This window comes from Oncorhynchus nerka, linkage group LG19 (assembly GCF_034236695.1).
Source record: "Oncorhynchus nerka isolate Pitt River linkage group LG19, Oner_Uvic_2.0, whole genome shotgun sequence".
NCBI lineage: Eukaryota > Metazoa > Chordata > Actinopteri > Salmoniformes > Salmonidae > Oncorhynchus > Oncorhynchus nerka.
In genome coordinates, this window is record NC_088414.1 from 2,366,480 (window position 1) to 2,510,658 (window position 144,179).

Consider the following 144,179-nt stretch of genomic DNA (forward strand, 5'->3'; position numbering starts at 1 on the left):
AAAGTGCCTGGAGCTTCAGCACCATGGCCAGCTCCTCCAAACAAGCAGTTAAAGTGCCTGGAGCTTCAGCACCGTGGCCAGCTCCTCCAAACAAGCAGTTAAAGTGCCTGGAGCTTCAGCACCATGGCCAGCTCCTCCAAACAAGCAGTTAAAGTGCCTGGAGCTTCAGCACCATGGCCAGCTCCTCCAAACAAGCAGCTAAAGTGCCTGGAGCTTCAGCACCATGGCCAGCTCCTCCAAACAAGCAGTTAAAGTGCCTGGAGCTTCAGCACCATGGCCAGCTCCTCCAAACAAGCAGTTAAAGTGCCTGGAGCTTCAGCACCATGGCCAGCTCCTCCAAACAAGCAGTTAAAGTGCCTGGAGCTTCGGCACCTGGACAGTGACTTAACATCACTAATGTTATGTCAGTCCTGGCACGCAGGGTCTTTCTGTTAACTAGACCTAATCTGTTTATGAAACTTGTTTGTAGGCGCTAGTGTACAGTGGTACTGATATGCTTGTGTTTGTAAGCCTACGAAAAAGGTCACAAAGCCTTAATAATAGCAATAAGGGACCTCAGGGGGTTGTGGTATATGGCCAATATACCATGTCTAAAGGCTGTTTCCAGGCACTCCACGTTGTGTCGCGCTTGAGAACAGCCCTTAGCCGTGGAATATTAACCCCCGCTGGGCCTTATTGCTTGATTATGTGAAGATGCGTGTATACTTGAATGCTGCCTTTATGAATTACCTCTGCTTATAATGTGCTGATCTGTTCTTGAACCATTTAAAATTATTCCTTATGAAGACCAGATGTACTACTGTTAAAACTATTATTTGATCCTATACCGTATATCTTCTTGATAGCACTGATGCCTTTGCTTTTTAGGAATTGTAGCACTCAATACTTAAGTGGCATTTCATGGAGGTATTCCATATCTTTATCATTGTATTATTTAGTCCTGGTACAAAGGGTTGTTTATTAATGTTTATAAATTTGAGAGCATATAAAAATGTAATATTGAATTACATTAACAAACTCTTGAACTCTTGAAGTCAGTATTGTATAGTACATTTTAAGTCTATATTATTGTTGTCTGATAGGCTACTAGACCTCAATGGAATAAGACTCATTTACAGTGAATTATCAAAAGGTCTCTATAGCATAATGTCATTTGTGAACTTCGATGAACATAGTCTCATGCACCGACTTGGAAAAAGACAGCTCCTGCACCTCTTCCGTCCCAAGTGAATAACTGTATTTGGTTCGATTTGTCATCAGCAATGAATTAGGACGTCATGATCAAGGGGAAAGTTGATAGCACTGACATTGCAATCAGGACACCAAAATGTGACAACTGTGCAAGGGGGTGTATGCCTTCTAGTCAACTAGGTTCCATTCAAATGAATAGCTCCCTCACCAGACTGGAGCTGGAAGTCGAGAATAAATTTAAAAAATACAATTTTTCAAAGCACTTTCAACTCAAGATGCTGTGAGAAAGCATCTCAAATCCCCAGAGCAAAAGGACGACCTAGGCTACAGAATATTGGATGCAGTCTATCACAGTGCTATCCGTTTTGTCACCAAAGCCCCATATACTACCCACCATTGCGACCTGTACGCTCTCGTTGGCTGGCCCTCGCTTCATACTCGTCGCCAAACCCACTGGCTCCATGTCATCTACAAGACCCTGCTAGGTAAAGTCCCCCCTTATCTCAGCTCGCTGGTCACCATAGCATCTCCCACCTGTAGCACACGCTCCAGCAGGTATATCTCTCTAGTCACCCCCAAAACCAATTCTTTCTTTGGCCGCCTCTCCTTCCAGTTCTCTGCTGCCAATGACTGGAACGAACTACAAAAATCTCTTAAATTGGAAACACTTATCTCCCTCACTAGCTTTAAGCACCAACTGTCAGAGCATCTTACAGATTACTGCACCTGTACATAGCCCACCTATAATTTAGCCCAAACAACTACCTCTTTCCCAACTGTATTTAATTTATTTATTTATTTTGCTCCTTTGCACCCCATTATTTTTATTTCTACTTTGCACATTCTTCCATTGCAATACTACCATTCCAGTGTTTTACTTGCTATATTGTATTTACTTTGCCACCATGGCCTTTTTTGCCTTTACCTCCCTTCTCACCTAATTTGCTCACATTGTATATAGACTTGTTTTTTTTTTTTTTTTTTTTTTTTACTGTATTATTGACTGTATGTTTGTTTTACTCCATGTGTAACTCTGTGTCGTTGTATGTGTCGAACTGCTTTGCTTTATCTTGGCCAGGTCGCAATTGTAAATGAGAACTTGTTCTCAACTTGCTTACCTGGTTAAATAAAGGTGAAATAAATAAATAAATAAATATGGCATGTACTCACCTTAAAGAACAGTCCGGCTTGTGTCAAGTCCGAGTCCACTTGAAAGCAGTTGCCTATATTTCTTAAAATTAGACAAATCGTTTTGACAAAAATGAAGGGGTATTGAGAAAAACGACAATCAGTGCAGTAATTTGTAACAGGACACACGCGAGTCTTTGCAGTGACACAAGCAGGGCATTGCTCGTTGCACTATTACATAACTTAACGATGAGCTAGTGTTACATTCAGCGTGCAAGATGTTATGTTGGTGATTTAACGTTGTGAAAATAGCTACGTCCATAGCTAGCCAGCGAAGGGTAATGTCTGGACTCATCACATCAATAATGCATTTAGTAACTAGCCAGCTAGCTAGTTCGCCTAACTAACGTCGTTCGTTGTTAACGTTGTAACGTTAGATTTTGAATCGTTCATGCAAAAATAGCCTCTATCCAATCAATTACCAGCGATGCATTTAGCTAGGTAGCTATTAACAGTGCATCCATTTAAACAGCATGATTCAGGCAAAGGTTGAGATACTCTGTGATACAGCAGGTAGCTAACTAACAATATCTAGCTACTGTAGCTAGTATGATGTGCAAGTAATTTAATCTGGGTACTACCGCTAAGTAACGTTAGTTGCGAGAACAGCTGGGCAATGGGAGACGTAGCAACTAACTAATATACTACCTAGCTAACGTTAACGAACTGACTCGTTCCTACTGTTGTTGTCTCCATCAGTCATCCTCTGGTCAACCGTATCCAGGTGTAAAATGTATGTAGCTAAATGTATAACCCGTTTTAAATCAGAGCATCCAATGCAGTACCGCGCCGTCATATACAGCTGTTTCACAGTTAACGGACCGGTGTTGCACGGTTGCCAGCCTCAACTAGCTGCGGGTGGTTGTGTGTGCGTGCCAATGTGTATATGAAGGTGTCTGCTCTGGCTGTGGTACAGGAGGGTGGGCCAGTGGAGAAAAACCCTAAACGTTCTGCACGGGATGTATGATCAATCAAGTTCGCGTTTTTAGTCAAGTCCTCTTTGCTAACTGATTAAAGGCACAGTCTGTAAGACTTTCTGTCGTTTCAATAAATATCAACATCTTGATACTGAATAATTAACTTATACTTTCATTAGATACTTTCATTTGTAAAACTGCCTCAACTTATAATAACCCAAAACCTAAGTATATTCCTTTGACACTTGATGAAAGCTTTAAATCATGTAAGGTATTAAAGTAAAGTAAAATATTGCTGTGAGCAGCAATGAACGGGGTTCAAAGGATGACAGAATGTACACAAGATCAGTTGGATAACAAAGAGAGCATTCTATCATGTAGGAACTATCCTCCTTCATATGCAATCAGTGAAAGCATTACCTTGTTTATCAATACCACAAGGATGACGCAAGTAAAGTTTAGTCTAGCAGTGTAGGTTGGTTACCTTTGAATGCAGCAGGTAATCATTCTTAATGTCATTACTTAATATATTACATTTATACAGTGCATTCAGAAAGTATTCAGAACCCTTGACAGTGTTTTTCCCTGATCAATCTACTCACAATACCCCATTATTACAAATCAAAAACAGGTCTTTAGAAATTGTGAAATATACATTCACATAATTCACATAATCATTACAGTACTTTGTTGAAGCACCTTTGGCAACGATTACAGCCTCGAGGCTTCTTGAGTATGACGCTGCAAGCTTGGCATAACAGTATTTGGAGAGTTTCTCACATTATTCTCTGCAGATCCACGCAAGCTCTGTCAGGTTAGATGGGGAGTGTCACTGCACAGCAATTTACAGGTTTTCATCAAGGATCTCTCTGTGTACTTTGCTCCGTTCATCTTTCCCTCGATCCTGACGAGTCTCCCAGTCCCTGCAGGTGAAAAACATCCCCACAGCATAATGCTGCCACCACAATGCTTCACCTTAGGGATGGTGTCAGGTTTCCTCCAGACATGACGGTTGGCATTCAGGCCAAAGAGTTCAATTTTTGTTTCATCAGACCAGAAATTCTGAGAGTCCTTTAGGTGCCTTTTGGTCATTTGCCTTTTACAATTCAAATCAAATGTTACTAGTAACATGCACCGAATACAGTGAATACAGTGAAATGCTTACTTACAAGCCCCTAACCTCCAATGCAGTTTAAAAAAATACAAATAAGGATAAGAAATTAAAGGAACAACTAATTAAAGAGCAGCAGTAAAATAACAATAGCAAGACTATATACAGGAGGTAACGATACAGAGTCAATGTGCGGGGGCACCAGTTAGTCGAAGTAATTGAGGTAATACGTACATGTAGGTAGAGTTACTAAAGTGACTATGCATAGATAATAACAGAGAGTAGCAGCAGCGTAAAGGAGGGGGGGGGGAATACAAATAGTCTGGGTAGCCAATTGATTAGATGTTCAGGAGTCTTATGGCTTGGGGGTAGAAGCTGTTTAGAAGCCTCTTGGACCTAGACTTGGCACTCTGGTACCGCTTGCCGGAGTGCTATGACTAAGGTGGCTGGAGTCTTTGACAAACTTTAGGGCCTTCCTCTGACACCACCTGGTATAGAGGTCCTGGATGGCAGGAAGCTTGGCCCCAGTGATGTAATGGGCCGTACACACTAGCCTTTGTCATGCCCTCTTCATGACTCTCTTGGTGTGTTTGGACCATGTTAGTTTGCTGGTGATGTGTACACCAAGGAACTTAAAGCTTTCAACTTGCTCCACTACAGCCCCGTCAATGAGAATGGGGGCATGCTCGGTCCTCATTTTCCTGTAGTCCACAATCATCTCCTTTGCCTTGATCACGTTGAGGGAGAGGTTGTTGTCCTGGCACCACATGGCCAGGTCTCTGACATCCTCCCTATATGCTGTCTCATCGTTGTCAGTGATCAGGCCTACCACCGTTGTGTCATCGGCAAACTTAATGATGGTATTGAAGTCGTGCTTGGCCGTGCAATCATGAATTAACAGGGAGTACAGGACGGGACTGAGACCACACAAGCTTTAGTTTGCATTCTGTTAAGGCACTTGTCTCCCTCTACATCGGTCAGCTACATTGGTGAACGTGGTGGGATCCTTTCGATTCGTCAATGAGGCCTAGGAACACAAATGCTCCTAGTGCGGAGGGGGAATAATTAAGCATGCATTGTTGACAGCTATACAGTATCCATCAGAGGCCCAGGCTTTGGACATAGATGGTAAAGCTTTCATTTCTAGACTGCAACATTATAAGATTGTGCCCTCGACAGCACTTGATATGCACTGATTGGTAGGTTACACTATATCAAATCAAATTGTATTGGTCGCATACACATATTTTGCAGATGTTATTGCGGGTGTAGCAAAATGCTTGTGTTCCTAGCTCCAACAGTGCAGTAGTATCTAGCAATTCACAAAATACACACAAATCTAAAAGCAAAATAATGGAATGTATAAATATATAAAAATTAGGACGAGCAATGGCGGAGTCCGGAGAATATATATACACAGTACAAAAGTTTGGACACATTCATGGGTATTTCCTGATTATTATTATTTTTTTAAACAATTTTCTACATTGTAGAATAATAGTGAAGACATCAAAACTATGAAATAACACATATGGGACCCAGAACACACCTCCAGGCTGTGTAACCTAACAAAATGTGGAAAAAGTCAAAGGGTCTGAATAATTTCCGAATGCACTGTGTGTGTGAGTGTATATATATATATATATATATATATATATATATATATATATATATATATATATATATATATATATATATGTAGTATATACCCACTACCGGCCAAACGCTTTAGAACACCTCATTCAAGGGTTGTTCTGTATTTTGACTATTTTCTACATTGTAGAATAATAGTGAATACATTAAAACTATGAAATAACACATATGGAATCATGTAGTAACCAAAAAAGTGTTAAACAATTCCAAATATATGTTAGATTCTTCAAAGTAGCCACCCTTTGCCTTGATGACAGCTTTGCACACTCTTGGAATTCTCTCAACCAGCTTCACCTGGAATGCTTTTCCAACAGTCCAAGGAGTTCCCACATATGCTGAGCACTTGTTGGCTGCTTTTCCTTCCTTCTGCTGTCCAACCCATCCCAAACCATCTCAATTGGGTTGAGGTCAGGTGATTGTGGAGGCCAGGTCATCTGTTACAGCACTACATCACTCTCCTTCTTGGTCAAATAGCCCTTACACAGCCTGGAAGTGTGTTGGGTCATTGTCCTGTTGAAAAACAAATGATAGTCCCACTAAGCGCAAACCAGATGGGATGGCGTATCGCTTCAGAATGCTATGGTGGCCATGCTGGTTAAGTGTGCCTTGAATTGTAAATAAATCACTGACAGTTACACCAGCAAAGCACCCCAACACCATCACACCTCCTCCTACATACTTCACTGTGGGAACCACACATGCGGAGATCATCCGTTCACCTACTCTGCATCTCACAAAGACACGGTGGTTGGAAACAAAAATCTCAAATTTGGCCCAAAGGACAGATTTCCAACGGCCTAATGTCAATTGCTTGTGTTTCTTGGCCCAAGCAAGTCTTTCTTATTGGTATACTTTAGTAGTGGTTTCTTTGCAGCAATTCGATCATGAAGTCCTGATTCACGCAGTCTCCTCTGAACAGTTGATGTTGAGATGGGCCTGTTACTTGAACTCTGTGAAGCATTTATTTGGGCTGCATTTTCTGAGGCTGGTACGTATCCTCTGCATCAGAGGTAACTCTGGGTCTTCCTTTCCTGTGGCGGTCCGCATGAGAGGCAGTTTCATCATAGCGCTGGATGGTTTTTGTGCAAATTCAAATGCACATTTTCCGCATTGACCGACTTAAAGTAATGATGGACTGTCGTTTCTCTTTGCTTATTTGAGCTGTTCTTGTCATAATATGGACTTGGTCTTTCACCAAATAGGGCTATCTTCTGTATACCACCCCTACCTTGTCACAACACAACTGATTGGCTCAAACGCATTAAGAAGGAAAGAAATTCCACAATTTAACTTTTAACAAGGCACACCTGTTAATTGAAATGCATTCCAGGTGACTACCTCATGAAGCTGGTTGAGAGAATGCCAAGAGTGTGCAAAGCTGTCATCAACTCAAAGGGTGGCTACTTTGAAGAATCTCAAATCCAAAAAATGTTAAAACCTTTTTTGGTTACTACATGATTCCATATGTGTTATTTCGTAGTTTAAACGTCTTCACTATTATTGTAGAAAATAGTGATAATAAAGAAAAACCCTTTCAAATGAGGTGTCTTTTGACTGGTACTGTATACAAAAGTACGTGGGACCCCGTTCAAATTAGTGGATTCGGCTATTTCAGCCACACCCGATGCTAAAAGGTGTATAAAATCGAACACACTGCCATGCAATCTCCATAGACAAACATTGGCAGTAGAATGACCTTACTGAAGAGCTCAATGATTTTCAACGTGGCACCATCATAGGATGCCACGTTTCCAACAAGTCAGTTCGTCAAATTTCTGCTCTGCTAGAGCTGCCCCGGTTAACTGTAAGTTCTGTATTGTGAAGTGGAAATGTCTAGGAGCAACAACGGCTCAGCTGCGAAGTGGTAGGCCACAAAAGCTCACAGAGCGGGACCGCTGAGTGCTGAAGCGTGTAACACTCTTCTTTCCTCAGTTGCAACACTCACTGCCTAGTTCCAAACTGTCTCTGGAAGCAACGTCAGCACAATAAATGTTCGTCGGGAGCTTCAAAATGGGTTTCCATGGCCGAGCAGCCACACACAAGCCTAAGATCACCATGCGCAATGTCAAGCGTCAGCTGGAGTGGTGTAAAGCTCGCCGCCATTTGACTCTGGAGCAGTGGAAACGTGTTCTCTGGAGAGAGGAATCACGTTTCGCCAACTGGCAGTCCGACGGACGATTCTGGGTTTGGCGGATGTCAGGAGAACGCTACCTGCCCGAATGCATAGTGTCAACTGTAAAGTTTGGAGAAGGAGGAATAATGGTCTGTGGCTATTTTTCATGGTTTGGGCTAGGACCCTTAATTACAGTGAAGGGGGATCTTGACTCTACAGCATACAATACAATTCTGTGCTTCATACTTTGTGGCAACAGCTTGGGGAAGGCCCTTTCCTGGAACTCCAACTGCTAGGCCTAATCAGTGCCCGACCTCACTAATGCTCGTGGCTGAATGGAAGCAAGTACCCACAGCAATGTTCCAACATCTAGTGGACAGCCTTCCCAGAAGGGGGGGGGGGCAACTCCGTATTAATGCCCATGATTTTGGAATGAGATGTTCGACAAGCAGGTGTCCACTTACCTTTGGTCATGTGTGTTAATAACATTGATGCGTTCGAAGATGAACTCTTTAGGGACTATTGTGATGAGTCCAAAAACCACATTTGGAATGAATATGACTTTTAGTCCTAATTATTTTAAGAATTAGCGTTACAGTCAAAAAAGTGAACTGTTAATAGTTTTAAAAAATAAGTAAAGATATCAATGCCAAACAACCTGGTTCATCATGGTCATGTCTTTGATGATCCTAAGTTCCAAGTTGGTAGGCCATTGTGGAGGGGATTTACAAAGGATTTAAATAGACACGTAGATGTATCAATAACTGGGCCAGCTCGATCACTTCGATTTTCACAAACTAGGTTAAGAGATGTACCATAAGCCTACGTACCGAATGGTGTCATTTGGATTTTATGGTTCATGAGAAGTTTTTCCAAAGGTTTTCCAAAATGTCCAAGATGGAGGAAAATCTATCCTGACAGATCTTATGGGTCCTTGGGGCAAATTTGTTCAGCATGAGGAAAGAAACCGCTACAAAGTGTCAAGTCTCGAGGTCAAACAGGTGATGGGTGAGGGTTCAAGTGAGACTGCTTATAACAGCACCACCTATAGGCCAATCAGTGCCATTCTTTTTGACAAAGTTACTTATGGGCTCTAGTTTCAGTGCGCCAAATTAGAAAGTTTGCTGTGAATCCCTAAATTATGCAACCAAAATGGAAATCAGTGCAACCACTGCAGGGCTGAAACCCTGACTTCAAGCCAAGGCAAGTTTAGAGTTTACACCCTTGCAGGGAGTTGCGCCACCCCACTTCTAACACCAATGCATCAACCACCATTAGAAGAGATTTCTCAGATCTTTTTCAACAAAACACAAACAGGTACTTAAATTAGTAAAGGCCTTTTATTTTCAATTGGTATATATGGGTTGCAGTCTACAATAATAAAAAACAACAAATCAGAGCAGAAAAGAATAAGAACAATAAATCAATACAATTATTTGAATGTACAAAAGCATCATAACCCACTCAGTCCCCATGGACTGTGATCTGGTTTAAAAATCAACAACGAGATACTTAAATTGCTGTCTTTGGTGGAAATAAGTTTTCTATAGGTTACATCTGAGAAAGACCATATTATCAGGTGACATGCTTTTAGCATAATTGCAATATCGACCCAGTTGGAACAATAACACTCAAAAGACACCACTGAAACTCCATTCAATAGTTAACATGGAATTCTGTGACACAGTGCAATCAAAGGAATTCACTCCGAGACATCATATGATAACCCTATAAAGAAGATGAATGACTTAAATGTGCACAAAGCTGCAGAACATTGAGTATTCATACAATTCAATTTTATTGGAAATGCATGTCCCATTTACTACCATCGAATGGAATTTGAGGGAGTATAAATTAAAGCAGGTGCATTGGCACGTAGTAATGTATGAAGATGGGGCTTCAATTGAAATGAGGGGCCAACAGGACTTTTGACTCAATTCCTACAATGCAGCAATGTTATCTGTAAAAAAAAGGGAAAAAAAGCAAATAAAAACACATTAGGCAACATCAAATACTTTCAAGGGAAGGGGAAGGTCTGAGAATGTATATTTCAAGACAAAAATGGAGACAAACAGAGAGATGCAAGTCCCCTTGGGAGAAGCTGGGGGTGGGTGGGGGTAGTTAACAGTGGGGACAATAGCCCAGTCCCAAAACCGTTAACCTAAACCTCTTTGCAGATAACAAGGAACCAGATAGGTATAACGAAATATATAGATAGCTGCCCTAAACCCATTAGAAGATTCAGCCCAGAAGCATCTGCTGTTCTGCCAAATGACATGTACTCGAGGTGCTGACCTGTTGTACCTTCTATAACCAATGACTATTTGTTGACCCTGCGCTGGTCATCTATGACTGTTTAAACATCTTGAAGAACAATCTGGCCAAAATGGACATGTACTCTTATAATATCCACCTGGTACAGCCAGAAGAGGACAGGCCACCCCTCAGAGCCTGGTTCCTCTCTAGGTTCCTGCCTTTCTGGAGTTTTTCCTGGCCACTGTGCATCACGATCTGCATTGCTTGCTTTTTGGGGTTTTAGGCTAGATATCTGTTAAAGCACTTTGCGACAACTGCTGATGTGAATCAATTGACTGATTGAAGCATCTATCACCTTTGGTGTTTGTAGATCTGAAAGGATCAGACAGGCGTAAAGTAAACAAACTAGTGACCGCTCCACCTCGCTTTCTAATGAGGTATAGGGGAGCTTCTATCATATTGAAAACACCCATCTCATTCCCTCAGATCTGTAAACATCGAAAGGACAAGAGCCATGGTCATGGACCAGACCATTGTGAAGCCATTGTGATATTTCTTAGTTACACCAATCCCCTCCCTTAAGACTGCAAACACCAAAAGGGATAGGGGCAAGGGGAAGAGGCTGGGGGTTATTTTGGAACTGAACAAAATGGCTCGTCATTAGAGGAAGTAAGGTGTTGTTGTTCGGGGAGGGATGACCCGCTCAGAGTCGGGCACGGCACGGAACAGCTTGGGCTCCCGTGTGTTCACGTCCTTGAAAACCATGATGGAGGCGATGTTTCCACAGCGGTAACAGTAGTTGGGCGCAGACCACACCGTCACCAGCTTCTCATCGAACATGAACTTGTAGCCCTCGTGGACCAGCTGGTGTGCACGGCAGATCAGCTTCAGATTGTTGATGTGAACAAACTGAAATTGGGAAAGAAGGATCATGGATGTAACTCGGTATTCAACATAGGTGAGGTGCGCCCCCAAAGAATCCGTTCCACTTGGACCTCCAAGGCTACAGATGAACTTTTCCCACATGTGCGATCAAAAGTTGCCCCCTTAACCCCCCTAGATCAGGGTTTCCCAAACACGGTCCTGGTGCCCACCCTGGGTGCACGTTGCTTTGCCCTAGCACTAGAGCAGATTCAAATAACCAACCCATCTTTAACCTTTGATTATTTGAATCGGCGGTGTTGTGCTAGGGCATAAACCCCAGGACAGTCACCCCCCCTCAGTTTACAATTCAAGCACTGAAGGTGTCGATAGTTAGAATGACCATGTCACTTACTCTCTGCATAGGCAATGACGCCTTGTGATTGACAGGAGGCGAGACAATAAATGCAACCAAAACAGTCGGTCTGGAAGCCCGTCTAGGCCTGCATTTATCATAATCCCCTTTGGTAGTTACCCCTCTCCGCAGGAAAACAATTTACCTCATTAGTGACCTTGGCGCCAAAGAGCCAGCCTGCACCTCGCGGACTGATGGCCCAGGTGTCCACATCCTCTGGGTCCGACCACACCAGGTCACAGAAGGCCCCCTTGTGGGGAATCTCTTGGTTGCGCTCGATTGTGCGGATCTGGTCCAGGGTCTTGATGTCAGGTGAAAGGCCACCATGCACACAAAGGACCTGCTCGTCTATCAACTGTGGTCAGAAACTCCTATTAGTTATAGACTCATAAGTGTGGGAAAATGTAACATAACAAAAGCAACCATTTTTTTATTTTTATAATTGAAATCAATGGCTGGACTTACAGCAGCTACTGTTAGCATGTCAAACACTTTAGTGCAGTATCGCCAGGCGTTTGCATTTCCGTATTTCGTTTGGCACTCATCTGCAAAAATATATACATATATTACACTTCACACATAATTCTGGTAGTGCTTCTTTTTAATGGTACAACATTCACAGATAATGGAAGAAATGTATAATTACACAGTAGTAACCTATAAATTGGTTCTTCAGGTTGTTAAAACAAAATGCTGTTGGTTAAAACAAAATGCTGTTACAGAAACCTAACAATGCAAATTAAACTTAAAAAAAAAAAATGGAGCCCGCACCTTCCCGAGGGGACTAATGAAGTAGACTGGTGAAAGCAGTCGGGGAAACCAGCCTGTGGAAAAATCTTCTTACAACCAAGACCTCAATCCAACTTGGGACCTGGAATGTCTGTACAACGTACTACTAAGCAGGAAAAGCAGCACAAGAAGCCCAAGTTATAAAGGAATACAACAACTAGCTGAAGCTTGCTGGAATGGTGCAGGTTGGACCACACTATCAAAACGGAAAGTGACTGCCTATTCAGGACATGAGAATGAAGACCACACATAATGGGAGGCAGTTTCAACAAGGACCATCACAGCAAGGTTTAACTACAAAGCCAGGAAAGTCACCATTGTCCAATGCTACACACCTTTAAACAATGCAGTGGAGGAATCAGAACAACTCTATTACGAGAATCTACAAACAGTTTATGATGCAACACCCAAGATAGGTTCAGACAACACAGGTAAATACACCATAATGGGGGTTCATGGCCTTGGTCAGACAAAATGGTCCCCTTGTGGGGGAGAGCTATTCACTTCTGTGCCAAAAACAACCTAGTTGTAGGAGAGCGCATTTTTCCCACAAGAGAATCCATAAAGCAAGCTGGGACTCGACAATATCACCAGAGGGCAAATGAAGAAGGAGCTTACTTGACTTCAGGGTTAGGAGAGGCACTGACATTGCCTCCGACCACCATCTGGTCGTGGGAACCCTCAAAACCAAGCTGAGAGCCTTATAAAGATACCAAGTAAAAAAACACATCACAAGTTCAATACCCAGAGCCTCAGAACACAACCGATGTAGGAGACATAAACTGTCACGCTGCAGAACAGATTCCGCACCATCTCACACTTCACTGAGGAAAAACACACTAGACAAGCAGTGGACCATGTTAACAACACCATCTCACACTTCACTGAGGAAAAACACACTAGACAAGCAGTGGACCATGTTAACAACACCATCTCACACTTCACTGAGGAAAAACACACTAGACAAGCAGTGGACCATGTTAACAACGCCAGCTCACATTTCACTGAGGAAAAACACACTAGACAAGCAGTGGACCATGTTAACAACACCATCTCACACTTCACTGAGGAAAAACACACTAGACAAGCAGTGGACCATGTTAACAACACCATCTCACACTTCACTGAGGAAAAACACACTAGACAAGCAGTGGACCATGTTAACAACACCATCTCACACTTCACTGAGGAAAAACACACTAGACAAGCAGTGGACCATGTTAACAACACCATCTCACATTTCACTGAGGAAAAACACACTAGACAAGCAGTGGACCATGTTAACACCACCATCTCACACTTCACTGAGGAAAAACACACTAGACAAGCAGTGGACCATGTTAACACCACCATCTCACATTTCACTGAGGAAAAACACACTAGACAAGCAGTGGACCATGTTAACAACACCATCTCACACTTCACTGAGGAAAAACACACTAGACAAGCAGTGGACCATGTTAACAACACCATCTCACACTTCACTGAGGAAAAACACACTAGACAAGCAGTGGACCATGTTAACAACACCATCTCACATTTCACTGAGGAAAAACACACTAGACAAGCAGTGGACCATGTTAACAACACCATCTCACACTTCACTGAGGAAAAACACACTAGACAAGCAGTGGACCATGTTAACAACACCATCTCACATTTCACTGAGGAAAAACACACTAGACAAGCAGTGGACCATGTTAACAACACCATCTCACACTTCACTGAGGAAAAACACACTAGACAAGCAGTGGACCATGTTAACAACACAATCGGAAAGAGTGGCTCTCAGACCTGGATTCTAATAGAGGAAAGGAGGTAGCTGACACAGAACCTCTGCAGAGATTCCAAAACGTAATGTTCTAACTATAATTACTGTTCCCTGAAGGAGGGAAATTAGGTACAACATACTAAGAGGAGTCGCAATCTCGCGACTTCGGTTGAAGGGTCTAAAAATCACACTTGCCAAGGCCAACGAAATCCACGCCTCGCTGGAAGCCCAACCTTCCACAGGTGATACTCATGAGGCTCTGATTCATTCCTTCAATTTAACACCACTCTTCACCAAGCACAGGAACGAGTGGCGCGGGGCCAAACAGGTGTTTCAGTGGTTCATAAATCACACCCCAATTTTAGAATAAGGCTGTAACGTAATAAGTTGTGGAAGGAAGGGGTCTGAATCGTTTCCGAATGCACTGTATATAGACAAAAAAACAGATTCCATATGGGATCGAATGTTGGGCATTTACACAGATGGGGCCCCATCTATCCCGGGATAGCAGCCAGACCTCTGCACTCTAGTTATGAATGAGTCTCCCTCTACCATATGGATGCATTGTATGATACACCAAGAGCAACTGGTGGCAAATCAGCAGAGCACAGAACTCGGAGATACAGTATACAGCAGCAGTTAACTTCAATAGTGAACTACATCAAACCACAGCCTGTTCACAAAACTATGTGGAGATTTTCCTCCCTCAAAGGGCGCTGAGGCCTCAGGAACAGTCGATGTCATGATGCTGCAGAAGTGTGGGGGGGATGCACAACAAAATTGTAGCCAGTAACCTGACGTCACTGTTCACATGATCTAGGGCGACACTGAGCATGCGGGCCAAATGAGGAGACAAAGAAGGCAGGAACCACCTGGAATGAGGTCAAGAAAACCCCTCCGAACAGAGTCTGCTGGAGATGCACTCGAGGCTCTTCGTGCCACTAGGGGCTTAAAGGAATAAGCCAAGAAAGTCAACTTATAAACGACTTATTTGTTTGTTCATTTAGTTAGAACCAGTAAGTTAGCAGTCACAATAACTAGGGCACGAGACCCTAGAAGTATACATATGGTCTTATGTGTTGTTAGAGTTGATGTGCCCCCAGCAATTAGGCATGTTGCTCACCGTAAAAGCCGTACACCTGTGTGATCTGCCTGCTTTCGTGATTTCCTCGTAGAAGCGTGATGCGGTCCGGCCACTTGGCTTTTAAGGCTAGGAGGTACGTGAATGTCTCCAAGCTGTAGTATCCCCTGTCCACAAAGTCTCCCTGAGGAAACAGAGACCGTCACTGACCAGGGTTCAGATCAATCTCAAGTCATCCAGTTTCTAAACAGCAATGACTAACTCAGAGAGGCTACTTGGCTTTTAAGGCTAGTATCCCCTGTCCACAAAGTCTCCCTGAGGAAACAGAGACCGTCACTGACCAGGGTTCAGATCAATCTCAAGTCATCCAGTTTCTAAACAGCAATGACTAACTCAGAGAGGCTACTTGGCTTTTAAGGCTAGTATCCCCTGTCCACAAAGTCTCCCTGAGGAAACAGAGACCGTCACTGACCAGGGTTCAGATCAATCTCAAGTCATCCAGTTTCTAAACAGCAATGACTAACTCAGAGGCTGCTGCCTACATGGAGACCCAATCACTGGCCACTTTAATAAATGGATCACTAGTCACTTTAATAATGTTTACATATCTTACATTATTCATATCACATGTATATACTGTATTTTATTTATAATGTTTACATATCTTACATTTCTCATATCAAACTTTATTTGCCACATGATATGACGACAACAAGTGTAGACTTTACCGTGAAATGCTTTCTGAAAAGCCCTTAGCCAACAGTGCAGTTCACGAAGAAGAAAACATTTATCAAGTAGACCAAAATAAAAAGTAACAATAACGAGGCGATATACACAGGGGGCACCGGTACCGGGTCAGTGTGGAGGCTATATACAGGGGGCACCGGTACCGGGTCAGTGTGGAGGCTATATACAGGGGGCACCGGTACCGGGTCAGTGTGGAGGCTATATACAGGGGGCACCGGTACCGGGTCAGTGTGGAGGCTATATACAGGGGGCACCGGTACCGGGTCAGTGTGGAGGCTATATACAGGGGCACCGGTACCGGGTCAGTGTGGAGGCTATATACAGGGGCACCGGTGCCGGGTCAGTGTGGAGGCTATATACAGGGGCACCGGTGCCGGGTCAGTGTGGAGGCTATATACAGGGGCACCGGTACCGGGTCAGTGTGGAGGCTATATACAGGGGCACCGGTACCGGGTCAGTGTGGAGGCTATACACAGGGGCACCGGTACCGGGTCAGTGTGGAGGCTATATACAGGGGCACCGGTAGGCTATATACAGGGGCACCGGTACCGGGTCAGTGTGGAGGCTATATACAGGGGCACCGGTACCGGGTCAGTGTGGAGGCTATATACAGGGGCACCGGTGCCGGTCAGTGTGGAGGCTATATACAGGGGCACCGGTGTGTGGAGGCTATATACAGGGGCACCGGTGCCGGGTCAGTGTGGAGGCTATATACAGGGGGCACCGGTGCCGGGTCAGTGTGGAGGCTATATACAGGGGGCACCGGTACAGAGTCAATGTGGAGGCTATATACAGGGGGCACCGGTACCGGGTCAGTGTGGAGGCTATATACAGGGGGCACCGGTACCGGGTCAGTGTGGAGGCTATATACAGGGGGCACCGGTACCGGGTCAGTGTGGAGGCTATATACAGGGGGCACCGGTACCGGGTCAGTGTGGAGGCTATATACAGGGGGCACCGGTACAGAGTCAATGTGGAGGCTATATACAGGGGGCACCGGTACAGAGTCAATGTGGAGGCTATATACAGGGGCACCGGTACAGAGTCAATGTGGAGGCTATATACAGGGGCACCGGTACAGAGTCAGTGTGGAGGCTATATACAGGGGCACCGGGTCAGTGTGGAGGCTATATACAGGGGCACCGTCAGTGTGGAGGCTATATACAGGGGGCACCGATACCGGGTCAGTGTGGAGGCTATATACAGGGGGTACCGGTACCGGGTCAGTGTGCAGGGGTACAGGCTAGTTGAGGTCATCTGTACATGTAGGTGGGGGCAAAGTGACTATGCATAGGTATGCATCACATGTATACTATATTACATATATTACATTACTCATATCACATGTATATACTGTATTTTATACCATCTATTGCACCTTGCCTATGCCGCTCGGCCATGTGTGTATTAGGTAGTTGTTGGGGATCGCTAGATTACCTGTTAGATATTACTGCATTGTCGGAACTAGAAGCACAAGCATTTCGCTACACTCGCATTAAACATCTGCTAACCATGTGTACGTGACAAATAACATTTGATTTCTTACCATACTCAATATTATCCCTGCTACAGAACAGTTAAAAAAAAAAAAAAATCTTACCATAAAAATGTAGTTTGTGTCTGGAACTTGTCCTCCAGTTCTGAAGAGTTCACATAGGTCATAAAACTGGAGACAGGGATCAGAAAGACAATGTCACATTCATGGCAAGTGGACCATAAAAATTGAGATGTTTAAAATGCGCATAGTAAGAGAACAAAGGAATTTGGGAAAGGTATCAAAAAGAAAATGAGATAATACCTGGCCATGAATGTCTCCACAAACAGTGACGGGAGTGGATACTGGTTGAACATTTGATTCCTCGAGCAGCAAATCACATACGTAGTCACATAATCTCTGTAAGGGGTGAGACACATGACACAATTATCAGGCTGACAAATAACACTTGCACGTTGGGCCGACTGATATTTTGACACAACCATATTTGAATTTGTTAACGTTAGAGGTATCAAAATTGAAATAATGTTGCAGGGCAACGGTATTTAACTCTTACGCCAACGAGGCCCGAAGCCTGCTGGTTCTCTGTTCTACCTGGTCTAAAATCCCTGATTAGAGGGGAACAATAAATAAAAAAACGCAGTGGAACTGGCTTCGATGTCCAGAGTTGAGTTTGAGGGTTGTAGAGTGTGTTCCCCTCTGCCCAGAGTGGGTGAAAACCCACTTTGGTGATGACTTTTTACTTACTTGTGTCCTAATATACACGTTACCAAGACAAATATGATTGTTCATGTTCTGAATCATTCAGTGGGGTCTTTAACTTATCGATATAGCCCAAAAGTCAGATTTCGTAGCCTAAAACATCAGATAATAAACATTGAGCTCTGTTGTCAGAGCAGTGCAGCTTTCTTTGCGAAACTTTCGAGGATTTCGCATTTTGTGGTCGTCTCGTCTTCTAAGTTGTTTCCGCGGGTCACAAATAGCTACATTAGCATGACATGAGCAGAATTAAATCTAAAAGGCTTTGAAGAATAAAAAGCTTGCCGTACACGCTCACACGGAACCCAAACTGGCGTGCCCCATCGCGCCCCATCGTGCCCCATCGCGCATAAATGTATTTTGTCCCCCCACACCAAACGCGGTCACGACACGCAGGTTAAAATATCAAAACAAACTCTGAACCAATTATATTCATTTGGGGACAGGTCGAAAAGCATTAAACATTTATGGCAATTTAGCTAGCTTGCAGTTGCTAGCTAATTAGTCCTGGGATATAAACATGGAGTTGTAATTGAACCTGAAATACACAAGGTCCTCTACGCCACCAATTAATTTACATATAAAAACGGTCAACCGAATCATTTCTAGTCATCTCTTCTCCTTCCAGACTTTTTCTTCTCTTGACTTTATATTGCGACTGGCAACTTTCATAAATTAGGTGCATTACCGCCACCGACCTCATTCGTCTTTCAGTCACCCACGTGGGTAACTGCTTGTATTAACCAATGAGGAGATGGGAGAGGCAGGACTTGCACAGCAATCTGCGTCAGAAATAGAACTGATTTCTATTTTAGCCCTTGGCAACGCAGACGCTCGTTGGCGCGCGCAATAATTGAATAATATAGGTTCCGGAATTTATTTTGCAATACTCGCGCACGCAACAGGAGCGGTGTAATCAGCCCGTCAGGGCGCCATTGACATTTCACAGCGTTACGCTTGTTTTTGTGAGAAGTCTGACAAAGAACAGGAACTTCAAATTAAAATTGCAGAATGCATAAATCGCTCCACCATTTCCTGGTTACTAAAACTAATAGTTAGCCTAATTTTAGTGTGTGTGACAAAATAAGCTAGTATAGTGTGTAGAGATTCATTGTACCAGCTAAACAGCTGTGAAATATTTTTGATCAGGGGCACAACTTTCATTGGGGACAGGGGTCATGCACCCCCCACAATCTGAAATTGCATTTTTGTCCACCCCCAGTTTTATCATTGCAATGTGATACAAATAGCAGCAATGGTGTGCTTTAGGACCATGCAGGCACATCAGAGTGTTCAGCCGGCTGGATTTAGGACAGCAAGGACACCACAGAGAGGGCTGACAGGCTGTGTGAATGCTGAACTGTGTGAACGCTGGCTAAACCAGTACGGGGAGAGTTGAGCATAGTTCAGTGTGTGTGCATGTATGCATGTATGTATGTACGTATATACGTGTGTTGCGCTCCTTCGCTGAGTGGAAAAGTAAGCAGAGCATTAACTGGCTACTCTTTAGTTGACTGATGTCGCTGGCAAGGTGAACTGCTGTTTAACTTCACAGGAAAAAACAAAACTAGTGTGTATTGGCTATTATTGATAGTACTACTAACAGCTGTTGTTTGTATGGAAATGTTTTGTAGCCTTTGTTTTGTTCCATTTCAGAAGTAAATTAACTTGGCTGGCTTTCGCAAGTTGATGTACTGTATCATGACTGGCCTGTAAGGATCCAAATAGATTAGATCAGCTTTAAAATAAATGGATTTAAAAAAAATACCCTCTCACCCACAGAGGGGGGGGGGGACTGGTGTGGGGGGGGCAGCTTACTCCTTAATGAAAATCAAGGACAGAACATTCAGCTGCCACAGGAATGTGCCTTTGTCTACATAGAAATGTTTCTGCCAAAACTAACACGTTCTAAAACAAATACTGGAACAGAACTTCAAAACATAGAACGTGGGAATGGTCAGAGGCGATCTAAAGAATGTCATTTCGGCTGTTGTTTTGTTTTGTCATAAAAAAATGTATAACTTCTGTAACTTGAAAAGTATACACTATACAGTGGGGCAAAAAAGTATTTAGTCAGCCACCAATTGTGCAAGTTCTCCCACTTAAAAAGATGAGAGGCCTGTAATTTTCATCATAGGTACACTTCAACTATGACAGACAAAATGAGGAGAAAAAAAATCCAGACAATCACATTGTAGGATTTTTAATTTATTTATTTGCAAATTATGGTGGAAAATAAGTATTTGGTCACCTACTAACAAGCAAGATTTCTGGCTCTCACAGACCTGTTTCTTCTTTAAGAGGCTCCTCTGTCCTCCACTCGTTACCTGTATTAATGGCACCTGTTTGAACTTGTTATCAGTATAAAAGACACCTGCCCACAACCTCAAACAGTCACACTCCAAACTCCACTATGGCCAAGACCAAAGAGCTGTCAAAGGACACCAGAAACAAAATTGTAGACCTGCACCAGGCTGGGAAGACTGAATCTGCAATAGGTAAGCAGCTTGGTTTGAAGAAATCAACTGTGGGAGCATTATTAGGAAATGGAAGACATACAAGACCACTGATAATCACCCTCGATCTGGGGCTCCATGCAAGATCTCACCCTGTGGGGTCAAAACGATCACAAGAACGGTGAGCAAAAATCCCAGAACCACACGGGGGGACCTAGTGAATGACCTGCAGAGAGCTGGGACCAAAGGAACAAAGCCTACCATCAGTAACACACTACGCCGCCAGGGACTCAAAATCCTGCAGTGCCAGATGTGACCCCCTGCTTAAGCCAGTACATGTCCAGGCCCGTCTGAAGTTTGCTAGAGAGCATTTGGATGATCCAGAAGAAGACTGGGAGAATGTCATATGGTCAGATGAAACCAAAATATAACTTTTTGTAAAAACTCAACTCGTCATGTTTGGAGGACAAAGAATGCTGAGTTGCATCCAAAGAACACCATACCTACTGTGAAGCATGTGGGTGGAAACATCATGCTTTGGGGCTGTTTTTCTGCAAAGAGACCAGGACGACTGATCCGTGTAAAGGAAAGAAGGAATGGGACCATGTATCGTGAGATTTTGAGTGAAAACCTCCTTCCATCAGCAAGGGCATTGAAGATGAAACGTGGCTGGGTCTTTCAGCATGACAACGATCCCAAACACACCGCCCGGGCAACGAAGGAGTGGCTTCGTAAGAAGCATTTCAAGGTCCTGGAGTGGCCTAGCCAGTCTCCAGATCTCAACCCCATAGAAAATCTTTGGAGGGAGTTGAAAGTCCGTGTTGCCCAGCAACAGCCCCAAAACATCACTGCTCTAGAGGAGATCTGCATGTTGGAATGGGCCAAAATACCAGCAACAGTGTGTGAAAACCTTGTGAAGACTTACAGAAAACATTTGACCTCTGTCATTGCCAACAAAGGGTAATAAATTGTCCACCATAATTTGCAAATAAATTCATTAAAAATCCTACAATGGGATTTTCTGGATATTTTTTTCTCATTTTGTCTGTCATAGTTGAAGAGTACCTATGATGAAAATTACAGGCCTCTCATCTTTTTAAGTGGGAGAACTTGCACAATTGGTGGCTGACTAAATACTTTTTTGCCCCACTGTATGTGTGAAGTGTCCATGCGTTGTGTATGGAATATGACAAATGTGTGTTTTTGTTAATAGAGGGATGTGATTTTAGAAACTCAAGAGGAAATGGTTTCTATAACCTTGTACAATTAAGTAGTCACCAACCCCTCCACTGAGAACAGAGAGCTCAGAACATGAGAACATATGAAAGCTAGTGGTTCCTTTTAACATGGGTCTTCAATATTCCCAGGTAAAAAGTTTTAAGTTGTAGTTATTATAGGACTATTTCTCTCTATACCATTTGTATTTCATATACCTTTGACTATTGGATGTTCTAATAGGTACTGCTTGAAGCATTGCGAAGAGCTTCTGGCAAACGCAGTAAAGTGCTGTTTGAATGAATGCTTACGAGCCTGCTGCTGCCTACCACCGCTCAGTCAGACTGCTCTATCAAATCATAGACTTAATTATAATATAATAACACACAGAAATACAAGCCCTAGGTCATTAATAATGGCCAAATCCGGAAACGATAATTTCGAAAATGAAATGTTTATTCTTTCAGTGAGTTATCTAACGGGTGGCATCCATAAGTTTAAATATCGCTGTTACATTGCGCAACCTCCAATGTTATGTCATAATTACGTAAAATTCTGGCAAATTAGTTCGCAACGAGCCAGGCGGCCCAAACTGTTGCATATACCCCGACTCTGCATGCAATGAACGCAAGAGAAGTGACACAATTTCCCTAGTTTAATATTGCCTGCTAACTTGAATTTCTTTTAACAAAATATGCAGGTATAAAACAACATACTTCTGTGTATTAATTTTAAGAAAGGCATTGACATTTATGGTTAGGTACATTCGTGCAACGATTGTGCTTTTATCACAAATGGACTTTTGTTAAATCATCCCGTTGGCAAAGTTGGCTGTCTTTGTTAGGAAGAAATAGTCTTCACACAGTTCGCAACGAGCCAGGCGGCCCAAACTGCTGCATATACCCCGACTCTGATGCACAGAACGCAAGGCACTGCATCGATTATATGCAACGCGGGACAAGCTAGATAAACCAGTAATATCGTCAACCATGTATAGTTAACTTCTTAACCTTTTAAGGTATAGGGGGCAGCATTTTCCCTTTTGGATAAATAGCGTGCCCAATTTCAACTTCCTGCTACTCATGCCAGGAATATAAGATATGCATATTATTAGTAGATGTGGATAGAAAACACTATGAAGTTCCTAAAACTGTTTGAATCATGTCTGAGTATAACAGAACTTATGTAGCAGGCAAAACCCCGAAGACTAACTGTTCAGTTTTTTTTTTGCCTCTGACTGCTCCCTCAGTTGTCTTTGCCAAGGGATATTTGATACGAACAATTTTTCAGTTCCTACCACCTCCACTGGATGTCACCAGTCTTTGGAACAACGTTACACTATTGAGAGTTGCGCAAGACGTAAAAAGGAGCATGGTTTGTTTACTTTCTGTATTGAATACAGATTGCCCCATTTACAATTTGATCGATTATTAACGTTTAAAAATACCTAAAGTTGTATTACAAAAGTAGTTTGAAATATTTTGGCAAAGTTTATAGGCAACTTTTGAAATGTTTTGTAGTGACGTGTTTTTGTAAGCTGTTTTTTTCTGGATCAAACGTGCTTTATAAATGGACATTTTGGGTATATATGGACGGAATTATATAAAAAAAAGGACCAATTGTGATGTTTATGGGACATATTGGAGTGCCAACAAAAGAAGCTCGTCAAAGGCATGTTTTATATTTTATTCCAGCGTTTTGTGTAGCGCCTGCAGGTTTGAAATATGCTACCCTCTTTATTGACAGTGCTATCATCAGATAATAGCTTCTTAATGCTTTTGCGGAAAAACTTTAAAAAATTTGACATGTTGGCTGGATTCACAACGAGTGTAGCTTTAATTGAGTATCTTACATATGTGATTTAATGAATGTTTGATCTTATATCATTATTTGAATTTGCCGCGCTGCATTTTCCCTGTTTTTTTCCCAAGTGGGACGCAAGCGTCCCCTATACCATTAGAAGGTAAGGTGTAGGGGGCAGCATTTTCACTTTTGGATAAATAGCGTGCCCAATTTCAACTTCCTGCTACCCATGCCAGGAATATAAGATATGCATATTAGTAGTAGATTTGGATAGAAAACACTGAAGTTTCTAAAACTGTTTGAATCATGTCTGTGAGCATAACAGAACTTATGTAGCAGGCAAAACCCCGAGGACTAACCGTTCAGATCTTTTTTTGTTGGTCGCTATCTGTTCACTGAGTTCTCATTAACAAATTATATTTCTTAGGAACCTGTTTTCAGTTCCTACAGCTTCCACTGGATGACACCAGTCTTTGGAATTTGGTTGAGGTTATTAATTTGTACAATGAAGAAGTAGGCCATCTAGGAACTGTGTAACACTGTTGAGAGTTGTGCAAGACTTGAAAAGTAGTGTTGGTTTGTTGTCTTCCGGTATTGAACACAGATAGACCAGTCTAAAATTTGATAGATTATTAACGTTTAAAAAATACCTAATGTTGTATTACAAAAGTAGTTTGAAATAATTTGGCAAAGTTTATAGGCTACTTTTGAATTTTTTTGTAGTGACGTTGCGTTTTTGTGGATCAAACGCGTCAAATAAATGGACATTTGGATATATATGGACTGAATTAATTGAACAAAAGGAACAATTGTGATGTTTATAGGACATATTGGAGTGCCAACAAAAGAAGCTCGTCAAAGGTAATGCATGTTTTATATTTTATTTCTGCGTTGTGTAGCGCCTGCAGGGTTGAAATATGCTACTCTTTGTTTACTATTGTGCTATCATCAGATAATAGCTTCTTATGCGTTCGCCGAAAAGCCTTTATAAAATCTGACATGTTGGCTGGATTCACAACGAGTGTAGCTTTAATTGAGTATCTTACATGTGGCTGGATTCACAACGAGTGTAGCTTTAATTGAGTATCTTACATGTGTGATTTAATGAAAGTTAGATTTTTATATCATTTTTTTTTAACTTGCCGCGCTGCATTTTCCCTGTTTTTTTGCCCAAGTGGGACGCAACCGTCCCCTATCCTAAAGAGGTTTTAATCATAGGCCTAGGGATGAAACGGTTACCCAGTTTCACGATAAAATTCCCGACGGTTAGTATTAGCGTTTCAAATGTTTAGTATCATTAAAACAGTGTTTGATTAAGTTAGCAACAGTCTGATGCAGGCGCAGCAGGCAATGTGGGTTTTGCTTTGTGTGAAAACATGGCGGAAAGCAGTGACGGCTCAAGTGACATTTTTCAAGCCTTTAAGAGGACCAAATCTGAAGTGTGGTCGTATTGGACTGTCCATTAATCACGGTACTCCTTTCTGCTTGTTTGTCTAACCTGTCGGCCCCGTTGCCTAGTCAACGCCATTTTACCTGCTGTTTGTTGTGCTAGCGGATTAGCCTCGCCTACTGTTTTTAGCTAGCTTTCCAAATTCAACACCTGTGATTACTGTATGCCTCGCTGTATGTCTCTCTCAGATGTCAATATGCCTTGTATACTGTTGTTCAGGTTAGTTATCATTGTTTTAGTTCACAATGGAGCCCCTAGACCCACTCTGCATACCCCTGTTACCTCCTTTGTCCCACCTCCCTCACATGCGGTGACCTCACCCATTACAACCAGCATGTCCAGAGATACAACCTCTCTCATCATCACCCAGTGCCTGGGCCTACCTCCGCTGTACCCGCACCCCACCATACCCCTGTCTGCGCATTATGCCCTGAATATATTCTACCATGCCCAGAAACCTGCTCCTCTTATCCTCTGCCCCCAACGCTCTAGGCGACCAGTTTTGATAGCCTTTAGCCGCACCCTCATACTACTCCTTCTCTGTTCCGCGGGTGATGTGGAGGTAAACCCAGGCCCTGCATGTCCCCAGGTACCCTCATTTGTTGACTTCTGTGATCGAAAAAGCCTTGGTTTTATGCATGTCAACATCAGAAGCCTCCTCCCTAAGTTTGTTTTACTCACTGCTTTAGCACACTCTGCTAACCCTGATGTCCTTGCCGTGTCTGAATCCTGGCTCAGGAAGGCCACCAAAAATTCAGAGATTTCCATACCCAACTATAACATCTTCCGTCAAGATAGAACTGCCAAAGGGGCGGAGTTGCAGTCTACTGCAGAGATAGCCTGCAAAGTAATGTCATACTTTCCAGGTCCATACCCAAACAGTTCGAACTACTAATTTTGAAAATTACCCTCTCCAGAAATAAGTCTCTCACTGTTACCGCCTGCTACCGACCACCCTCAGCTCCCAGCTGTGCCCTGGACACCATTTGTGAATTGATCGCCCCCATCTAGCTTCAGAGTTTGTTCTGTTAGGTGACCTAAACTGGGATATGCTTAACACCCCGGCAGTCCTACAATGTAAGCTAGATGCCCTCAATCTCACTCAAATCATCAAGGAACCCACCAGGTACAACCCTAACTCTGTAAACAAGGGCACCCTCATAGACGTCATCCTGACCAACTGGCCCTCCAAATACACCTCCGCTGTCTTCAACCAGGATCTCAGCGATCACTGCCTCATTGCCTGTATCCGCCACGGAGCCGCAGTCAAACGACCACCCCTCATCACTGTCAAACGCTCCCTAAAACACTTCTGTGAGCAGGCCTTTCTAATCGACCTGGCCCGGGTATCCTGGAAGGACATTGACCTCATCCCGTCAGTTGAGGATGCCTGGTCATTCTTTAAAAGTAACTTCCTCACCATTTTAGATAAGCATGCTCCGTTCAAAAAATGCAGAACCAAGAACAGATACAGCCCTTGGTTCACTCCAGACCTGACTGCCCTCGACCAGCACAAAAACATCCTGTGGCGGACTGCAATAGCATCGAATAGCCCCGTGATATGCAACTGTTCAGGGAAGTCAGGAACCAATACACGCAGTCAGTCAGGAAAGCTAAGGCCAGCTTCTTCAGGCAGAAGTTTGCATCCTGTAGCTCCAACTCCAAAAAGTTCTGGGACACTGTGAAGTCCATGGAGAACAAGAGCACCTCCTCCCAGCTGCCCACTGCACTGAGGCTAGGTAACACGGTCTCCACCGATAAATCCACGATTATCGAAAGCTTCAATAAGCACTTCTCAACGGCTGGCCATGCCTTCCGCCTGGCTACTCCAACCTCGGCCAACAGCTCCGCAGCTCCTCGCCCAAGCCTCTCCAGGTTCTCCTTTACCCAAATCCAGATAGCAGATGTTCTGAAAGAGCTGCAAAACCTAGACCCGTACAAATCAGCTGGGCTTGACAATCTGGACCCTCTATTTCTGAAACTATCTGCCGCCATTGTCGCAACCCCTATTACCAGCCTGTTCAACCTCTCTTTCATATCGTCTGAGATCCCCAAGGATTGGAAAGCTGCCGCAGTCATCCCCCTCTTCAAAGGGGGAGACACCCTGGACCCAAACTGCTATAGACCTATATCCATCCTGCCCTGCCTATCTAAGGTCTTCGAAAGCCAAGTCAACAAACAGGTCACTGACCATCTCGAATCCCACCGTACCTTCTCCGCTGTGCAATCTGGTTTCCGAGCCGGTCACGGGTGCACCTCAGCCACGCTCAAGGTACTAAACGATATCATAACCGCCATCGATAAAAGACAGTACTGTGCAGCCGTCTTCATCGACCTCGCCAAGGCTTTCGACTCTGTCAATCACCATATTCTTATTGGCAGACTCAATAGCCTCGGTTTCTCGGATGACAGCCTTGCCTGGTTCACCAATTACTTTGCAGACAGAGTTCAGTGTGTCAAATCGGAGGGCATGCTGTCCGGTCCTCTGGCAGTCTCTATGGGGGTGCCACAGGGTTCAATTCTCGGGCCGACTCTTTTCTCTGTGTATATCAATGATGTTGCTCTTGCTGCGGGCGATTCCCTGATCCACCTCTACGCAGACGACACCATTCTATATACTTTCGGCCCGTCATTGGACACTGTGCTATCTAACCTCCAAACGAGCTTCAATGCCATACAGCACTCCTTCCGTGGCCTCCAACTGCTCTTAAACGTGAGTAAAACCAAATGCATGCTTTTCAACCGATCGCTGCCTGCACCCGCATGCCCGACTAGCATCACCACCCTGGATGGTTCCGACCTTGAATATGTGGACATCTATAAGTACCTAGGTGTCTGGCTAGACTGCAAACTCTCCTTCCAGACTCACATCAAACATCTCCAATTGAAAATCAAATCAAGAGTCGGCTTTCTATTCCGCAACAAAGCCTCCTTCACTCACGCCGCCAAGCTTACCTAGTAAAACTGACTATCCTACCGATCCTCGACTTCGGCGATGTCATCTACAAAATGGCTTCCAACACTCTACTCAGCAAACTGGATGCAGTCTATCACAGTGCCATCCGTTTTGTCACCAAAGCACCTTATACCACCCACCACTGCGACTTGTATGCTCTAGTCGGCTGGCCCTCGCTACATATTCGTCGCCAGACCCACTGGCTCAGGTCATCTACAAGTCCATGCTAGGTAAAGCTCCGCCTTATCTCAGTTCACTGGTCACGATGGCAACACCCATCCGTAGCACGCGCTCCAGCAGGTGTATCTCACTGATCATCCCTAAAGCCAACACCTCATTTGGCCGCCTTTCGTTCCAGTACTCTGCTGCCTGTGACTGGAACGAACTGCAAAATCGCTGAAGTTGGAGACTTTTATCTCCCTCACCAACTTCAAACATCAGCTATCCGAGCAGCTAACCGATCGCTGCAGCTGTACATAGTCTATTGGTAAATAGCCCACCCATTTTCACCTACCTCATTCCCATACTGTTTTTATACTGTTTTTTTTTTGTTGTTTTTTTACTTTTCTGCTCTTTTGCACACCAATATCTCTACCTGTACATGACCATCTGATCATTTATCACTCCAGTGTTAATCTGCAAAATTGTATTATTCGCCTACCTCCTCATGCCTTTTGCACACATAGTATATAGACTGCCCATTTTTTTTCTACTGTGTTATTGACTTGTTAATTGTTTACTCCATGTGTAACTCTGTGTTGTCTGTTCACACTGCTATGCTTTATCTTGGCCAGGTCGCAGTTGCAAATGAGAACTTGTTCTCAACTAGCCTACCTGGTTAAATAAATGTGAAATAAAAAAATAAAATAAAAAATTATTTTTTGGGGGGTTTTACAAGAGTGCTGAGGGAAACTGAAAATTAAAACATGGTCGCCCTGCCTGTAGAACATGCACAAAAACATGTTTTATTTAAGGGGGCAACACTTCAAATCTCATGACCATCACCCACTACTTTATAGGGAAGGAAAGGTAAGTTAACTTTTAACTCAAAGAATGATGTGGGGACTTCGGAATGGGGGAACGTGCTAATAGCTTGTTAATAACGTAAACTGAAGCTTTCAGTGTTACCTAGTCTTGTAAAAACACGTTGTTCTGCTGCTGTATGTGTCGTGTGTCTGCTGACTATTCACCCATTGTACACGTTAGGTAGTTTAGTCACCCAACCAACATATTTTGTTCATTTAAAATCCGGCAGTCGTCCACTTGGTTGTACAAGTGTTCCAACAGGAGAAAGACTATAGACTCCTGTACAAGACTCCTGCATTATATAAATTGTTGGGCTCATTGCAATTACTATCACTGTCGTCTTAAGACTCATTTGTATTTATGTAAGTTAAGCATGGGGTCATTGCATATACTCAAATGCAACACAGAAGATAGTGTGTCTAATAATAATAATAATAATAATAATAATAATAATAATAATAATACAATAATAATAATAATAATATTATAGCTATTCCCTTGTTTACAGGGTGGGCGTGCAGCAGACAAACCCAGTGGGTAGAGCTGCTGCTTTCAAGGTGTGGGACTCTAACCCGGAAGCTTATAAGAAATCCTGCTATGCCCTGTGACGAACCATCAAACAGGCAAAGCATCAATACAGGGCTAAGATTGAATCATACAACACAGGCTCCGACGCTTCTCTTATGTGGCAGGCCTTGCAAACTATTACAGACTACAAAGGGAAGCACAGCTGCGAGCTGCACAGTGACACGGGCCTACCAGATGAGCTAAATCACTTCTATGCTCGCGTCGAGGAAAGCAACACTGAGGCATGCATGAGAGCATCAGCTGTTCCGGACGACTGTGTGATCACGCGCTCTGTAGCCGACGTGAGTAAGACCTTTAAACAGGTCAACATCTACAAGGCTGCAGGGCCAGACGGATTACCAGGACGTGTGCTCCGGGCATGTGCTGACCAACTGGCAGGTGTCTTCCCTGACATTTTCAACATGTCCCTGATTGAGTCTGTTATACCAACATGCTTCAAGCAGACGAACATAGTCCCTGTGCCCAAGAACACAAAGGCAACCTGCCTAAATGACTACAGACCCGTAGCACTCACGCCCGTAGCCATGAAGTGCTTTGAAAGGTTGGTAATGGCTCCCAACACCATTATCCCAGAAACCCCAGACCCACTCCAATTTGCATATCGCCCAAACAGATCCACAGATGATGCAATCTCTATTGCACTCCACACTGCCCTTTCCCACCAGGACAAAAGGAACATGCTATTCATTGACTACAGCTCAGCGTTCAACACCATAGTACACTCAAAGCTCATCACTAAGCTAAGGATCCTGGGACTAAACACCTCCCTCTGCAACTGGATCCTGGACTTCCTGACGGGCCACCCCCAGGCAGTGAGGGTAGGTAGCAACACGTCTGCCACGCTGATCCTCAACACTGGAACTCCACAGGGGTGAGTGCTCAGTCCCCTCCTGTACTCCCTGTTCACCCACAACTGCATGGCCAGGCATGACTCCAATGCCATCATTCAGTTTGCAGACGACACAACAGTGGTAGGACTGATCACCGACAACGACGAGACAGCCTATAGGGAGGAGGTCAGAGACCTGGCCGGGTGGTGCCAGAATAACAACCTATCCCTCAACTTAACCAAGACTAAGGAGATGATTGTGGACTACAGGAAAAGGAGGCCCGAGCACGCTGCCATTCTCATCGACGGGGCTGTAGTGGAGCAGGTTGAGAGCTTCAAGTTCCTTGGTGTCCACATCACCAACAAACTAGAATTGTCCAAACACACCAAGACAGTCGTGAAGAGGGCACAACAAAGCCTATTCCCCCCCAAGAAACTATAAAGATCTGGCATGGGTCCTGAGATCCTCAAAAGGTTACACAGCTGCAACAGAGAGCATCCTGACCGGTTACATCACTGCCTGGTACGGCAATTGCTTGGCCTCTGACCGCAAGGCACTAGAGGGTAGTGCGTACGGTCCAGTACATCACTGGGGCTAAGCTGCCTTCCATCCAGGACCTCTACACCATGCGGTGTCAGAGGAAGGCCCTAAAAATTGTCAAAGACCCCAGACACCCCAGTCATAGACTGTTCTCTCTACTACCGCATGGCAAGCGGTACCGGAGTGCCAAGTCTAGGACAAAAAGGTGTCTCAACAGTTTTTAACCCCCAAGCCATAAGACTCCTGAACAGGTAATCAAATGGCTACCCGGACAATTTGCATTATGTGAAACCCCCCCCAACCCCTCTTTTACACCTCTGCTACTCTCCGTTTGTCATATATGCATAGTCAATAACTATACATTCATATATATACTACCTCAATTGGGCTGACCAACCAGTGCTCCCGCACATTGGCTAACCGGGCTATCTGCATTGTGTCCCTCTACCCACCAACCCCTCTTTTACTCTACTGCTACTCTCTGTTCATCATATATGCAGTCACTTTAACCATATCTACATACTACCTCAATCAGCCTGACTAACCGGTGTCTGTCTGTACGTATGTAGCCTCACTACTTTTATAGCCTCGCTACAGTATATAACCCATCTTTTTACTGTTGTTTTATTTATTTACTTACTTATTGTTCACCCAACACCTTTTTTGCATTATTGGTTAGGGTTAGTAAGTAAGTAAGTCAGCATTTCACTGTATACCTGTTGTATTCGGCGCATGTGACAAATAAACTTTGATTTGTTGGTACTGGTCCCTCCTCATCTACAGTTGTGAAAGACACTCCAGGAAGCATTTAAAAAGGCAGGCTGCTTATGCACCCACATTAAAACATGCTCAAGACCTCACTGCAGCCATTTCATATTACATTACAAAGGACATGATGCCATTTCATATTGTTGAGTGGCCTGGCTTTCTGAGGCTGATGAAGGTTGCCGTGCCTCACTACAAAGTGACATCACAAAGATTATTTTCGAAGACTGAAATCCCAAATCTGTACAACCAGGTTAAAGCTAATGTTGGAAAAAGTTTGGCTCAAAGGCACATGGTTTGCTGCAACCACTGACCTCTGGACCAGTTAAAGCAGGGGTGGTCAACCCTACATCAGCTTCACTATCCATTACCTCACCCCAGACTGGCAACTGGAATCAAACTGCCTGGAAACACAGTTCTTCCCAGAAGATCACTCCTCTCACAACAGAGTTTTTGGAGATTATGCTGGAAGATTTGGGAATCAACAAGAAAGACCTGGCCTGCATAACCACAGACAACGCAACAAACATGATCAAGGCTTTTGAAGAGTTCCCAGATCTGTGGCGTTGGTGCTTTGGCCATCATTTGAACCTGACCATCTCAAAGGCTCTGAAAATTCAGAGAGTTGACACAGCAGTCAAGGCCTGCCGTCAACTGGTCCAAGGCTTCTCACAGAGCTGGAAGAGAAGGCGAGAACTGAGAGAAAAGCTAGCTGCCCTCAACATGCCACAGAAGGCTCGGATCCATGATGTGGTGACCCGATGGGGAGCTACACGCAAGATGCTTGAGCGTTTCCTCAGCCACCAGCAGACAGTTTGTGCAACGCTGGCAGGAGAAAGAGGAACATGGCATCTGATGCCCAAGGACGCCGACATAATTGTCATGGAGCAACTGTGCCAGCTCCTTGAACCTCTGAGCAAGTTTACAGATGCACTTGCCTCCGACACAAGCCTGTCCTGGACCACATCACCTGTGATGTTCTGGTGGTAAAAGGATACGGATCCAACCTTGACCAAGAAGAGGAAAAGGGTAATGAGAGAAGACCTTAACAACAGATACACAGAGAAGGCAAAGAGAGTCATGCACATGGCTTGTTTCATTGACCCCCACTTCAAAATGAGCTTTTTGATGAGCCGGAGGCTGCAAAAGTTGACACTGACAGCTGCGTCCAGGAGGCCTTGACGCTGACAGCTGCGTCCACGAGGCCTTGACGCTGACAGCTGCGTCCAGGAGGCATTGACGCTGACAGCTGCGTCCACGAGGCCTTGACGCTGACAGCTGCGTCCACGAGGCCTTGACGCTGACAGCTGCGTCCACGAGGCCTTGACGCTGACAGCTGCGTCCACGAGGCCTTGACGCTGACAGCTGCGTCCACGAGGCCTTGACGCTGACAGCTGCGTCCACGAGGCCTTGACGCTGACAGATGCGTCCACGAGGCCTTGACGCTGACAGCTGCATCCACGAGGCCTTGACGCTGACAGCTGCTTCCACGAGGCCTTGACGCTGACAGCTGCATCCACGAGGCCTTGACGCTGACAGCTGCATCCACGAGGCCAAAAAAGCTGGTGGTAGGAATTGGTTATAGGAATTATAGGACTATTTCCCTCTATACCATTTGTATTTCATTAACCTTTGACTATTGGATGTTCTTATAGGCACTTTAGTATTGCCAGTGTAACAGTATAGCTTCCGTCCCTCTCCTCGCTCCTCCCTGGGCTCGAACCAGCAACACAACGACAACAGCCACCATCGAAGCAGTGTTATCCACGCAGAGCAAGGGAAACAACTACTAGAAGACTCAGAGCGAGTGACGTTTAAAACGCTATTAGCGCGCGCTAACTAGCTAGCCATTTCACTTCGGTTACAACAGCCTCATCTCGGGAGTTGATAGGCTTGAAGTCATAAACAGCGCAATGCTTGACGCACAACGAAGAGCTGCTGGCAAAACGCACGAAAGTGCTGTTTGAATGAATGTTTAAGCGCCTGCTTCTGCCTACCACCGCTTAGTCAGATACTTGTATGCTCAGTCAGATTATATGCAATGCAGGACACGCTAGATAATATCTAGTAATATCAACCATGTGTAGTTAACTAGTGATTATGATTGTTTTTTTATAAGATAAGTTTAATGCTAGCTAGCAACTTACCTTGGCTTACTGCATTCGCGTAACAGGCAGCCTCCTTGTGGAGTGCAATGAGAGAGAGGCAGGTCGTTATTGTGTTGGACTAGTTAACTGTAATGTTGCTAGATTGGTTGCCCCAGAGCTGACAAGGTGAAAATCTGTCGTTCTGCCCCTGAACGAGGCAGTTAACCCACCGTTCCTAGGCCGTCATTGAAAGTAAGAATGTGTTCTTAACTGACATTCCTAGTTAAATAAAGGTATAAAAAAATATATATATTACATTTAAAATAAAAATTATAAAAAAAAAATATTAATTATAATTATTATTTTATTTTTTAAATCGGCACCCAAAAATACCGAATTCCGATTGTTATGAAAACTTGAAATCGTCCATAATTAAAATCGGCAAATTCCGATAAGGGTCGACCTCTAGTTTATGCAAAAAGTGCATAGTGCTGCTAATTTTATTTGTTGGTTTTCAATATAAAACTTGGTGAAATTATTTCAGTGTGTGTATTTTGAACATTTCAACATTATCGCGATAATGCTGAATACCGTGATAATTTTGGTCACAATAATCGTGATATGAAATGTTCATACCGTTTCATCTCTACAGGCCTATTTAAGAAGTACATTTCATTGGAAAGATAACTGCCCCATGCTTCTCTGCCCATACCTAGGCTATAGCCTACTCTATTTAATAGAGACCATATGCACACCTGATCTCACAGGTATGGCTACTGAACATAAAGCAGCAAGAACGATGACAGCAACACTATGTTTGCATAGGCCTATACGATATAGACTACCTTTTATGAGGACGATTTGCAGGCAGAGACAAAAAAATAAAAAATAAAAAAAAAAAAAAAAATAAAAATCGGTACTCAATACTTATTGAAATTGAAAAGGCGCAATGCTCACTCACCACAGTAGCCTAACCTATGTGCGCATTGTGCCTTTTCAATGACGATTACATAATTTATTAGTGCACTTAGTCTATTTACAGACACTGTAGTAAACTACAGTCTAATCGTATTTAAGAATTTCCTACTCAAATTAACTGCCACATAATTCTCCACCCATGCAAGCAGCTTACTTAGAAATGTCATTCCTCTGCTGGAGATGTAAACACAAAAGGGGACATATTTGAATATGTTATAGTCTTGTGAAGGCTGGCTGAATTCTGGCAAAGAGAATTATCTTTTATCTCAGCATGTCTACAGATTCTCCCATCTCCCTGTATTATTTTGTTTTGCTTGGAAATGTTGATACTGGAGACTTATCTTAAACTGTGTAACCAAGCATGTATAGTGGCTAAGAAATGCTTTGCCATTAATTGGAAGGTTGGTTATCCTTCAGGAATGCAAAGTTATGTATCACTAGATTAGATTTATTACAAGATTAAGTGTATACTGGTCGACTTTCATAAAGTCTGGATGGCTTACATGGAATACAGTACGACTAAAGGAGTCTGTACTGAAAACATGTCCATGTCAGTGGAGATACCGATTTAGGCTGTCTAGCAGCTGGGCTGCTCAGTCCTGGCCCTGGTGGATCTGACGTCCTGTGGGATGTCCCTCTGGCCTTGGCCTAACACACTCAAAACCAATGAATGATTCATTAAGATCCTAAAGCTGAGTGTGGTGTATAGGATTGGGGCTCTGCAGGGTGGTGGACTCCTAAGGACCGGACAGGACAACCCAGCTATATTGTGTGCAAGTAAAAAGAGCTCTACAGTACTATTAGTCCTATAAACTGGCAAACTCGTTATAATGTGCGTGCAGATATCCTTCCTAGATAGTTCACAAACCATTGTTAACTAGCTCTAGAGTGAACGTCAGTAAGCGGCCTCCACCCCATGAAGCCAGCTAGCTATTTAAGTCAAATGTCAAGGAACATTAGCTACACATTTTACAGCAGGTATAACAAGTTGTAGCAAAATGCTCGTGTGCTAGCTCACTCAACATTGTAGTACAATAATAACAATAGAAAAAGCATATAATCAAAAATAAAATAGGTAGTAGTGTGCATAATAGCCTGATACAGTGCATTCGGAAAGTATTCAGAGCCCTTCCCTTTTTCTACATTGTTACGCTACAACCTTCTTATCTAATGGATTTAATAAATAAAAATACTCATCAATCTACACACAATACCTATTGATCATCCTTGAGATGTTTCTACAACTTGATTGGAGTCCACCTGTGGTAAATTCAATTGATTGGACATGATTCTGAAAGGCACACACCTGTCTATGTAAGGTCCCACAAGCCATGAGGTCAAAGGAATTTTCCGTAGAGCTCCAAGACAGGATTATGCCAAGGCACAGATCTGGGGAAGGGTACCAAAACATTTCTGCAGCATTGGAGGTCCCCAAGAACATAGTGACCTCCATCATTCTTAAATGGAAGAAGTTTGGAACCAACAAGACTCTTCCTAGAGCTGGCCGACCAGCCAAACTCAGCAATCGGGGGAGAAGGGCCTTGGTAAGGGAGGTGACCAAGAACCCGATGGTCACTCTGACAGAGCTCCAGAGTTCCTCTGTGGAGATGGGAGAACCTTCCAGAAGGACAACCATCTCTGCAGCACCCCACCAATAAGGCCTTTATGGTAGAGTGGCCAGACAGAAACCACTCCTCGGTAAAAGGCACATGACAACCTGCTTGGAGCTTGCCAAAAGGCACCTACTTGACCCTGAACAAATATCTATGGAGACCTGAAAATAGCTGTGCAGCGACACTCCCCATCCAACCTGACAGAGCTTGATAGGATCTGCAGAGAAGAATGGGCAAAATTCCACAAATGCAGGTGTGCCAAGCCTAATGACTTATGGAAATGGGATTCATTTTAATTTTATTTGTAATACATTTACAAAAATGTTAACTTTTTGATTCGTCATTATGAGGTATTGTGTGTAGAATGATGAGGGGGGGGATCAATTTTAGAATAAGGCTGTAACGTAACAAAATGTGGGAAAAGGTCAAAGGGTCCGAATACATTCCGAGTGCACTGTATTATATACATAATAGGATATACTGTATAGATAATGAATGTGCTATAAGTATGACTATTTAGAAATATAAAGTGGTAATCTAATGCCTTGGTCACACGTTTCTGTGTTTGCAAGCATTGCCGTAAGAGGGCGCTGCACGCAAGGTGGTGGCAGAACATGGAAGTTCTTACAGAATACCAGCCAAAAAAGCCTCCATTAACATGTTGGTTAAGAGTGCATTTCAAACTACTTTAGGATTATAATTGGATTTTAAGGCTTTTATGAATGTCCTGCTTAATGTGTGTGTCATCATCGCAAATCAACTGCATTATATTTTTAAAACACTTCCACCGGTAAAATGTATCTTCGGCTACAGACTGTCAATGAGCGTTAGCATTCTGGCTAACAACTGCTGCATCCAAAATAGTTACTTTGCAAAGATCACAACCAAATATAATCTTATCGACTGATCAAGCAAGAATCGAATCATTGTAAGCATATGAGAACCCCCAAAAAGTTATTTTATTTAGAAGTCGTAAAGTAAATCTAGGCTATGTTGAATGTGCGCAGATGGCATCCTTACTGCAACCAAGAGTCGTGCGCATCCGTGAGTGCCGTCAGAATGTCGCGTACTGGAAAGGGGTTTATGTTGTGTAGTAACGGTTGAACAGCAAGGTTGACTGCGTGTGTGTTTATAATACGAGTGGTTGTAAGAGTTGAATGTGTGGAGTACATAACGTTAGTCTCTAAGGTGCATATCCATCACAGGTCTAGCTAGTTAACTACTAGCGAGAATATACAACATCTCTTCTACCTCGATTACCCCCTAGGTTTGTCCCCAACATTTGTGACGTGCACAACTGACAAACAGGCAAGTTAAAGTTACTTGCTAGCTGACGTTACCTAAATTAGCTGCTTCCGTTTCTCTGAATATTGATGTCGCAATAAAATGGCTATTGGCCTGATCGAATGCACTAACATAACGGTATTGGTTAAGTACACGAATAAAACGTAAATTCTTGCTCACCTTTAGGTCGTTTTCTGGTAAATATTTGCACTGTCTTGCAATCTCAATATACTTATCCAAGTCCAACGGCGCCATTTTAAAAACAACAACCGCAGACAAATCGGAAGTAACTGAGTATAACTTCCTGTTCTCGAGCGAAGTGAGTTTCTACAAAGATGATCTACTATATTGACAAGATCGTCGACGAACCGCTCTAAAAATGGAAATACAACTCACGAAAGGCAGTTCGGGAGGAGGCGAGATAGATGGGAACGTTCTAGCAGTCTACCTAGACAATGCAAACATATCAACAGGGCTGGGCAGGTTGCTTTCTAAATGTAATTAGTTAGTTACTAGTTCTCTGTACAAAATTGTAATCAGTAACGTAACTTTTCGATTACCCAAACTCAGTAACATAATCTGATTACATTCAGTTACTTTTATATTTATTTCCCCTTAAGAGGCATTAGAAGACAAAAATGTATGTTACCAATTGAACAACATCTATTGCAGGATAAATCATTGTTAAAGTTTACATAGCTGGCTATATATGGATGTTAAATAGCAATTTATGGGTTGGTTATGTAGGCTTCTTCTAACCCATCACGTTCTACCACCTATAATAATACGATAAAATTATATCTTAACATTAAATACCAGTCTATCAGAATTCCAGTCATTCCAATAAATGTTATACCCCTTGATCTTTAGGAATAGGACTTGGAAATATGGAAGTATAGATCAGCCATATTGTTTTACCTGAGCATAACCCCAAAACTAAGGTCTTATTAACCAGCCCTACTCTGTTGTTTATGATTTTGTTGTCCTGGAAGACTGATTGTGCTCATTGATTCGAGTTGAAAATAAATGCTGCGCTCATGGAATGGCTTGCTTTGAGCACTACTGTGAAAATGAATGACATATGCTGCATTTGCTATAGGCCTATTGTTTACCTTTTTGGTGGTGACACTTTGATATATTGATAATATGCAGCTGTTTAAAGGGCAAATCCAAACAACAACAAAACAGTCGCCCCGCCTCTGTTTTAGTAAAAAGCTGAGGGATGGCCCTGGATAAATGTAACCACTCTCAGATGAATAGACAGAGCTACGGATGCAAGGACTGGCCATCTTTGATATCAAAATTATTGTTAAAACCATGTTATGAGGCTACACAGTGTTTGCTTACATTGAATGTTTGCTAACATTGGAGTAAAACAAGCTAATATTTGGGGTTCTCACAGTTGAACTAAGCTCATGAGGCATTTTTAAGTTATATTCTTCAAGAATCAATGGATATATATATATATATATATATATGTGTTTATATACACTTAGGTTGAAGTCATTAAAACTTGTTTTTCAACCACTCCACAAATTTCTTGTAAACAAACTATAGTTTTGGCAAGTCGGTTAGTGCATCTACTTTGTACATGACACAAGTCATTTTTCCAACAATTGTTTACAGACAGATTATTTCATTTATAATTTGCGGTACCACAATTCCAGTGGGTCAGAAGTTTACATACACTAAGTTAACTGTGCCTTTAAACAGCTTGGAAAATTCCAGAAAATTATGTCATGGCTTTAGAAGCTTCTGATAGGCTAATGCTACCAAATACTAATTGAGTGTAAATGTAAACTTCTGGCCCACTCGGAATGTGATGAAAGAAATAAAAGCTGAAATAGGTCATTCTCTTTACTATTATTCTGACATTTCACATTCTTAAAATAAAGTAGTGATCCTAACTGACTTAGGACAGGGACATTTTACTAGGATTACATGTCAGGAATTGTGAAAAACTGAGTTTAAATGTATTTGGCTAAGGAGTATGTAAACTTACGACTTCAACTCTATGCACCAACTCTTCCTAACTGTTTCGGCTGGAAAGCATTCGGTCACCTTTACACTGATATTCAGCTTAGAGATTGGTCGTGGTGACATACTTGTTTCTTTCATTGTTAAGTGTGGGCATTTGATTGGCATACAGACAGTGATTCCAAAGCTAGTAGACCTTGGCCCACACGCCAGCCCAGTTTGGCTAGTCAGAGCATCTAATGATGGTGATGTAGGTGGAGACTGGTCTCCTCTCATAATCAATCAGGGCCCTGTGGCTTGCCAGGACAGACAGTCTATTCTCCGGCCCCACCCGCACAAGGACAGAGAAACTCAGAGTGGCGTCTTGCTCCTCTTCCAGCAACTGCCGTTTGTCGAAGGCACTGGCAATCTGGTCCGTCTGTTCCGAAAAGGCGAAATCCAGCCTTAGCATTAGGTCTCTGGTCTCCTTCCCTGCTGGCAGCTTGAAGGTGACTTGGACAAAGACCAGGTACCAGCCTGACTCAGTCACCTGGATGTGGGTCCTACTCTTGGTCAGGAACATACTGTCCATCTCCTTCCTCTCTTCCTCCCACTCCAGCTCACCTAGCTCAGCAAAGCTCTGTTTGGTGGGGAGAGCTGCGGCAGAGAAAACCAAAAAAATAGGTCAACTTAGGGAGTAAGTAACTTTTAACATTCAAATTAGTTGTTTGTTTCACACAGTACACACTGAGTATATACCAAACATTAGAAACACCTTATTAATATTGAGCTTCAGCCCCCCACGTTTGAGTTTCAGCCCCCCACGTTTGAGTTTCAGCCCCCCACGTTTGAGTTTCAGCCCCCCACGTTTGAGTTTCAGCCCCCCACGTTTGAGTTTCAGCCCCCCACGTTTGAGTTTCAGCCCCCACGTTTGAGTTTCAGCCCCCACGTTTGAGCTTCAGCCCCCCACGTTTGCCCCCAGAACAGTCTCAATTCATTGGAGCATGGACTCTACAAGGTGTTGAAAGCATTCCACAGGGATGCTGCCTCATATTGACTCCAATGCTTCCCACAGTTGTGTCAAGTTGGCTGGATGTCCTTTGGGTGGTGGACCATTCTTGAAACACACAGGAAACTGTTGAGCGTGAAAACCCCAGCAGCGCTGCAGTTCTTGACACAAACCGATATGCCTGGCACCTACTACCATACCCCGTTCAAAGGCACTTAAATCTTTTGTCTTGCCCATTCACCCTCTGAATGTCACACATACACAATCCATGTCTCAAGGGTTAAAAATCCTTATTTAACCTGTCTCATCCCCTTGATCTACACTGATTGAAGTGGATTTATAAGTGCCATAAATAATGGATCTATAACGTTTCAGGTAAGACCCAAGTGCAGATTGTGTTGAAGTAACAATGTTTATTACAGCAACAAGGCAGCCAAACAACAGTTCAAAGCAGGCAGGGCTTGTCTGGGCCAGAGTAGTGGGGCAAAGGTACAGGAAGGCAGGCAGGCATGCTCAGGGTCAGGTCAGGCAGAGGTCAGTAATCCAGAGTAGGGAAAACGGTACAGGACGGCAGGCAGGCTTAGGGGCAGGCAGAGTGGTCAGGCAGGCAGGCTCAGAGTCCAGACAGGCAAGGGTCAAAACCAGGAGAGTGAGAATAAGAGAGACTGGGGAAAAGCAGGAGCTGAGAAAAACGCAGGTTGACTTGACAAACAAGATGAACTGGCAACAGACAAACAGAGAAAACAGGTATAAATACAAAGGGGATAATGGGGAAGATGGGCGACACCTGGGGGGGGCAGGTGAGGGCAGGTGAACAGATCAGGGCGTGACAGGATCATAGCTTTCACCTGGTCAGTCTATATCATGGAATGGCCAGGTGTTCTTAATGTTTTGTATACTCAGTGTACATTTTGCTGTCCTGAGAAAGATATACAGGTATAGTACACAGGCGGCTTTGGAGTTACTTAGTGGATATTATTCTGTTTTCCTGAGAGCATGCTGGATGAGTCATGTCATGCTGCAATGATTCTTATTATCTGACAAGGCAAATGCCAAATGACCCAAATATGCACCTAAACGGTCTGGGTCAAATAACAACAGCCAAAGTAAGTTCAAAAAAGTAAAGAATGTTTGTGTTTGTATTTTTGGTGAACTATCCATTTTGAGTTACTTACACTACCGTTCAAAAGTTTGGGGTCACTTAGAAATGTCCTTGTTTTTTTAAACTTTTGAACAGTAGGGATTATTTAAGGGATAAACAGACACAGTATCAACAATGCAAAGTCATGGCTGGGTCACCAACCTTTAAAGAACACACTAGAATTAGAGGAGGGACTTCTGAGGAATTTGGCCAAGTCTGTGGGACAAAGAAGACACTTTTGCTTTTTATTTTCACAAACGCATAATAAAACTGCAAACATGCTCACTAAAAAGTTCTCATTCTTCTTATGCAATTAAGGCTTCTTCATTATAAAAGTATCATATCAAGCACATAATTATGCATCAAAGCTGAACTGAAATCTTAACAGAAACACATTGTGTCGTTTTCACAGCTTTCTTTTTCAGGTCAAACTGATGTCATTTGGACAATCAATTACATTATTCTGTTGAGCAAAAGGGTTGATTTAGTCTTCTAGGGCAACATATAATAACAGAAGAGAAGCTACACGTATCTAATTATAGACAAGTTGACTAACAAATAGCCTCCCAACATGTTGGAAACTATAAGCAGAAACATATCTAAATCAAGCAAAACAAAATCCTGCCACCCCCTGTCAAAAAATTATGCTCCTTTCTTTGACTGTAGCCTATAGCACATTTTCTGTATTTGAGGGTGCGGGCCTCAGATATTCACTTTATCACATATAGTGGGACGGTTACGGATGGGTTAATAGCAATTGCCAAACAGCTGACCCACGCACCGCTAGTTTACATGTCCAAATCATTTTAAAGATTGCTCAGAAACCAGGTCCTTTAATCAGCATATGCTTACTTCAATTTTGACCTTACGCTAATTTTTAAATTTTTTATTTTACTAGGCAAGTCAGTTAAGAACAGATTCTTATTTTCAATGACGGCCTAGGAACAGTGGGTTAACTGCCTGTTCAGGGGCAGAACGACAGATTTGTACCTTCGGGGATATGAACTTGCAACCTTTCGGTTACTAGTCCAATGCTCTAACCACTAGGCTACCCTGCCGCCCCGATAAGATAAGCAGAGTAGGGTGTTTACTTGACTATTGTATAATCAGTTTAATATCTAATTATTACTGTGTATGTAAATATATTTTGATTTATACACTAGATGACTGGTAGGGGGCGCTGTGTTAAAGCCACCGTGACTCCATCTTGGCACTCCCTTACCATTCGTTTTTGCCACATTACAGACACCATAATGCATTCTTTTAAATTATATTATATGAACTTAACATAAAAATGTATATATATATTTTTGTTAACATATGATTTTTAGAGATTACTAATGTTACTGGCCTTGAAACATTTAATTGAACTACTGTAGAATTCCATGAATTCCAGTTTAGAACTGTGCCAATATGGCCGACAGGTGGCTTTAAAGCCTCTCAATGGCCAATACATAGCATCAGCAATTCAGGGTTTATATACAGTGCATTCTGAAAGTTTTCAGACCCCTTGATTTTACCCACATTTTGTCAAGTTACAGCCTTATTATAAAATGTATTAAATAGTTTTTCCCCCTTATCAATCTACTTTCAATACCCCATAATGACAAAGCAAAAACATTATTTTTTTTTTTACGTTTGCAAATTTATTGAAAATAAAAACTGGAAATATCACATTTCCGTAAGTATTCAGACCCTTTACTTAGTACTTTGTTGAAGCACCTTTGGCAGCGATTACAGCCTCAAGTCTTCTTGCGTATGATGCTACAAGCTTGGCACACCTGTATTTGGGGAGTTTCTCCAATTCTTCTCTGTCAGGTTGGATGGGGAGCGTCGCTGCACAGATATTTTCAGGTCTCTCCAGAGATGTTTGATCGGGTTCGAGTCCGGGTTCTGGCTGGGTCACTCAAGGACATTCAGAGACTTGTCCCGAAGCCACTCCTGCATTATCTTGGCTGTGTGCTTAGGGTCATTGTCCTGTTGGAAGGTGAACCTTCACCCCAGTCTGTCCTGAGAACTCTGGAGCAGGTTATCATCAAGGATCTCTCTGTACTTTGCTCCATTCATCTTTCCCTTGATTCGGACGATTCTCTCAGTCCCTGCCTCTGAAAAACATCCCCACAGCATGATGCTGCCACCACCATGCTTCGCCGTAGGGATGGTGCCAGGTTTCCTTCAGACGTGACGCTTGGCATTTAGGCCAAAGAGTTCAATCTTGGTTTCATCAGACCAGAGAATTTTGTTTCTCATGGACTGAGAATCCTTTAGGTGCCTTTTGTCAAATTCCAAGTGAGCTGTCATGTGCCTTTTACTGAGGAGTGGCTTCTGTCTGGCCACTCTACCATAAAGGCCTGATTGGTGGAGTGCTGCAGAGATGGTTGTCCTTCTGGAAGGTTCTTCCAACTCCACAGAGGAACTCTGGAGCTCTGTCAGAGTGACCATTAGGTTTTTGGTCTCCCTGAGAAAGGCCCTTCTCCCCCGATTGCTCAGTTTGATGGAAGGCCAGCTCTAGAAACTTCCTCCATTTAATGATGGATCCTGTCTCGGAGCTCTACGGACAATTCCTTCAACCACATGGCATAGTTTTTGCTCTGACATGCACTGTCAACTGTGGGACCTTATATAATCAGGTGTGTTGCTTTCCAAATCATATCCAATCATTTGAATTTACCACATTTGGACTCCAATCAATTTGTAGAAGCATCTTAAGGATGATCAATGGAAGCAGGATGCACCTGAGCTGAATTTTGAGTCTCATTGCAAAGAGTCTGAATACTTATGTAAATAATATATTTCTGTTTTTATTTTTAATAAATGTGCAAAAATATCTAAACCTGTTTTCACTTTGTCATTATGGGGTATTGTGAGATGAGGAATGAGGAATGTGTATCCATTTAGAATAAGGCTGTAACGTAACAAAATGTGGAAAAAGGGAAGGGGTCTGAATACTTTCCGAATGTGCTGTAAATCATTGGGGAAAACACTTTCCGTCGACCAAAGACTGTTTTCAGGTGGGCGCCAGTGTGGGGGTGCAGTTTGCTGTAACTTTATAGGGGCCCAGGTGCCAATTAACCAATCCTCTCCAGCACTGGCCCAGGTGCCAGGCTCAGTAATCCATTTGTCAATAAGTGTCAGTGAGACGGAGAAATGTTTTAGCATAGTTTTAACAGGCAAGAAAATATTTCACTGCCTTCAAACAAAATGATGGTTATGTCTGTTAAATTGCCAAATACATGTATAACTTCCCCTTCCCCCCACAGAATGACGCTTACCATGAACTGGAAACACTCCAGCTCCTGGCGACGATTCACCATGCTAAAATAAAAAACAGGAGAACCAATTAACCAATCCTCTCCAGCGCTGTTACACTTCAAAGAATAGAACAATCATATCATATCCAAAATAGGAAAACGTGTTGATGGAATATATTGCAATTCTAAATGTTATAATGTATTTATTTGTAGAGAAACATTTAGGAGCCCGAATCGAATGAATCTATCGATTTTGCTGTGATTTGGCAAATAGGCCTTATAGAATCCTAACAGATCTGTGACCAAATACAGCTTTGTATGTCTTGAATCTAACTCTGGGCTTGGAGATGTTTATAGTATGTTTTGCCCTGGTGCACCAGGTCTCTTGTAACCTTATATAAGATATAGAAATCATCTCAAAGCCCAAGAGTCAGACTCATGCAGTAACAAAGCAATTTTATTTTGAGATTGAACAAAAATGGTCGACTTTGCAGCGCTAGAGAAGCATAAACCACATAGAGTAAATACTTTAAGATGCCCAATGACCTCGAACAGCGAACTCATTTAAGTAATGGTTCACCACAACAATATTGAGTTGTACCCCCCCCACTTTTGCCTTCAGAACAGCCTCAGTTCGTCGAGACCTGGACTCTCCATGTTGACTCTAATCCTTCCCACATTTGTGTCAAGTTGACTGGATGTCCTTTGGGTGGTGGACCATTCTTGATACATACGGGAAACTGTTGAGTGTGAAAAACCCATAAGCGTTGCAGTTCTTGACACAAACCGATGCGCCTGGCACCTGGTCCATTCACCCTCTCAATGGCACACACACAATCCATGTCTCAATTGTATAAATCCTTCTTTAACCTGTCACCTCCCTTTAATCTACACTGATTGAAGTGGCATCAATAAGGGATCATAGCTTTCACCTGGATTCACCTGGATAGTCTATGTCATGGAAACAGCAGGTGTCCTTCATGTTTTGTACATTTAATGTAGTCTATACAGCATTAATCAGCATAGCATTTACATTTTAGTCATTTAGCAAACACTCTTATCCAAATCAACTTACAGGAACAATTAGGGTTAAGTGCCTTGCTCAAGGACACAGACATATTTCGGTTACTGACCCAACGCTCGTAACCGCTAGACTACCTTACCTTGACAGAACAAATCCAGATCAAACACACTGCATTAACAGTCAATGCTGCAAGGACCAACACAACCAGTCGAAAGCCTGTGAGAGAAGTGTCATGTGCCATCCCCTTGGCATTCAGGCTCTTGCAGAACTGTTGACGTGACTAGAAATGAATTGTAGGTCTCTGACTTTCTGCTACTATAGGATTTCCTATTCTGTGTTAAGGAGCTCCAGTAAGACTGACGCATGAGACGGGGGCGTGTTGCAAGTGTGATCATGTCAATAAATGCAGACATTTACTGACTCATGTATTTGGGAGCATCCTCTGAGAAATTCCTCTCACTTTTTACCATTCAGCTGACTCATTAAGTTCATACATTTTGCTGCATTCCTGAGCAGAACTCAGGAACTCAGAGAATGACTTTCCTAGCTTTGAAATAGATTATAAAGAAATGTTTTTTTTGTGAACTAATTATGAGGTTTATGTTTATATTGGATCCAAAAGTGTAGATATTGCGATGTTATCATTACTCTAGCTGAAGAAAACACACTATAGACTTGTGGAAGTTTATGGTAAAAATGATCTGGTGAACAATATTTTTACTGAAGTTGCTCACCCCATCAAGAGAATGAGGTCATGACATATCAGTGTCTTAATATACTTATCACTGTAGGGGTGTAAGCAAATGCACACATGTAATTGGAAGCTGTTTTGTAGGCTGAAAGACACTACATTGGCATTTCCTTTTCTGGGGGGGAACTCATACAGTGACTCATACTGATCACATGAACAAACCTGTCAACATTCCCCTCTGGAGGGGATTTATAAGAAATAACCCACCACTGTTCCCACCACATGACCTTTCCAAGGTCTCTAAATTTGTGTTTTCTCCCTGCAAGTGCTGTACAATGTTAGAGAAGTCAATAAGTCACTTCCGTAATAGTTTGCTGACATCAGTAAACTACCATCAACTCGTAACATCCAGATGAAGTTGCTAGGTGCAGATGAGGCCCTAACCATAAGATACAGGAAATAGGTGGGCTTCGCCAGGAAAGAGGACATTGGGGTTAGATGCATCTACTGTATAATGCATAAACATTCATGGACTATGAGCATACTCCATACCAACACAGAGACAAGAGTTGTAGCAAAATTGCCGATGTTTGTTGAAGTACACTACCAGTCAAAGGTTTTAGAACACCTACTCATTCCAGGGTTTTAGAACACCTACTCATTCCAGGGTTTTAGAACACCTACTCATTCCAGGGTTTTAGAACACCTACTCATTCCAGGGTTTTAGAACACCTACTCATTCCAGAGTTTTACTATTTTCTACATTGTAGAATAATAGTGAAGACATCAAAAATACGAAATAACACATATGGAATCTTATCGTAACCCAAAAAATTGTTAACAAAAATATATGCATATATTTTATATTTGAGATTCTTCAAATCGCCACCCTTTGCCTTGATGACAGCTTTGCACACTCTTAGCATTCTCTCAACCAGCTTCATGAGGTAGTCACCTGTCTCAAAATACAGCACTGCCCTTTAAGACAACAAAAAAAGCTCTGGCTTTCAAAAAATGTCTAGAAATGTGCATGTTTTGTGTTCTTGTAGGAAACAATCACTCCCCCATTGCTGACTCCAAATGATCTATAACTGGGCTAATAACTCACTAACTAGCAAAGGATATGAAAAAATGTGCACATGTGGCTAAATGCATGTCAAAACAAGCAAATCTACTCATGACCACAGCCAGTAGCGGACTGGCCACCGGGAGCACCGGGACAATTCCTCTGGGCCAGTGACCCACCTGTGTTATACATTTTTTTACTAATAATAAAAAAGTTAACAGAAGGTTGAGCGACACTTTCCCCCAGGCCCGTTGGTCTATTCCAAACGAACGTCGATGCAACCCTTAGCCCCGCCCCCTTTGTCTCGCTCACACACACACACACACATTGACATTGACAGTGACAGCTCGAAAACAAGCTACAATAAAAAAAAAATGGAAAAGCAGAGTAAAAAATGTAAGGGCTGAAAAGTTAAGAGACAAAAGAGTCAAAAGTCTTCACTCAAATGCAAGTAAATGTAAAAAACGAACCAACTTATTCAGCAGTATTAGTAATACCAGTGCCACCGACGCGAACATCGAAGTGCTAGACCGGCAAGTGGAAGATGCCACAACCCAGTTCGCAGGGTAAAAGAGTAAACGGAGAGGACAGCGAAGCCAAAGACAGTGCAGCCGAAGCGGTAGATATGTGCCTAAATGTGTTACAAATACAACATGTTATATCAGAATTTACGAGTGAAATGCAAATACTATTGGTCAGCTACTGCTCTGTAAATCTACCAGAAAGAAAGATTTGAGGTAAAGACGTACTGGGTGTTCAAACCGGATAGCGGAAAAACTACAATTTGATGCCTAGCAAAGCTCTGAATGCCTAGATTTTGCCATTCTGTGGGGATTTGGTTGGAAATGGCAATCATTTGAGTATCAGTGATTTACTGCAGTATAATTTACTTAGCTAAAATAAGCATTTTCATTTGATTATGAACCCTTCTGCCTTGCGTTCTAAACGCTAAATAGTATTTGACATATCCAAACGTTAATTAGTAAATTTTATTTCATGTCTATACAGCCATTGGTTGCAAATAGTATACATATTGTAAAACCAGTCAAGTCCTTTCACTCTCAAATTCACATTTTGTGCGGTAGAAAATGACTACAGTGATTTGCTAGCTATGATCCTCATCGCCATGGTTCCTACCACTTCACCTCTTACTAGACAATGCATTGAAACTCATCACCATGCCGACAGTCCGTTGTGAACGGCAAGAAAAGACACACAAAAAAACGTGTTGTGTCGTCATTCATTCAGTTGATATGAAATAGTGGGGCTGCTGCTGTGTTTCTGTAGTTTTTCAAAATTGTGCCTTTATTAGTTAATTTATATATTATTTTATTCATATCCAGGATGATGACAGGCCCAGTCCAGTTTCAGTGGAAGAGAGGATCTTGGGGTTTGATGACAGGCCCAGTCCAGTTTCAGTGGAGGAGAGCATTGATGTTGATGACAGGCCCAGTCCAGTTTCAGTGGAGGAGAGCATTGATGTTGATGACAGGCCCAGTCCAGTTTCAGTGGAAGAGAGCATTGATGTTGATGACAGGCCCAGTCCAGTTTCAGTGGAAGAGAGCATTGATGTTGATGACAGGCCCAGTCCAGTTTCAGTGGAAGAGAGCATTGATGTTGATGACAGGCCCAGTCCAGTTTCAGTGGAAGAGAGCATTGATGTTGATGACAGGCCCAGTCCAGTTTCAATGAAGAGAGGATCTTGGGGTTTGATGACAGGCCCAGTCCAGTTTCAGTGGAACAGAGCATTGATGTTGATGACGGGCCCAGTCCAGTTTCAGTGGAGGAGAGCATTGATGTTGATGACAGGCCCAGTCCAGTTTCAGTGGAGGAGAGCATTGATGTTGATGACGGGCCCAGTCCAGTTTCAGTGGAAGTGAGCATTGATGTTGATGACAGGCCCAGTCCAGTTTCAGTGGAGGAGAGCATTGATGTTGATGACAGGCCCAGTCCAATTTCAGTGGAGGAGAGCATTGATGTTGATGACAGGACCAGTCCAGTTTCAGTGGAGGAGAGCATTGATGTTGATGACAAGTCCAGTTTCAGTGGAGGAGAGCATTGATGTTGATGACGGGCCCAGTCCAGTTTCAGTGGAAGAGAGCATTGATGTTGATGACAGGCCCAGTCCAGTTTCAGTGGAACAGAGCATTGATGTTGATGACAGGCCCAGTCCAGTTTCAGTGGAAGTGAGCATTGATGTTGATGACAGGCCCAGTCCAGTTTCAATGAAGAGAGGATCTTGGGGTTGATGACAGGCCCAGTACAGTTTCAGTGGAAGAGAGGATCTTGGGGGTTGATGACAGGACCAGTCCAGTTTCAGTAGAAGTGAGCATTGATGTTGATGACAGGCCCAGTCCAGTTTCAATGAAGAGAGGATCTTGGGGGTTGATGACAGGTCCAGTCCAGTTTCAGTGGAAGAGAGGATCTTGGGGATTGATGACAGGCCCAGTCCAGTTTCCGTGGAGAGAGGATCTTTGGGTTTGATGACAGGCCCAGGTTTCAGTGGAAGAAAGAGTCAGGGAAGGCCAGGATGCCAGACCAACTTTTGATTATTTCAAGAGACCCAAGTCATTTTTATGTTTCCACCCAATGCAGGAATCAAAACAAAACTGTTTTAAAGACGGCACCAATCGGAAATGGCTGTCACGCAGTGAAGAAAGCCATGCGTTATACTGTTCAATTTGTATGGCATTTGCGAAGCCTACTGACAAACAATATTTTTGTGAGTGGAATGACGGATTGGAAACATTTTCACCAAAGTGTAGAAGAGAGTGAGATGAGCAACATCTCTCAGTAGTGCTGAGGAAAACTTTGTAAGGTCCTCCAAAGCAGACATTCAAAGTCTGCTCAGCGGCAGTCAGGTGTTCTTGCATGTGTTTATTTTGAATGAGAGTGTGTGTATATGCATGTGTACAAACACCTGCACGGCATCCGCCTTGCAAATCGGGCTGTCTTCTGTATACCACCCCTACCTTGTCACAACTCAACTGGTGGGCTCAAATGCATTAAGAAGGAAAGAAATTCCACAAAGGAACTTTTAACAATGCACACCTGTTAATTGAAATGCATTCCAGGTGACTACCTGGATGTAGGTGTGTCCAAACTTTTGACTGGTACTGTATGAAATATAGCTATCTCTCTCTTTCTTGCTTCTCCTTCATTTGTAAGAAATGAATTTGTTAAAAACTGTTCAACTACTGTCTTTCTGTCTCTTTGAGTCAACTGCTCACCACATTTTATGCACTGCAGTGCTAGCTAGTTGTAGCTTATACTTTCAGTACTAGATTAATTCTCTGATCCTTTGATTTGGTGAACAACATGTCAGTTCATGCTGCAAGAGCTCTGATAGGTTGGAGGACATGCTCCGGAAGTTGTCACATTTACTGTGTAAGTCTATGGAAGGGGGTGATAAACAAGAGCCTCCTAGGTTTTGTATTGAAGTCAATGTACCCAGAGGAGGACAGAAACTAGCTGTCCTCCGGTTACACCATGGTGCTACCCTACAGAGTGCTGCTGAGGCTACTGTAGACCTTCATTGCAAAACAGAGTGTTTTAATAAATGATTTGGTGATGTGAATATATTTAGTATAGTTTTATCTAAAAAATAATTACAATATATCTCTTTCTGAAATTCACTGAGGAGAATGGTCCTCCGCTTCCTCCTCTGAGGAGCCTCCACTGGTTAGAACAAAATCATAGCGTTGCAACCTCATCATCATCCTTTGACGATGAGGGGGCATGTCAATCGGATTTTTTTAGAGAGATTGGATAAAGGGGTTTATGGGCTGTTTCTAGGAAGCCATAAATGAAAACAGCCAACAACCAACCGTAGGCAGTCCTTTTCTATTTAGGTATACCGCTTCTCAGCATCAGTCAAAGAATCAGTCAAACATAATCCACAGGCTTCCACACACCTTGATGCTCCTGAAGCAGCACTGCTCCAATGCCATCTTTAGAGGCTTCCGTGGGCTTCCGTAGGCCTGACAGGTTCGAAAAAAGTTAGCACTGGATCTTCAGCCAAAATGTTCTTTACATCGTTCCACTCTTTTTCATGTTCTCTGTTCCATGAGAACTCTGGCTTGTCCTGAAGAAGTGTCCTTAAGTTAACTGTTTTAGCTGACAGGTTTGGTACAAACTTCCACAGTATTGACTGTCCACAGTTTGGTGCTGGCTGCATCCAACCTCACCTGCCCGAATCCATTTGAAGCATCCATTTACATTTACATTTAAGTCATTTAGCAGACGCTCTTATCCAGAGCGACTTACAAATTGGTGCGTTCACCTTATGACATCTAGTGGAACAGCCACTTTACAATAGTGCATCTAAATCTTTTAAGGGGGGTGAGAAGGATTACTTTATCCTATCCTAGGTATTCCTTAAAGAGGTGGGGTTTCAGGTGTCTCCGGAAGGTGGTGATTGACTCCGCTGTCCTGGCGTCGTGAGGGAGTTTGTTCCACCATTGGGGGGCCAGAGCAGCGAACAGTTTTGACTGGGCTGAGCGGGAACTGAACTTCCTCAGTGGTAGGGAGGCGAGCAGGCCAGAGGTGGATGAACGCAGTGCCCTTGTTTGGGTGTAGGGCCTGATCAGAGCCTGGAGGTACTGAGGTGCCGTTCCCCTCACAGCTCCGTAGGCAAGCACCATGGTCTTGTAGCGGATGCGAGCTTCAACTGGAAGCCAGTGGAGGGAGCGGAGGAGCGGGGTGACGTGAGAGAACTTGGGAAGGTTGAACACCAGACGGGCTGCGGCGTTCTGGATGAGTTGTAGGGGTTTAATGGCACAGGCAGGGAGCCCAGCCAACAGCGAGTTGCAGTAATCTAGACGGGAGATGACAAGTGCCTGGATTAGGACCTGCGCCGCTTCCTGTGTGAGGCAGGGTCGTACTCTGCGGATGTTGTAGAGCATGAACCTACAGGAACGGGCCACCGCCTTGATGTTAGTTGAGAACGACAGGGTGTTGTCCAGGATCACGCTAAGGTTCTTAGCGCTCTGGGAGGAGGACACAATGGAGTTGTCAACCGTGATGGCGAGATCATGGAACGGGCAGTCCTTCCCCGGGAGGAAGAGCAGCTCCGTCTTGCCGAGGTTCAGCTTGAGGTGGTGATCCGTCATCCACACTGATATGTCTGCCAGACATGCAGAGATGCGATTCGCCACCTGGTCATCAGAAGGGGGAAAGGAGAAGATTAATTGTGTGTCGTCTGCATAGCAATGATAGGAGAGACCATGTGAGGTTATGACAGAGCCAAGTGACTTGGTGTATAGCGAGAATAGGAGAGGGCCTAGAACAGAGCCCTGGGGACGCCAGTGGTGAGAGCGCGTGGTGAGGAGACACGCCACCTGGTAGGAGCGACCTGTCAGGTAGGACGCAATCCAAGCGTGGGCGCGCTGGAGATGCCCAACTCGGAGAGGGTGGAGAGGAGGATCTGATGGTTCACAGTATCGAAGGCAGCCGATAGGTCTAGAAGGATGAGAGCAGAGGAGAGAGTTAGCTTTAGCAGTGCGGAGCGCCTCCGTGATACAGAGAAGAGCAGTCTCAGTTGAATGACTAGTCTTGAAACCTGACTGATTTGGATCAAGAAGGTCATTCTGAGAGAGATAGCGGGAGAGCTGGCCAAGGACGGCACGTTCAAGAGTTTTGGAGAGAAAAGAAAGAAGGGATACTGGTCTGTAGTTGTTGACATCGGAGGGATCGAGTGTAGGTTTTTTCAGAAGGGGTGCAACTCTCGCTCTCTTGAAGACGGAAGGGACGTAGCCAGCGGTCAGGGATGAGTTGATGAGCGAGGTGAGGTAAGGGAGAAGGTCTCCGGAAATGGTCTGGAGAAGAGAGGAGGGGATAGGGTCAAGCGGGCAGGTTGTTGGGCGGCCGGCCGTCACAAGACGCGAGATTTCATCTGGAGAGAGAGGGGAGAAAGAGGTCAGAGCACAGGGTAGGGCAGTGTGAGCAGAACCAGCGGTGTCGTTTGACTTAGCAAACGAGGATCGGATGTCGTCGACCTTCTTTTCAAAATGGTTGACGAAGTCATCTGCAGAGAGGGAGGAGGGGGGAGGAGGATTCAGGAGGGAGGAGAAGGTGGCAAAGAGCTTCCTAGGGTTAGAGGCAGATGCTTGGAATTTAGAGTGGTAGAAAGTGGCTTTAGCAGCAGAGACAGAGGAGGAAAATGTAGAGAGGAGGGAGTGAAAGGATGCCAGGTCCGCAGGGAGGCGGGATTTTCCTCCATTTCCGCTCGGCTGCCCGGAGCCCTGTTCTGTGAGCTCGCAATGAGTCGTCGAGCCACGGAGGCGGGAGGGGAGGACCGAGCCGGCCTGGAGGATAGGGGACATAGAGAGTCAAAGGATGCAGAAAGGGAGGAGAGGAGGGTTGAGGAGGCAGAATCAGGAGATAGGTTGGAGAAGGTTTGAGCAGAGGGAAGAGATGATAGGATGGAAGAGGAGAGAGTAGCGGGGGAGAGAGAGCGAAGGTTGGGACGGCGCGATACCATCCGAGTAGGGGCAGTGTGGGAAGTGTTGGATGAGAGCGAGAGGGAAAAGGATACAAGGTAGTGGTCGGAGACTTGGAGGGGAGTTGCAATGAGGTTAGTGGAAGAACAGCATCTAGTAAAGATGAGGTCGAGCGTATTGCCTGCCTTGTGAGTAGGGGGGGAAGGTGAGAGGGTGAGGTCAAAAGAGGAGAGGAGTGGAAAGAAGGAGGCAGAGAGGAATGAGTCAAAGGTAGACGTGGGGAGGTTAAAGTCGCCCAACTTGGAGAAATAGTGTGCGCCAGCCATTTCACCAACTATCTCCTCCCTCTTAGGAATCTGAAAAATGCTCCCTTTTGATAAATGTATTAAGGCCCTTGGGGTCCATACAGACTCTCAGATCTCCATTCCTTTTCCGAACACACAACATGGAATTGACCCAGTCTGTTGGCTCGTCTGTTTTCACAAGCACATCGAGTTTTGCCATTCTTCACCAACTCATTCTTTAGATCCTTCCGTAGTGGCACCAGAACTCTGCGTGGTGCATAAATGGCTTGGAAATCTCTGTGAATCTCTCTCTGAGTAATAGAGTGAATGAGAGGCAATGCTCCAAATCCTGTGAACACATCCGGATATCTTTGAGCAATCTCCTCACCATTTTGATTACTTGTCACCCGTTGAACACTGTGCAGCCAGTCAGTCATTAATGGTGTACACTCTCTTAGCCAGTCCCAACGACTCACATGCTGTATCCCCCAAAAGAGAATCATGCCCCTCTGGTACAATCACAAACATTAAGTGTGTGGCTTTTTGTTTTCCCCTTTACAGTTAACCGACATAAACCATTAGTTTCAATTGCTTGGCCATTGTTCCGCTTTCAGAGCCACATGCTTTTGCATGATGGCTGGTTTGTGCTTTAGTTCATGAAAATCCCTCTCATTGACCACAAGTACTAAAACCCAGTGGTCACTAGCTACAGTATGGACCTGTGAGGGTTCTTGTCCATCCTCCATGCAATCCACAGTGCCCACAAACAAATCACTTTGTTCTTTCTCCTCCATTTCAATGGTGTGAACATTTTGTCTCCCATACTTTGCAAAACACATTTTTCCAGAAAGATTTTTCCCCTTGCACTTGTTGCAACATTTTCCAAAGGCTTGGCACAACCTGGCCTGGTGCCACACCTATTACAGTCAAGTTGCTTGTGACTCCTTTGGTCAAAGTCACACTGCTTGTTGCTCCTTTGGTCAAAGTCACACTGCTTGTGGCTCCTTTGGTCAAAGTCACACTGCTTGTTGCTCCTTTGGTCAAAGTCACACTGCTTGTTGCTCCTTTGGTCAAAGTCACACTGCTTGTTGGTCCTTTGGTCATAGCGCCCCCTTGTGGCTCCTTTGGTCATAGCGCCCCCTTGTGGCTCCTTTGGTCATAGCGCCCCCTTGTGTCCTTGTCCACAAAATCCACTGCTGCGCTTTCCACCTCCACTGAAGTGTTTGCTGCTGTGGAGCTAAAGGTTTTAATATGCAACTGTGGCAGCTCATTCACCTGACATATAATTACTGCAGTGTCCAAATGCAACTCACTTTCCCGCAGCAATCTTTCTCTAGCTCTGGAGTAATTTATTCCAAACACAATCTGATCTTTAAGCATATGTTAGGTCTACAAAATTACACATCTGTGCTTTTAATTTCAAGTCCGTAAGAAAGACATCAATCTTTTCACCTTGCTGTTGTACACAAAAGTGACACACATAACGTTCATATATAATGTACCTCTCAGGTGAACTATCTGCATCAAGCTGATTCAGTACCTCCGTAAACTTGTCTTTATCCTCCTCATTTGCAGACATGAAGGTATTGAATATATCGATTGTCTGTGGTCCCGCTATAGTAAGAAAGAGAGCAACTTTACGTTTATCCGGCTCCTTTGTAACTCCAATGGCAGACATACAGTGCCTTCGGAAAGTATTCAGAACCCTTAACCTTTTCCATATTTTATTACGTTACAGCCTTATTATTAAAAATGTAAAAATTTAAAATCCTCAGCAATCTACACACAATACCCCATAATGACAAAGCGAAAACAGGTTTTTAGAAATTCTTGCAAATGTATAAAAATAAAAAAAACTAATACCTTATTTACGCAAGTATTCAGACCGAGCAAAAATCAAGCCATAGGGTCCAAGGAATTGTGCGTAGAGTTTGTCCGTAGAGTTTGTCCGTAGAGCTCTGAGACAGGATTGTGTGAAGGCAGAGATCTGAGGAAGGGTACCAAAAATATTTCTGCAGCATTGAAGGTCCCCAAGAACACAGTGGCCTCCATCATTCTTAAATGGAAGAAGTTTGCAAACCCCAAGTCTCTTCCTAGAGCTGGCCGCCCAGCCAAACTGAGCAATTGGGGGAGAAGGGCCTTGGTCAGGGAGGTGACCAAGAACCCGATGGTCACTCTGACAGAGCTCCAGAGTTCCTCTGTGGAGATGGGAGAACCTTCCAGAATAACAACCATCTCTGCAGCACTCCCCCAATCAGGCCTTCATGGTAGAGTGGCCAGACGGAAGCCACTCAGTAAAAGGCACATGATATCCCGCTTGGAGTTAGCCAAAAGACAAAAAGAAAAGACGCCTTTTTTTTTTTTAGAAAAGACGCCGAACAAAACAATAAACACTACAAAACAAACCGTGACGCTAAAGGCTATGTGCCCTAAACAAAGTCAACTTCCCACAAGGAAAGGAGGGAAAAAGGGCTACCTAAGTATGATTCCCAATCAGAGACAATGATAGACATCTGTCCCTGATTGAGAACCATACCCGGCCATAACATAAAAAAACGCCAAATCATCGAAAATTAAACATAGAATGCCCACCCCAAATCACACCCTGTCCAGTGGGGATTCTATGTTCTATTTTCTATGTTTTTGTATTTCTTTGTTTTGGCCGGATATGGTTCTCAATCAGGGACAGCTGCCATTCATTGTCTCTGATTGAATCATACTTAGGTAGCCTTTTTCCCTTTGTTATTTGTTGGAAGTTGACTTGTGTTAGTGGCACTTTGCCCTCGTTGTTTTGTTGGCGTCATTCCAAAATAAAAGAAAATGTACGCGCACCAATGTACGCGCACCACGCTGCACTTTGGTCTACTTCCAACGACGGCCGTGACAGTATGTTTGGCATGAGTGAAGGATACTTTGTTTGCGAAATAGGAAGCCAGTTCTAGATTTAATTTTGGATTGGAGATGCTTAATGTGAGTCTGGAAGGAGAGTTTACAGTCTAGCCAGACACCTAGGTATTTGTAATTGTCCATATATTCTAAGTCAGAACCGTCCAGAGTAGTGATGCTGGACAGGCAGGCAGGTGCGGGCAGCGATTGATTGAAGAGCATGCATTTAGTTTTACTTGCATTTAAGAGCAGTTGGAGGCCACAGAAGGAGAATTGTATGGCATTGAAGCTCGTCTGGAGGTTAGTTAACTCAGTGTCCAAAGAAGGGCCAGATGTATACAGAATGGCGTCATCTGCGTAGAGTTGGATCAGAGAATCACCAGCAGCAAGAGCGACATCATCGATGTCCCTCAAAGTCATTACAACTTATGTATCCTAGATGTTATAACAAAATGGGGGTTTTAGATAAAACATTCTAAAGCAGAAAGTTAAAGCCTTTTCTATGAACATTGACTTTTTCCACATGTTGTTGTGTTGCAACCTGAATTTAAAATGGATTGGTTGTAAATGGGCTACACACATAATGTCAAAATGTGTTATTATGTCATTAAAAATGTCTATAAATTCATAAAAATGTAAAAGATGAAATGTATTGAGTATGTATTCAACCCCTTTGTTATGGCAAGCCTAATACTGTATGTTCAGGAGTCAAAATTTGCCAAAGTCAAATAATGAGTTGCATAGACTCACTCTTTGTGCAATAATAGTGTTTAACGTGATTTTTGGATGGCCACCTAATCTCTGTACCCAACACATATGGATAATTGTAAGGTCCCTCAGTCGAGTGGTGAATTTCAAACACTGTTCAACGACAAAGACCAATGCCTCGCAAAGGGCACCTATTGGTATTGTAGATAGGTCAAAATTAAAAAAGCAGACATTGAATATCCCTTTGAGCATGGTGTTATTAACTACACTTTGGATGGTGTATCAATACATTCAGTCACTACAAAGATACAGGTGTCCTTCCTAACTCAGTTGCCAGAGAGGAAGGAAACCGCTCAGAGATTTCACCATGAGGCCAATGGTGAACTTAAAACAGAGTTGAATGGCAGTGATCATAGAAAATGGAGGATGGATCAACAACATTGTAGTTACTCCACAATACTAACCTAAATGACAGAGTGAAAAGAAGGAAGCCTGTGCAGAATAAAAAATATTCCGAAACATGCATCCAGTTTGCAACAAGGCATTAAAGTAATACTGCAAAAAATATTGCAAAGCAATTCACTTTTTGTCCTGACTAGTGTTATGTTTGAGGCAAATTCAATACAACACATTACTGAGTACCACACTTCATATTTTCTAGCATGGTGGTGGCTGCATCATATTATGGGTATGCTTGTAATTGTTAAGGGACTGGGGAGTTTTTCAGGGTAAAAAAGAAACTGAACAGAGCTAAGCACAGGACAAATCCTAGAGGAAAACCTGATTCTGCTTTCCACCAGACACTGGGAGATGAATTCACATTTCAGCAGGACAAAAACCTAAAACAAAAGGCCAAATCTGGAGTTGCTTACCAAGAAGACAGTGAATATTAATGAGCGGCCAAGTTACAGTTTTGACATAAATCTACTTGAAAATCTATGGCAAGACCTGAGTTGATCAGCAATGATCAACATTTGACAAAGCTTGAATAATTGTTAATAGAATGGGAACATGTTACACAATCCAGGTGTGCTATTAGAGACTTGTCCAGAAAGAGTCACAGCTGTAATCACTGCCAAAGGTGCTTCTACAAAGTATTGATTCTGGGTGTGAATACTTATGTAAATTAGATCTTTCTGTATTTCATTTGCAATAAATTAGCAAAGAAATGTAAACACATTTTTTTACTTTGTCATTATGGGGTATTGTGTGTAGATTGGTGAGAACAAAAATATATTTAATCCATTTTAAATCCAGGCTGTTAAAAAACAGAATGTGGAATATGTCAAAAACCTGCATCCCTTAGCGCATCAACCACGGCCTGTAACTTACACAGATGTGACTCCCAATTGTCGCTGTGCACAATTATGTAATCTAGATAAGCCGCTGCGTACTCACTGTGCAGCCGCAGGACTCGGTTCATGAGTCACTGAAATGTCGCTGATGTCCCGTGGAGCCCGAAAGGCAGAACCCGGTAGTGGTATAGCCTTTTGTCTCCCCATTATTCTTTACTACTTGATACAATTAATTATGTTTAATTGCGAAGTGGAGGTAGCGCCAATCACTTACCCCAGGTAACAGTATGCCATCCACCGCCATCACCTGGAACCCTAGCATTCTGGAGACTTGGGTCTAATTGGGCCGTCCCGAACTGACCCGTGAGGATTCCCGTGTCGGGAGGTCCGTCTAGGGTCTCCACCTCCATAAAGGGGAGCCTGAGGTCTTCCTCGCACGGTGGCTCGCTTGCCAGTGCGGGGTCATCTCCCTCCTCCGGGTCCGACTCGGGCCCAGTGGACACCTCGTGGCGGGGGTCGGGCCACGGTCCTTTTTGCTTTTCTTCCTACCTCCCGTGCTCACCGCCCCAGGTCCCTCCTCCACAGTGCCTGAAAGAGAGGGCAGTCTTGACCGAGGAGAATGGACACAGGTACGTTAGGCACAGTTCCCACGTGCATCTGGCACTCCCCCGTTGGGGTGGTTATCCTCACGGGCACTGTTGTGTCCCTCTTCGTGTCCCCGTGTACACAGGACACTGTCATTTCCTCGTCCCCCGGTTCCTCCTTCCCCTCTTGTGTGAGCCACTGCGGGTGGGCCAGGGTCACCATGCTGCCGGAGTCCAGCAGGGCGCTGGTGTCGATGCCATCGGTTCGTACCAGAACCATCGGAGGGGCCATCTCGGTGTGCGCCCAGGAGGTGACTCGCCATCCGGGTTATCCCCGAGCTGGGGGGTGCGGAGGGCATGGCCTCCCCCCGGCCGGGACAGCTCCCCGCGAGTTTCCCCGAGTCACCGTAGTCATAGCAGCGTCTCTGATTGGGGTCCAGCAGCCGCCGGCGTCGTCGGTTTTGGTCACCCTCCCGCTTCACAGCCTCGGCTGGTTCCGTCTGGGCCCCCTTCATCTCCTCGTCTCTCTTTGTGTTGGTCTCCCCTCTCGCCGTGTCTCCTCTCTCCGTTCGGGCCCCTCTCAGCAGGTCCTGGGTGTTCTGGTGAATTTCCACCGTTGTCAGCAATTCCTCCAGGCTCTGAGGGTTCTGCATGCTGTCATGGAAATTGCAAGATTATGTTATAATGAATTATAATGGTTGTTTTATGCTACAGAATAGAGTATGCTGTTAACTATTGTGTGTGTGTGTTCTACTGAGGATGGGCCTCAGTAGAGATAACACTGACAGAGGAGATTTACGATGTCTTTGGGTGATAAAACCTAAAGAGCAAAGAGTAATGTTTATGCTATACCGTACCAGGAACGAGATTAGAACCTCGTTTTAGGGGCCAAACTGAACAACAATTTATAGCGAATGCTATCTGGCTACGGGATACTCCTCTCTCATTTATAAAGTCTTCCTTTGGGAACTGTTCCTAATATCTGTGGTTTGTCATGTCGACTAGGGGGTGGATCTTGGCTATAAAATATCTCCGTAGTCATTGTGTTGTCGCTCTCAGTGGTTCATTAGAAATAGGGAATCGTTGAAAGTCATTGCTATTGCAAAGCTCTTATGATTAAATATGTAGTTTAAATATAACTATGACTTGTGTGAAAGGTTTGTCTCTCCTCATTTGATAAGACAGAAATTAACCACCACAATGCTCACCGTCTTCTTCATCTCGTAAGGCAGGGCCCCGAAGGTATTTATCCAGGACGAGTTTGTCAAGCATAGGGAGGGACGGTACTTCCGTCAGTAGCCAGCCCTTGGTCAGCCGCACCAGGTCGCTCATCTGCGCACGGGGGGACAGGGTGGGGTCAAAGGCCCAGTCGTGGACCAGTTGTGCACGGAGTGCGAGATTGAACCCATAAAGGCTTAATATCTCCCGTTTGAGTCCCTCATAATTCACGGCCTGGTCAGTGTTCAAATCAAAGTAGGCCTTCTGGGCCTTCTCAGACAGGTAGGGTGCCAACAGGCTGGCCCACTGGGGCTTGGGCCATCCTTCCCGCTGTGCCGTCCTCTCGAAGGTGCACAGATACGACTCCACGTCATCGTCCTCCCTTAACTGAACCAAGAACTGATTCGGGCAAGACTCCTGAGCCCTCCCAACCTTCAACTGGGCTACCTCCGCTACCAGTCTGCGGTGTTGTTGGCGCTGCTCCTCCAGCACTTGCTCCTGGAAGGCCTGTAGCTTCTGCTGGCTGAGGATGAACTGAGCCACCAGCTCCGCCATGGTAATCTCTGCACACTCGACCCCACGGCACCCAAATCTATTGAGGTGCCTGCATTCTCCACCATATGTGGTAAACCGTGGGGTGTTGGGTTGAGCGTGCAGAGGTTGACACAGAGACAGGGAGGCTTTAGTCAGAAAAACAACTTAAGACGGAAAATAAATATTTCAAAGAAATAACTGGAAAAATTCCTTTCTGGAAAAATGTGGAAAATTGCAAGATTATGTTATAGTGCTTGTAAGATTATTTTATAATCTTTGTATTGCATTTGTCACGTTCTGTTCTTAGTTCTTTAATTATGTCTTAGTTTTAGTATGGTCAGGGCGTGAGTTGGGTGGGTTGTCTATGTTAGTTTTTCTATGATTTGCTATTTCTGTGTTTGGCCTGGTATGGTTCTCAATCAGAGGCAGCTGTCAATCGTTGTCCCTGATTGAGAACCCTATTTAGGTAGCCTGTTTTCTATTGTGTTTCGTGGGTGATTATTTTCTGTTTTCTGTTATGTGTCTGCACCAGCCAGAACTGTTTTCGGCCGTTTCTCTTTGTTATTTTCGTGTTCATTTAATAAATATGGACACATAACACGCTGCACCTTGGTCCTCACCTTCTTCCACCGACGACGACCGTTACAGCATTAGAATATTGTATGTGTGTGCTCCACTGAGGATGGGCCTCTATGAGATAGCACTGACAGAGGAGATTTACCATGTCTTTGGCCAATAAAGCCTAAAGAGCATTCCAAATCGTGAGGTAATGTTTTGGTACTATGAAGTACCAAGAACTAGATTAGAACCTCGTCTTAGAGAGCAAACTGAACGATAATTTATAGCTAATGCTATCTGGCTATGGGATACTCAATTTTTTTAAGTAAAAGGCCCTTTGTGAAGTTTTTGAGATCTGTAGTTCGTCATTTGAGAGGGGTGTATCTTGGCTATAAAAGATGAAGTATTCTTTTGTAAGCACTCTCAGAATTATTTTATAGACACTGAATTGATCTGAGAGTCAAAGGGCTATGGTGAAGCTCATATTATTAAAAGATGAAGTTTCAAATATAACTCTGACTTGTGTGTGGTTTGTAAACTCAACCTCATTTATTAATACATAAAATTACCACGACAGGTTCCAACCTTGAAGCTCCTTATGACAATAATTCTCAGCGTTGAATATTTAAAATAAAAATATTGACAGAGGGACGCACAACATCCCCTCTCTTCGTCGTGTTTTCTTCCTCATAGGATTCAAAACGCTATTTTAGATAGTCCGACGATTCTTTATATCTTTCCTGCATGTCAGATGTTTTGGAACAAATGAACATTCAGCTGAACTTTCACTCCCACTGGAAGTTCCCAGTGCCTTTGTCTTCCACATACATTTGGACCTGACAACTTTACAGTTTTTACTTTTTAATTATTAATTAAGTTTATATTTTTGGTTTTTCCCTCACTCAACTTTTTTTCATTCAACTTTTTCACCCCGGACGTGGTTCGTCAGGACCTCCAACAGCCGAACTAAGTAGTGACATTAACATGATGCTTTATCTGGACGTGGTTCGTCAGGACCTCCACCAGCCGAAGCTAAGTAGTGACATTAACATGATGCTTTATCTGGACGTGGTTCGTCAGGACCTCCAACAGCCGAACTAAGTAGTGACATTAACATGATGCTTTATCTGGACGTGGTTCGTCAGGACCTCCACCAGCCGAAGCTAAGTAGTGACATTAACATGATGCTTTATCTGGACGTGGTTCGTCAGGACCTCCACCAGCCAACCAGTAGTGACATTAACATGATGCTTTATCTGGACGTGGTTCTACAGGACCTCCACCAGCCAACCAGTAGTAACATTAGCATGATGCTTTATCTGGACGTGGTTCTCCAGGACCTCCACCAGCCGAAGATAAGTAGTGACATTAACATGATGCTTTATCTGGACGTGGTTCGTCAGGACCTCCAACAGCCGAACTAAGTAGTGACATTAACATGATGCCTTCTAATTAAAGTCGCTGTGCTCATAATATACAGGAGAACAATCGCCTTACGGCGAGGATAGCTGTGCTGCAAGCCCAGCTTCAGACGCAATCGTTAGGCAAGGGTAATTTAAGTGTAGGAAAGGATGAAACAGCGTCTGTGCCACCAGTAAGTACAGATAGTAACGTTAGTATAAATCCCCTCGCACGGTCCCCGCAGCCGGACAACTTTCTCATGGTTTCTGGAGGGAAATGCTGTAGGAATGCTCAACCGGTGTTGCTCATTCAGCCGGCAGAAACTTACAACCGGTTTTCCCCATTAAGCAGTGAGTCGGAGTCTGAGGCCGAGCCTTCTCTGGTCTCTACTCCTCCCGTTACGGGGTCTGAGACGCCGAAGCTTCCCACCATTAGCTCTGACAAATTGAAAACCCTAGTCATTGGCGACTCCATTACCCGCAGTATTAGACTTAAAACGAATCATCCAGCGATCATACACTGTTTACCAGGGGGCAGGGCTACCGACGTGAAGGCTAATCTGAAGATGGTGCTGGCTAAAGCTAAAACTGGCGAGGATAAAGACCTCCTCCATTCCTGTCATTAGCAAAGTCATGCTATAAATTCACAGACAACACAAAGATTCCTCGATGCCCTTCCAGACTCCCTCTGTCTACCCAAGGACGTCAGAGGACAAAAATCAGTTAACCACCTAACTGAGGAACTCAATTTAAGCTTGTGCAATACCCTAGATGCAGTTGCACCCCTAAAAACTAAAAACATTTCTCATAAGAAACTAGCTCCCTGGTATACAGAAAATACCCGAGCTCTGAAGCAAGCTTCCAGAAAATTGAAACGGAAATGGCGCCACACCAAACTGGAAGTCTCCCGACTAGCTTGGAAAGACAGTACCGTGCAGTACCGAAGAGCCCTTACTGCTGCTCGATCATCCTATTTTTCCAACTTAATTGAGGAAAATAAGAACAATCCGAAATGTATTTTTGATACTGTCGTAAAGCTAACTAAAAAGCAGCATTCCCCAAGTGAGGATGGCTTTCACTTCAGCATTAATAAATTCATGAACTTCTTTGAGGAAAAGATCATGATTATTAGAAAGCAAATTACAGACTGCTCTTTAAATCTGCGTATTCATTCCAAGCTCAGTTGTCCTGAGTCTGGACAACTCTGCCAGGACCTAGGATCAAGAGAGACGCTCAAGTGTTTTAGTACTATATCTCTTGACACAATGATGAAAATAATCATGGCCTCTAAACCTTCAAGCTGCATACTGGACCCTATTCCAACTAAACTACTGAAAGAGCTGCTTCCTGTGCTTGGCCCTCCTATGTTGAACATAATAAACGGCTCTCTATCAACCGGATGTGTACCAAACTCACTAAAAGTGGCAGTAATAAAGCCTCTCTTGAAAAAGCCCAACCTTGACCCAGAAAACATAAAAAACTATCGGCCTATATCAAATCTTCCATTCCTCTCAACATTTTTAGAACAGGCTGTTGCGCAGCAACTCACTGCCTTCCAGAAGACAAACAATGTATACGAAATGGACCATTATTGTTTTCACTATATATTTGACCTCTTGGGGATGTCATTCGAAAACATAATGTTAACTTTCACTGCTATGCGGATGGCACACATCTGTACATTTCAATGAAACATGGTGAAGCCCCAAAATTGCCTTCGCTAGAAGCCTGTGTTTCAGACATAAGGAAGTGGACGGCTGCAAAATGTCTACTTTTAAACTCGACAAAACAGAGATGCTTGTTCTAGGTCCTGAGAAACAAAGAGATCTTCTGTTGAATCTGACAATTAATCTTAATGGTTGTACAGTCGTCTCAAATAAAACTGTGAAGGACCTCGGCGTTGCTCTGGACCCTGATCTCTCTCCCTGATCTCTCCAAAAATGATGCAGAAAAATTAATCCATGCTTTTTTTTGTTACTTCTAGGTTAGACTACTGCAATGCTCTACTTTCCAGCTACCCGGATAAAGCACTAAATAAACTTCAGTTAGTGCTAAATACTGCTGCTAGAATCCTGACTAGAACCCCAAAATTTGATCATATTACTCCAGTGCTAGCCTCCCTACACTGGCTTCCTGTCAAGGCAAGGGCTGATTTCAAGGTTTTACTGCTAACCTAGAAAGCATTATATGGGTTTGCTCCTACCTATCTCTCTGATTTGGTCCTGCCGTACATACCTATATGTACGCTACGGTCACAAGACGCAGGCCTCCTAATTGTCCCTAGAATTTCTAAGCAAACAGCTGGAGGCAGGGCTTTCTCCTATAGAACTCCATTTTTATGGAATTGTCTGTCTATCCATGTGAGAGATGCAAACTTGGTCTCAACCGATAGGTCTTTAATGAAGACTCATATCTTCAGTGGGTCATATGATTGAGTGTAGTCTGGCCCAGGAGTGTGAAGGTGAACGGAAAGGCTCTGGAGCAACGAACCGCCCTTGCTGTCTCTGCCTGGCCGGTTTCCCTCTTTCCACTGGGATTCTCTGCCTCTAACCCTATTACAGCGGCTGAGTCACTGGCTTACTGGGGCTCTTTCATGCCATCCCTAGGAGGGGTGCGTCATTTGAGTGGGTTGAGTCACTGATGTGATCTTCCTGTCTGGGTTGGCGCCCCCCCTTGGGTTGTGCTGTGGCGGAGGTCTTTGTGGGCTATACTCGGCCTTGTCTCAGGATGGTAAGTTGGTGGTTGAAGATATCCCTCTAGTGGTGTGGGTGCTGTGCTTTGGCAAAGCGGGTGGGGTTATATCCTTCCTGTTTGGCCCTGTCCGGGGGTATCATCGGATGGGGCCAAAATGTCTCCTGACCCCTCCTGTCTCAGCCTCCAGTATTTATGCTGCAGTAGTTTTTGTGTCGGGGGCTAGGGTCAGTTTGATATATCTGGAGTACTTCTGTCTTATCCGGTGTCCTGTGTGAATTTAAGTATGCTCTCTCTAATTCTCTCTTTCTTTCTCTCTCTCGGAAGACCTGAGCCCTAGGACCATGCCCCAGGACTACCTGGCATGATGACTCCTTGCTGTCCCCAGTCCACCTGGCCGTGCTGCTGCTCCAGTTTCAACTGTTCTGCCTGTGATTATTATTATTTGACCATGCTGGTCATTTATGAACGTTTGAACATCTTGGCCATGTTCTGTTATAATCTCCACCCGGCACAGCTAGAAGAGGACTGGCCACCCCTCATAGCCTGGTTCCTCTCTAGGTTTCTTCCTAGGTTTTGGCCTTTCTAGGGAGTTTTTCCTAGCCACCGTGCTTCTACACCTGCATTGCTTGCTGTTTGGGGTTTTAGGCTGGGTTTCTGTACAGCACTTTGAGATATCAGCTGATGTACGAAGGGCTATATAAATACATTTGATTTGATTGTAGCGGCTCAGTTTTATTTCCCAATAATGAAACTGGCTTCTTTGAGTGGACACAATGTTTCATATGGCATACCATCTAGCATGGCAAATGTCACAGCGCTGTAAAAGTCTGACTCAAAGAATGACAGGTCCATCAAAGATTTGGTATAGGCAATAACCAATTTGCTTTGGACAAACTGTGGGTGGTGGTAGGTGAGTAGGCTTACTGCATATCAATCTGTTACATACAAATGACAATTTACTGAATTACATCGGTCTAGTTAGACATACAATGTGCATGGTTGCTACATCACATTATGCCAGGCTCTTAGAATCAAATAATATTGGTGTCTTGACGACCAAATCAGAATGGACACAAGGCGCTTTTCAGATATAAGGGGAAAGTGTACCACTACCAAGATATCTGAACCTTATGGTACATGTGGTAGAGTGATGATCACCCATAAGTGCAATTTGCAAAGTCAAGTTACTCCACCTCAACTGCAACACTGGTGGTAGCAGTGGGATAATCCCCCCAGTCTATAAGGCTTTTGCATGGGGAATTTATTGAAAGAAAGGGAATAGCCTTGGGTTCATGTCCCGGGTCAGAATTATAGTGTCAGTGACAAAACTCATACCTCAACCAAGACATATTGACCGTTTTGGCACAGATAGGGCAATCCCCACTCTGGAAAACGACACAATCATAAGCACATTTCACAGCATAGCAAGGAAACAATCACACGGTTTAATGATAAAAGACCAACCACACTGGCCTTCTGGTCTTAAAGGTAGTGGAGTATCACACACAACATTGTTTAGAAGGCACATAAGACTTATATTTAACTCTTCCCCTAACACTAATGCATATGCTATAGGTACGACTTCATGAGGCCAGGAGAAGGTAAATACCAGCTGTTGATCCCTCTCCCCCATGATATTTAACTCTTCCCCTAACAATAATGCTATAGGGCTATGGGTATGACATCATGATGTCAGGAGAAGGTAAATACCAGCTGTTGATCCCTCTCTCCCATGATATTTAACTCTTCCCCTAACACTAATGCATATGCTATAGGGCTATGGGTACGACTTCATGAGGCCAGGAGAAGATAAATACCAGCTGTTGATTCCTTCCCTCTCTCCCATGAGGTAAGGAAGTATCCATGCCAACATTTTACAGAACAGCCCGTAACTTTCAGGAATTCCACACAGAGAGTGAGCGGAAAAGGGATCTCATATTTCAGCTCCCCATTGGGGTGCATGATAGTTTTACGCAATAGCTAACAAGGCACCATTGCGTGCCAGACTTCTCTAGACTATGGTCGATTGTTGTGAAAGAGCCAGTATGAGAAAGTTGCAGACAGATTCATAAGAATGTAGACAGCAAAAAAAAATGGACACCCACCCAGTCAACTTCGAAACAGATAATATATTGTTTGCAAACGTTAAACCTGGTTGTCTGAATTCAATACGTTATTCAGTCAATCAAAAACAGTGAAAGGCAAAATACAGCTTCTTAGAACAGAATAAAACATCATGTAATTGGCACTAACAGGAAATTTTTCCCATAGAGGAAATGTAGATGTTTTTGTTATCATGTTTCAATGCTGCATAGTGGCTAAATAAGAGATTGATTATTTCTCTGAAGACTTGAAGCTTAATTTGAATTCCTCTGCACTGTCATTGGAGCATTCAGAGGAATAATTTCAAGATCTTGGGTTTGAAGATCTGCATCTTGCTGCTGTCCATATTCTTGACCATTTCCTGGGACGCAAGAATCCCCTGGTGAGCCTCATCGAACAGCTCCTTCCCGATCTCCGCCTGAACCCGGTCTCGCCAGGCACTTAGCTTAAGTCTCCCCTCAAAGACATCCAAACCAGAACCGACAGGCTGTGGGATACCAAAACGCAGAAATACACTCAGAAGGCCCACAATATAACAATATATTACAACAAAATTGATTGTTGTTAGGTTTGTGATGATTCATACTCGTTTCATATATCAATAATTGTTCTAGTAAACACTTGTGGAAACAAGGAGCTCCAAACGAAAGACCTAAGACACAGGTTTAGTAATTGATTTGGACATGTCACTGCAGGTAGCTAAGGGGTTTAATTTCACCTGTAAGTTGCTCTAGATAAGAGTGTCTGGTATATGACAAAAAATGTAAATGTAAAACGTACTTGGTCTAATCTACTGAAGCAGGAAGAGACAAGATCTGCAAAGCATTCACCTGCATGATCTCAACAATGGCCACCAGGTCGGCCAAGGAGATCTGCTCTCCTGCGATAAAGGGCTTGTCCCCAATGAACTTTTCTTCAATGAGTTTGAGAGAGCCTTCCAGGTCCTCCAGGGCGCCATCCATCTTGTCCTTGGGGACCTCCACACCCATGATCTTTGGAATCAAGAGCTACAACACAGGCAGCCTTTTTATTATGCAAAACACAAACGTGTTGAATTCCTGAAACTTTATATTATGCCATGAAAGACGAGAATGCATGAGATCAACCTCATCTCTCAAAATCTAACATAACAGGTATTTGGACACAGAGGTACAAAACAGCTCTGCGTCAAATTCTTATAACATACTTATATTATATTCTTATAACAAATACTTATAGCTTGTAAGGATTATTTTTCTTGTCAGTGAAACTCAAAGGGCCACAGTCACATGCTTTGGCAATGTGTACGCTGTAGTCCATTTCTTCACAAACTACTGCCCACGCGCACACATCGAACATGGAAAACATCTACCGGTTTAGAATACCATTATTATTACCTAAATCTTCTTGGTGTGTGACTTTATTTGACCACAGGAAAAAAGGATGTTAATATGCTACTGAGTAAACATTGCTATCTGGGTTGGACTGAACAAAGTCCAAAGAACAATTTGAAAACAATTCTAAATCCAATCATGTAGTAGCATCACTTACCCTGAGCCAAAACATCTTGGAGCCATGCATACGTATGCCCATGTGCTGCCAGGACAGGTATTCATTGACACGGGCACGCTTTTGCAGATCGGCTGGATACCAGTGGTCTGAGGTCTGGTACTTCTCTGCCAGATACTTCATGATGGCAATGCTGCAGAGATGATTGGCCCGTTTAGTCATTGAAACGCTTTACCTCGTCACTGTATTAGAATCATTAGTAACATCAGAATGAGGATATGTTTAGCTACTCCAGGGATCGCAAAGGATTTTGTCTTATTACATTGCCTCATCAGATAAGATGGTTGATCTCAACTCAATGTTGTCATTCCAACCTTTCAGCCAAGCAGAAGTCTCCATCTCGGATTGCAGGAGCTTTCCTGATCATGTTGATCTTCCCAAACTCTTCTCCATACTGCTCTCCTGAAATGTAGTAAATGACAGAGATGCATGACAGACTTACTCCTGTAATAAGCCACCTACACCGAGTGTACTGTACAAACCATTAGGAACATCTTCCTAATATTAAGTGTCACCCCCTTTTGCCCTCAGATCAGCCTCAGTTTTGTCGGGGCACGGACTCTACAAGCATGTGAGAAACAATTTTGATTTGATTTGTTTGAGGGGAAGAGACAGGTTAAAGAAGGATTTTTAAGCCTTGAGACAACTGAGACATGGATTGTGTATGTGTGCCATTCAGAGGGTGAGTGGGCAAGACAAAATATTTAAAAACCTTTGAACGGGGTATGGTAGTAGGTGCCAGGTGCACCGGTGCCCATGTTGACTCCAACAGTTGTGTCCAGTTGGCTGGATGTCCTTTGGAGGTTGGACCATTCTTAATACATACGGGAAACTGTTGAGCGTGAAAAACACAGCAGCGTGACAGTTCTTGACACAAACCGGTGCACCTGGCACCTACTACCACACCCCGTTCAAAGGTTTTTAAATATTTTGTCTTGCCCACTCACCCTCTGAATGGCACACATACACAATCCATGTCTCAGTTGTCTCAAGGCTTAAAAATCCTTCTTTAACCTGTCTCTTCCCCTCAAACAAATCAAATCAAAATTGTTTCTCACATGCGCAAAATACAACAGGTGTAGGTAGATCTTACCGTGAAATGATTACTTACACGCCCTTTAACCAACAACAAAGTTAAGAAAATATTGACTAAATAAACTAAAGTAAAAAAAAATGTAAAGAGTAACACAATAAAATAACAATAACGAGGCTATATATAGGGGGTACCAGCTTTGCACACTGTTGGCATCCTCTCAACCAGCTTATTTCATGAATGCATTTCAATTAACAGGGGTACCTTGTTAAAAGTTCATTTGTGGAATTTCTTTCCTTCTTAATGCGATTGAGCCAATCAGTTGTGTTGTGACAAGGTAGGAGTGGTATACAGAAGATATCCCTATTTGGTAAAATACCATATTATGGGAAAGAACAGCTCAAATAAGCAGAGAAACAGTCCATCATTACTTATAGTTTCTTCAAGTGCAGTCGCAAAAACATCAAGTGCTATGATGAAACTGGCTCTCATGAGGACCACCACAGGAAAGGAAGACCTTAGTTACCTCTGCTGCAGAGGATAAGTTCATTAGAGTTACCAGCCTCAGAAATTGCAGCCCAAATAAATGCTTCATAGAGTTAAAGTAACAGACACATCTCAACATCAACTGTTCAGAGGAGACTGCGTGAATCAGGCCTTCATGGTCGAATTACTGCAAAGAAACCACTACTAAAAGACACCAATAAGAAGAGACTTGCTTGGGCCAAGAAACACGAACAATGGACATTAGACTGTTGGAAATCTGAAAATTTGAGATTTAACCACTGTATCTTTGTGAGACGCAGAGTAGATGAACGGATGATCTCTGCATGTGTGATTCCCATGGTGAAGCATGGAGGAGCAGGTGTGATGGTGCTTTACTAGTGACACTGTCAGTGATCTATTTCGAATTCAAGGCACACTTAACCAGCATGGCTACAACCGCATTCTGATGCGATACCCCATCCCATCTGTTTTGTGCTTAGTGGGACTATTATTTGTTCTTCAATAGGACAATGACCTAAAACACCTCCAGGCTGTGTAAGGGCCATTTGACCAAGAAGGAGAGTGATGGAGTGCTGCATCAGATGACCTGACCTCCACAATCACCCCTGACTTCAACCCAATTGAGATGGTTTGGGATGAGTTGGACCGCAGAGTGAAGGAAAAGCAGCCAACAAGTGCTCAAGCCTATGTGGGAACTCCTTCAAGACTGTTGGAAAAGCATTCCAGGTGAAGCTGGTTGAGAGAATGCCAAGAGTGTGCAAAGCTGTCAAGGCAAAGGATTGCTACTTTGAAGAATCTCAAAAGTAAAATATATTTTGATTTGTTTAACACTTTTTTGGTTACTACATGATTCCATGTGTTATTTCAGAGTTGATGTCTTCACTATTATTCTACAATGTAGAAAATACAAAACTTCTGACTGGTACTGTATAGGTAGGAGTAAAGTGACTATGCATAGATAATAAAACAGCAAGTAGCAGCAGTGTGGGGGGGGGGTCAATGAATTGTTCAGCAGTCTTATGGCTTGGGAGTAGAAGCTGTATCGTGGAGTTGAGAAACCCAGGACAGGGTTAGGGTAGACTAGGCCTACAACAGACTAGGCTACTTGCGTGCAAGCAAGAATAGATACCTACCAGACTTGAACTTCCAAAATACCTTTTCAGGATACTTCTGTAAATGACTTTTTACTGAACTTTAGATAACCTTCTGAAAATTCTAGAATGAAGTTGCCTACTCTAAAAGCACAGTCTCCAAAATAAAAACAATAACCTACCTTCCAAAAGCGAAACCTTCATAAAATCAAAAGAAATGTTGTTCTTCTTGGCAAAGATGTACACCGAGCGACATGGCTGTGAGAAAAGGTCTAAATACATTTCCAACGCCATCTTTAATACAAAGCAAAGATATTCTTCACGGTCAAACCCCGAATGACTTCTAGAATTTCTGGAAGCGTTCTACTTCTCTTCGGGAACTATATACCACACCCCTGGAGCGCGAGGAGGATCCCCGAGCCTTCTCACTGGAACTCGCGCGCACGCCCACTTTCCACAGCGCATAGAAAAGGATCATGTGTGTCTGAGTGGTTAAAAATGCACACGTAACACGAAACAAGATTTTCATCAATTGAAATGATTGCATAATTGTAATGTTGCATGGACTTCCGTATAACTTAAGTAGGCTACATGCAGACAGTTATCTCATGATCTATGTAACATTGATCAAATCGAACTTTATTTCTATGGAACATTTCTTACAACAAATGCATTTCAAAGTGATGTGTGATTTATTGTGACCTACTATGAATAACGTTACATGAATTAAACTAAAATACAATTGTTCGGTTAGCCTTTTTAGTTGGGGTTGCCCTAGAATAGTGTGGCTGCTTGTTGGCTACATCATTTACATTTAAGTCATTTAGCAGACGCTCTTATCCAGAGCGACTTACAAATTGGTGCATTCACCTTATGACATCCAGTGGAGCAGCCACTTTACAATAGTGCATCTAAATCTTTTAAGGGGGAAGAAAGGATTACTTTATCCTATCCTAGGTATTCCTTAAAGCGGTGGGGTTTCAGGTGTCTCCGGAAGGTGGTGATTGACTCCGCTGTCCTGGCGTTGTGAGGGAGTTTGTTCCACCATTGGGGGGCCAGAGCAGCGAACAGTTTTGACTGGGCTGAGCAGGAACTGTACTTCCTCAGTGGTAGGGAGGCGAGCAGGCCAGAGGTGGATGAACGCAGTGCCCTTGTTTGGGTGTAGGGCCTGATCAGAGCCTGGAGGTACTGAGGTGCCGTTCCCCTCACAGCTCCGTAGGCAAGCACCATGGTCTTGTAGCGGATGTGAGCTTCAACTGGAAGCCAGTGGAGAGAGCGGAGGAGCGGGGTGACGTGAGAGAACTTGGGAAGGTTGAACACCAGACGGGCTGCGGCGTTCTGGATGAGTTGTAGGGGTTTAATGGCACAGGCAGGGAGCCCAGCCAACAGCGAGTTGCAGTAATCCAGACGGGAGATGACAAGTGCCTGGATTAGGACCTGCGCCGCTTCCTGTGTGAGGCAGGGTCGTACTCTGCGGGCTACATCTGCTTGACAACTAGGGGAGCAACAGCCTGACTTCCCTGCTGCCTCTTCCCCGCACAACATCAGGATATGTATGGTTGATTTCGCAAATACGGGCACTTTTGGATATTGAATGTTATTGAAAATGCTATTTAAACGAACAAAAACAATATCGGTTTCCACAAATACCCGAGGGGAAATGTCATTACCTCCAAGTTATAAAATGTGCTATTTTAGTTGAAAATGAAATTACAGAAATTGTGTATAAGGTATTTTATATAACATTTCACACAATTTTTAAAATCATGTTTGTTTTTTAAAAACGATTTTTGTAGTTTTCTTAATTATATGTATTTGTCCTGTCTAAATGTCCATAAATGCCTTGGTGATATATTATTTTAGGAATATTCTGGTTACAGAATATATCAAAACTATGTACCGTGATGGTAATGACTTAGCGTTGTGGTAACGACAGATTGTGGTGAAATTACATTTCATATAAAACAACTGATGAAAAATACCATTCAATAGTTTAATGTCACAGTTGTACATGTTTAATTTGATTGAAGACATAGAACACACCATTTGTCACGCGGACCAAAGTGCAGCGTGGTGAGCTTACATACTCCTCTTTATTAGAATGTCGCCAACAATAAACAATACAACCCCGACCGTGAAGCATAACAGTGCTATGATGCCTCTAACAAAGTTAACTACCCACACTGAAAGGAGGGGGGAAAAAAGGGCTACCTAAGTATGATTCCCAATCAGAGACAACGATAGACAGCTGTCCCTGATTGAGAACCATACCCAGCCAAAACAGAGAAATAAAGAAACATAGAAAGCAAAACATAGAATGCCCACCCCACATCACACTCTGACCTAACCAAATAGAGACATAAAACGGCTCTCTAAGGTCAGGGCGTGACACCATTCAAAACCTTTAAAAAACAAAAGATACATGCCTCAATAACTTAAGCGTCTTTTAGAACAATTTGGGGCTTCAATGCATTAGGCAGAAATACATGTAATAGAGTTGGAAATACTGGTTGACATTAAACACATGATTGTTCACAGGCTGCAGTCTATTGAGTCAGACTCATGAGCGACTGGAACGAGCTGCAGCAAACACTCAAACTGGACAGTTTTATCTCAATCTCTTCATTCAAAGACTCAATCATGGACACTCTTACTGCTTTGCGTGATGTATTGTTGTCTCTACCTTCTTTCCCTTTGTGCTGTTGTCTGTGCCCAGTAATGTTTTCATGTTTTCTGCTTCTACCATGTTGTTGTCATGTTGTGTTGCTGCCATGTTGTGTTGCTGCCATGTTGTTGTCATGTGTTGCTACCATGTTGTTGTCATGTGTTGCCACCATGTTGTTGTCATGTGTTGCTGCCATGTTGTTGTCATGTGTTGCTGCCATGTTGTTGTCATGTGTTGCTACCATGTTGTTGTCATGTGTTGCCACCATGTTGTTGTCATGTGTTGCTACCATGTTGTTGTCATGTGTTGCCGCCATGTTGTTGTCATGTGTTGCCACCATGTTGTTGTCATGTGTTGCCACCATGTTGTTGTCATGTGTTGCTGCCATGTTGTTGTCATGTGTTGCTGCCATGTTGTGTTGCCACCATGTTGTTGTCATGTGTTGCCGCCATGTTGTTGTCATGTGTTGCTGCCATGTTGTTGTCATGTGTTGCTGCCATGTTGTTGTCATGTGTTGCTGCCATGTTGTTGTCATGTGTTGCTGCCATGTTGTCATGTGTTGCCGCCATGTTGTTGTCATGTTGTGTTGCTGCCATGTTGTTGTCATGTTTGCTGCCATGTTGTTGTCATGTGTTGCTGCCATGTTGTTGTCATGTTGTGTTGCTGCCATGTTGTTGTCATGTGTTGCTACCATGTTGTTGTCATGTGTTGCCACCATGTTGTTGTCATGTGTTGCTGCCATGTTGTTGTCATGTGTTGCTACCATGTTGTTGTCATGTGTTGCCGCCATGTTGTTGTCATGTGTTGCCACCATGTTGTTGTCATGTGTTGCTGCCATGTTGTTGTCATGTGTTGCTGCCATGTTGTGTTGCCACCATGTTGTTGTCATGTGTTGCCGCCATGTTGTTGTCATGTGTTGCTGCCATGTTGTTGTCATGTGTTGCTGCCATGTTGTTGTCATGTGTTGCTGCCATGTTGTTGTCATGTGTTGCTGCCATGTTGTCATGTGTTGCCGCCATGTTGTTGTCATGTTGTGTTGCTGCCATGTTGTTGTCATGTGTTGCTGCCATGTTGTTGTCATGTGTTGCTGCCATGTTGTTGTCATGTTGTGTTGCTGCCATGTTGTTGTCATGTGTTGCTGCCATGTTGTTGTCATGTGTTGCCACCATGTTGTTGTCATGTGTTGCTGCCATGTTGTTGTCATGTGTTGCTGCCATGTTGTTGTCATGTGTTGCTGCCATGTTGTTGTCATGTGTTGCTGCCATGTTGTTGTCATGTGTTGCTGCCATGCTGTGTTGTTGTCTTCGGTCTCTCTTTATGTAGCGTTGTCTCTCTTGTCATGATGTGTGTTTTGTCCTATATTTTTGGTAGGCTGTCATTGTAAATAAGAATTTGGTCTTAATTGACTTGCCTAGTTAAATAAAGTTAAATAGATAATAATAATAAATCAATCAATAGTTAAATAAAGGTTACATAAAATAAAATAAATGAGACAGGTGTGTGCTCACTCAAGATTAGGTTTTGCCCTTAATGCACTCTATTGCTTAACGAGAGAGCAAATTTCCACCCAGACTGCGCCATCAAGCATCATATGCCATTTTGTCGCTGGATGAGGCTCAGGGACAAACCCAAGCACATTCTCTCATTGGCCAAAATAATCAGTTGGCTCCCACACAACTCATCGTCTTGACTAGAGCGCAGCTCTCTGCATCAACATCTTGTATAATACCAGGGTCTTCATTATATTCCACAACACAACACTTTCCAATCAGTCCCTCATATATGTCTACAATGGGCTCTATTGCGCTAGGAGATGGCTGTGGTGCTGTACAGGTGGAAGGTTGGGGTTTGCCTGCCTCTGTTGAATTATCACAGTTTGTGCTTGGGCCAAAACATTAACATAGATGTAGATGTAGAGTCATGTGAGGGGCAGTTAGGTCATCATTCTGTAGCTGTAAGACTTCAGGTGAGTGTGGTGGTGTGTTCCTTTACAGGTATGACTCCATAACATTTCTGGACAGCTGACCTTCTGTTTCTTTGGTTTATTTTCTATGGCCTCCTTTTTTTCATTTTTTTCTCACTGGGAAAGTTGTGAGATGGATTTCAGTTCATCACTTTAGTTTCACTTCTGTTATCTTACTTTTTGTTTCTTAAGATACTCCTCGTATCTTATAGGATCTTATTGGATAATAGGACTAATGGTAGAGGCAGATTACCCACTCGCTGGTTTACCCAGAAGAGAGAGATTAAAGTAGACGGCACGCGTCAAAGTAATTGATTTATGACCCTGCGTCATTATGACGTGTGCATGACCAAGTATGGGCCTCCGGCCTCGTCCATCCTGTTCCTGTGGTCACGTGTTAGAGGGTGTGTGTTATTTTATATCTATATGGCATCTTTTGAAGTAGATTGATTGATGTCTAGGGGCCTGGTTGAACTGGGGGGGTTGAGTGTTTGAACTTTTTAACGTGTATGGCCCCCACAGTTTTATTGTCCTTATGGTTGTTATCTATGAAGCAGGAATGTGTGTGTGTGTGTGGGTGTGGGTGTGGGTGTGGGTGTTAGAAACAAGGAGTGTGTGTGTGTGTGTGTGTGTGTGTGTGTGTGTGTGTGTGTGTGAGAAACAAGGTCCCTTGGCATTGTGTCCATTTCAGGCTTTAAACAACAATTAAACAGCCATCTAAATAATGTTTCTCAGCCTAGTTTCCTATTTAGTTCTCTTTATATGTACAGGCACAGAGCTTCCAGATGGCTCCAGCCTAAGGATTTTCAGGGCATGTACACCTGGGGATATTAGAACCCCAAAGAAAAGATCCTAAAGGTAATTTCAGATTCAGGTTTATCATGACAGCCGCTTTATGAAAGGCCTTTACTTATGGCTAAACAGCTTCTACACAGCTTATTAATTAATGATGTGGGCATACCCAGGATTTACAGGCAGGACGTTTGATCTACACAGGGAGGGAAAACTTACGGAGTTATGATGGAGCGGGCAAGCGTCTTTGAGTTGGTGAATTCGAAACGGATAATGGTCAGGGCTAACCGGACCCTTTATCTGGAAGAAATAGTAAACATTTTGGAATGTGTTAAAATGTAGGTACTAAATATTTTGAATTAAATCACTGGTTTTAAAAATGTATCTCACGCTTTAACGATAGGGGAAGAGGTCATTTCATATTTCGGTTTAGGTATTATTAACTTTATGGAAAACAATATTCCCACTATGTGGATTATAAACATGTACGTACATAGAGAGCCAACACATCAAGATCTAACAGGGATGAGTGGGGATTCATAGTAAAACAGGAGGCTTCTGTAACCTGCAATATGTGTTAAATATGGTTTACATACATCCACGACTGAATGGTTTCACAAACTCCCTTTAAAGGTTTTGTAAGAAAGTTGTAACAGGCCTCATTCACCAGTCTAGAGATGAACCTAGAGACACCAAAAACATCAACGTTTAGAGCAGCTTGGAGATTATTACCCATGTAAGGGGGGAGCAAAGAGCTGATTTACCTCTACGGTCAAATGCATCTATAGTTTTTAATGAAGTGGTCGCTGCATTCATTTAGATTATTTCAACATAGTCTAGAACCAGTAAGAACATAGATTGAATGAGCTGCTTTGTGCTATTGAGCAAGAGGCCTGACCCATTTCTATATAAGAAGCCACACTTTTTATATTCAGCTTCTGAATGAACTAACTCATAAATATGTTTTTAAGTCAGCTTAACGTATATACTAGTACAACATACTAGGTACATACACTTCAATCATTAGAATAATTTGCATAATGTAGTTCAGATAGAGCACGAGCAGCAGGGCGGGCGATAGAGTACACAACTGTATCAACGGCTTGAATTTCTGACATAATAATATTATCAATGTATACAATATATCTGTTTATTAGACCTACCAACATAGAACACAATAGTGTATATCATGGGTAACTCCCGTTTTCATGGTTAATTGATAGGTGTTCCATTCTGTGGACTGAGAATCCAAAAATACTTTGCACAACATATACATAGTTTTTACAACTCTTTTATAATCTAAATGTATATGTTGTGCCCGACCCCCGCCACGAGGTGTCCACTGGGCCCGAGTCGGATCCGGAGGAGGGAGATGACCCCGCTCTGGCAAGCGAGCCACCGTGCGAGGAAGACCTCAGGCTCCCCTTTATGGAGGTGGAGACCCTAGACGGACCTCCCGACACGGGAACCCTCACGGGTCAGTTTGGGACGGCCCAATTAGACCCAAATCTCCAGAATTCTAGGGTTCCAGGTGATGGCGGTGTATGGCGTACTGTTACCTGGGGTAAGTGATTGGCGCTACCTCCACTTTGCAATTAAGCATAATTGATTGTATCAAGTAGTAAAGAATAATGGGGAGACAAAAGGCTATACCACTACCGGGTTCTGCCTTTCGGGCTCCACGGGACACCAGCGACATTTCAGTGACTCATGGACCGAGTCCTTACAGATAGCCAGGGGCACACTCCAACCTTCAGATATAATTTACAAACAAAGCATTTGTGTTTAGTGAGTCTGCCAGATCAGATCAGAGGCAGTAGGGATGACCAGGGATGTTTTCTTGATAAGTGTGTGAATTTGACAATTTTCCTGTCTTGCTAAGCATACAAAATGTAACACGTACTTTTGGGTAATTTGAATAATGTATGGAATAAAAAGCACATAAATTTCTCAAGGAATGTAAAAATATAAATAGTCAAGTAAAATACAGATATCCCGAAAAACTACTTAAGAAGTACTTTTTTAAATTTTTACTTAAGAAGTACTTTTTTTTATTTTTACTTAAGAAGTACTTTACACCACTGAGGATGACACTAAGGGCCCATACTTATTTTTTCTCAGTCTTAAAATGTGAGCTGTTTTCATTACATAACCTGGCACATTATGCCCTGTTAACCTGAGCAGGTGACTGATCATTTCCTGTAACAAATTCTGCATCAGCCTATCAAAAATCTTAAACTTTAAAACCGCCAATGAATGGCATTTCTTAAAATATGTAAACTTGGCCACCAGAAGGATATTTCAAACCTCCAAATTCAAGGTTTACTTTTGTTCCGCTTGGTCTGTCTCAAATGTAGAGTGCCAATATTGCATGATGCATCCTTGACTACGCTACTAGCTACTAACGTTAGACAAAATTCAAAAAGGCAAGTTTTCTCATGTATGATGAAATCCCACATTTTTGGCACAATATCGGGGATGTAGGTCGGGGTGCCTTGTACGGATCGGACAACGAGTGGCCTCTACCATTAGTCCTATTAGCCAACGTGCAATCATTGGATAACAAAAAATAGACGAGCTACAATCTTGAATATCCTACCAACGTCCCGTTAAAAACTGTAATATCTTATGTTTCACCGAGTCGTGGCTGAACAATGACATGGATAACATACAGCTGGCGTAGTTTACGCTTCAACAGCAAGACAGAACAGCTGCCTCCAGCAAGGGGTGGTGGTCTGCGTATTTTTGTAAACAACAGCTGGTGTACGAAATCTAATATCAACCTCTTAGAGCCCCCCCCCTACTTTGCGCAATTTCCGCCTGAAGACATACCCAAATCTAACAGCCTGTAGCTCAGGCACAGAACCAAAGATATGCATATTCTTGGTACCATTTGAAAGGAAACACTCTGAAGTTTGTGTAAATGTGAATTGAATGTAGGAGAATATAACACAATAGATCTGGTTTAGATAAAACAATGAAAAAAAACATACGTTTTTTATTTTTATTTTTATATCATCTTTAAAATGAACAAGATAACACAAACATTCAGATAGGATGATGGGGACAATTTCAGTGAAAAACAAGAGTGCAACAGTACTTGTGCAATGTTTCAGAATGATAACTTCCAAAATGAGTGTGCTACATGACATTTATCATGAAGTCATCCAGGTGTCCCACAAGTAGCCCAAATGTACCCAAGTGGCCAAATTGTTGAAGTTATACATTTTGAAACAAATAACTATATACAAAATACCAAAATGGCATTCTAACAACCCCCCCCCCCCAAACTGAGAAAAATACATGGGGGGGGGGAAATAGGGAGAAAAAAAAAATATTGATAAAAAATATCTGAAAAAAAAACAATATATATATACACATTTACAAAATAACATGGGTAACTATTTACACACTTTCAATATTTGGAAGACCCTCAGTCCTCCTCTATCAAATCAAATCTATTTATATAGCCCCAGCCTAAAACCCCAAACAGCAAGCAATGCAGGTGTAGAAGCACGGTGGCTAGGAAAAACTCCATAGAAAGGCAAACACCTAGGAAGAAACCTAGAGAGGTATGAGGGGTGGCCAGTCCTCTTCTGGCTGTGCCGGGTGGAGATCACAGTGGTTGTAGAGAATGAAAACCCATACATTTCAACACAGCCAGCATGCTTCCTCCAATCATTCTACACAATACCATTATATATATAAAGTTGTGGAAGTCAACCCTATCATGCACACGGAGATCAAATGCTTGCCGGAGTACCAAATGATGTCCATCCATATGGAGGGGAAAGAACGTGTGGTAAGCTTTACAAACTTTAAGCAAAATGCTATTTTAAATTATTTTTAGAAAATATTTAAAAAAAAATTCAATTTAGTTTAATAAAACCTTCCCCCTCTTCCTTCTCTTGCCTGTTTATCAGCAACTGAACAACTCCTCTGTCATCATCAGTGCAAAGACATGGTTGACGACGAGGCTAAATATATGTCATTTAATCAGACAAAACATTAACTCCTACCTAATATTAGTATGAAAAAGGACAAAAATGTTCACTACTGTAAATCGCTCTGGATAAGAGCGTCTGGTAAAGGACAAAAATGTATGCAGTCACTACTGTAAATCGCTCTGGATAAGAGCGTCTGGTAAATGACAAAAATGTATGCAGTCACTACTGTAAATCGCTCTGGATAAGAGCGTCTGGTAAATGACAAAAATGTATGCAGTCACTACTGTAAATCGCTCTGGATAAGAGCGTCTGGTAAATGACAAAAATGTATGCAGTCACTACTGTAAATCGCTCTGGATAAGAGCGTCTGGTAAATGACAAAAATGTAAATGCTAATAAATCAGCAAAACATTTCTAAAAACCTGTTTTTGCTTTGTCATTACGGGGAATTGTGTGTAGATTGTTGAGGAACAAGCCCTGAAACACTGAGTGGTGTGGTGCAGAGCCATTTACTGGATGCATTTGACAGCTCCCAGAAGTATGAATGCCATGACTTCTGTGGAGGCCGCATTGCAGTCATTGGCTTGACCATGCAGAGCCTTTTACCCAGAAAGACTCACAGCTGTAATCACTGCCAAAGGTGATTCTAACATCTATTGACTCAGGGGGTGGAACACTTACCTAACCAAGATAGTGTTTCATTTTCCAAAATTATTTATTTGATTGAATTTCTTTTCACTTTGCTTGGACATTCGTATTTTGTGTAGATCGTTGACAATTAAATCCATTTTTAATCCCACTTTGAAACAACAAAATGTGGGGAAAGTCAAGGGGTGTGAATACTTCCTGAAGGCACTGAACATAATATAGCCCTAATTTCACTATTTTTCTGAATACATAGCTCTTATTCAGACTTAGAAGAGTGATGTCAAGTAAGGGTTACCTACATTTTACTCAGATGCCTCACATTTACAACTGAATCATCTCCTTTTTATTAACTTACTGTACAGTATGTGATATGTTCATTAAGTGCTAAAGAGCTGATGGTGCAGCCTGAAAGACCTACACAAATCAACCAAGACCCAACCTCCCTTTGCTGCTATGTAACTCTACCCATTTATTGAATATTAGAGAATCCAACATCAACAGAATTCTTATGAAGTGAGGTTCTAACAACAATAATATGTTTTCCATGTCTACAGGCCTTTCCCAATGCAGCCTTCCATTTGGAAATAACCTCCCACCATAATTGTAAAATAACAATATAAATATGGTTGAATGAGGCATACAGTGCATTCGGAAAGTATTCAGACCCCAAGACTCCCCCCCCCCCCCCCCCAAAAAAAAAATCTTTACATCCTTATTCTAAAATGGATTCAATTGTTCTGTTCCACCTCATCAAACTACACACCATACCTTATATAAACAGGTGTGTGCCTTTACAAATCATGTCCAATCAATTGAATTTACCACAGGTGGACTCCGATCAAGTTGAAGAAACATCTCAAGGACGATCGATGGAAACAGGATGCACCTGAGCTCAATTTGGAGTCTTATAGCAAAGGGGCTGAATACTTATGTAAATAAGATATTTTTATGTTAAATACATTTGCAACAATTTCTAAAAACCTATGTTTGCTTTGTCATTATAGGGTAGTGTGTGTCAATTGATGAGGGGGAAAAATTATTTAATCAATTTTAGAATAAGGCTGTAACGTAACAAAATGTGGAAAAATTCAAGGGGTATGAATACTTTCCTAATGCACTATACAAACATACAAAATCACATGAAAAAGAATTAAGACAATGTACATGGAAAAGCAAAGATCAATTCATTCTATATCTAATGGACCAGGGGGGATTTCTGTTCAAGAAGCGAAGGAACAATCCATGTTTGAATGTGTTGGAACTTCATGTGAAATATCAAAATTATAATACAACTAATGGTCAATCTATGAACAGTAAGTGTAGTGTGGAACATATTCCTTCTAATGATAGGCTATTTATCTCTACTGACATCAAGGTCTGTCGGGGGAAATTAGTAATTAGTTCTGAACAAAGACCCATCCATTTTAAGATGTACAGTGGGAACAACTGAAACATGGCCGCAAGTGGAACTTCCAGCAAGACATCAAAATCCACAAAGAAATTGTTAATTGGCCTCAAAATCAAATATAAAAAAATCAAATATATCCAGCCGTAATGTAAACGCCTACAGCTTCCACACGATGTCGCCAGTGCTGGCGTTTAATCTGGCAGACTTAATCCTTTGTTCTATTACGTTTTAGCCTTTCCGGTTTCAGTTTGTCAACAGGAAGTTATTAAAATTACAAAAATGGCCGGTGATTTCCAGACTCGCTCCTATCGAATACAAATCGCCCCGTGATGAATTGTATAGCTAATTAATTAATAGCTAATTAACGTTTATTAATACCTAAAGTTGGGTTAGAAAAGTAATTTGAAGTGTTTTGTAAAAGTATATAGGCACCTTTTGTCATTTTAAAAAGTGACGTTGCGTCTTGGAAAACAGAATATTCCTGCATCAGACCGGTCTTCAGAAAATGACATTTTGGCTATACAATGACGGATTTAATCGGGAAAAAGACCCAACTGGGATGTTTATGGGATATATAGGAGTGCCAAGAAAGAAGCTCGTCAACTGTAATGAATGTTTTATATTTTATTCCAGCGTTTTGTGTAGCGATGGATAACGCAAAATCTGTCGTTTTTGGTGACGTTGCTGTATTTGAGGGTGCATGGTATCAGATAAAAACCTCTCATGCTTTCCCCGAAAAGCATTTTACAAATCTGACTCGGTTGATAGATTCACAACGAGTGTAGCTTTAATTCAGTACGTTGTATGTGTGTATTAATGAAAGTTTGAGTTTTATCAAAAACTATACGTGGCGCACTTGAAATTTCCGCTGATTTGATCCCCAAAGCGGGACCTCTTCTCTAACAAGTTTTAACAAATCATGTGCAAATGTTAGGCTAAATGTTCAGAAATGAGATACAGGCTTTCCTAAATGTGTCAAATCTAAATATATGACGCTAAGACTTCATGGTTGAGGGCATTGTATCCATATACATGAAAGACACAAAGTTAAAATCATCCACCTTCAGATTTTCCTTAACATTTAGGGTTCCAAAAACCCTAACAGTATAGTCCTTCCTGATTGGTTTCTCATCATTCAGCATCTTTGTGGGTTATATATATATATATATTTTTACCTTTATTTAACTGGGCAAGTCAGTTAAGAACAAATTCTTATTTTCAATGACGGCCTAGGAACAGTGGGTTAACTGCCTGTTCAGGGGCAGAACGACAGATTTGTACCTTGTCAGCTCGGGGGTTTGAACTTGCATATATGTAAGGATTGGGGAACAAAGCCTAGATTTACAGATGAAATCATAGGAATGTTTATAATCATATATATAATAAAAAAAACTGACAAACAATGATGGGACAGATGGCAACTCCAAATAAGTACAACAAAAAAACAAAAAGTCCTTCCCCATGCCACAGGATCTAGGAAGACTTCTACTGGGGTCATTGTCATGGCTACACACTTCCACGGTTACGCTCTCGATCAGTGTGGGATAGAGATGCATCCACAGACATGGCAACTTCACTGCTCAATAACAACTGTCCACAGATCAGTGCTGTCTGGGATAAAAACTAGTCGACCGTCCACACCTCATGGCGTCATCCATTTGAAATTTCTGCAATCAGAAATGGCTGTGGACTGAGGATTCTGGGAAGGAGCATGATGGACGTTGACGGCGCTGTGTTGTAAATGAAGCTCATACAACGGAGGGCCTCCGTCACGAGACCCAATATAACAGACTTAGGTAGGGAAAATACCATAACAACCTCCATTTTTGTTTCCTATTTTTCAGAGACAAAGATCTCCCTGGTGTTTTGATCCTTATTATAACACACACACACACACACACTCTTATTACACACAGTCTAGCACACTCACACCCAAACAAGGACAAGCACTCACACCATCAATAAATGAACACAAATACATTAGACAAATTATGCTTATCATGTGCAACGCAAATAACACACGCGCGGGAGCACACACACCAAGTCGGTGCACCACATCTCAACTTCCTCATAGTGTCACATAACAAGGTTCTGTCCAGTAACTTGATGCAGACAGTTGACACTTGTGGTGAGAAGATAGTGAAGGGTTCCTATGAAGTTCTGCCTTTTTGTTCGTCTAGCGGTATTGCTCCCCTGACGTCGTCCTCTGTTGGCCGTTGTCCTCCGTTGGCCGTTGTCCTCTGTTGGCCGTTGTCCTCCGTTGGCCGTCGTCTACCTCGTCGTTTCCATTGGGGTCTTCTTTGAAGTTCTCACACTGCTCCATCACCTTCCTGAAAGAGGGAGAGGGAGGCTTCAGCATGTTCATTTCATTCACCAGGTTTGGGCTCCATTCAAATTCAAGTCAATACATACATTAAGGGGGATTATGGCAGTCCTCAATTTCTGAACAAAATGTCAACTCATTGCTTGGAATGAAAGTAAATGCAATGTAATAGACCCCAAATTGATCAACAACCCCTCCATAAATATCGCATTGGTTCTAAAAGTTTAATAGGTTAATAGGTGAGTTCATACCGCGCCTTGGTCCTTGGTCTCTTCATGTGATGTCTGGAGCTCCAGCACCTTCTCCAGGAGAACAATCCCTCCTTCTTTTATCAGCAGAGGGCAGTACTTACTCGCTGAGGGAAGAGAGGAAGAAAATGAGTGAGAAAAACATTTCTCGAAAGCAGACATATGTACTTACTCGCTGAGGGAAGAGAGGAAGAAAATGAGTGAGAAAAACATTTCTCGAAAGCAGACATATGTACTTACTCGCTGAGGGAAGAGAGGAAGAAAATGAGTGAGAAAAACATTTCTCGAAAGCAGACATATTTCCCTGATGAGTGACAAAGTGTGAGCACTGGGCTGTATTCTCTTAAAATAAATACTCCAAAAGTCAATCCACACTTATTTTATTAATAATATAACAGTATAAAGAAAGACCTGACCCCAGGCCAGAGGTCTCTCAAATTGATACAGTGATATAAAGAAAGAACTGACCCCAGGCCAGAGGTCTCTCAAATTGATACAGTGATATAAAGAAAGAACTGACCCCAGGTCAGAGGTCTCTCAAATTGATACAGTGATATAAAGAAAGAACTGACCCCAGGCCAGAGGTCTCTCAAATTGATACAGTGATATAAAGAAAGAACTGACCCCAGGCCAGAGGTCTCTCAAATTGATACAGTGATATAAAGAAAGAACTGACCCCAGGCCAGAGGTCTCTCAAATTGATACAGTGATATAAAGAAAGAACTGACCCCAGGCCAGAGGTCTCTCAAATTGATACAGTGATATAAAGAAAGACCTGACCCCAGGCCAGAGGTCTCTCAAATTGATACAGTGAGGAAAAGATGGATCCCACCACTGACACCAATAAGCAACTTGCTGAGTGGGATCAGTCTTTGTATCAATACTCACGGTAGACCGACACCAGGTTGAAGAGTGCCCACGTGGCTCAGTGCTGACTGACTGGGGCGATGCTCTGGGGCAGCAGGCGCAAGATGGGTTCAAAGGATCTGAACAGAAAAAAGGGAGGGAGAAAGCCAGGTAAGTGTTAATTCAGAAAAAATGATTCAGAAAAGTGAAATCCACTCGCACATCTTGTAGTTGGAATCAGGGTGATATTTGTAACCTTAACAGCGGCGCCTATACAGGCATTTTATTGAGATTGTGATCAAGAACATAACTGTATTAAAAATACATAGTGCCTTCAGAAAGTGTTCATACATCTTGACTTATTCCTCATTTTCGTGTTACATCCTAAAATCAAAATCGATTAAATATAATTTTCTATAATGGAAAAATTGATTAAATATAATATCTATTTACATAAGTATTCACACTCCTTTGTAGAAGCACCTTTGGCAGCGATTACAGCTGAACCGGTACATATTAGAAAACCAGGTTATTATCCGTTTTTTTTGTTTCCCTTTTTGGAACACTTTCAAGTTCCATCTAGGTAGTGCATCCATGTACAGCAGCAGCTAGCTGTCTCTGATGTTTTTGGGGTAAGATATTGACATCCAGAAAGGTCTTAGCATGAGGACCAAAATTAAGCCTGACCTACATTTGAGGTGCTTTTGGGCGACAGTGGCAGAACTGTTAAGGCTAGAAGCACAATTCAACCACAGGAACATTCCTAAGGTCCCCCCGATCTGTGCAAGCCTAACCTTGGCCGTGTGGAATTAACCCTTAACAGTGAAAACAGGGTTTTCCTTCTAACAGGGTGAGTTTTGTGGCTCTAGAAGGTTCTCAGGCCGAGAAACAGCCTCGTCCATTTGCAATAACTTCAATTAATTTTGAACGTCGCAAAAAAATGACAACATTTAGAAAAGTCCCAGAACCACAAGATTGGGTGCATTGAAACCGCCTCGGCCCATAGAACAGTCCCTAAAGTTTCTGTCTGATAGTGCTTTCAGGGACCCCGTAGCAATGCCTGGAAAAAGTACATTTTCAGCACTAATTAAGGTCACTGCTCGGTCTCCGAATGACCTATTGACTCAGGATTCGGGGTCGTCTCAGCTAGGTCTACACATAATGTCAGAACTGGACCAGCAGCTCGAATGTAACTATGTTATTTAAGGTTTTTTAATGGTTTTAACCTCTAGTGACACCCCATCCCATGAACGGGACCGTTGCCATCATCTGACACTAATTAGCATAACGCAATGGACATAAATCTTCCTAGAAAATATTCCTATTCATGAAAATCACAAGTGAAATATATTGGAACACAGCTTAGCCTTTTGTTAATCACCCTGTCATCTCAGATTTTCAAAATATGCTTTGCAGCCAAAGCTAGACAAGCATTTGTGTAAGTTTATCGATAGCCTAGCATAGCATTATGCCTTGCTAGCAGCAGGCAACCTTGTCACGAAAATCAGAAAAGCAATCAAATTAAATCGTTTACCTTTGATGAACTTCAGATGTTTTCACTCACGAGACTCCCAGGTAGATAGCCAAAGTTCATTTTCCCCAAAATATTATTTTTGTAGGCGAAATAGCTCCGTTTGTTCTTCACGTTTGACTGAGAAATTGACCGGAAATTGCGGTCACGACAACGCCGAAAAATATTCCAAATTAGACAGAAACAGAAACATGGCAAATGTTGTTTAGAATCAATCCTCAAGGTGTTTTTCAAATATCTATTCAATAATATATCCACCGGGACAATTGGTTTCTCAGTAGAAGCGATTGGAATAATGGCTACCTCTGTACTTTGTGCGATATTTTCTCCGGGAGCATCATGTGACCACTTGCGTAATGTAGCCCCCTACGGGTATTCTTCAATATAAATGCATAAAACTACGTCACAATGCTGTAGACACCTTGGGGGATACGTAGAAAGAGTAAGCGGGTTCATAGCACATTCACAGCTCAATGGGGACTCATTGGCACGCAGCGCTTTCAAAATATGGGGCACTTTCGCCTGCAACATCAGTTCTGTTATACTCACAGACAATAGCTTTACAGTTTTGGAAATGTTAGAGTGTTTTCTATCCAAAGCTGTCAATTATATGCATATTCTAGCATCTTGTCCTGACAAAATATCCCGTTTAAAACGGGAACGTATTTTTTCCAAAAATGAAAATACTGCCCCTAGAGTCGCAACAGGTTTTAACAGAAGGTGCTATGAATTGTGGGCCGGCTCTGAAATATGTGATAGTTGGCTTCTAAAAGAGTTGGACAAAGTGAGTTTGGTGTCAGTATGATATCTTATTGACTGATGGTTGACTTGATGGCAGTATAATATATTGGCATTGTACATTTTATATTGCAAATGGACAATGTACATTTCCAATGGATTTAATGATGGATTTTCCACAGGCTGAAATCAACACCAACGAGCGATGGAGAGGAACCATTATCACTGCTCGGCCACCCCGAGTTCAACGAGCCAGTCAATTGGGCATTTCTGCAGTATATTAGAGCATGTCCAATTCGTGATGGTAAATGCCCATTGTAAGACATTGCAAATGGACAGGGTAAAATTGTAAGTTTCCAATGTACTTAATGAGGGATTTAACATCACCAAATGGACAGTGTCCATTACATATATGCTATATTGTCAATGTGAACATGCTCTTCTGCAAGTTGACAGTGTCCATTGCCAATGTATTTCCATAAAAAATCTAAAATGAAAAAAATGGTCCAAAAACACTTTTTATGAGGTTTAAAAATGTTGGGAAAAAATTGAGATTTTGAAAATTTCACCCTTGGGACCTGACTTTGTGACCATTTCCCATATGAAAATCTATGGTGGATGGCTCGCCATCTTTGGGATTTTTGGAGTATGACACTTGGCATTTGCCATGTTCCGCTTGCAATATGGTTTTGATGAACTGCCGTCCATTTGAGTGATATTTGCGAGTATGTATATGGTTCGCCCAATGCCAATAAGATGCCACTAATTTTTGTCCATTTCATGGGGGTCTTCACTTACCGAATGTACTATATAGACAGGTGTGTGCCTTTCCAAATCATGTCCAATCAATTGAATTTACCACAGGTGGACTCCAACCAAGTTGTAGAAACATCTCAAGGAAGATCAATAGAAACAGGATGCACCTGAGCTCAAATTCGATTCCCAAAGCAACGGGTGGAAAAAGTGAAGGGGTCTTAATACTTTCCCAATGCACTGTACTACTCTCTGCCCCTCAGTGACAGCCAGCTCCGCAACTGTGGGCACATAGGTCATGCGAACATTGCTTCCATTGTTTTGCCAGCTATTTGCTATGAGGGGGAACTGCCCCAATGAAATCGCAGGATATCATAGGATAAATTATAACAGCACAAAGTAAATGGACCGTCCGGGGGTGCTCAAATGTTGTGGTCGCAGAGCCCTCACTTCTGCCACATTACCCAGCAGCCCCAGCATGTTACGGTGGAGCTCCTGCTTGTCTGGAAACTCCTGAGAGCCAGGGGAGGACAAAGAGGACATACAAAAGCAACACACAGGATGATGAGACCGAGAATCTTCAGTGGAAAATACTGTTTGAGGGGCAAAACCTAGCATTCCCTGACAGAACAGAACCCTTCAGGTGAAAATAAAGAGAGATTAGAGATTGAGTTTATGTTGTAGATTTAAACAAATCCCTGAGGTGTGCTAACCTTCAGGCAGTCCAGGAAGAGGCTCATGCCCTTGCAGTTAAGGAACATCTGACAGTTGTCTGGTGTCTCGTCAGTGATGTTCCACAGGGCACTCCAGGAGAACTCCATTACCTGGTCACACTGTAGAAAGAGCAAAAAAATGTGGTTGGTATTTGTTTTTATCCAAAGTGAACTCTAGGTAGCCTGCCAGGCAATGCCATCCCAGACAATACACCTGAATTGGCGTAACACGCAGTGTTTCCTTAAGGATTGCATGTAGAAATACTATTATGTCTGGAATGAGCTAAGACTCATCACAATCCAAATGTGATGTGGTTCAATCCAGTTTGACAGGTTCTGCGAGGTCATTTCGGACTTGTAGAATGGTAGGGATGTACAAAATATGGATTTTTGATTCACAAAAAAATGATCCAAATGAGACTCACCATCCTGTCCTGTAGCTTTTTCTGGGTGAGATTCAACATTGTCTGAGAAAATAAAAGTGAGAATGAAAATCATACGTGACAACTTCACGAAGCATCAATGACCTACTGCGGGCTGTGTTTGAGAGAGACAATCTATGAATCTGTGTATAAGTATATGGATACATCAGTCTTCCCTACCTTGACGAAGCCCATCTTGCCCACAGCCTCCTTGTGGTGGTTGTCCACCTGGCAGACCAGGGCGTTGCAGAGGTGCACGGCGATGCGCTGGATGGACTCGTCCTGCCGGACCGGCTCCAGGATCTTCAGCAGCAGCAGGTTGACCCGGCCGTACTGGAACTCCAGCTCCTCAGGGATGCTGAAGTTACACAACGTCAGGCAGCAGTTCCTCTGGACCTGGGAATGGTGAGGAGGGGGGAAAGGGGGAGCTGAGTTGAGGGATATGGTGGAAACTCCTTCAGCCTTAGTTTAAAACAATCCATTCCTTTAACATTTGTGAAGGGAATAAACGTTGCTTTAACTTGAGAAGGGAAGAGACTACTAGGGTGACATGTTGGTTAGCGTGATGGGTCAGTTGACCCCTCCAGACCGGGGTTCAGATACTTTTTTTTTTAAATATCTCAATTTCACGTACATTCGACGTAAGTATTCAGATATCTTTTATTTGAAAAGACAAGTAGTTGAATGTTTGGTCCTGCTTTAAACGACGTTCACCTTATAAAGGCTTCATAAAGCCTTTACAATCCCTTCATAAGCACTACATAAATGTGTTAAAAAGCATATATAACCATATGTCATGCTTCATAAATGTGGCATAACTGTGACAATCTCCACTGTCAAATGTGATATCAACATGTGCCTTATAAAGGGTGACATGTTGTGCTAAAGGATGGAAGTCATGTTAGTCACATTACACCTAATCCCTTTCCCAGACACTTCCGCCTTAATGCGTGGCAGGTCTGGTGGACCAACACATCAAACTTGGTCTTCATTAGTTAGGGTTAAAAATCACATTTTAAGAAGATCAATTGTGGAAATGGGTCTAGCCATAATTATGACTTTTTGAGTAGTGTGTTAAGTAGTGACGATGACGAATCATTTACTCAGTAAGGTCACTAAGATATCCCAGGCTTATATGTGCGGTCTTCGACACATTCACCCACTCCCCCACTGAAAGATCAGCCACAAAATGTTGGCACCATTATAACAGGTTGTAATCAAGCCCTGGTCGCCAGCATGGGAACAGAAGAGGAACAGAAGAGGAATGAATACCTGGTGCGGTAATCTCAGGTTGGACTACTCCAAATCATCTTGATTTTGGCGCGCACACACACACGCTTTGCAGGTCCATCAACCCATTTAAATACCTCTCACATCCTACAGTAACCTGTGGATCATGAGAGAACCTTCATAAATCAGCAGAACATTAATAACCTATTTATTGACATTATGAAATGTCATGTCATACTTAGTTTGAAGTGAGACACCTTCATTCATTCATAACACATCCACAAAGACTAAGGCATGACACTGTACTTCATTTGAAGTCAGACCCCTTTGGTCATTTATATCACCTAAATGCCTCTTTTTTTTTTCACCTTTATTTAACCAGGTAGGCTAGTTGAGAACAAGTTCTCATTTGCAACTGCGACCTGGCCAAGATAAAGCATAGCAGTGTAAACAGACAACACAGAGTTACACATGGAGTAAACAATTAACAAGTCAATAACACAGTAGAAAAAAGGGGGAGTCTATATACAATGTGTGCAAAAGGCATGAGGAGGTAGGCGAATAATTACAATTTTGTAGATTAACACTGGAGTGATAAATGATCAGATGGTCATGTACAGGTAGAGATATTGGTGTGCAAAAGAGCAGAAAAGTAAATAAGTAAAAACAGTATGGGGATGAGGTAGGTGAAAATGAGTGGGCTATTTACCAATAGACTATGTACAGATGCAGCGATTGGTTAGCTGCTCAGATAGCTGATGTTTGAAGTTGGTGAGGGAGATAAAAGTCTCCAACTTCAGCGATTTTTGCAGTTCGTTCCAGTCACAGGCAGCAGAGTACTGGAACGAAAGGCGGCCAAATGAGGTGTTGGCTTTAGGGATGATCAGTGAGATACTCCTGCTGGAGCGCGTACTACGGATGGGTGTTGCCATCGTGACCAGTGAACTGAGATAAGGCAGAGCTTTACCTAGCATGGACTTGTAGATGACCTGGAGCCAGTGGGTCTGGCGACGAATATGTAGCGAGGGCCAGCCGACTAGAGCATACAAGTCGCAGTGGTGGGTGGTATAAGGTGCTTTAGTGACAAAACGGATGGCACTGTGATAGACTGCATCCAGTTTGCTGAGTAGAGTGTTGGAAGCCATTTTGTAGATGACATCGCCGAAGTCGAGGATCGCCAGGATAGTCAGTTTTACGAGGATATGTTTGGCAGCATGAGTGAAGGAGGCTTTGTTGCGGAATAGAAAGCTGACTCTTGATTTTATTTTCGATTGGAGATGTTTGATATGAGTCTGGAAGGAGAGTTTGCAGTCTAGCCAGACTTGTATCATATGACGCTGTACTTACTATAAGGTCAGACACCTTTGGTCGTTCATAACACATACATACAGGCTTAATGATGTAAACACAAATGCATTAACATTTAGGGAATTATCACTAACAGTTAAAACAAATAAACATTAAATACATGTTTAACATTTCCTTTAATTTGCACAATTTTTAAACAACACAAATACATGAAGTTTTAAAAAGTCCAGCAATGCAATTAATTACATTGAACATTAGACAGGGCTGTGAATAGTGTAGCTTGTCTCTGAGCTGGCGAACAAACGGTTCTTGCCTCTCTTCCTGCTGGAGGTACTGCATGTTGGTTCCAACCTTAAAGGTAACAACAAAGGTTCTTACCTCTCTTCCTGCTGGAGGTACTGCATGTTGGTTCCAACCTTAAAGGTAACAACAAAGGTTCTTACCTCTCTTCCTGCTGGAGGTACTGCATGTTGGTTCCAACCTTAAAAGTAACAACAAAGGTTCTTGCCTCTCATCCTGCTGGAGGTGCTGCATGTTGGTTCCAACCTTAAAAGTAACAACAACGGTTCTTGCCTCTCTTCCTGCTGGAGGTGCTGCATGTTGGTTCCAACCTTAAAAGTAACAATAAAGAAAGTTAGCAGGTCTGTTAGGAAATGCCTTTGTCACAACATCCGGATAAGGGCATTTCTATGCTGCGACAGAAACTCTAAACGGGAATATGGGAAACTGCATTCCATTCGTATTATTCCATTCCTCTTTCATTTAAAATCTCATGACGTGACTATGAGACATGGTTGTATGTAGGGAGATGTGTATTTAGCTGATCCTATTAGCTAACTCAATTTCAGCTAGCTAGCAATTGCTGTAAAGTCACCGAAATTATTGAAATAACGATTGAGGTAGCTACAGTATGTAATCTAACTAATAGAAACTAACTTAAATTGGAATAAATAAAAGTTCACTTGTTTTTTCGCTGTCCAGTGGGTCATTTGATTTGCGAACTCGTCAATGTCTCGTCAGCAACACAAGAAAATAACTTCTGGGTCATGGAATTATGGACATTTTCCAAATAAAAGTTACCCAAGTAATAGTAGAAAAGTGTCAACCATGATTTGAAAAATAATTGTCAAAAAATGAACAATGATTCATATTTGTTCATATTTAAGTGACATTTGAATTCAATTGGAGTTTTAAAACACGTTCCAATGCCAAATAAATGCCCCCAAAGAAAATCATTGTATATGGAATACATTTTGGCTTAGAACAAGAACTATTCTGGGTGCAGAAATAAAAAACTTGTATTTAATAAATAATAAATTGGCTAAATTTCTTAAAATGGACAATTCTGTGAACTGTCTTGTGTAATACTTGGAATACTCAGTAGGGTCTGTAGAATGTATACAGTGCCTTCGGAAAGTATTCAGACCCCTGGACTTTTTCCACATTTTTATTACGTAACAGCCTTATTCTAAAATTGATTCCAATAGTTTTTTCCCCTAATCAACAATACCAAATAATGACAAAGAAAAAAACGTTTTTTAGACATTTTTAGCAAATTTATTTAACATAATCAGAAATACCGTATTTACATAAGTATTCAGCCACTTTGCTATGAGACACGAAAAATTGAGCTCAGGTGTATCCTGTTTCCGTTTATCTTCCTTGAGATGTTTCTACTACTTGTTTGGAGTCTACCTGTGATAAATTCAATTGATTGGACATGATTTGGAAAGGCACACACCTGTCTATATAAGGTCCCACAGTTGGCAGTGAATATCAGAGCAAAAACAAAGCCATGAGGTCGAAGGAATTGTCTGTAGAGCTCCGAGACAGGATTGTGTCGAGGCACAGATCAGGGGGAAGAGTACCAAAAAACACAGTGGCTTCCATTATTTTTGGATCCACTAAGACTCTTCCTAGAGCTGGCCGCCCAGCCAAACTGAGCAGTCGGGAGAGAAGGTCCTTGGTCTGGAGGGTGACCAAGAAACCGATGGTCACTCTGACAGAGCTCCAGAGTTCCTCTGTGGAGATGGAAGAACCTTCCAGAAGGATAACCATCTCTCCAGCACTCCACCAAATCAGGCCTTTATGGTAGAGTGGCCAGATGGAAGTCACTCCTCAGTAAAAGGCACATGACAGCCCGCTTGGAGTTTTCCAAAAGGCGCCTAAAGACACTCAGACAATGAAAAACAAGATTCTGATGAAACCAACATTGAACTCTTTGGCCTCAATGCCAAGCGTCACGTCTGGAGGAAACCAGGCACCATCCCTACGGTGAAGCCTGGTGGGGATGTTTTTCAGTGGCAGGGACCGTGAGACTAGTCAGGATTGAGGCAAAGACAAACAGAGCAAAATACAGAGATCCTTGACGAAGTCCTGAGCGCTCTGGAGCAGGTTCTCAGACTGGGGCAAAAGTTCACCTTCCAACAGGACAACAACCCAAAGCACACAGCCAAGACAACGAAGGAGTGGCTTTGCGACAAGTCACAATATCCTTAGACGGCCCAGCCAAAGCCCGGACTTGAACCTGATCGAACATCTCTGGAGAGACCTGGAATTAGCTGTGCAACGACACTCCCCATCCAACCTGACAAGAGCTTGAGAGGATCTGCAGAGAATAGGAAAAACTCGCCAAATACAGGTGTGCCAATCTTGTAGCGTCATACCCAAGAAGACTTGATTGGTGCTGTAATTGCCAAAGGTGCTTAAACAAAGTACTAAGTAAAGGGGGTATTATTATTTTTGCCCCCAAAAATTGCTTTGTCATTATGGGGTATTATGTGTCGATCGATGAGTTCCTTTTTTTTATATACATTTTTGAATAAGGCTGTAACGTAACAAAATGTGGAAAAAGTGAAGGGGTCTGAATTCTTTCCAAATGCACTGTACATTCCACATTTGGTGTCTTTTGGCCCTATGGTTCATAAGTTTAGAGATATACCAGAGGTACATTTAATTTGTTCAGCATGATGAGACGCCTACATACAAAGTGTCAAGTCTCTAGGTCAAACAGGTGATGGAGGAGGGTTTAAGTGAGACCGCTTATAACAGCGCCACCTATAGGCCAATCAGTGCCATTCTTTTGACCAAGTTACTCATGGCCTGCAGTTTCTTTGCCAATTAATTTTTTTTCTTCAAACTCTGCTTGAGTTATAACAAAGGTTTTGTGAAATAAAATTTGGCAGATTATTTGTTTTTTTACAAATAACCATTCAAATACTCAAATAAATGTTTTGAGCTGTGTATATATATTTAAAAAAACTCCAATACACAGAAATAGCATTTTAAATACCAGATTCTCAAATCCGCATGTATTTGAACCCAGGTCTGGACCCTTCCCTGTGACCTTACCGTGACCTCCTGGTACTGCTCCATGCCGTTGAGCACCACCTGGATGACCTGCCGGCGCAACCGCACACTCTGGTCACTGCGGTACTCTGTGTTGGTCAAATAAAAGAGGGCCGCGCTGCCCGTCACCTGGATGCTCTTGTCGTACTTGTGGCACTTCAGTGCAGCGATCACCAGCTGGTGGATCACGACAAGACAGAGGGGTTATAGCACAAGGGGGGTATAGGAATAAAGAACGCAGACCCTTGAGGTCCTGAATAGGAATACAGGTAACTGGGAAAGATAAAAGAAAGCCGCACAATCCATTCCTCTTTGAAGTTCACTGCAAAATGACAAAGGAGTGCGCGACTTTCATTTATAAAGCAGAAAACCACAGAGGTGTGATAAGTAAACAAACAGATTATGTATTTAAGGGGCAATCAGCAACTGCTACATATATTTTTTTGGCTTATGATATATACCCATTGATTCTTGAAGAATATAACTTATGCATGCCTCATGAACTTGTTCAACTGTCCTACCCCATCAGAACCCAAAATATGAACATGGTTCAAACTAGAAGTACATTTCCTGAATAAAATCTGGTGTGCATGCTAGCTTGTGAGGGATCGATTGATTGATAGGATTAGCTTGTGAGGGATCGATTGATTGATAGGATTAGCTTGTGAGGGATCGATTGATTGATAGGATTAGCTTGTGAGGGATCGATTGATTGATAGGATTAGCTTGTGAGGGATCGATTGATTGATAGGATTAGCTTGTGAGGGATCGATTGATTGATAGGATTGCCTGAACATGTGAAAGTTGGTTTGGTGCCGTAGCTTGAACGGTTCCAGACAATGTTGGTGGGTTATTTAATGCAAATGTATACAAAATGTATATCGTTACAGTTCATACACGTTCTAGAATTTGATGTTAGGATAGCCTGAACATGAGAAAGTTGGTTTGGTGTCTCTAGCTTGAATGGTTCAAGAGTTACTGTTGATTTTGCTACACCCGCAATAACATCTGCTAAATAAACCACATGACCAAATGTATGTGGACATCTGTTCGTCAAACATCTCATTCCAAAATCATGGGTTAATATGAAGTTGATATGGAGTTGGTCCTCCATTTGCTGCTATAACTGTCTCCACACTTCTGGGAAGGCTGTCCACTAGATGATGGAACATTGTTGCAGGGACTTGCTTCCATTCAGTCACAAAAGCATTAGTGAGGTCAGGCACTGATGTTGGGCGATGAGGCCTGGCTCGCAATGGGCGTTCTAATTCATCCCAAAGGTGTTTGATGGGGTTGAGGTCAGGGACCGGTGCAGGTCAGTCAAGTTCTTCCACACCGATCTCGACAATCTATTTCTGTATGGACCTGCATTTGCATTGCGCGTGGTGATCTTAGGCTTGTGTGCGGCTGCTCGGCCACGGAAACCCATTTCATGAAGCTCCTAACAAACCATTATTGTTCTGACGTTGCTTCCAGATGCAGTTTGGAACTGTATATATAGTGTATATGAAAACACCCTAAAAAATTCCATACATTACACAGTCATGGTGTTTTGAGACTTTTTAGTTTGACAGTGTAGCTGCCTGCTCCATAGACCTATATACTATACCTATTAGACCTATATACTATACCTATTAGACCTATATACTATACCTATTAGACCTATATACTATACCTATTAGACCTATATACTATACCTATTAGACCTATATACTATACCTATTAGACCTATATATTATTCCTATTAGACCTATATACTATACCTATTAGACCTATATACTATACCTATTAGACCTATATACTATACCTATTAGACCTATATACTATTCCTATTAGACCTATATACTATACCTATTAGACCTATATACTATACCTATTAGACCTATATACTATACCTATTAGACCTATATACTATACCTATTAGACCTATATACTATACCTATTAGACCTATATACTATACCTATTTTAGAAACACTTAAAATAAGGGCTGTGTTTCGTGAAGTTTTACCCTGGCATGACATAAAACTTGCACAAGACAGTTCACAGAATTGTCCATTTTAAGAAATGTAGCCAATTTATTATTTACAACATTTAGCTAACAGATAGTTAATCAAGAGATTATTACCTTTGTCTTGATTCAGCAGTCTAGTCCATATCATCATGGTATTTGTAGTTCTTTATGATAGCCACATTAGCAGCTAATCAGCATTTCATTTTTGGGGGGTAAATACAAGTAAATATATTGCTAAAAGTCACCTTGTCCAAGAGAGATTTACACGGGTATCAAAACGTCACACCTACACGAAACACAGCCCATATTTGAAGTGTTTCTACAATCCCCTATTGGAAAAACGAATGGTGGAAAAACAAATTGGAACCATTTCTTTGACCACTAGGTTTTATGGGTATTATGACTCATTCTGTGGTAGACTTTAGGCTCAAATACATACGGAGGTGAGTGTACGTACATACATACATACATGGTTTCCATGTTTTACCATTCCATTTCAGCCATTATTATGAGCCGTTCTCCCCTCACCAGCCTCCTCTGATCATACAAACATACATATACACCAGGGTGGTATTCATTAGCGCACACTATGGCAAAACGTTTTGCAATGGAAAGAGAAAACAAATGTTTCTTATTGGGCAATCTCAGGTAGTTGTTTCCTGTTTCAGTCAGTTGTCTTCTGTTTGATGCTGAATGAATACCACCCTGGTGTAACCTCTTAGAGACTGACTGGATGTGCAGGTTTTTGGTTCAACCCTGCTCTAGCATTTGTTCCAGCTCTGTAGTAACACAGCTAATTTGGCTAATCGTGGACCTGAACGAAGACCTTGATAAGAAAATATTTGAATTAGTGATGAGCTGGAGCAAAAGCCTACGCACCCAGTAGTTCTCCAGGACTGGTGTTGGTCAAACTTTACCTTGTAAGCAGGGATGTGTGTCACATTACAAAGGGTGGTGTTGTAGAGCCCCAGAAACTGCAGAGGCCTCTTTAGCTCCTGGAAAGGGTAGATGCTGCTCTTGCAGGGTTCGACACTAAAAAAAGAAAAAGAAGACATGAGTCCGTCACACTTACATAACATGGAAAACGTACAGAGAATACATCAACCAGTCCTACTACTTACATAACATGGAAAACGTACAGAGAATACATCAACCAGTCCTACTACTTACATAACATGGAAAACGTACAGAGAATACATCAACCAGTCCTACTACTTACATGACAAAGGATGATGCTGAAATCCACATGAATATAGAGCATACATAAACTCTTCATAGACGCACGCACAAACACACACACGCAGTCGGAAGTTTACATACACTTAGGCTGGGATCATTAAAACTTGTTTTTTCAACCACTCCACAAATTTCTTATGAACAAACTATAGTTTTGGCAAGGCGGTTAGTGCATCTACTTTGTGCATGACACAAGTCATTTTTCCAACAATTGTTTACAGACAGATTATTTCACTTATTATCCAATTTGTAAGTCGCTCTGGATAAGAGCGTCTGCTAAATGACTTAAATGTAAATGTAAATGTATTCGCTGTATCACAAATCCAGTGTGTCAGAAGTTTACATACACTAAGTTGACTGTGCCTTTAAACAGCGTGGACAATTCCAGAAAATGATGTTATGGCTTTAGAAGCTTCTGATAGGCTAATTGACATCATTTGAGTCAATTGGAGGTGTACCTGTGGATGTATTTTATTTATTTTTATTTTTATTTCACCTTTATTTAACCAGGTAGGCTAGTTGAGAACAAGTTCTCATTTGCAACTGCGACCTGGCCAAGATAAAGCATAGCAGTGTGAACAGACAACACAGAGTTACACATGGAGTAAGCAATTAACAAGTCAATAACACAGTAGAAAAAAAATGGGCAGTCTATATACAATGTGTGCAAAAGGCATGAGGAGGTAGGCGAATAATACAATTTTGCAGATTAACACTGGGGTGATAAATGATCAGATGGTCATGTACAGGTAGAGATATTGGTGTGCAAAAGAGCAGAAAAGTAAATAAATAAATAAATAAAATAAAAAAAACAGTATAAAAACAGTATGGGGATGAGGTAGGTGAAAATGGGTGGGCTATTTACCAATAGACTATGTACAGCTGCAGCGATCGGTTAGCTGCTCGGATAGCTGATGTTTGAAGTTGGTGAGGGAGATAAAAGTCTCCAACTTCAGCGATTTTTGCAGTTCATTCCAGTCACAGGCAGCAGAGTACTGGAACGAAAGGCGGCCAAATGAGGTGTTGGCTTTAGGGATGATCAGTGAGATACACCTGCTGGAGCGTGTGCTACGGATGGGTGTTGCCATCGTGACCAGTGAACTGAGATAAGGCGGAGCTTTACCTAGCATGGACTTGTAGATGACCTGGAGCCAGTGGGTCTGGCGACGAATATGTAGCGAGGGCCAGCCGACTAGAGCATACAAGTCGCAGTGGTGGGTGGTATAAGGTGCTTTGGTGACAAAACGGATGGCACTATGATAGACTGCATCCAGTTTGCTGAGTAGAGTGTTGGAAGCCATTTTGTAGATGACATCGCCGAAATCGAGGATCGGTAGGATAGTCAGTTTTACTAGGGTAAGCTTGGCGGCGTGAGTGAAGGAGGCTTTGTTGCGGAATAGAAAGCCGACTCTTGATTTGATTTTCGATTGGAGATGTTTGATGTGAGTCTGGAAGGAGAGTTTGCAGTCTAGCCAGACACCTAGGTACTTATAGATGTCCACATATTCAAGGTCGGAACCATCCAGGGTGGTGATGCTAGTCGGGCATGCGGGTGCAGGCAGCGATCGGTTGAAAAGCATGCATTTGGTTTTACTCGCGTTTAAGAGCAGTTGGAGGCCACGGAAGGAGTGCTGTATGGCATTGAAGCTCGTTTGGAGGTTAGATAGCACAGTGTCCAATGACGGGCCGAAAGTATATAGAATGGTGTCGTCTGCGTAGAGGTGGATCAGGGAATCGCCCGCAGCAAGAGCAACATCATTGATATATACAGAGAAAAGAGTCGGCCCGAGAATTGAACCCTGTGGCACCCCCATAGAGACTGCCAGAGGACCGGACAGCATGCCCTCCGATTTGACACACTGAACTCTGTCTGCAAAGTAATTGGTGAACCAGGCAAGGCAGTCATCCGAGAAACCGAGGCTATTGAGTCTGCCGATAAGAATATGGTGATTGACAGAGTCGAAAGCCTTGGCGAGGTCGATGAAGACGGCTGCACAGTACTGTCTTTTATCGATAGCGGTTATGATATCGTTTAGTACCTTGAGCGTGGCTGAGGTGCACCCGTGACCGGCTCGGAAACCAGATTGCACAGCGGAGAAGGTACGGTGGGATTCGAGATGGTCAGTGACCTGTTTGTTGACTTGGCTTTCGAAGACCTTAGATAGGCAGGGCAGGATGGATATAGGTCTATAGCAGTTTGGGTCCAGGGTGTCTCCCCCTTTGAAGAGGGGATGACTGCGGCAGCTTTCAATCCTTGGGGATCTCAGACGATATGAAAGAGAGGTTGAACAGGCTGGTAATAGGGGTTGCGACAATGGCGGCAGATAGTTTCAGAAATAGAGGGTCCAGATTGTCAAGCCCAGCTGATTTGTACGGGTCTAGGTTTTGCAGCTCTTTCAGAACATCTGCTATCTGGATTTGGGTAAAGGAGAACCTGGAGAGGCTTGGGCGAGGAGCTGCGGGGGGGCGGAGCTGTTGGCCGAGGTTGGAGTAGCCAGGCGGAAGGCATGGCCAGCCGTTGAGAAGTGCTTATTGAAGCTTTCGATAATCGTGGATTTATCGGTGGAGACCGTGTTACCTAGCCTCAGTGCAGTGGGCAGCTGGGAGGAGGTACTCTTGTTCTCCATGGACTTCACAGTGTCCCAGAACTTTTTGGAGTTGGAGCTACAGGATGCAAACTTCTGCCTGAAGAAGCTGGCCTTAGCTTTCCTGACTGACTGCGTGTATTGGTTCCTGACTTCCCTGAACAGTTGCATATCACGGGGCTATTCGATGCTATTGCAGTCCGCCACAGGATGTTTTTGTGCTGGTCGAGGGCAGTCAGGTCTGGAGTGAACCAAGGGCTGTATCTGTTCTTGGTTCTGCATTTTTTGAACGGAGCATGCTTATCTAAAATGGTGAGGAAGTTACTTTTAAAGAATGACCAGGCATCCTCAACTGACGGGATGAGGTCAATGTCCTTCCAGGATACCCGGGCCAGGTCGATTAGAAAGGCCTGCTCACAGAAGTGTTTTAGGGAGCGTTTGACAGTGATGAGGGGTGGTCGTTTGACTGCGGCTCCGTGGCGGATACAGGCAATGAGGCAGTGATCGCTGAGATCCTGGTTGAAGACAGCGGAGGTGTATTTGGAGGGCCAGTTGGTCAGGATGACGTCTATGAGGGTGCCCTTGTTTACAGAGTTAGGGTTGTACCTGGTGGGTTCCTTGATGATTTGAGTGAGATTGAGGGCATCTAGCTTACATTGTAGGACTGCCGGGGTGTTAAGCATATCCCAGTTTAGGTCACCTAACAGAACAAACTCTGAAGCTAGATGGGGGCGATCAATTCACAAATGGTGTCCAGGGCACAGCTGGGAGCTGAGGGTGGCCGGTAGCAGGCGGCAACAGTGAGAGACTTATTTCTGGAGAGGGTAATTTTCAAAATTAGTAGTTCGAACTGTTTGGGTATGGACCTGGAAAGTATGACGTTACTTTGCAGGCTATCTCTGCAGTAGACTGCAACTCCGCCCCCTTTGGTAGTTCTATCTTGACGGAAGATGTTATAGTTGGGTATGGAAATCTCTGAATTTTTGGTGGCCTTCCTGAGCCAGGATTCAGACACGGCAAGGACATCAGGGTTAGCAGAGTGTGCTAAAGCAGTGAGTAAAACAAACTTAGGGAGGAGGCTTCTGATGTTGACATGCATAAAACCAAGGCTTTTTCGATCACAGAAGTCAACAAATGAGGGTACCTGGGGACATGCAGGGCCTGGGTTTACCTCCACATCACCCGCGGAACAGAGAAGGAGTAGTATGAGGGTGCGGCTAAAGGCTATCAAAACTGGTCGCCTAGAGCGTTGGGGGCAGAGGATAAGAGGAGCAGGTTTCTGGGCATGGTAGAATATATTCAGGGCATAATGCACAGACAGGGGTATGGTGGGGTGCGGGTACAGCGGAGGTAAGCCCAGGCACTGGGTGATGATGAGACAGGTTGTATCTCTGGACATGCTGGTTGTAATGGGTGAGGTCACCGCATGTGTGGGAGGTGGGACAAAGGAGGTAACAGGGGTATGCAGAGTGGGTCTAGGGGCTCCATTGTGAACTAAAACAATTATAACTAACCTGAACAACAGTATACAAGGCATATTGACATCTGAGAGAGACATACAGCGAGGCATACAGTAATCACAGGTGTTGAATTTGGAAAGCTAGCTAAAAACAGTAGGCGAGGCTAATCCGCTAGCACAACAAACAGCAGGTAAAATGGCGTTGACTAGGCAACGGGGCCGACAGGTAAGACAAACAAGCAGAAAGGAGTACCGTGATTAATGGACAGTCCAGCGTCGTCAGCTATGTAGCCAAGAGATCAGTGTCCAGGGGCAGCGGTGGTGGATGGGCAGGGGGCTGGGCTGGCGAGTGTTATCCAGGTTTTTTTTTTTTTTTTTTTTTTAAACTAACAATGACTAACTAGCTTGTAGCTAGTTAGCTGGTTAGCGTCTGGAGGTTCTTGAGTGTGTCATAAAAATAAAAATAAGAGTAAAAGTAATAGCGATTCCGTATCACATTGGGTGAGGCAGGTTTCCGGAAGGTATAAACAAATTAAAAATCAAAAAGAGATAGAAAGTAAATGGGGTCAGAGAGTGATTGGGACGCGGTGGTACAGACGGTTAGCAGGCCTGTGCTAACAAGCTAACAGTTCGTAGGCCCGAGCTAGACAAGGTAGCCGTTAGCAGGCCGAATTAGCAAGCAGGGAGATAGCGAGGGCTAGAGAGTTAACCTTTGGGGGACGTCGCGATGGGGTGAGTCTGTTTATTCCTCTTCGTGCGGTGAGCTGGAGATACAGCGATTCAGAAAGCTCGCGGGCCTTGGCCAGCAGACGGATCTTTGGCGATGTCGCAGCGGAAAAGCCTGTTGAAACCCCCTCGGACGATTATGTCGGCGGACCAGTCGTGATGGATCGGCGGGGCTCCGTGTCGGCAGTAGAGGGTCAGTAGAGGGTCCAGGCCAATTGGCAAATTAGGTATTTTTGGACCTCTTCGGGTAGTCGGGAGATGGGCTTAGCTCGAGGCTAGCTCCAGGCTAACTGGTGCTTGCTCTGGGACAGAGACGTTAGCCAGGAGTAGCCACTCGGATTGCAGCTAGCTATTTACGATGATCCGGTATAAAGCTTCAGAGCTTGCGGTAGGAATCCGGAGATGTGGTAGAGAAAAAGCAGTCTGATATGCTTTGGGTAGATGTCGCTGGTGTCCTAGTTAGCGTTGAAGACCGCTAGCTAGTAGCTAGTTAGCGGCTAGCTTCTGATGAGGGTTCCGTTTCTAAAGCATAGAAAAAGCAGATCCGTACCACATTGGGTGATGCGGGTTGCAGGAGAGTATATTCAGCCTGTGGTTGGGAAGTGAGATTAAAATATGTACGAAATATATACGGAAAAAAAAGAGGAAAAAAAACTATATTTACACTATACAGGACGGGACAAGACAAAACACACGTCCGACTGCTACGCCATCTTGGAGTAAGACCTAGGCCTACCTTCAAACTCAGTGCCTCTTTGCTTGACATGGGGAAATCAAAATAAATCAGCCAAGACTTCAGAAAAAAAATTGTGGGCCTCCACAAGTCTGGTTCATCCTTGGGAGCAATTTCTAAATGCCTGAAGGTACCACGTTCATCTGTACAAACAATAGTATACAAGTATAAACACCATGGGACCACGCAGCCATCATAACGCTCAGGAAGGAGATGCGTTCTGTCTCCTAGAGATGAACGTACTTAGGTGCAAAAAGTGCAAATCAATCCCAGAACAACAGCAAAGGACCTTGTGAAGATGCTGGAGGAAACAGGTACAAAAGTATCTATATCCACAGTAAAAAATGAGTCCTATATCGACATAACCTGAAAGGCTGCTCAGAAAGGAAGAAGCCAATGCTCTAAAACCACCATAAAAAAGCCAGACTACGGTTTGCAACTGCACATGGGGACAAAGATACGGTTTGCAACTGCACATGGGGACAAAGATCATACTTTTGGGGGAAATGTCCTCTGGTCTGATGAAACAAAAATAGAACTGTTTGGCCATAATGACCATCGTTATGTTTGGAGGAGAAAGGGGGGAGGCTTGCAAGCCGAAGAACACCATCCCAATCGTGAAGCACGGGGGTGACAGCATCATGTTGTGGGGGTGATTTGCTGCAGGAGGGACTGATGTACTTCACAAAATAGATGGCATCATGAGGAAAGAAAATTATGTAGATATATTGAAGCAACATCTCAAGACATCAGGGAGTTAAAGCTTGGTCGCAAATGGGTCTTCCAAATGGACAATGCCCCAAGCATACTTCCAAAGTTGTGGAAAAATTACTTAAGGACAACAAAGTCAAGGTATTGGAGTGGCCATCACAAAGCCCTGACCTCAATACTATAGAACATTTGTGGGCAGAACTGAAAAAGCGTGTGAAAATGCTTGTGCGAGCAAGGAGGCATACAAACCTGACTCAGTTACACCAGCTCTGTCAGGAGGAATGGGCCAAGATTCACCCAACTTATTGTTGGAAGCTTGTGGAAGGCTTCCCAAAAAGTTTGACCCAAGTTCAACAATTTAAAGGCAATGCTACCAAATACTAATTGAGTGTATGTAAACTTCTGACCCACTGGGAATGTGATGAAATAAATAAAAGCTGAAATCACTCTCTCTACTATTATTCTGACATTTCACATCCTTTAAATAAAGTGGTGATGAAATAAAACTAACTGACCTAAAACAGGGAATTTTTACTCGGATTAAATTGTGAAAAACAGAGTTTAAATGTATTTGGCTAAGGTGTATGTCAACTTCAGACTTCAAATGTAGATGCTTTGCGAGTCATCTAAACTCAGCAAAAGAATAAAGGTCCCTTTTTCAGAACCCTATCTTTCAAGGATAATTTGTAAAAATACAAATAACTTCCCAGATCTTCATTGTAAAGGGTTTAAACACAGTTTCCCATGCTTATCAAAGAACCATAAACAAATAATGAACATGCACCTGTTATAAGGCAGGTCTTCACCAGCAACAACATTGCCTATGGGCACAAACCCACTGTCGTTGGAACAGACAGGACTGGCAAAAAGTGCTCTTCACTGATGAGTCGCGGCTTTGTCTCACCGGGGGTGAAGGTCGGATTCAAGTTTTTCGTTAAAGGAATGAGCATTACACCGAGGGTCTGTCATGGTCTGGGGTGGTGATTCACAGCATCATCGGACTGAGCTTGTTGTCATTGCAGGCAATCTCAACGCTGTGTGTTACAGGGAAGACATCCTCCTCCCTCATGTGGTACCCTTCCTGCAGGCTCATCCTGACATGACCCTCCAGCATGACAATGCCACCAGCCATACTGCTAGTTCTGTGTGCGATTTCCTGCAAGACAGGAATGTCAGTGTTCTGCCATGGCCAGTGAAGAGCACAGATCTCAATCCCATTGAGCACATCTGGAACCTGTTGGATCGGAGGGTGAAGACTAGGGCCATTCCCCCCAGAAATGTCCGGGAAGTTGCAGGTGCCTTGGTGGAAGAGTGGGGTAACATCTCACAGCAAGAACTGGCAAATCTGGTGCAGTCCATGAGGAGGAGATGCACTGCAGTACTTAATGCAGCAGGTGGCCACACCAGATACTGACTGTTACTTTTGACTTTGACCCCCCCTTTGTTCAGGGACAAATTATTCAATTTCTGTTAGTCACATGTCTGTGGAACTTGTTCAGTTTATGTCTCAGTTATTGAATCTTGTTATGTTCATACAAATATTTACACATGTTAAGTTTGCTGAAAATAAACGCAGTTGACAGTGAGAGGATGTTTCTTTTTTTGTTGAGTTTATAAGCTAGTGTCATAGAAGCAGCTCACCTTGGACGTCCCATGGCCTCCTCGAAGTGTGGGACTGTGCAGTTGTCCAGCATGATATGACCTGAGATGTCCAGTGACACCAGGTTGACTAGGCCGTCAGGATCTTACGGGTCATCTTGAACTTGGAATTGCGCTCTCTAGAGATATCCAGGTGCCTAGGGAACATAGAAAGAAGGGTACAAAAAAATGTACAAGTCTACTGCACAACTAGTGATCTTTGCTTGATTTAGATAATTCAATTTGAGAAGCTGAGAGTTCAAGATAATAAATTCATCATCATGATGAACAGTTCTTGTTGATTAATTATTGCCCCAAACTCTACATCTATAATCATCACCTAGCCATGATCTAGGACTTAAAACAAACAATGACACACAGTATCCTGCAGCATATCTTGAACTCTCAACTTGAACTCTCTAAATCAAGCAAATTCTGATGGTTATCCCAGAACCAAGGTGCCCGAAAAAGAAACAATTTTGAGGCCGTTATCAAGATTAAACCCTTTACCTCACCCTTCCCAGCTTACCTGAGGTGTCCCAGCTCCACCACAGTGTTGATTAGCTCCTCGGAGAGGTCCACATTGTAGAGCACTAGCGAGGCCAGCCTCTCCTTCCAGTGGGCCAGGAAGGCAGCCTTGGGCAGCGGCACCCCGGACAGGTCTAGGGAGGTGAGGGCCGGCAGGGGCTTGAGCAGAGCCTCAGCGTCCACCTCCTCAGGCAGACCCCCAAGGTTGAGCAGCCGCAGCCGGTTGAAGCCCTGGAAGCTGAAGTCTGTGTCCGGTGCCTGTCTGGAGGCAAGCCTCTCTTCCTCCTCTTCTTCGTCGCATGCCAGTGGGGCACCACCCTTGCGATAGAAGATGCGGCTGCAGCCGAACAGGCTGAGGGAGACCAGGGTCTGGCGGAATCTGGTTAAAGTCCTGAGGCTGTGAGCTGATAGGTTGTTGCAGTAGGTGAGGTGGAGCTCTATCAAGTCCTGGTTGGGGCGAAGAGTGGCTGTGTTAGTTCAAAACAAACGTTGAATGTCACTGTTTCATTGCTTAGCCTATGTTTCCTGAATTGGTCATGTAGAAAGGCAACATTGACCTGTTTTGGTAACACTTTACCTAAAGGCTGCAGGTATAATTATTTATACAGTGCCTTCGGAAAGCATTCAGACCACTTTACTTTTTCCACATTGTTATGTTATAACTTTATTCTAAAATGGATTAAATAAAAAAAATGTTTCATCAATCTACACACAATAGCCCATAATGACATCACAATACCCCATAATGACATCACAATACCCCATAATGACATCACAATACCCCATAATGACATCACAATACCCCATAATGACATCACAATAGCCCATAATGACAAGCGAAAACAGGTTTAGACATTTTTTGCAAATATATTAAAATAAAAACAGAAATACCTTATTTAGATAAGTATTCAGACCCTTTGCTATGAGACTCGAAATTGAGCTCGGGTGCATCCTGTTTCCATTGATCATCCTTGAGATGTTTCTACAATTTGATTGGAGTCTACCTGTTGTAAATTCAATTGATTGGACAAGATTTGGAAAGGCACACACGTGTCTATATAAGGTCCCACAGTTGGCAGCGCATGTCAGCAAAAACCAAGCCATGAGGTCAAAGGAATTGCGCATAGAGCTCTGAGACAGGATTGTGTCGAGGCACTGATCTGAGGAATGGTACCAAAAATGTCTGCAGCACTGAAGGTGCCCAAGAACACAGTGGCCTCCATCATTCTTAAATGGAAGAGGTTTGGAACCACCAAGACTCTTCCTGGTCACCAGGCCAAACTGAGCAATCGGGGGAGAAGGACCTTGGTCAGGGAGGTGACCAAGAACCCAATGGTCACTAACAGAGCTCCAGAGTTCCTCTGTGGAGATGAGAAAACCTTCCGGAAGGACAACCATCTCTGCAGCACTCCACCAATCAGGGATTTATGGTAGAGTGGCCAGGTGGAAGCCACTCCTCAGTAAAAGGTACTATACATGACAGCTCGCTTGGAGTTTGCCAAAAGGCACCTAAAGACTCTCAGACAACGAGAAACAAAAGGTCTGATGAAACCAAGATTAAGTTTTTGGCCTGAATGCCAAGCGCCACATCTGGGGGAAACCTGGCACCATCTCTACGGTAAAGCATGATGGTGGCAGCATCATGCTGTGGATATGTTTTTCTGCGGCAAGGACTGAAAGACTAGTCAGGATCGAGGCAAAGATGAACGGAGAAAAGTACAGAGAGATCCTTGATGAAAACCTGCTCCAGAGCGCTCAGGACCTCAGACTGGGGCGAAGGTTCACCTTCCAAAAGGACAACGACCATAACCACACAGCCAAGACAATGCAGGAGTGGCTTCGGGACAAGTCTCTGAATATCCTTGAGAAGCCCAGCCAGAGCCCGGACTTGAACCCGATCGAACATCTCTGGAGAGACCAGAAAATAGCTGTGCAGTGTCGCTCCCCATCTATACTGACAGAGCTTGAGAGGATCTGCAGAGAAGAATGAGAGGAACTCCCCAAATACAGGTGTGCCAAGCTTGTAGCGTCATACCCAAGAAGACTCAAGGCTGTAAATCGCTGCCAATGGTGCTTCAACAAAGTACTGAGTTAAAGGGTCTGAATACTTATGTAAATATGGCATTTCAGGATCATTAATATGAGTTAATAATAAGATGATAAGGGAGGTCATGCATGCTCATGACAAGTCTTATAATACATTATAACTGCATCATAACATACACTGGTGAAGGGCCAATTGACCTTGTGTGAGTACCTGTGAGTGTGTGCGTGAGCGAGTGACACACATAGCTTTTAACCCAGGCAGTGTGTGTGTGTGCCTTTTTAAAACGGTTGTGAGTGTATAGCCTATATATGGCTCTTATAAATGGCCTAACCCCACCTGATCCCTCACGAAGATCTGAAAGGCACAGAATGGTTGAATTATAAGGCCGCAATTTGATTGGGTTAATTATATAGGGGCAATTTGAAAATGGGCTTACGCATGAAAAGCATGTTATGTCCCGCAGAGGTGCAGCAAAGTTCCCTCATTTATGTTTCTGTAACTCCCCTGAATGTCTGTCAATCCAGAATACCTTTGTCAATCCAGAATACCTTTGTCAATCCGGAATACCTTTGTCAATCCAGAATACCTTTGTCAATCCAGAATACCTTTGTCAATCCAGAATACCTTTGCCAATCCAGCAGCTAGTGGTTCTCTCAACAAGTGCTATTAGTTCTATTGTGAATTTCACAAATATGGAGACTAGCTAGGTTTTCAAATCACGTAGAGGGCTTGGGCTGTTGAACGTAAACGTGCAAAGCTTGATGTCAAAGATGGACCTTCTTGATGTATGGATGCTTGATGTGGCATCCTGATCTATAAGTGTCTCTTTACTCAAAAAGTGTGAGTGTTTGGTTATAGGTTATACGCATGTGTTTGTAGCGGGGATTTCCCACCCGCCTGCTGCAATAACAGATGCTGTTGATAATATTTCTGAATATTTAAAACATTTCTGTCATCTGAATTCATTATTTTAGGAGATTTTAACCTGGATTGTTTTACCCTGGCCTCTGATCATCTGAAGAATATTTGTTCGTCTTGGCTTTAACCTGACTTAGATGAATGTAAGAAACCCATCAAACTCCTCACTAATTTTGACAAACAAGTACTTATTTGCCTCCACAAGTACTTATTGAGTGGTGTCTTTGCTAAAGACATCAGTGATCACTGTCCTATTGTATGTATTCAAGATACCAAACAGAAAAACATTGTTCCTCGCATAATGTTTATTTATTTTTTTGCTCTGAGCTTTCCTTTATCAGCTGCATGCCGGACACTGAATTGGCTCTAGAACTTAATCTATTTTGATCTCTGGCAGACAAACAGACAGACAGACAGACCATGTCCTCCCTCTCCACAAAGGTGGTGACCCCTCCGACCTAAATAATTATCGCCCTACCTCGAAATGATCTTGGCTAGCAATGTTTTTACATCATTAATCAACTGTCAGCTTCGATCCTTCCTTGCCAAGATATGTATTCTAAGTGTTATGAAACCAGTCTAGTTTCAGGACAGGTCATGGCACCATCTATGTTACAACCTTGGGTGTTAAATGATGTGGTAAAGGGTATGGATCGGAGGAAGCAATGTGCGGCCCTGTTTATTGACTTATTGAAAGCTTTTGATATTGTTGACCACTATATTGATTCAAAGATTGTCTGCACTCAGTATGGATCAGAAAATGACTTGACAGACAGGACACAATGTGTTTTTGTGGTGATGTTAAGTCAGGTTTTGACATTACAATTTTTTTTTTAGGTCCTGTACTTTTTTGATATAAACACACCATTGGTTTTGTTTTTGACATACAGCTGTATGCAGATGACACTGTTGTGCATGCTATTGCCTCCATGGTTGACCAGGCTCTTTTGGAGATTTAATCTACCTTCATTGTTTTGCAGAAAGCCTTTGTTGAACTAAAATTGGTACTTAATACAAGTAAAACCCAGTATATGTAACGTTGTGCGCTGAGAGTCAGGAAACATGTTCAGGGAGAGAGTATTTTAATAAAATAAATGGAATATAATACAAAACAAGAAACACTAAGAGCACACAGACATGAAACTGAAACAGACACAATAATGCCTGGGGAAGGAACCAAAGGGAGTGACATATATAGGGAAGGTAATCAAGGAGCTGATGGAGTCCAGGTGAGTCTGATGATGTGCAGGTGAGCGTAACGATGGTGACAGGCCATAACGAGCAGCCTAGAGGCCGGAGAGGGAGCACACGTGACATATATGTTATTCTCCAAATCACATAAAAATGTATGTGATGATTTATGCCCTCATTGATCGTGTCCCCGCTTATTAATATCTAGACATGTGGATTAACAAAAAGGTATCTTATTTAAAAAAAATGTATGTTGAGTTAGTCAAGAAATTAAGAATTGAAACGGGCTTATTTTATAGGAATAGACCATGTCTTTCATTAAATAGCAGAAAACAAAATCATGCAGTTGACATTCATAGCGGTTATAGACTATGGGGATATTGTCTATATGAATGCAGCTGCCACTGTACTGAAGCCATTGGACACAGTTTATAATAGCACGCTTTATAATGGGCGATAGGTTCAGTACACATCCCTGCATTCAGAAAGTAGGCTGCCCTCTTAGAAGTCTTGTAGATGGATGCATTGCGCTCATTTTGGGGGTATTTTTTTGTATAAAGCCCTCCTGCATAAACTTCCGCCGTACCTTACTTCATTGTTAATTTATAGACTTATGAGATACCAGACCTGGTCTCAGGGATGGCTAACTGGAGATCGCTTCTCCACCGAGTTGATCTGCTTAAAAAGAAGTTGCACCTTACATGCGGAATGATCGCCAATGCACTTTAGAATTGGAGGAATTGGTGCCTCTAGGGTATTTCAGATATGATGTTTATATACAGTATATGTGCATTTTAATGTCTACAGTGGGGCAAAAAAAGTATTTAGTCAGCCACCAATTGTGCAAGTTCTTCCACTTAAAAAGATGAGAGAGGCCTGTAATTTTCATCATTGGTACATTTCAACTATGACAGACAAAATGAGGGGAAAAAATCCAGAAAATCACATTGTAGGATTTTTTTTGAATTTATTTGCAAATTATGGTGCAAAATAAGTATTTTGTCCAAAAATACAATGCTCTTTGTTAAGTGTTGCAGTCATTTCAGTTGCTGTAATAGCTGAAGTGCAAATCAAATCAAATTGTATTTGTCACAGGCGCCGAATACAACCTTACAGTGAAATGTTTACTTACAAGCCCTTAACCAACAACGCCGTTTTAAGAAAAATACCAACAAAAAAAAGTAAGAGATAAGAAATAATTAAAGAGCACATGGGGTACCGGAGTCAATGTGGAGGTTATATACAGGGTTATATACAGGGGGTACCGGAGTCAATGTGGAGGTTATATACAGGGTTATATACAGGGGGTACCGGAGTCAATGTGGAGGTTATATACAGGGTTATATACAGGGGGTACCGGAGTCAATGTGGAGGTTATATACAGGGTTATATACAGGGGGTACCGGAGTCAATGTGGAGGTTATATACAGGGTTATATACAGGGGGTACCGGAGTCAATGTGGAGGTTATATACAGGGTTATATACAGGGGGTACCGGAGTCAATGTGGAGGTTATATACAGGGTTATATACAGGGGGTACCGGAGTCAATGTGGAGGTTATATACAGGGTTATATACAGGGGGTACCGGAGTCAATGTGGAGGTTATATACAGGGTTATATACAGGGGGTACCGGAGTCAATGTGGAGGTTATATACAGGGGGTACCGGAGTCAATGTGGAGGTTATATACAGGGTTATATACAGGGGGTACCGGAGTCAATGTGGAGGTTATATACAGGGTGCAGGGTGTAGGGTTATATACAGGGGGTACCGGAGTCAATGTGGAGGTTATATACAGGGTTATATACAGGGGGTACCGGAGTCAATGTGGAGGTTATATACAGGGTTATATACAGGGGGTACCGGAGTCAATGTGGAGGTTATATACAGGGTTATATACAGGGGGTACCGGAGTCAATGTGGAGGTTATATACAGGGTTATATACAGGGGTACCGGAGTCAATGTGGAGGTTATATACAGGGTTATATACAGGGGTACCGGAGTCAATGTGGAGGTTATATACAGGGGGTACCGGAGTCAATGTGGAGGTTATATACAGGGTTATATACAGGGGGTACCGGAGTCAATGTGGAGGTTATATACAGGGTGCAGGGTGTAGGGTTATATACAGGGGGTACCGGAGTCAATGTGGAGGTTATATACAGGGTTATATACAGGGGGTACCGGAGTCAATGTGGAGGTTATATACAGGGTTATATACAGGGGTACCGGAGTCAATGTGGAGGTTATATACAGGGTTATATACAGGGGGTACCGGAGTCAATGTGGAGGTTATATACAGGGTTATATACAGGGGGTACCGGAGTCAATGTGGAGGTTATATACAGGGTTATATACAGGGGTACCGGAGTCAATGTGGAGGTTATATACAGGGGGTACCGGAGTCAATGTGGAGGTTATATACAGGGTTATATACAGGGGTACCGGAGTCAATGTGGAGGTTATATACAGGGTTATATACAGGGGGTACCGGAGTCAATGTGGAGGTTATATACAGGGTTATATACAGGGGGTACCGGAGTCAATGTGGAGGTTATATACAGGGTTATATACAGGGGGTACCGGAGTCAATGTGGAGGTTATATACAGGGTTATATACATGGGGTACCGGAGTCAATGTGGAGGTTATATACATGGGGTACCGGAGTCAATGTGGAGGTTATATACAGGGGGTACCGGAGTCAATGTGGAGGTTATATACATGGGGTACCGGAGTCAATGTGGAGGTTATATACAGGGGGTACCGGAGTCAATGTGGAGGTTATATACAGGGGGTACCGGAGTCAATGTGGAGGTTATATACATGGGGTACCGGAGTCAATGTGGAGGTTATATACAGGGGGTACCGGAGTCAATGTGGAGGTTATATACATGGGGTACCGGAGTCAATGTTGAGGTTATATACAGGGGGTACCGGAGTCAATGTGGAGGTTATATACAGGGTTATATACAGGGTGTACCGGTACAGAGTCAATGTGGAGGTTATATACAGGGGGTACCGGTACAGAGTCAATGTGGAGGCTATATACAGGGGGTACCGGTACAGAGTCAATGTGGAGGCTATATACAGGGGGTACCGGTACAGAGTCAATGTGGAGGCTATATACAGGGGGTACTGGTACAGAGTCAATGTGGAGGTTATATACAGGGTGTACCGGTACAGAGTCAATGTGGAGGTTATATACAGGGTGTACCGGTACAGAGTCAATGTGGAGGCTATATACAGGGTTATATACAGGGTGCAGGGTGTAGGGTTATATACAGGGTGTACCGGTACAGAGTCAATGTGGAGGTTATATACAGGGTGCAGGGTGTAGGGTTATATACAGGGTGTACCGGTACAGAGTCAATGTGGAGGCTACATACAGGGTGTACCGGTACAGAGTCAATGTGGAGGCTATATACAGGGTGTTACGGTACAGAGTCAATGTGGAGGCTATATACAGGGGGTACCGGTACAGAGTCAATGTGGAGGCTATATACAGGGGTACTGGTACAGAGTCAATGTGGAGGTTATATACAGGGTGTACCGGTACAGAGTCAATGTGGAGGTTATATACAGGGTGTACCGGTACAGAGTCAATGTGGAGGCTACTACATACAGGGTGTACCGGTACAGAGTCAATGTGGAGGCTATATACAGGGTGTACCGGTACAGAGTCAATGTGGAGGCTATATACAGGGGGTACCGGTACAGAGTCAATGTGGAGGTTATATACAGGGTGTACCGGTACAGAGTCAATGTGGAGGTTATATACAGGGTGTACCGGTACAGAGTCAATGTGGAGGCTACATACAGGGTGTACCGGTACAGAGTCAATGTGGAGGCTATATACAGGGGGTACCGGTACAGAGTCAATGTGGAGGCTATATACAGGGGTACCGGTACAGAGTCAATGTGGAGGCTATATACAGGGGTTACCGGTAGAGAGTCAATGTGGAGGCTATATACAGGGGATACCGGTACAGAGTCAATGTGGAGACTATATACAGGGGGTACCGGTACAGAGTCAATGTGGAGGCTATATACAGGGGGTACCGGTACAGAGTCAATGTGGAGGCTATATACAGGGGGTACCGGTACAGAGTCAATGTGGAGGCTATATACAGGGTGTACCGGTACAGAGTCAATGTGGAGGCTATATACAGGGTGTTACGGTACAGAGTCAATGTGGAGGCTATATACAGGGGGTACCGGTACAGAGTCAATGTGGAGGTTATATACAGGGTGTACCGGTACAGAGTCAATGTGGAGGCTATATACAGGGTTATATACAGGGTGCAGGGTGTAGGGTTATATACAGGGTGTACCGGTACAGAGTCAATGTGGAGGTTATATACAGGGTGCAGGGTGTAGGGTTATATACAGGGTGTACCGGTACAGAGTCAATGTGGAGGCTACATACAGGGTGTACCGGTACAGAGTCAATGTGGAGGCTATATACAGGGTGTTACGGTACAGAGTCAATGTGGAGGCTATATACAGGGGGTACCGGTACAGAGTCAATGTGGAGGCTATATACAGGGGGTACTGGTACAGAGTCAATGTGGAGGTTATATACAGGGTGTACCGGTACAGAGTCAATGTGGAGGTTATATACAGGGTGTACCGGTACAGAGTCAATGTGGAGGCTACATACAGGGTGTACCGGTACAGAGTCAATGTGGAGGCTATATACAGGGTGTACCGGTACAGAGTCAATGTGGAGGCTATATACAGGGGGTACCGGTACAGAGTCAATGTGGAGGTTATATACAGGGTGTACCGGTACAGAGTCAATGTGGAGGTTATATACAGGGTGTACCGGTACAGAGTCAATGTGGAGGCTACATACAGGGTGTACCGGTACAGAGTCAATGTGGAGGCTATATACAGGGGGTACCGGTACAGAGTCAATGTGGAGGCTATATACAGGGGGTACCGGTACAGAGTCAATGTGGAGGCTATATACAGGGGTTACCGGTAGAGAGTCAATGTGGAGGCTATATACAGGGGATACCGGTACAGAGTCAATGTGGAGACTATATACAGGGGGTACCGGTACAGAGTCAATGTGGAGGCTATATACAGGGGGTACCGGTACAGAGTCAATGTGGAGGCTATATACAGGGGGTACCGGTACAGAGTCAATGTGGAGGCTATATACAGGGTGTACCGGTACAGAGTCAATGTGGAGGCTATATACAGGGTGTTACGGTACAGAGTCAATGTGGAGGCTATATACAGGGGGTACCGGTACAGAGTCAATGTGGAGGCTATATACAGGGGGTACCGGTACAGAGTCAATTTGGAGGCTATATACAGGGGTTACCGGTACAGAGTCAATGTGGAGGCTATATACAGGGGGCACCAGTACAGAGTCAATGTAGAGGCTATATACAGGGTGTACCGGTACAGAGTCAATGTGGAGGCTATATACAGGGTGTTACGGTACAGAGTCAATGTGGAGGCTATATACAGGGTGTTACGGTACAGAGTCAATGTGGAGGCTATATACAGGGGGTACCGGTACAGAGTCAATGTGGAGGCTATATACAGGGGGTACCGGTACAGAGTCAATTTGGAGGCTATATACAGGGTGTTACGGTACAGAGTCAATGTGGAGACTATATACAGGGGGTACTGGTACAGAGTCAATGTGGAGGCTATATACAGGGTGTACCGGTACAGAGTCAATGTGGAGGCTATATACAGGGGGTACCGGTACAGAGTCAATGTGGAGGCTATATACAGGGTGTTACGGTACAGAGTCAATGTGTAGGCTATATACAGGGTGTTACGGTACAGAGTCAATGTGGAGGCTATATACAGGGGGTACCGGTACAGAGTCAATGTGGAGGCTATATACAGGGGGTACCGGTACAGAGTCAATTTGGAGGCTATATACAGGGTGTTACGGTACAGAGTCAATGTGGAGACTATATACAGGGGGTACTGGTACAGAGTCAATGTGGAGGCTATATACAGGGTGTACCGGTACAGAGTCAATGTGGAGGCTATATACAGGGGGTACCGGTACAGAGTCAATGTGGAGGCTATATACAGGGGGCACCAGTACAGAGTCAATGTGGAGGCTATATACAGGGGGTACCGGTACAGAGTCAATGTGGAGGCTATATACAGGGTGTTACGGTACAGAGTCAATGTGGAGGCTATATACAGGGTATTACGGTACAGAGTCAATGTGGAGGCTATATACAGGGGGTACCGGTACAGAGTCAATGTGGAGGCTATATACAGGGGGTACCGGTACAGAGTCAATGTGGAGGCTATATACAGGGTGTTACGGTACAGAGTCAATGTGGAGGCTATATACAGGGGGTACCGGTACAGAGTCAATGTGGAGGCTATATACAGGAGTTCAAAGCCCCCTTTTTTGTAATTGGACAGACAGTTCACATAAATTAAATACAGTTCCATTATGCAATTATATGGACATTATCTTATCCACTTCCCCACTCCCTAATCATCCTCTCCACTCACTACTTCCTCTCCAAACAGTATGTTGCTAGCATACAAAAGATGTCTTCAATCTTCGGCACAAAATATGTCCAGGTCCACTTATGATGTTGGCAAGTTATGTTCAATACTGTGTGAGTGTGGTTTCTGAAAGTACAGAATAAAAGAGGACTTATTAGCAATTAGAATACAATCTCAGGATATAGCAATAAAACAATATTATAAGTAACGTAATAATTGAAGAGCTCCACAAGGGGGTAGGGCAGAGCTATGTAAGCCAAATACAGGCCAATGCTATGGTCATGATAAGGTCAGCCTGGGCAGCTTCAGGATACAACACAAGCTAATACTTATTTGATGCCATTAGCATTAACATTGTTTTACAGAACTAATAGAAAAACGTAACTATATAAGCACAAATAAGTTTAACACCATAGAGGTTATGAAATCAGTACCTTGTGTGGCCGCAGTTATAAAGGAACACATAGAATGCATTATGTTCCACACATAAATACGGTGTGCTACAGTAGAAATGACATAACACGATATACAGAAATTGGATAACAAGTTTCCTGTAATGCACTTACTTTGACACTTTGGCACACAGGAATTATTAGTAAGGAAAACAACAATGAGGCAATGCGGGCACCAGGGGGAAAACGTTTGGGCAGAATCTGTTCTGACTGGAAATGTCTGCATACAGTAAATTACTTCTATTATCACACACATTAGAATCCTCACTCTGGGGGGACCGTTAGAGACATTTGGAATAGAGAACGACCGATAAATTGTCCAAGCCAATATATCAGGCCCGATATTGGCCTTTTCTAGTCTATCGGCCCTTCTCTATCGGCTTGGCCGATAGTCCCTCTACATAGCGAAGAAGCTGCTATGACAGCCGCCACTCAACCCCTGAGCCACAAGCACTGCACAAGATCTTCATCAGCAGAGGCAAGCTAGCTCATTCTCCAACAGAAAGGAGCAGTATTGAGAAATGGATGAATTGACAGTGGCCTAAATCAAACTCCTGTTGAAAATATTAGTTTAGTTTTTCACTAATAATAAGGCTTGTGTTGACGTCCCGGGACATGCATGCAATAAGCAGGCTAGCTTAGCAGAAAGCTATGTGACAAGTTAGTAAAGATTACAATAACTAACCCTTTAATCTGTTGTGTTAGCTAGCTAGCTGGCTAGATAAACATGGTGCTAAGATTTTAGATAGGAGCTAATTGACAACTTTTTGTTCTACCAGATCCACGATGAGAAGGTTTTAGTTAGTGTATCCCTCTGTCCTTGGACTCTTGTTGGATGTAGTTGATCCGTTTATCAGGTCCCAAGCTCTCATGACTGTTATGATTATTTATTTACAAGTTACTTACACTTATCTTTTTGTTTTAGGGCCATCTGTACCTGATAAAGCAGATCTAGTCTCACGTGCAGAAGTAAGTCGTCTGGCGCAAGAGACTCATTGGGAGGACTAGCGCGCCAACATAGCTAACTAACTAGCTAGCTAGCTGATTATCATTTTGAACGCTGTCTGTGTGGGTGGACCATTTCAGTTTGTCCGTGATGTATACACCGAGGAACTTAAAACTTTCCACCTCCATTACTGTCCCATCAATGTGGATGGGGGTTGTTTCCTGAAGTCCACGAACATCTCCTTTGTTTTGTTGACGTTGAGCGAGAGGTTCTTTTTCGGGCCCTCTGAGTGTGGTGTCAGGACAATAGCCTCTCACTCAACGTCAACAAAACAAAGGAGATGATCGTGGACCTCAGGAAATAGCAGAGGGAGCACCCCCCCCCCCCCAATCCACATCGACAAACTGAAAGGGTCCACCCACACAGACAGCGTGGTGAAGAAGGCGCAACAGCGCCTCTTCAACCTCAGGAGGCTGAAGAAATTTGGCTTGCTACATAAAACACTTACAACCTTTTACAGATGCACAATCGAGAGCATCCTGTCAGGCTGTATCACTGCCTGGTACGGCAAATGCACCGCCCTCAACCGCAAGGCTCTCCAGAGGGTAGTGAGGTCTGCACAACGCATCACCGGGGCAAACTACCTGCCCTCCAGGACACCTACAGCACCCGATGTCACAGGAAGGCCAAAAAGATCATCAAGGACAACAACCACTCGAGCCACTGCCTGTTCACCCCGCTACCATCCAGAAGGCGAGGTCAGTACAGGTGCATCAAAGCTGGGACCGAGAGACTGAAAAACAGCTTCTACCTCAAGGCCATCAGACTGTTAAACAGCCATCACTAACATAGAGAGGCTGCTGCCTACAAACAGACTTGAAATCAACTTTAATAAATGGATCACTAGTCACTTTAATGCCACTTTAATAATGTTTACATATCTTGCTTTTGCTCATCTCATATGTACATATCGTATTTTATCGTATTTTATACCATCTATTGCATCTTACCTATGCTGCTCTGTCATTGCTCATCTATATATTTATATCTATATATTCTTATTCCATTCCTTTACTTAGATGTGTGTATTAGGTAGTTGTTGTGGAATTGTTAGATTACATGTTAGATATTGCTGCACTGTCGGAACTAAAAGTACAAGCATTTCGCAACACTCACAATAACATCTGCTAACCATGTGTATGTGACCAATACATTTTTGGGGGGGATTTGATTTAAATCACTAGTTCTAGACTTGTCTCCGTTCTGTCTGTTGTTACTTGGCTATCTGCCAAACTTTTTGTTTTTTACTTTTAAAACATTCATCTACATCTCTGTTTTTTCATCGCTAAACTTTTTAAATTCAACTTTCTCTCCCCGGATGCTTTATCTGGGCTCCCAAGTGGCGCAGCGGTCTGAGGCACTGCATCTCACTCTCTCAACTGGTGTCGCTCATTCAGCCGACAGAAACTTTCAACCGGTTCTCCCCATTATTAAGCAACGAATCGGAGTCAGAGGTCTAGCTTTCTCAGGTCTCTCCTCCACCCGTTACGGGGTCTGAGCTGCTTAAAAAGAATCATCCAGCGATCATACACTGTTTACCAGGGGGCAGGGCTACTGACGTTAAGGCTAATCTGAAGATGGTGATGGCTAAGGCTAAAACTGGCGAGAGTAGAGGGATATTATTATCCACGTTAGCACCAACGATGTTAGGATGAAAAAGTCAGAGGTCACCAAGTGCAACATAGCTTCAGCGTGTAAATCAGCTAGAAAGATGTGTCGGCATCAAGAAATTGTCTCTACCCCTCTCCCAGTTAGGGGGAGGGATGGGCTCTACAGCAGAGTTTCACAACTTAATCGTTGGTTGAAAACTGTTTTCTGCCCCTCCCAAAATATAGAATTTGTATATAATTGGTCCTCTTTCTGAGACTCACCTACAAACAGGACCAAGTGTTGCATGCTGAGGAGTGACGGATTCCATCCTAGCTGGAGGGGTACTCTCATCTTATCTACGAACATAGACAGGATTCTAACTCCTCTAGCTCCACAATGAGATAAGGTGCAGGCAGCAGGGCATTAGCATAGTGGAGTCTGCCACTAACACAGTCAGTGTAGTCAGCTCAGCTATCCCTGTTGAACCCGTGACTGTGCCTCAATCTAGGTTGAGCAAAACAAAACGTGGCGGTGTTCGCCTTAGAAATCTCACAGGAATAAAGACCACCTCCATTCCTGTCATTATTGAAAGAGATTGTGATATCTCAAAATAGGGCTATTTAATGTTACATCCCTCACTTCTAAGGCAGTCATGGTCAATTAACTAATCACTGATCATAATCTTGATGTGATGACTGAAACATGGCTTAAGCCTGATGAATTTACTGTGTTAAATGAGGCCTCTCCTCCTGGTTACACTAGTGACCATATCCCCTGCGCATCCCGCAAAGATGGAGGTATTGCTAACATTTATGACAGCAAATTAAAATTTACACCCCCAAAAAATAAATGACTGTTTTCATCTTTTGAGCTTCTAGTCATGAAATCTATGCAGCCTACTCAATCACTTTTTTATGGCTACTGTTTACAGGCCTCCTGGGTCGTATACAGCGTTCCTCACTGAGTTCCCTGAATTCCTAGCGGACCTTGTAGTCATGGCAAACGATATTCAAATTTTTTGATGACTTTAATATTCACATGGAAAAGTCCCCAGACCCACTACAAAAGGCTTTCGGAGCCATCATCGACTCAGTGAGTTTAGTCCAACATGTCTCTGGACCTACTCACTGTCACAGTCATACTCTGGACCTAGTTTTGTCCAACATGTCTCTGGACCTACTCACTGTCACAGTCATACTCTGGACCTAGTTTTGTCCAACATGTCTCTGGACCTACTCACTGTCACAGTCATACTCTGGACCTAGTTTTGTCCAACATGTCTCTGGACCTACTCACTGTCACAGTCATACTCTGGACCTAGTTTTGTCCAACATGTCTCTGGACCTACTCACTGTCACAGTCATACTCTGGACCTAGTTTTGTCCAACATGTCTCTGGACCTACTCACTGTCACAGTCATACTCTGGACCTAGTTTTGTCCAACATGTCTCTGGACCTACTCACTGTCACAACATGTCTCTGGACCTACTCACTGTGAAGGTGGTAAATCAAATTTGAATGGAGTCAGACCAAGGCTCTGCATCTGTCCTCATGCTCCTAGACCTTAGTGCTGCTTTTGAAACCATCAATCACCACATACTTTTGGAGATATTGGAAAACCTAATTGGTCTACATGGACAAAAATTCTCGCCTGGTTTAGAACTTATCTGTCGGAAAGATATCAATTTGTCTCTGTGGATGGTTTGTCCTCTGACAAATCAATTGTAAATGTCGGCATTCATCAAGGTTCACTATATATTTTACCTCTTTGTGATGTCATTCTGAAACATAATGTTAACTTTCACTGCTATGCGGACGACACACAGCTGTACATTTCGATGAAACATGGTGAAGCCCCAAAATTGCCCTCCCTGGAAGCCTGTGTTTCAGACATAAGGAACTGGATGGTGCCAAATTTTTTCCTTTTAAACTTCATACTCACCTCAGACCAGAGGCCTGTCTGATTCCCTTGCCTGAGGTCAAGGATGACGCGCATTAAACCAGGTCAGGTCAACCAGGTCGCAATTGTAAATGAGAACTTGTTCTCAACTTGCCTACCTGGTTAAATAAAGGTGAAATAAAATAAATAAATAAACAGGCCGCTTTGAGTCTTTGAGGAGTAAGGGCAAAAACAGCAAAGACCCAGATTTCTTTGGAGGCGGCTGTAGAAAAGGCTCTAATTTTTCTTATACTTTTTAGGGAACTGTCACTTTAATCAGACTTTTTGGTTAACTTTACCTTTAAATGCAGGCACCTCTGAGCCATAGAGATGTGTGGAGATCGCATGGTATCAACGCTGCCCATGTTAAGATATGCTTTTGGGCACTAGAGACCTCTGTACATCTCCGTGCTCTAAACACACCTGCAGCCAATTCTCTTAATAAATACCAAAGGTCTTTGTCTTTTAGTTCAGTGTCAAACAAGCCATGCCTTGGAAGAACTCTCCAGCATTTACCCCTTTATCTGTGTGTCCAATATCAAATAAATGGGAGCTAAATCTCTCTAAACTGGAACCTAAAGTCTCTCTCCCTATCCTTGTTCTCTTATTGAAAGGGACACCTGCAACCTGTATCAGCTCCTACGTCACCCAGTGCATTCTTAAGCAACCTGCCTTAACACACAGTGGCGTCTGCCATTCCATATTGAGGCAAACATGCAACAGCTCTGTGCCATTTTATCTTTCCTCGATTCCTTGCCTTTTTTGTGTGCCTCCTCCTAAAACCCCATCGGAGAGGACCCAAGGTTCCTCCCCTCAGACCTCCAATGTGTTTTGAGAGGTGAGTAGCGAGGAAGTTCATGTCATTTTAGGTGGAATCTTATGTGAATGATACATTTGTAACGTTTTTTTCACTGCACGTATACACTACATATACACAGCACAAAAGTATGTGGACACTCCTTCAAATTAGTGGATTTGGCTATTTTAGCCACACCCGTTGCTGACAGGTGTATAAAATTGAGCACACAGCCATGCAATCTCCATAAAAAAATTGCCATTACAATGGCCTTACTGAAGAGCTTAGTTACTTTCAACGTGGCAGTGTCATAGGATGCCACCGTTCCAACAAATCAGTTCGTCATATTTTTGCCCTGCTAGAGCTGCCCCGGTCAATTGTAAGTGCTGTTATGATGAAATGGAAATGTCTAGGAGCAACAAGGGCTCAGTTGCAAAGTGGTAGGCCATACAAGCTCACAGAATGGGACCACCGAGTGTTGAAGCGCGTAGTGCATAAAATCATCTGTCCTCGGTTGTAACACTACCGAGTTCCAAACTGCCTCTGGAAGCAACGTCAGCACAATAACTGTTCGTAGGGAGCTTCATGAAATGGGTTTCCATGGCCGAGCGGCCACATACAAGCATAAGACCACCATGCGTAATGCCAAGTGTCGGCTGGAGTGGTGTAAAGCTCGCCGTTATTGGACTATGGAGCAGTAGAAACCGCGTTCTCCGGAGTGATGAATCATGCTTTACCAGTACAACGGATGAATCTGGGTTTGGCGGATGCCAGGAGAATGCTACCTGCCCGAATGCAGTGACAACTGTAAAGTTTGGTGGAGAAGGAATAATGGTCTGGGGCCATTCTTCATAGCCCCTGAGAAATCCTAACTCTACAGCATACAATCACATTCTAGACAATATTGTGCTTCCAACTTTGTCGCAAAAGTTTGGGGAATGCCCTTTCCTGATTCAGCATGACAATGACCCCATGCACAAAGCGAAGTCCATACGGAAATGGTTTGTTCGAGATCGCTGTGGAAGAACTTGACTGGCCTGCACAGAGCCCTGACCTCAACCCCATCGAACACCTTTGGGAAGAATTGGAATACCGACTGTGAGCCAGGCCTAATCGACCAAAATCAGTGCCCGACCTCACCAATACTCTTGTGGCTGAATGGAAGCAAGTCCCAGCAACAATGTTCCATCATCTTGTGGAAAGCCTTCCCGGAAGAGTGGAGGCTGTTATAGCAGCAAAGGGGGGACCGACTCCATATCAATGTCAATGATTGTGGAATGAGATATTTGACAAGGTGTCCACTTACACTGCATGGCAAAAAGTATCTTACAAACCACCCCCCCCCCAAAAAAAAATCTGCCAATTTCTAAAATGTACATTTCTGTGAACATTTCTGTGAAACTGTGTACGTTTTACTTGTGGATTTTGAAAATAAAAAAAATTAACTCACGCTATGTCAATGTTTGTCTACATGCTGCCATTTGAAAAACTCTGCAGATATTGGAGTAAACCTATTATGGGTTAAGACAAGTAACTATGATTAAGGGCCGATTAAAACATTGTATTTATAACAGTTGGTTTTACTATATCTAATATATAACCGAATCATTGATGGAGTAATAGATACAATAAATGCATGTCTTTAGTCTGCCCCTGCAAGCCGGTCGGATAATGTGTCATGACACTCCCTCATCTGATTGGTCGAGTAGGCGGGCCTTCTGAATTTGTGGCTGTGGTAACTATAAATTACCCACTGGACAGGTCAAGGGCAAGCATTTGTTAGTTCGTCCATCACTCCAGTGTAAGTGACCATTCTAGACACGCACCGCCTCTAAGCCCGTCCCCCACCAGCCTGAAATCCAATCGCGAAAAAAGACCCAAAGATACCCAGACTTGAGAGAGCAACTTAATTAAGAAATTGAGAGTGAAAACTTGACAAAAACGTGATGATTGTTCAACATTTTTTAAATTAGTATTATTAACAGTGTATTTCATTATAAAACTGTCAAGTAAGATCAGAAGGATGGTTGGTTTGGCAAGCTAGCTAACTGGCTAGCATATGTTTTTTTTTAGCGGAGAAGCCCTAAGCAAGAGGACAGCAGAGATGTGGACAAACGCTCGGGAAGACTACAGGCTGCTTTAGAATAGCACTGAGGTGCGGTGAGCCTTCCGACGGCCCCATCGGCTGCTGGGGCATCACCAGGTGGGTGCTGTGTGATCAGTGGTGGTCAAGGAGTAGCTTTCTAGCTACAGAGACCAGACTGCTCTGTTTAACGGCTCTGGACCACAGTCATCATTGCTCCAAGACCAGACTGACCCTGATTGAGGCTCCCGAGGCTTACCCCTGGCTATGATGGTGATGCTCTCTCCCAAGAACATTTAGCATTTGATTTGTTTGTTTATTTATTTGGGCATGGACTGTACACCGCAATTCAGTTTTTAGCTGCCAATGTTGTACACCATGACAAACTAAACTCTGAATAAAAGGGTGATTAGTGAAAACACGACTCCACTTGGTCCCTGTCCTCCAATTGGGAGGGTGGATGACACAGTGGCAGTGAATATCCTACACAAGGTGACAGGTGTCCTTTACCAAGGTCTCCCCCAACCATTATATACAATGTATAGGCCTTCATGTCAAGGTTTATTACTATATAAACTGTGTCAACACTGGACAGTTGGTTTGAATCTTTGCGTTATTATACAGTGAGTCGTTTGCACTACATTTGATGAAATAATACATTCTTGCTAATAAATTATCCTTATTAACATGACAGTTGAATTATTAGCATTAGTATTTTGCTCACTATGCACAATGTACAAAACATTAGGAACACCTTCCTAATAATTGCACCCTTTTGTCCTCTGAACAGCATGGACTCTGTGTTCCGCAGGGATGCTGGCCCATGTTGACTCCAATGCTTCTCGCAGCTGGCTGGATGTCCTTTGGAACAGCATTGCATTTCTTGACACACTCAAACCAGTGCGCCTGGCAACTACTACAATGGTTCCTCCTTTAAAAGTTGGGAGCTTGCACCGCGGGACTGAGAGGTACCCAGCGTCACGGCTTCATTGCTTTCAGACCACCGCAAGGGGGAGTTAGAGCACTCATTATGGATTTGGGTCCTAAGGTTTTTGGGACCCAAAAATGACCAATCATATCGAGTGGTTCCAATGACAAATTTGACACGAGCCATCTGTCCCTGGTGACTTTCTTCAGCAAAGATGGAAACATTACGGTGGAAGCAAATGCAAGTAAATATAACGTCATAATGAGTCAAGCAAAACATTTACAATTGAGAGGAATATGTTAGTTAATGTAGAGACAAACGATTGTGCATATTTTTTTGTCATAAAGTTCATTTACGGAAATCGCTATTTAGCTGACTAGCTAACATTAGCCAGCTAGCTAGCTTGTGTTATGACAGGAATTGTATAATTTGTGTTGTTTAATGTTTTAGGGACTCCTGAGAAAACCAGGCTGTCGTCATGTGAAACAGTGGATGTAAAGAATCTAGCTAGCGAAAGCATTTACTGCAAATTGAATGTACAATTGTGTACGCTTGCCTTGCAATGCAGCTGAAGTAACATATGTAGCGAACTATTTCCTTGCTTATTATGTAGTGGAGGATAAAAATAACTGTATGCCTATGGATGTGTAGCTAGCTACAGGAAGTAGCCAATCTGTTTGCCTATGGATGTGTAGCTAGCTACAGGAAGTAGCCAATCTGTTTGCCTATGGATGTGTAGCTAGCTACAGGAAGTAGCCAGTCTTAATGCCTATGGATGTGTAGCTAGCTACAGGAAGTAGCCAGTCTTAATGCCTATGGATGTGTAGCTAGCTACAGGAAGTAGCCAGTCTTAATGCCTATGGATGTGTAGCTAGCTACAGGAAGTAGCCAATCTGTTTGCCTATGGATGTGTAGCTAGCTACAGGAAGTAGCCAGTCTTAATGCCTATGGATGTGTAGCTAGCTACAGGAAGTAGCCAATCTGTTTGCCTATGGATGTGTAGCTAGCTCAGCCAACTTTTGCCTTGAATGTGTATTAGTTCTTAGATGTGTACCTAGCTACAGGAACCAATCTGTTTGCCTATGGATTGTAGCTAGCTACAGGAAGTCCAGTCTTAATGCCTATGGATGTGTAGCTAGCTAATGTAGCCAATCTGTTTGCCTATGGATGTGTAGCTAGCTAGAATAGCCAGTCTTAATGCCTATGGATGTGTAGCTAGCTACAGGATAGCCAATCTGTTTGCCTATGGATGTGGCTGGATGTCTTAATGCCTATGGATGTTGGAACAGCCAATCTGTTTGCCTATGGATGTGTAGCTAGCACACTCAAACCAGTCTTAATGCCTATGGATGTGTAGCTAGCTACAGGAAGTAGCCAATCTGTTTGCCTATGGATGTGTAGCTAGCTACAGGAAGTAGCCAGTCTTAATGCCTATGGATGTGTAGCTAGCTACAGGAAGTAGCCAATCTGTTTGCCTATGGATGTGTAGCTAGCTACAGGAAGTAGCCAGTCTTAATGCCTATGGATGTGTAGCTAGCTACAGGAAGTAGCCAATCTGTGTATGGACCCTCAAACTTTTGCCTTGAATATTAGTTCAGAACCTATCTATGAACCTCAGCTATTATAGTTGTATCAACTTCAAGTCTGAATGGCATTAATGAAGCCTATGGATAGAGTAGAATAACTTTATTGTGCCAAGGATGCAAGTCCTATATACACACGTACTGTAGTTATTACCAGGCATGAGATTCCCACATTGTAGCCTGGACATTGAATATATTCACTGATCATGTACTGTAGTTATTACCAGGCATGAGATCCCCACATTGTAGCCTGGACATTGAATATATTCACTGATCATGTACTGTAGTTATTACCAGGCATGAGATCCCCACATTGAATATATTCACTGATAATGTACTGTAGTTATTACCAGGCATGAGATCCCCACATTGAATATATTCACTGATAATGTACTGTAGTTATTACCAGGCATGATATCCCCACATTGAATATATTCACTGATAATGTACTGTAGTTATTACCAGGCATGAGATCCCCACATTGAATATATTCACTGATAATGTACTCTTCCTTGGCAAATAAAGGTGCGGTTCAGGTATAAATCTGAGACATTCTTTATCAGTCATTTCAAACTCCATTATTTGAATGACGCCGTGTCTGCATGTATATATTAGAATTATAGACTTCAACAGTGTTTACCACTCCTGCTGCTGGGACATCAATGATTACACATTGTAACTATGTAATAGACTAGAAACATGATTGATTTGTAATTCATATATACAGAAAAAAAACTATGCATATCTAACTCCCTTCATCCTCATTGATCTGAGGATACAGGATAGTACTTCAATGAAATACTTAATTTCAACCAGAATGTGAAATGCTTTATTGAAAGAAGTCCATTATCCAGGTGTTATAAATACATAGATGCATTATAATTATGATATTTGTAATATTATATTATAAATACAAGTTCAATCTGTACTCCAATGCACATATGGTGTGCATTATAAAACGAGGAAGAGAGAGGTGTAGAAGACAGAAAGGGAAATAGATAAGAACAGCGGCAGACAGCATATGATTAATGAATTACAGTGCTACCCTAATATTCTCTCAGTTCATAACCAGCCTTAGGCCCCCAGTTGGCCCGAAGGTTATCTTAAGAGCGGGTGAGGTGGCGATGACGGGACTGGCTTCCTCTCTCACATCAAATCATACCTGCAGACGAGAGACAGGTGGATAGAGAGAGAGCATGATTAAGCCTTGTTTTTTTTATTCTAACACGGTCAGTCATCATAATCATCAGGAGGTGAAATGCAAAACTGACCTTGGATCATTAACTCTGGGACTACTACATCTCTGTCTGTATTTCAATGTAAAGCATCTCCTTAACTTCTTCGATATAGGGGGCGCTCTTTTAATTTTTGGATAAAAAAACATTCCCGTTTTAAATAAGATATTTTGTCACGAAAAGATGCTCGACTATGCATATAATTGACAGCTTTGGAAAGAAAACACTCTGACGTTTCCAAAACTGCAAAGCTATTATCTGTGAGTGCCACAGAACTGATGCTACAGGCGAAACCAAGATGAAATTTCAAACAGGAAATGCACCAGATTTTGAAGGCGCTGCGTTCCAATGTCTCCTTATATGGCTGTGAATGCGCCAGGGAATGAGCTAACACTTTCTGTCGTTTCCCCAAGGTGTCTGCAGCATTGTGACGTATTTGTAGGCATATCATTGGAAGATTGACCATTTTACACTACATCTACCAGGTGCTCGCTTGGTGTCCTCCGTCGCAATTATTGTGTAATTTCCAGATGCGTGTATTTTTCCATTTGCTTCCGAGGAGAAACCCAACTGCCACGAATGATTTATCATCGAATAGATATGTGAAAAACACCTTGAGGATTGATTCTAAACAACGTTTGCCATGTTTCTGTCGATATTATGGAGTTAATTTGGAAAAAAGTTTGGCGTTGTAATGACTGAATTATTATTTTTTTTTCTTAGCCAAACGTGATGAAAAAAACGGAGCGATTTCTCCTACACAAATAATCTTTTTGGAAAAACTGAACATTTGCTATCTAACTGAGAGTCTCCTCATTGAAAACATCCGAAGTTCTTCAAAGGTAAATGATTTTATTTGAATGCTTTTCTTGTTTTTGTGAAATGTTGCCTGCTGAATGCTAGGCTTAATGCTATGCTAGCTATCAATACTCTTACACAAATTATTGTGTAGCTATGGTTGAAAAGCATATTTTGAAAATCTGAGATGACAGTGTTGTTAACAAAAGGCTAAGCTTGTGAGTGAATATATTTCTTTCATTTCATTTGCGATTTTCATGAATAGTTAACGCTCCCGGATACGAGATTGCTCGACGCAAGAAGTTAATAACCTCTCACCTATGATAATGCTGTGCCCTCTGTGTCAGCCAGTTCAGATGCGGGAGGGGTTCATCAATACAGCTGATATAACCTAGAGGATTTAGGGAGAGGGATGAAGTGAAGAAGAGACTTATTGTGCGTGTGTTGTCTCACCTGGTGTCCACACTAAGTGACTACAGAGTACTTTATGCTGAAAAACAGACACATGAGGACAAACAATAGAAGATGATGTCAATAGAAGATACTGTATGTGACGCAGACACCTATCGGAGTGTAACTGAAACATATAGAGAGCTATGTGTCTCACCACTTGGTTATTGCAAGGCTAAACCCCCAGGGAAATCACTTGACAGACTTGACAGCAACAGATAGTCCAGTGAAAATGGCTGTGTTTATGTGGTGTAAATCTGAAAATTAGCAGCTGACATCTTAAAGGTTTTTTAATAAATGCATGTGAGACAGGTTCCATGTACAACAAGACAGGCAGAGATGGAGAAAAAGAACACAGAACATTTCAATTACCTCTGGTTATGGACACTTTTGCCACAGTAAAGCTTCCCCGGCCTGTTCCTCGGACAGTGAACAGTTTAATTACCTCTGGTTATGGACACTTTTGCCACAGTAAAGCTTCCCCGGCCTGTTCCTCGGACAGTGAACATTTGAATTACCTCTGGTTATGGACACTTTTGCCACAGTAAAGCTTCCACGGCCTGTTCCTCGGACAGTGAACATCTGGAAATATCTAAATTTTCGACCCCTTGATCAGCTCGCTCTCTGAAAGTAAAGAAAATTGCTTATTTTTTGTAGATATGAAAAGAATAACTGAGATATAAAGCAGCAGATGTCGTTTTCAGGTATACGTCAACACAGCACAGAAAGCTTAACACCAGACTGGTATTGTGGTTGTTCATTAGGTGATGGGAAATATGCTTTACACCAGACTGGTATTGTGGTTGTTCATTAGGTGATGGGAAATATGCAATGATACCTGCACCCTCTACACGCTGCAAAAACTCTTTGTGACAGACATATTGTGTTCTTTCATCCTCCTGTAAAAACATCTAACCGTTACACTGTCATGAAATATGATTATATCAACTATGAAACAAATATGACATGGCCGGCTTATGAGTTGCCATGAAAGAAAGTAATGTAAAAGTTGGATGGAAGAACACCCAGTGCTGCTTACCTGAGATTCCATCATCACATAGTCCTTCTTCGTAGGTGTCCGCTATGACTTCCTTTGTGTCGGAAAAAAGTTGCTTTCAGAACAATTATTTTTGATTGAAAATAAAGTTTTGCTCTCGACAAAAAGACACAAATGTACCCCCATAGCATATAACAATTTGCCTGTGAATAACCACACCTTCATACAAACCTGCACCTGTATGCAGAATTCTTGACTTACGACCGAAGATGCTGCCATATCCTGCCAGCACGCCCACAAGTGAGCCACTCAGGCGCAGAATGATGACGCGTGGAAGAGGGAAAGGAACGAGATGGGAACAACAACAATTTGTTGCAAGTTGGGGAGGGGGACTAATAGCTGAACAATAGACTATGCAACCTTTACTAAAGAATAGTCTAATTTCCGAGGTAGGTGTGAAAAAACAAATCAGATTTGCCCTAATGATCAAGGGATAGCTTGCTACTCAATGTAATAAAGTAATGACTTTTCAAATAAGTTACCTTACACGTTATGTTGGCTGACAATTTGTTAGCTACGCTGTCCTTACGAACCACATAGCACATCATTACAACAGTACGTACTGGTATGTTAGCTATCTACCTAATGTTAGTAGTTATACATCAAACTTGCCAGGATATTAACTATAGGCTATCTGACTACCCAATGTTTATTGACTTGATTATTCCCATCATTCTTAGCTTAGCTAAATGGTATAGTCATTGTGCGTTCTCAATGGACATTTGGGTGCTTTCATAAATTCGCTCTGGCCATTTACACCGATTTCAGAGCACTCTCGTCTGAGTGTACCAGAGCACAGAATAATGAACTTACTCAACACCGGTTGAATATGGCCAGTGTCCGTAAAGTCGGCAAAAATGCGTAATTAAATTGTTTCCAGCAGCACAGTCACCAATGCTCCGGGTAACACGAAAACTGCCTGACTAGCTCTGCTTGAGCAAGTAAATTTGTGTCTGGAAGTAGCTAGCCAACGTTAGCTTGAGTGCTTGACTGCCGTTGTAAGGCCAGAATGCTCAAATCAACACTACTCATCGGCCTAAACGTCCAGTGTGCGCACCGAGAGCTCAACAGTCTGAATTTAGAAACTGACAATGCTCAGAATTTATGGGCGTTGTACAGCGCCATATTTTCTGTTCCATCCTAACGGAAACCCAGAGGGTTTTTCATTATTCATAGAATAGAATCACCATAATATTAATCAAATGAATTAAGCAAGTACCAATCAGAAGTTTGGACACGCCAACTCATTCCAGTATTGTTATTTTTACTATTTTCTACATTGTAAAATAATAGTGAAGACATCACAACTACGAAATAACACCGATCTCCCGCGTGCCCTGCATTCTATAGTACAGACATGACCTGCTCTCCCTTATGTAAGGAATTAGGCACTTTCCCATGTTTACTACAGTATGTATTGTAGACAGCACAGTAGCCTAATAAACAAATAAACACATTTCGTAAAATAATACTCTTTGAAATTGAGGTTGATTTAGTTATGGGTCCATTTACTATGGGAATAAATATAACTGATTTACAGAAATATTGGAAAAAAGTTGTCTCTTGAAGGTAAACAACTTAGAATCCTCCAATCCTGTAGCCTACTCCCTACCATCACGTTGTACAGCAGGATATTTTCCATTCCATCCTAACGGGAAACCCTGAGGGTTTCATTTTTTCTCTGAATAGAAACACCATAATATTAACCTCTTGAAACTAGGGGGCACTATTTTCATTTTTGGAAAAATAACGTTCCCAAAGTAAACAGGCTATTTTTCAGGACCAGATAATAGAATATGCATATAATTGACAGCTTAGGATAGAAAACACTCTAAAGTTTTCAAAACTGTAAAAATATTGTCTGTGAGTATAACAGAACTGATATTGCAGGCAAAATCCAATCAGGAAGTGACTCTTATTTAGAAACCTCTGCATCCCTATTGAGCAGTGAAAGGGATATCAACCAGATTCCTTTTTCTATGGCTTCCCTAATGTGTCTAGTGTCACAAGACATAGTTTCAGGCTTTTATTTTGAAAAATGAGCGTGAGCGACAACATTGCGTCAGTGGTCAGCTGGTGGCGCTCAGAGCGATTTGTGCGCAATAGACAAATGCGGCCATTGTTTCTCTCGCTCCTACTAAGAAGCCAACTGACCCGGTTGATATATTATTATATTTGAAAAATACCTTGAGGATTGATTATAAAAAACGTTTGCCATGTTTCTGTCGATATTATGGATCTAATTTGGAATATTTTTCGGCGTTGTCGTGACCGCAGTTTCCGGTGGATTTCTCAACCAAACGTGAAGAACAAACGGAGGTATTTCGGATATAAAAATAATCTTTATGGAACAAAATGAACATTTGCTGTCTAACTGGGAGTCTCGTCAGTGAAAACATCCGAAGCTCATCAAAGGTATACGGTTAATTTGATTGCTTTTCTGATTTTCGTGACCAAGCTTCCTGCTGCTAGCTGGACATAATGCTATACTAGGCTATCGATAAACTTACACAAACGCATGTCTTGCTTTGGCTGTAAAGCATCATTTCAAAATCTGAGACGACAGGGTGATTAACAAAAGGCTAAGCTGTATTTCACTTGTGATTTCATGAATATGAATATTTTTTGTCCGTGGCGTTATGCTAATTAGTGTCAGGTGATGACAATTCTCCCGGATCCGGGATGGGTAGTTTAATCAAATTAATTAAGCTAAATTTCTTAAAATCAATCCCATATACTATGTTATTACAAAAAAGGTTTTAAATTATCTGGTAATGCCAATTCGGAATACTATCAAATGCTTCTCAAAGCTGCCCTCTGGTGGTCAAACTAGAAATAACTTGCAGTAACAAAAAATGGCTGACAATTTAATGACATGCCACAGAATTCTGCGGCAGCACGCAAGGTGTGCCGCAGTATGACGCAGCTTTTAAAGGAGGAACCACTGTACCATACCCCATTCAAAGGCACTTAAATATTTTGTCTTGCCCATTCACCCTCTGAATGGATGAATACACAAACCATGTCTTTAACCTGTCTCCTCTTCATCTACACTGATGAAAGTGGATTTAACAGGCGACATCAATAAGGGATCATAGCTTTCACCTGGATTCACCTGGTGAGTCTATGTCATAGAAAGAGCAGGTGTTCCTAATGCTTTGTTCACTCATTGTATGTGCTTTTTTTCAATTAGTAAAATTTTGCCATTGGACATTATTATACTTTTTTTTGCATTAGTGCGTCTTGCTGTTGTTTTGGTCCTGATTAGAAAGAATGTATTGTCATGGCTTATTTGTTTAGAGGTACTTGGAGAAACCATTCCAATGCCCTCCATATTGTTTGTGGGCCTTGACGCCCTCCAGAAGGAAACACTGCCACCCCACCCGTTTCATGCATGAAAACGCAGCAGGGGCACTTGTGGGATTTCAATGTATTTTTTATATTCACCATCACTCGAAATCCCATGAGTGCCCCTGCTTGCCTTTACCGGAAATACAGTCTACCTATAGCCTGCTCTCAGATCTGTTTGTACTGTCTAGCCAACTCCTATGGTCCACAGGGGCTATACAACACAAACAGAACTGGGACCAGACTAATCTGCCTCCACAATGTCCCACCTGTTCCCCAATGGCCTCCAGGTCCCTGTCACGCAAAAAAGTCCTCCCTCAGCTGTACCCCGGTGAGCCTGGTGCTGTGCGGGTCCGAGAACAGCTGGAAGAAGCCGTCCTGCGGCTCAAAAGTTACTGTCCATATGGACCAGCAACGTGTATCTGTGAAGATGGATACATAAAACAGCAGACAAATCATTATTTGACAGACACAAGATCAAATTGACATACAGTATCAAACTATGGTTGGCATTTGACAATTCATTTACATTGAGATTCGAAGCAAATCATAAATCAATGCTCATGAGCTGCTGCTAATAAAATGATTGATCATGAAAACATCCTTGACACCTCATAAGACCATAGCAACATAATGTGAAAAATTAGACAAACCAACAAGCAAAACCAGTCTGACAGTGCTTAATTGAACATTAGGATTAGCACCCATTACAAATCCCAATTATACGTACGTGTTGACCAGCTTGTCACAGATCTCGCTGGGCAGGAAGACATCTGAGCGCAGGCAGAGCTTGTTCCTCTCTCCCAGGTAGCACATGGTCCTCCTCAGGTTCCTCAGGCAGAAGGCTGTGGTCAGTGCCATGAGGCTGTCGGGGTTGTCCCCTGCCTTGGCTGCCATGTCGGCTGCTGCCTCTCACTGCCCCTTTGTTTGACAACCACAGGGCAAAGCAGGTGGCCTCAGGAGGTAGGTGCCGGGAAGCTCTCAAAGGGTAGGCATCGGGATAGATGAGATGGTCACAGAAGAGGCAGTGTGCTCAAGACCTCCTTAACTCCGGGGTTAGGTCTACAAGAAGCTGCTGGAGACAAAGACAAGTTGTTGTTATTAGGATACTTGACATTGCTTTGATAGAAATATCAAAAAGTATATACTTCATGTTTAAGGAAATGACAATTACAGTCTAATGATGCAAGTTATCATAAACTCATTGTTAACACTGTAAATCGTGTCATAAAAAAAGTATGATTAAGACTGTAAACAAAGTATTTGGCTAGCTAGTTGGCTAAATAAAGCAAGCGTTTCCATTTGAGCAACATCTAAACAAGTGGGACTTGGCAGGTGAAATTCGTACCAGTTTGTCTGCTACATGGCCAAACTAAACGGATTTAGGATAATCCAAATGGCAACACATGTAATGACAGGCTTCGCTTCCATAACATTAATGTGGTTCTTTCAATTAGGAATGTTTGCGGAAACTAGCTTAAATATTTAGCTAGATAGCTAACTGCTTAGCTACTTCTGAATCATTAACGTTAGCTAGCTACATTTGATGGCAGTAGTTAACTAAGTTACCGAACTACAAACACCTCGACAAATCGGACAAGTACAAATGAGTATGTCAAGTAGCTAGTGGCTAGCCACGCCATGGAAGGGGTGAAACATGTTTGCTAGCTGAGGAACGCTCAACTCAATTCCCGTCTATCGAGGCGGAGCTGAGTAACCTTGTTGATAACTGACCGCGCGATTTACTAGCGACATTATTGGGTCGCCATTGATACTTGTAAAAACGTCAATTTTGTAAACGCTTACCTGTACAACTGCGGCATGAAATTTGGATTTTTAATAAAAATGTATGGAGCACTACAATCGCCGACTTTATCCTCATTTGTGTTGTTCAACTCGGCGCCAATTGAATCTCAGCTTACATAGTAACTTTCAAGCCGTTATGTCTCAACCAATTAGAAAAAGTCGGTGCTTGTATTCGATAACATATTTTATTAGAAGTATGAATTTCAACCATGACATATAGCTATTTTGCTAAATAACGTTAGTTAGCTACATCAAATCCATTGCTGGCTTGCTCAGCTACTGTAAGTCGCGTTAATTAGATTCATTAGCTAGCTAGTGAATAAATGTTTGGCGATCTAGCTAGCTTTAGACAGGATTTGTCAACATTGCTCATTTGCAGTTTATCGGACACTGTCATACCTTAGCTTTGCACACGGGTAGTTCTTTGGTTGATTCAATTCATTTATTGTTTAATCATTTATATTCCCCTCTGTTTTTCGTGTTCGTCTGATGTCAACAAAACAACATCCTCTTCCGGTTCATCTGTGTTGTTATGAATTGCTTCCTGCTTCAGGAGAAGATTATGTGAATTGTTTCCCATTTAATTTTAAGAAAGCATATTGTTGCATGATCACTGTTAGTTAAATTCTCTCCACATTTTGGATAAGGAAGGTAGCGGACTATTTGCATTGACACCCTTATTTTATTCTTATCTATTCTTATTTTTTTTTGCACTGACTCGATGTACAGTCACTTGACTCTAAGCAGACACACTGTCCAGTGGAGGCTGCTGAGAGGAGGACGGCTCATAGTAATGGCTGGAATGGAGTGGTATCAACCACATGGAAACCACATCTTTGATGTGTTTGATACCATTCCTCTCCTCAGCAGCCTCCACGGAAACACAGACACACACGCACTCTCTGTTTATTATCTATGCATAGTCAATTTACCCCTATCTACATGTACAATTACCTCGACTACCCTGTACTCCTGCACATTGACTTGGTACAAGTACCACTTCTATATAGACTCGTTATTGTTATTTCAAATCAAAGTTTATCTGTTATTTACAAGCCCTAACCAACAGTGCCATTTTTAAGTAAATAAATAAGGTATTAGGTAAACAATAGATGAGTAAAGAAATACAAAAGAAAATAAAAACTGTAAAATGACAGTGAAAATAACAGTAGCATGGTGGTACCGGTACAGAGTCAATGTGCGGGGGCACCGGTTAGTCGGACTAATTGAGGTAATGTGTACATGTAGATATGGTTAAAGTGACTATGCATAGATGATAAACAGAGAGTAGCAGCAGCGTAAAAAGAGGGAGTTGGCGGATGGGGGGACAGAATGCAAATAGTCCGGGAAGCCAATGTGCAGAGGGCACTGGTAGTCTGGCTAATTGAGGTAATATCTACGTGAATGTATTTTTATTGTGTTACTAGTTTGCCTTTAGTTTATTTAGCAAATTTGTCCTACTTTTTTTTTTAACTCTGCATTGTTGGTTAAGGGCTCCTAAGTAAGCATTTCATGGTAATACAATTTGTTTAATGTTTTTTTATTAGCTATCTCAAACTGATGAGTTTTAATGAACTTGTAGCCAGGTCTGGCATAGCATACACTACACAAAATATGTGCATAGTTACTGCAATAAGCTATTCTAATTATTATTTACATTAAATAATGCAAAGTAGAAGAATAACGATTGATTATGGTGAGATGGCATAACAAAAAAAAATAACAGTGGTAATCCTAGCCCTAATTCATAAGTCAAATTCCATTAGGCCATTGGTACACTTTAAAAATATATTTATTTATTTATTTCACCTTTATTTAACCAGGTAGGCTAGTTGTGAACAAGTTCTCATTTACAACTGCGACCTGGCCAAGATATAGCAAAGCAGTGCGACAAAAACAACAACATAGAGTTACACATGGGATAAACAAACGTACAGTCAATAACACAATAGAAAATCTGTATACAGTGTGTGCAAATTAAGTAAGGAGGTAAGGCCATAGGCCATAGTGACAAAGTAATTACAATTTAGCAATTAACACTGGAGTGATAGATGTGCAGATGAAGATGTGCAAGTAGAAATATCGTTGTGCAAAAGAGCAGAAAAAAAGAAAAAAAATATGGGGATGAGGTAGGTAGTTGGTTGGATGGGCTATTTATAGATGGGCTGTGTCCAGCTGCAGCGATCGGTAAGCTGCTCTGACAGCCGATGCTTGAAGTTAGTGAAGGAGATATAAGTCTCCAACTTCAGTGATTTTTGCAATTCGTTCCAGTCATTGGCAGCAGAGAACTGGAATGAAAGGCGGCCAAAGCAGGTGTTGGCTTTGGGAATGACCAGTGAAATATGCGTGCTACGGGTGGGTGTTGCTATGGTGACCAGTGAGCTGAGATAAGGCGGAGCTTTACCTAGCAAAGACTTATAGATGACCTGGAGCCAGTGGGTTTGGCGACAAATATGTAGCGAGGACCAGCCAACGAGAGCATACAGGTCACAATGGTAGGTAGTATATGGGGCTTTGGTGTCAAAACGGATGGCACTGTGATAGACTGCATCCAATTTGCTGAGTAGAGTGTTGAAGGCTACTTTGTAAATGACATCGCCGAAGTCGAGGATCGCCAGGATAGTCAGTTTTACGAGGATATGTTTGGCAGCATGAGTGAAGGAGGCTTTGTTGCGAAATAGGAAGCCAATTCTAGATTTAATTTTGGATTGGAGATTCATAATGTGAGTCTGGAAGAAGAGTTTACAGTCTAACCAGACACCTAGGTATTTATAGTTATCCACATATTCTAAGTCAGAACCGTCCAGAGTAGTGATGCTAGGTGGGCAGGCGGGCGCGGGCAGCAATTGGTTGAAGAGCATACATTTAGTTTTACTAGCGTTTAAGAGCAGTTAGAGGCCACGGAAGGAGTGTTGTACGGCATTGAAGCTCGTTTGGAGGTTTGTTATCACAGTGTCCAAAGAAGTGCCAGATGTATACAAAATGGTGTCGTCTGCGTAGAGGTGGATCACCTGCAGCAAGAGCGAAGTCATTGATATATACAGAGAAAAGAGTCAGCCCGAGAATTGAACCCTGTGGCACCCCCATAGAGACTGCCAGAGGTGTGGACAACAGGCTGTCCGATTTGAAACACTGAACTCTGTCTGAGAAGTAGTTAGTGAACCAGGCGAGGCAATCATTAGAGGAACCAAGGCTGTTGAGTCTGCCGATAAGAATACGATGATTGACAGAGTCCGTCCAAACGCAAATATGCCTTGCACGGTACACAGTTTTGTAATGGTTTGGATCATAACTTTCATTTGAAGGATAAATTCTTTTTCAAATACAAAAAAGATACACTTACTAACTTTATGCATTTTCTTATTTTTCTATGAAATAATGGCGGTCCGCAAACCAACGTTAAAGGTGCATGCCGCCACCCCCTCTGGTGGAGTGTATGGTCAATCACAGTTTACAACATGTCTAAATCCTCCTACCCAACTCAACAAAAAGAGCCCAACTAACTTCTTATAGGCCCTCCCCATCCCCCAAATCCCTTCCAAATGCCCCCAACCACGTCCCACTTCAATGACCCTACACTTCAATCTTTACCTCTCTTCAACATACTTACAACAATATAACAACACATGCTCCACCGTTTCATCAACCATATTATCCAGACACAAACCATTCACATACTTGCCAACCAGATGTAATAACAGGTTCAATGTACAATGTCCTAAGCGCAATCGAACAAACACCACCTCTTCCTCCATAATTTGACTTTTGAATCTTGGTCCACCAACCTTTAATTGGAGGGCATATAAATGCCAGCCCTTGGGCTCAGAGTCCCATCTCTTCTGCCACACATCTATCAAAATGGCTCTGATCTTACATTTAGCCTCACCTCTACCCAGTGAAACATTACTACCAATTATATCTCATTTCAAAGCTCTTTTGGTTAACTGGTCTACAATTTCATTCCCTTCCACACCCGAATGTGCTGAGACCCTGCAGAATCTCACTTTACACCCATAACATTAATACCTCCAATAGTAGGTCACTCCTATTAGATTTACTATATTATAAACATTTAATCCAGACAGAGCATCTGAGCATACTATAATTCTAACAGATTGTATGTCCTCCACCCACTGGAGGGCAACTTTTATCACAAACATCAAATTCAGGAACGTAAACACCTGCTCCTGTGCGCCCACTATCTGGGCCAACCTCCAAATCCTTCAAACCACTCTCTTCAGCAAGCTTTCCAACTGTCCAACCAAATCCACTGCCTTGTCTAGTAATATATTCTCAACAGTCATCTAGAACAGTAACTCCAGATGTTGATTTAAATGCGCCAATACATATCCTTAAAGCTATATACTGGATTCTGTCCAGGTTCTGAAGCCAAGTCTTAGCCGCTGTTCCATAAAATATACACCCGTAATCAATTGTCGTCCTTATCAGAGCTCTATAAATATCTATCAACAATTGTCTGTCAGCACCCCATTCATAACTAGAGACCGAGCACATAAGATTAATCTTCTTACACTTTGTTTCAACATTTATGACATGATCTTTCCATGTGTATCGCTCACTGAACCATAGACCCAAATATTTGTACTTATAAACCCTCCCCATAGGCTGTCCATATAGAAACAACTGTATATTATCACCAACTTTCTTCTTTGAGAAGAACATGCAACAAGAATTTGCCACTAACAATTTAAAGCCCCAGTCAATCAACCATCTTTCAACATCTACTATAGCTTGTTGAATAGATTTGATCATGAGAGACATTCCTTCCCCTCTTCCAAATAGCTCCATCATCAGCATATACACATTGTTAATCATAATGTTGAACAAAATAGGACTGATAGCACTGCCTTGAGGAATACCACTGTCATCTCCATAGGCATCAGTTAAAATGGATCCTATTTTAACTCAAAAAGAGTGATTAAATAAGGCCAAAACCCAGTTATATAATCTCCCACG

General features: G+C 42.8%; 3 protein-coding genes, 1 long non-coding RNA gene and 1 pseudogene across 4 annotated transcripts; all 5 read right to left on the reverse strand.

Moving 5' to 3' along the window:
- Positions 1-9,494: 9,494 nt before the first annotated feature.
- LOC115147114 (serine/threonine-protein phosphatase 6 catalytic subunit-like) lies at positions 9,495-38,227 on the reverse strand. Its single transcript, XM_065004608.1, has 7 exons — positions 38,119-38,227; positions 17,892-17,987; positions 17,694-17,759; positions 15,389-15,530; positions 12,171-12,250; positions 11,851-12,060; positions 9,495-11,338 (listed from the first exon to the last, which is right to left on the reverse strand). Exons 1-7 carry the CDS (start codon positions 38,191-38,193, stop codon positions 11,090-11,092), a joined length of 918 nt encoding a protein of 305 aa, XP_064860680.1. The 5' UTR covers positions 38,194-38,227; the 3' UTR covers positions 9,495-11,089.
- Positions 38,228-38,521: 294 nt separating this feature from the next.
- Positions 38,522-46,660, reverse strand: LOC115146969 (uncharacterized). The gene is made up of 4 exons (XM_029688966.2): positions 46,459-46,660; positions 45,317-45,359; positions 42,207-42,260; positions 38,522-40,551 (listed from the first exon to the last, which is right to left on the reverse strand). The coding sequence occupies exons 1-4, from the start codon at positions 46,558-46,560 to the stop codon at positions 40,139-40,141; spliced, it is 612 nt and encodes a 203-aa protein (XP_029544826.2). The 5' UTR covers positions 46,561-46,660; the 3' UTR covers positions 38,522-40,138.
- A 22,131-nt stretch (positions 46,661-68,791) lies between these two features.
- On the reverse strand, positions 68,792-73,361 carry LOC115147113 (glutathione S-transferase theta-3-like). Its single transcript, XM_029689128.2, has 5 exons — positions 73,142-73,361; positions 70,643-70,730; positions 70,311-70,461; positions 69,611-69,787; positions 68,792-69,267 (listed from the first exon to the last, which is right to left on the reverse strand). Exons 1-5 carry the CDS (start codon positions 73,251-73,253, stop codon positions 69,070-69,072), a joined length of 726 nt encoding a protein of 241 aa, XP_029544988.1. The 5' UTR covers positions 73,254-73,361; the 3' UTR covers positions 68,792-69,069.
- Positions 73,362-86,558: 13,197 nt separating this feature from the next.
- Positions 86,559-139,742, reverse strand: LOC115146874 (protein zer-1 homolog; annotated as a pseudogene).
- Positions 130,908-137,659, reverse strand: LOC135562377 (uncharacterized). Its single transcript, XR_010459882.1, has 2 exons — positions 132,860-137,659; positions 130,908-131,670 (listed from the first exon to the last, which is right to left on the reverse strand). It is a non-coding gene; the product is annotated as an uncharacterized LOC135562377 (long non-coding RNA).
- Positions 139,743-144,179: the final 4,437 nt, after the last annotated feature.

Bases quoted from the DNA above. Each gene is read 5' to 3' on its own strand.
- LOC115147114 (XM_065004608.1), bottom strand. From the start codon at position 38,193: ATGGCGCCGTTGGACTTGGATAAGTATATTGAGATTGCAAGACAGTGC. The intron at 17,988-38,118 runs GTGAGCAAGAAT...CACCCCTTACAG, and splicing joins TACCAGAAAACGACCTAAAG to AGATTATGTGACTACGTATG. The intron at 12,251-15,388 runs GTGAGCAACATG...ATATTTTTGCAG, and splicing joins ACAGGTGTACGGCTTTTACG to ATGAGTGCCAAACGAAATAC.
- LOC115146969 (XM_029688966.2), bottom strand. From the start codon at position 46,560: ATGGCACATGACACTTCTCTCACAGGCTTTCGACTGGTTGTGTTGGTC. The intron at 42,261-45,316 runs GTAAGCGTCATT...TTTGTCCCACAG, and splicing joins TGGAGTGTTTCCAGTTCATG to ACTTGGCCAAATTCCTCAGA. The intron at 40,552-42,206 runs GTTGGTGACCCA...TCTCTGCCGCAG, and splicing joins TTCTAGTGTGTTCTTTAAAG to CTCTCCCCACCAAACAGAGC.
- LOC115147113 (XM_029689128.2), bottom strand. From the start codon at position 73,253: ATGGCGTTGGAAATGTATTTAGACCTTTTCTCACAGCCATGTCGCTCG. The intron at 70,462-70,642 runs GTTGGAATGACA...TCATCTCTGCAG, and splicing joins GACTTCTGCTTGGCTGAAAG to CATTGCCATCATGAAGTATC. The intron at 69,788-70,310 runs GTAAGTGATGCT...CCTGTGTTGTAG, and splicing joins CCAAGATGTTTTGGCTCAGG to CTCTTGATTCCAAAGATCAT.